This window comes from Lethenteron reissneri, chromosome 21, assembly GCF_015708825.2.
Source record: "Lethenteron reissneri isolate LAM-NWPU_2019-01 chromosome 21, ASM1570882v1, whole genome shotgun sequence".
Taxonomy (NCBI): domain Eukaryota; kingdom Metazoa; phylum Chordata; class Hyperoartia; order Petromyzontiformes; family Petromyzontidae; genus Lethenteron; species Lethenteron reissneri.
This window is the reverse complement of record NC_083799.1, coordinates 21,430,287-21,574,465: the sequence shown is the minus strand read 5'-3', so window position 1 is coordinate 21,574,465 and position 144,179 is coordinate 21,430,287. Positions and strand designations below refer to the sequence as shown.

Genomic DNA, 144,179 nt, shown 5'->3' with positions numbered 1-144,179 from the left:
CTTTTAAAATGTTGTACCACAGTTGTGAATTTCCCTGTCACAAGTTACAAATCAAAGTGACTGGGATGGAGGAGCAGTGCATCAGCCACAGCAGAGGGCTTCATTTCCAATAAAGCATCAAGGCAGTTAACTAACCACGAAGTTCACACACTGGAGCTCGCACCCTGCAAATGGGTAACACCGCAACACATCATTCATTGTCTTAGTCATAGCGCTGCAGGTAAGAATGATGTAGAAGCAGAATAAAAAATATATATGGTCTGCTCATTTGTAGTTAGATCGTTTAGCTATGCTTGAATTAATACGTAAAATTGGTTACACTTAACTTTTTGGATCGGTCGAAAACAATGCAGACCAATGCAGTCCAGTCCAACTGTAGGAATCGTACACATGTTTTACATGATCTACACTACATTTGTTAACTTCTCCAATTGTACGAGACCTTCGTAAAAACACACATATACACGGATCTCAACTTCCAATATGACAATGCACACACCTAGTCCACGTGAGGTGGTTCGGATGGAGCAATTAATCTAAATCTGCTCACTTGACTCGTAAATCATTAGCCCTTGACACCCTGGTGCAGTTGCGGACACAACTCCCCGTGCAACAGTTCCCACGTGAGGTGTGGATGAAATGTTAGGCCGGTGGTCCCATCCGCTCGCCAATGTCAAAGACTCCTCACAGCTCCTCCAGGAAAGCAAACCTTGGTGGGCTAGAGTCCCCGAATAGATTTTACGAAATGTGCAGTAGGGAATATTTTTGTTACAATAACTCTGCTTCCTTGTAACCTAGTCGAGGGCAGCTGAGCAAACACATCGATAATAACACCGATACCCATCATCATCATCATCCTGTAGCGGCCCCTCTGAACTTGACAGACCCAGAGTGTCCCCATTAGAACCCCTCCTCATGCATCACTACGCCTGAATCGTTAATCTCACTTGCATCCTGCACTTGGCACCGCTGCGTTGCAAGATAACCATACATTAATTTGTTTTACTTTTTTGTAACCCCATAGTGATCCTTGATTATTTTCCAAAACTCAACCGCATGCAGTGCAGCTGAGCTGGATTTGCTCTGGTGACCTCATGCCAGGGCTTCTGTGTGATGCTTAAATTCAGTGGTTGTGCATACACAGATGCACACAAACCTCCGGAAACTAATCGTGTTCATATAAGCTACTCTGAAAGCTAACATCTCTGTGAATGCTAAGGCGATCAATACTTTCACCCAATATTTACCATACAGTACAATAACAGCAAAGTGGTGTATGCAAACAACCAAAAATGGAAAGCGTTTATATTTCCAGTGTGAGAAACAATTACACTATGCGTCGTGCACACATATGGAGAGTAACATTCACATAGCCATATTCATTTAAATTAAACATGAAAAGCAGTTTTTCAGCTAAGAAAAAAACTTTTTTTAATTTTAAATACGCTTTATACCAGTGAATGTTCCTCCACTTTTTAAATGTGTGTATCTATACAGTATGTGTATATATATCCTACACCAAATGATCCAAAGTGTTTTGGGATATTACTTTTATTTCTTCAAATTAGTGTTTTATAACATTTTATATACAGCACATTAACAGACAGTGTGCATCCCTTGTTTTGCTTATGTGTTACAAAATTCAATGATCTTATTGGGGCATGTCATGTAAATAACTGCGAATTTGTGTTTACAAAATAATGACATTTTTCCTATTAATACCTCTTCGTGTGGAACTCATACACGCATTCACTTGAAGAGGAATTTAAATCACTGCCAACAACAGCAACAGATGTCAATTAAAACGCAAATGAACGAAGCAGAAGTATGTTTTTGAATTCATGCCGGTTATAGTTGAAAAGTGCCAATTTAAAAGCTCAAAATATCCAGATGAATGTAGAAAGCTGCGTGGTTTCATCCCAGGTTTTTAAAATTTAGTATGTGAGTGTTTATTGTTTTCTGCAGACTGCAGCTAAGAATTGTATATTGTAAAGAAACAAACACTTCTAATGGCACTCGGTTTTGCTGTAAATTTAATCATATATTGAAATGTCTAATTAATGCAACATTGTCTGCGTTTTATTATTTTATCTTCCATCCTCTGTGATAACTAGTTTAACAACCCATGTGTCGGATCTTCCGAATTCATATTACTTCTACACCTCACTACGTTGCATTGCATATGCGGTCTAAAACCCTTGTTTATCACAATGTTAATTTTAGCGTTGTGTTCTATAAGGCACTGCACTCAAGAGGGAGTACAGATTCCTGTTTCAATGTCCCTAATGTAAAGTAACCAAATTCAAAGCCTGGAAAGACTCTTCTATGGGGGAGATGAGAGTTTTGAAGAAAACAACACAAGTTTTATTTTTCAAAAGCCACAGAAGCCCAGGCTTGTCGGTCACTCTTTGTTGCTGCGTTACAATTTTACCATAACAGTAGCCAAGTCGGCTCACAATGGTGGCATTGTAAAGGAGACAAACGGTGTTGATATCAAGGCATTGGTTGGCACAGCAGCGCAGGTAGCTAAAGCTTCGCCTCTTTTCAGCCAGAGGTGGAACGTGATCCTCAAAGGAGTATATCTAATCAATGGAAACACCTTGGAGTTTGATGGTAATGTTTTGGGTTAATTGTCAAATTTTCAAGGTCACATTTCATTCTGTTAAACTTGCTGAGGCATTGGTGCGAAACTTTCCCTCACAAGTCGTCTTGCCTTGCTTTGGGTTCAGAGCTTACCATCTACAAATTAAGCAGACACTCAACATGGGCTTGATTCCAGGAGAATTTGAGTTTTCCGCAGGCAGAAACGAGTTGTTACCTTCTAAAAAGACATCATGACTTCGTACGACAGTGTCATGACACTCTCAATAGGATCCTCCAGGTGTTGTTGCAAGAGCATTGTCTCTTGCAAGCTTCTTGCAAGCGCGTCGTTCATGAGCAGTGCCACTGTCAGATTTAATTGAACACATAAGCAAGCATTGCAAAGTTATCCTTGGGGGAAGATGTGGGTAATGGTCCCTCAAAAGCCACGACTCCACAGTCCTCTACGTGTTTGACATTGCGAAACACAGACTTCCTTTCTGCTCTGTGCCACCCTTGTGTTTGGTTCAGACAAAACAACCTTTAGTGTGCAGCGCAGTGATGGTAATTTCACATGCCAAGCTCGGCACAGAACAAAACCAGGGGACAATGCACCACTGCTCCTTACTAACAAGAACTGACACTCACACAAGCTCCTGCAGCAGAGGGGCTGGGAAGGTGAAACGAAGACAAAGCTGAGCTGCTTTCAGCCCATTAATTAATTAACCTCACGAATTATTATGCTTCAGCTTAACAACTGCTCTGAGCAATGCGATTTGTTGACACAATCCTAGAGCAGGCATTCAGAGAAGAACTGTGTGAGAATGTTCATTCAAGGCCTATTTGTGCAGTGGAATGCATGCAAGTGCATTGTTGCAAATTGTTAGGCACAGATTTGGTTAACCTTTGTTTTGCCTGGGACACACAACTGAGGTCTGTAATGCCACATCGCAAATGGTGTGGTCTCTAAGTTAGCTTAGCATTCGTTAGTTGAGTCAGGTCCAAACAGTTCTGAAACGCGTCAACATATTTCGTGCATATCAAAGCAAAAAACATTAAATATATATATTTTTACATGGTATGCTGCATATTTCACTGATGATAAATGAAACACAATGGACAGACGTTTTCAACAAGAGATAACTAAATTATCTCCAACCAACAAGATGTTAGGCCTTACAATCGTATTTTAATCATACAGGTGCGCTGATGTCAGTGGTTATTACTGAATGCGGAATACTTTTTTCAGTGATTTTACTTTCATTAATCTATTCTTTAAAAAAATGTACTACGCTTTCGTTTAATTTCACAATAACCCATAAAAAGGGTAATTTGAAATACCTGTAGTTATATATTATCCCTGCTTATGGTGCTATGTGAATGGTGATGTAATATATGAAAAAATGACTAAGCTGACAATACTCCACCATGGTATATTTGTCAGTGAAGTTATTTTATACAACCTTTTGGCCGCACAGCCTTCTGGGAGTGTGTACGCAATTTCAGAAAAATTGTTTTAAAAGAAGCAAACTCGTATTAGGCCACACTACAACAAAACTACATTTAACTTTGACAGCAGTAACTTCAAGTGGAGGTAAATATATATATATACACGTGAGCATAATTTCTGTAATCATGTTAATTTCCTGATTCAACAAAATTTCAGCAAAAAAATGGGGACAAAAGTTTAAATTGCATTCATGGCAGGCAGCCCAGCATCCTCAAGCCTAGCACGCATGCTCAAACATCGTATCAGCCAATTTCTTAGCTATTTCAGTGAAATAAGGAATCAGGGTTACCTTTTAGCTACAGTTTCTCATGCGTGTGCTCCGGATGTCGCAGGAGAAAGGGGTAAGGCAAAATATATAAGTTTGCACCGGTTGTGCCAGGCCAACAGGACTCCGGCTGTGAACACGTAAATGCTTTAAGGCGTAAGAGCCTCCTTCTGTATTGTGCCTGGGTCGAGCAGAGATATCGATTGGTGAACGAGGCCCAGGCTTTAACACGCCAGCTGCAAGCGGACGGATGCGATCTGGAGATGGCTTTACTTCCTCTGCGAGTGACACGAGTCGCTGCACACGCGGTGTCAAACGGAAATCTTGTTCGGTGGAGATGGAGGAAAGGAAGGAGATAAACAAAAACTATATCGGAATCTCCTGTCATTATACGCTACTTTGAACTCACACGGTCCTGCACAAGCACGTGGAATACGACGCACAAAAGAGCGATGCCCGAGATGGGCATAAACTGTACGATACACCAGATAGGTTTGCCACAGAAAGTATCGAGGTTCATGCAATTGAAATACAATATGTTTACCTTCCTGTTACACTAGCATGAGTGGGTTTGCTGCAAGGGCACAAGGGGCATGTGATCCACCCTTCGCCCCCGTCCCCCCCAGCCCCGTAATACTCCACACGCTGCACATGTTCCCATATGTTTCCTGTCCGGCTGTATACTATTCAAACTCACATGTAGGTCACATCTCTTTATTAAATACTATGTCTTCAGCCTTTGTAGTTCAGACTTAATTAATCATGTACCTACAATCAGGGAGCATTTGAATGTTTGGTCAACTTTGCTGACAGCAAGCATTCATATTAACACAATTCAATTAGATTATGATATTTAAAAAAATACTATAAACATATAACTAAACAACGTTTAACCTTTTAAAGTGTGTATTTTAAGGTATGTATTTTGTTATCTGAAAATTAAATACGGGCATGTTTTGCTTAACGAGTGAGATACGTTTTGCGAAAATTGCTCGTTAAGCAAAAACTCGTTAAACGTTCATCGTTTTCCCATTTACTGCAATATTAAAAGCTGAGTTATGTTTCAGCCCCAAAATTTTCCACTTTTGATAGTGAGAAATAAAAATTATAATATTATAAGTAGTAAAAAATCAAATATAACACCACACATGAAGAGAGTGCTTGCAGGTGCCTGTCCTCAGCGTCTGTAATTAATTAGTGCTGACACGCAAGCCCTCACCAACACCACCTGAAATAAATTGTTATGCTAAAACGCTACGTGTCAATATTCACCCATTGAATTTGGAGACAAGTTGTCTTTGTCATTTAGTTTAAATTGAAAGTTCGATTTATTTAACCAGCCACGTGGTACCATGGCAGATAATTAAAGTCAAAGGTAAAAGGTTATGAATCAAAATCCTGATCTAAGGTTAACTGGATTCATCTTAGTCTATCCAGGGTTGAAAAATTTAAAACACCAATCCATAGGAAGTCAGCAGATTGCCCATCTCACCATAGGAATCTAGAATTTCCATGATTGGTCCAGGGTAACCATAGCAAATAGATGTGACCACTGCACCATGTTCTATTGAGTAAGAATATGCTTTGGCTTGACTTTTGAATGTGAAATACCAGATGATCAACGGTGCCACAATACACTCAAGCACTCAGTTAAATGACATGAGAAAGGTTGGTGCATTTACATCAGGTAATGAAGGGATGCTAATGTTTTCATTACAATGATGGCACAAGCTGACAACAAATCAGCCTCATAAAACACACCTACTCTATAACTTAATGTGGGACAGACAATATTAGGGCCTCAAATGTACATCATAATAAAAAGGCTAGAATTGCTTTACAACGAATTAATTGCCTACACACAAAATACACTGCACTAGTTTCCTACTAGTTTTCATAAAGGTCTCCCGTGAAAACCAGATACGTCGTTGTACAGCTCTCACCTGGTTATAAATAATTGTAATGAACAAAAATAATAATACGAACTGAATAACAAATATGTGAGAAATCTAGTTATTTTATTCCTTGGTAGCTGTGTTCTATGTTAAACGAACACAGATTAAATGTGTCCATACAATGTATCAAGGTGGCTGTGGGGATTCGACTCGATTCCTCTGCTGGCCACACATCGTATTAGACCCTGGAATAGACCCAGGGTTGCTCAACATTTCGGTGGGGTGGCACTAGTGGAGAGAAAGGGGGAGGAGGAGTTATGTTCTATTCTTGTGCATGATGCAAGCAATATGTTCAGGAGCTAAACGCTCCTCCACTACCTCCATACACATAGGAGCCGTCACTGCATGCGCATGTATTTTTTTACTTTGAAAATCAATTGTTACTCTCATCATTGCATGGGCACTTGCGTCGGTATTTCCTCGAACACCTCTACACCTCTTTTGTTAACTCAGCTGATTATATGATTTATCTGTTTTACATTTTTGTAACCGGAGTGCTCCCGAAGGGTAAGCTGTATCCTGAACTCAAAACTATGGCTCATAGCCCAACAGTAAAGGCACCATATGAGGAAGAGGTATGAAGAAGGCAGGCATGCCTATACAATTTCAGTCCATGGCTGAGCAATGAATAATTATTAAATATACAAATTTGGCCTGCATGTACAGTCGAGTAACTTGTCTAAAATTGTGGTATCAAAGTCAACATATATAATGCACAAAGACACACAGTGGACACAAAAATAAACTTTTCATACCGTGGCCGAAATACTGTGCAATTAATTTCCTACAAAAATATCTTAGCAAGCGAAATGGCATGTATTCACTCAAAATAGTAAAACTATTGAGACAAGATGCTAAAATTGTAAATGTTTAATTTCAATAAAAATCTGACAAAAAAATGTAATGTTACATATGTAATGCGAGCAAGGACAGGGTGGGCGCTGCCTCCGCACCACTCACGCGGGCCGGAGTATAGGGGAGGCGGAGCCTGGTCGTCGAGGTGAGTGGGGGCGGAGTCAGGGTCACGTGAGGAGGAGGAGGAGTCAGGGTCACGTGAGGAGGAGGATATAGAGTGAGACCCGGAAGGGGATCGGGAGTCGAGAGAGAGTGAAGATAGAAGGAGCCACGCGGGGTGCTGGCGGAGGGGTGGCACGAATTTCCACGTGGTCGGAGTCACGGCACCGTCGGCCAGCGGTGTACGTGGAGCAGCGGAGTGGCTGCAGAGTGTGCGGGAGCACACGGAGCAGCAGAGTGGTTGCAGAGTGTACGGGAGCACATGGAGCAGCAGGGTGGCTGCAGAGTGTGCGGGAGCACACGGAGCAGCAGGGTGGCTGCAGAGTGTGCGGGGCACACGGGCAGCGGTGTGGCTGCAGAGTGTGCGGAGGACTCGAACGGTGTGCGGAAGGCACGCGACGGAAGAGGTGCGGGTCCGACCGGGGACATCGCGGGGTGCGAGACAAGAACCCAATAAAGGACAGACGGAGACCAACATCGCCTAAGAGTCCTTTATTACACATATGTAGTGTATAGCTGACCCACTCATACAGCCACATCGCCGGCATCTAACTATATAGCCGGCTGACTGATACAGCGACGGCGACGATGGGGACCATACAGCGGATCGGCCGATGGCGAAGACAGCGACGGCAGCCAGGACCCGAACCCCTACGACAGCCCCGAACCTCCGGCTACCTCCCTCTTATATACTCCTCGGCGTTGCCAAGCCCCGCCTCTGGCCACGCCCCCCTTCTAGAACTCTCATGCAGGTTCCAGGAGTTTCCCGACTAATCCCCGCCTCTGACCCTTGGCCCAGTAACACCCCCATATGGTTGGCTGTTATATAGTCCACCAATACCCGTAGTTACCCTTCATGGTGAACAGATGGCACCCTGTCACTACACATGCAATTGAAAATCACTCTTACTGTATAATAATAATAATGCAAAAAGGAGTCATTGAAAAATAAATGCATATAGTATACTATATAATGGATTGTTGGGTCAGATGCCAATATGTGTTGTACACCCTCCTCCACCCGACACACGCCCATCGAACAAAGATGGTCACTGCATCGTGCACTTTCAGGTGCATTTCTATGGCCGCCTGGAACGCTCTTCATTCCGATATTACGAAGCCACTGGAGCTATGCAATTTTAAATCTAGATTGAAAACGAATTTCTTTAGAAATCTTTTTGTGTTTAATTTGTTGTCCTTTCCCTGCACCTCTGATAAGCGCGGTTGGCTACGTAAGAAGGAGTTCAACATACATACATATAGGTTGCAAAATCCTGTGTTCAACATATCCAGCAGTATACTAATTTATTGTGGAATTATTTCACACCACACACATTTATAATTGAAATGATCCACCAAACGCAGTAACACAAGACACAAAACTAAAACTAAACTAATATAAATTTCGATTTAAAGCTTTCGTGACTGGAAGGATTCATCTTCTTGGTTCTTTCGGTAAAGTCACGTAGAAGGGAAGTAATAAAATAATAAAAATAAAACATAATAAAATAATTCTCTACGTGACTTTACCGAAAGAACCAAGAAGATAAACGAATATATTTTCTATTTTACCAGCTAAAGCCCACTGAGCTACATAGCTCTTTTTCAGAAGCGGTCTGGCCACAAATGTCTTATCGCGTGGACATTTACAGCAGCCAAATACTCTCAAAGCATGGTTCTAAATGTGGGACGGAAAAAAACCGGAGGACCCGGAGGAAAATCCACGCGACCACGGGGAGAACATGCAAACCCCAAATATACAGCAGGCGTCAGGGTCGTGATGGAACCCACGACCTTCTGCATACCAGGCGAGGAAGTTAACATCTCGGCACCGCGGCCTTTCCTCTGGACAGTCACTTCCGAAATTAAAATTTTAAAAACACATTTTATTTGGAATGGAGGTAGTTATTGCTGCTGTGAGTGTGGGCGGTGTACGTGCAGAGGGTGGAGGGACTGATGTGTTCAACTGCTGGGAGACACCCCCCTGCGAGCTTCCACTTCCTACCATAGCCTCTGCAGATGCCTCTCCAATTCTGCATCTCTAAACCGCCAGAATGTTACCCGTGGGCTTTTGGGTGCACAAGACAAGCACTGCAAATTTGGTTAATGTTATGATTATATGTGGAAAATAAGTAACATTTTGATAGTTATTTCATAACCCAATGTTAAAACAGGAATGTTAACTTTATATTTGTTACATTTAAATGTGTATTTGTTATAAATACTGAGCAGTATAAGTTTTTTTTTACATAGATATCTATTGCACACACGGGAATATTTGAATGTTCATGGTTAGCTAGGTATGGGGAAGTGGATAGGGCTTAAGGTTGTATTGACCTGTCTTGGGAATTTAGCCAATACTATGTGGTGAGCATTCCTGCTGAGTCTTGAAATGCTGTACTAACAAAGAACTTCATTGCCAACAGTGGCTGTAACCTAACATTTAATAGCCCATTCTAAGTGCTGGAGGATGCCATACCTTGCATATGCAACATTTATAGCAGCAAGGGTTCTTTCAAAATGTACGCTTACTACAAAACCATGCACTGAATACATAAAGCAGATTACTCATTCTATTACACTGCAACACTAACCAAAATGACATGTACCCATTTCAAAGAAAAGGGTCAAATCCCATACTTTTTAAGTGTGGCAACCTTTCAATCATAGATGGAGAGTTAACAGTAATTCATGGAAGCTGTGATATTCTTAATCTCTTCGGGGAATGAGAGTTTACGGGAATTCCAAGATTTTCCAATTTGTAATAAACTACAGGAATTGTTAAAAGAACGTAAATGCTCTGAACTTGGACCCCGATAAACGTGAATAAAATAAAAGTAACGTGCAACAAATTCGCTAAACAATAGCAGATATTGTTCGAGGGACACAACTGGAAAATACAAAATAATGTGTACCTCGGACATTGATGTTGGACCGACATCAACATGAAATGTAGAAGCAGGATGCTCGCAGGTTTGAGCGGTCTTGTAAATCTGAACTTGATAATAAAAATTAACGCACCAATGTTCCTAAAGAACAACGTTTTTAATACAAGTATACTGTCTGCGATGACATATGGATCAGAAACTATGGCCATTGGTGAAGGAAAACTGCAAAAAAGCATAGAGCGATTGAACTCTTGGAATTATATTCAGACGGAAACAGGAAACATGTGCATGAGAACACATGCACAGGTTAAAGACATTGTTGTATACTTAGAAAAGTGGGCTTGGGCAAGATGTGTCACGAGAATGGATGATGGTGAATGGTCAAGACTAAGGAGAGTGGCAGTTATGAGGGATGGAATATGCCAAGACAGAGCAATGTGAAAGGTGGAGTATTAGAACGCAGGACTGAGAGATGCTGAAGGCTTGTGGAGGCATTCATCCAGCAGTAGATTGATCAAGGCTGATGGACGATACGTAATTTTTAAAAAGGCTGGCCTAAATTTGAATGAAACATCAAACAAGAATGTGATTCGTGTGGTGTGACACTTGTGTTGAACTAAATAAGTTTTCAAAAATATTGTATACAACTTGCGTCACGTGTCAACTTTTAAACAGAAGATGCAGTTTACTTACCATCCTAGTGGCCAATCTGTGCATGCAAATATTCCTATGTTTAACACAGGTGTCACTACTGTTTAGTACTGTACTTAGTTTGTTCGTTAAAAATGTGTTATGATGATAAAAATATGGAAGCAATGATGGCAGCAGAGTAGATGGAAATCCACAGCAATATCAATATTTTATTGAAATGCTGTACTATTATATTAGATGCTTGAGGCAAGGCTTCGGTGGTACGGCCATGTGATGCGAAGTGAAGAGTCATCAGTGGCCAAGACTGCCATGCGTATTGAGCCAGAGGGCCGCCGTCCACGCGGACGTCCGAAGAAGCGATGGATGGATCGAATAAAGGAAGACATGAAGACGGTCAACGCATCCCCTGAAGATGCCCTGGACCGAGCCAAATGGAGAAGACAATGCCGAAAAGCGGACCCTGCGCCACAGCGGGAACGCTAGGAAGAAGAAGCTGTACTATTATATGGACATTCAACAGTCGACCTTGATAATCAATGGGATATAAAACTGCGAGAGTATATTTTTACGTAATTCTTTAGTTTAAAAAAACGAATTCCATCAATGTAATATCTTTGTCTCAAACGCAGTGAATGTGAATAATGACAACTCTAAAACAACAGAGCTCTCTTTGATAGACATCACTTCATTCGCATTTAAATTGCAGTGCATGCACACCTGCTTTACGAATGCTGGTCACCCATCCACGCATGTTCAGGCTCAAGTCTGTTTCGCTTCTGAGATCCAACACGATTGGGCATATTATGGGTGATTTGGTCGTAGATGCTTTGTCTATACATTATCTCAAATAAAATGTTACTCTGCATGTGTCTATATTTTATCTCTTGATACAATGTTCCTCTGCAGTCTCTGATTACGGTGATTTTCACATTTAGAGCAGAAACATATGCTATCGCAATGAATAAAATGAATTACTTGTTAGTAACATATTAAGCCCCAAGCAACATTTTAAACCGAGGAAGTAACATTGTCAGGGATATCGCGGATGCAATAATACACGTCTTGTATTTGGGTCTTTCGGTAAAGCCACGTAGATAGAAAAAAATTATCAAAATAATAACATATCATAAATATATGATGTAAGAAGTGGTGTGATGCATCTTTCTCTAGAAGTATACACTGGATGCTATGTACGGCTGTGTGAAAATACACCTGCATGCACTGGGCATGGACTCGCCTTTCAGAAACCAAACGGAGATGTAATGCGAGTTGAATCGACGTGACAAAACTTGACATAAAGCTGCCACAAACATAGCAGAGCCAAGTCTAACTTCTGCCAAAATCTACTCCGGCTGACTAAGTCAGCCAATTTGCCAGCCCCAACTCAAGCCATGTCGTCATCACGTCCCCTCCCTTACGCACACAAAAAAAACCCTTCCACATTCTACATCCATGTCAGGATGTCCCTTTATTCGTCCGAGGTGTCCAATGTGAAGCTGGTTCAAGGGACAGTGATATTGCTGTGGACCAATCTGTTTTATGATCGCTCACTACAGATGTATCGTTGTAACTTTACCCGGATCGTACATTTCCACCGAGTGCCCCTGTAGTTGACATCCTATTCTCACAGGATTCCAACAGAACAGGGCATTTTTTTTTTGCCATCATTCTTTGCAGACGTTTTGTGAGCATTCCAGTTGCCATGAAGAATTATTGTTTGAAACTATATTTCCTTGCTACAAAAAACATGTTTTTTTAGAACATACCATTTTAAAGTCGATTTTGGAATAATCCTCATTTCTTTTTATCACTGTCAATAAGCAAGTATATTAATATGTGTTAAATGCTCATGCATCTTATATTAAACACTTAAGATGTAATTAAAATTGTGAAAACTGAATTAAAATTAATATCAGCAGAGAGAATATGGCAAAATGGTCTTAATGATGTGTTCAAAAGTGTAATTGTTGCTGATTATTTGGAGTGATTGCCATGCGAAACTGAAACCGTTATCATTAAGCTCCAACATTATTACATTTGCAATTGGAATAATTTCCAACTTAAATGAATGCATTGCACAATTACAATAATCCCAAATTCTTAGAACTAGATACCTCTTTGCAAAGGGAATTTGAATAACTTCAAGTATGCATCTGAACAATTCCTGAAAACGTAATGTATTGTTAAGCATTGTATATTGTTTCAATTTCTTAAGTTAGAAAGGTGAGGCCACATTTGAATCAATTATGAATACCACCATAATGTACACAAGCCATCTAAACCCAAGCCTTTAGAAATAACAGCATATGGGATTCATCAACCATCAGGGTGAAAGGTTGCTTTAAATGTATCTGCACAGTGTGGTTTCGAACACAAAACCCAGGAGATGAGCTGTAAAGGGCTGTATCCTATTGGGTAACCAGCTGCTCTGATTTAAAGTTAGTTTCTTACAATAAAAAAATATATGGTGACCCCTATGAATGTGTCCCCAGTGAGGTAGCTGGGAAGATGGGGGAATGGTAGAGGCTTAAAATATTTCTGGAAACCATTTATACCTCTATTAATGGAACTCAGATTTTTCAGTCAGTCTCATTTTAACACTTATTTCAAAACATTACATATTATTTTAAGTGGTGACTATCACAACCAGCTGTCCAGGGCAGCACTTTTTTATTTTAAGGCAAACAAAGGGCAAAATAAAAATGTTTAGTTTAAGAGTGGTGTGCACAGTGTTCGCCGAAATCATACTGTTCTATTACAAATTGACATTAACTCTGTAATCACAGCATGGAAAAGCCAGCACAACTTCTAAAGCAGAGTACGTATAATGAAATTTTAGATGGAGAAAACCAATACACGACTCAAAAATATGAATGCTTAAAATAATCTTCAGGTTAGTGATCCAACAGAGAAAAAATTAACATATACAGATTGTACATCATACATGAAATATTCTATAGAATACTACACGTGCCACTCAAAAACTGCAAAGCTCACCGAAAAGCATGCTCCAAGTCACACTTTTGCCATATTACAACACTGACTGGGCCTCTTTGTAGAAATATACTGTAGCTTATAGCAAACCATTATGCGTATATAACTGACAAAGAACTTGTTAACCGGTGACATTCCGCTGTATATCCCAACTACCCTGCAGACATCTGAAAAGTTCATCATGTCACTATTGTGTCCAGCCACTCTGGAAACCAACAGGAGGCGCACTTTCTTCCCACCTCATTGCATGGAGGCAGTGGTCCTCCTAGCGTGCAAGTAAAGCATTGACAACGACAGCTCACAGGCGATGAGCTACATATGACTGAGCTGTCGATAATGTTTAATACTTTCTAAAGCAAATTGTGGAGTAGGCTGTTACTCGGAGTAACAGGTTAATTCTAATTTATTGCTAAATGCTGATAAAATGGCATATTAAAAGCTGGAAAAAGTAACTTTCTTGAAACGTTTACTATTATTGCATCACACTCAAATAATTGTTTGGTCTTGAACCACTACGCATATTTACAAAATGTCTAATTTTGCCACAAGAGGCACTTATTTTGACATGCGGAACATTTTTGTGGATGTTCCCGTGCGAGTTGAGACAATAAACAACTGCCCCCACCGCTTCAATTGAAATGTAATTGTAATAGGCAACTATGTATTGGGTGCATTTCCTACGTTGTTCTTGAAACTAGCATTTGTCATAATCCCCACAAAGCAATCAGACTACTTACCATCGAGGAAATTGGTTAATTGCCTAGCCAAATAAGTCACCATTAATTGTGTTAATTATGGTAATTATGTCCCACCATATGTTATAGGATTTGATTGCTATTCTAAGCATTGGTTATTTAATTGATGCACAGTATTTCACAAGTTATGTTCAAATCTTTCAAAACATTTATTTCATGTTATACAGATTAAGCAATTACAAATGAATGGCAAAATCACCAGATTATTACGTGAAGTACAGCTTACTCATGAAAGAATATGAGTTAATCAATATTAATATATTTCATTTTTATAAGAACCACAATACCACTGCAAATAATTAAACATATTTAAATATTGCAAATTTAACGATTAATATTTTCCAAACAAATATAGTTAGGTACTGGCACAATGGTAAGCAACCCATGCTATGAACCCAGCGAGCCGAGTTTGATTTCCGGCCACAGCGAACATTAGGAGTGATACTGGTAGGAACCTTCTGGTTACACCAGCCCACAGGGGATTATTGTGTCCGTCGTGCAGGGAGGGGCTGGGTGGGGAGGGAGGAGCTGGGTGGGGAGGGGAGGGTGGGGCTGGGTGGGGAAGGGAGGGTGGGGAGGGGCTGGGTGGGGAGGGGCTGGGTGGGGAACGAGGGGCTGGGTGGGGAGGGTGGGGCTGGGTGGGGAGGGTGGGGCTGGGTGGGGGGTGGGAGGGGTGGGGCTGGGTGTGGGGTGGGAGGGGTGGGGCTGGGTGGGAAGGGGCTGGTCACCCCGTGGTGCCCTTATAAAACTCAATGTTTAACCTACTCACGCTTGTGCCCGCCCTCACAGTCGGGCATATTTGCAGAATACACCACGCCGCCGTTGACCCTGAACATTGACCGAGCAACCCAACGTTCCTACCAGCTCCCTCCGCAGGAATGCGTTATATGGACCGATATGACCCACTCCTCTTCAAACCCACACTGACCCACACGGTGAATGCCTCTAAGACCAACACAGTGCAAAAGGGCCTTCATCCAGCAGTGGATTGACAAAGGAGTGTACGTTATTTTAATTAAGAAATCATTAAGCTTGAAATCGAATAAAAGATATGAGTCATTTGATAGTGGTGTGAAAGCACACACAAAATTCACCACATATATCATTAACAAAAACATAAATAATGGAATTATTGTAATTGTAGGCCATTGTGAATGAGGGTGCAAATGACTTCTGCTCTAAAAAAATAGTCATTGCCCAAATCATCAGCATATGACATAGTTTTCAGTTGAGGCATTATATTTTCGTGACCAGTTCACATTTTTCGCATTTCACATTATTTTAAAACATATTGTGGCAGTCACACGAATGCCATTAGTGTGGTCGTCATAGCTTAAACCGAAAACATTTAAATTACCTACAACCAAACCACGGAAACATGATGACGTCTAATTTAAGCATGCATGCAGGGGTAAGCGATGTTGTGTATTTTCCTTTTCCAATAAATTTTTTCCCGTGATATTGCCCGTTATATTTTCATTATATGTGCATTCCTTATTTTCCGAGGGCGTAACAAAAGATGAGGCAAAATCCAATTATCACCAGGGTGAGAACTTGGAAAACAGAGTACCAGAGACTTTGAGGGATTGGTATGATAAGAATAGCAAGAGATTGTGAAGTTACCTCCAAAGCAAAACACAGAGGCAATTACTTCCAGGGAGGCCATACACGGGCACCCTGCTGTTTGTAAAGTGCCCATTTGCAAGGAGACAAAAAAAACTTGCCTCTCAACAATTGAGTGACCAACAATTCATAAGTCTTAGCATAAAAAAAATAAACACATAATGATGACCGCCACGTGTGAACAACCCTTAAAAATCATGGTATCACAATATCACCTTGATGATAAGCGACTACCTACTACATGGTAATGCAGCCGGGGGTGAAAAGGTTAAAATAGAGATGTTTGCATGCTCTTATTAACATAGTGTTATCCATGTAGAAACACCATACGGTCCGGTTAATCACGTGAAAATGTATAATGAATTATGGCAGTGCATGCTGATGAAGGCCATTGCCCATACAATTTCTATTTTTTATATTTTTTCATCAGACCAACTCTCCAGGACCAAATGTGAAATATGAATTCAAGGGTACAGACGGGAGTAGAACATACAAATCCCACTCACACAAACACAACCCTCATATGGGCTTGACAGACGGTTGGGGCAATTGCTGTTAGCGAACACCTATGAAGGCCAACACAGCACTTGACCAGAGCCACGCCCCACCGCCTTTGTCTCCACAGTGGCGATCTTTACATGTCGCACCAGGTACTCATTTTAAGGCCTAGCCAGGACCAATTCAGAAAAACGCCACTGTATTGATCATGAGTGGGAATCAAACTCAGGTTACCAGGTTCATATAAGAGTACAGAACAAAGGCATAACATGAGGGATCTATTTTCAACACCAAACCACATTTGCTGAAGAGCAACATACACACACAATCGTGGGACAGGCCAGACAACCTGGAGCTGACCGTTATGAGTGAATAAATCACAGAGCAGTGACGATCTGTGTTCACACGTATCTTGGTATGGACGAAGGGGAAGTCTGAGAAGCCAAAGCCAGAGGTGACTTGGGGGTGAGCCAATGGGATGTGCCTGCAGGTGGAACTCCAAATAGTACTTGTAAGCAACCATATATTTTGGGTCTCTCGCCCAGGCAGAACTCCGGGTGGAACTCGTTATCAACCAAAATATTATCGTGATACAAGTTGTGTCAAGAGAAAAATTGTTCACCTTATACAGTCTTTTCTCATGCAGTAAGGATTAATTCAGAAAGTAACATGCCATTGCCAAGCTAAAGAATTTACTATGTTGTACTGTGGTGATTGTTGGCAAATGCTCGTTGTAGCTTAAGCTATTTTCCTTAGTAAATGAGTACCCTTCAGTTTCAAAGGTGAAATAAATATTGTACATCTTATGAACTGTAACAGTTTTGTCCGTGAGTGGACATCACTCAGTTATAACCCTTCCTTTTTAAATCCTTTATATTAAGTTCACTTGCTTGCTTGCGCGCTTACGACCGTGCAAATCTTTCGGTCGTTTTTTAACCCACTTCCCGTGATCCAATCGAGCTGACATTTTGCACACAGACTCGTTGTGCGTGACAATTTATTTTCGTGAAATTTTTTCCCCAAAATTTTACACTTTTTAGGAAAAATAAATTATATTTAATTACCAATTGCTTAATGGTGGCAGGCAATCATCTGACCCATAGGTGGCAGCCATCTCAAGCCAGAGGATGAGAGGACTCTAGCCGCCACGCATATAAAGGATTTATAGTGAAAAACTTTTTTTTACGGGTTAAATTTTTACCATCAGTGTTGCAAAGTCAACTTGACATTGTACGAGATGTGAAGACATATTTAAACATTTTTTTAAATCGCATAATCTTGATCATTAATGCTTTTCTAGCCATTTAGTAGGAATTTACACATTTGCATATGTACTGTAGTTACACTATAAGTATAGTTTTGGCTGTCATTGAGAGCCGATATAAAAAGTTTATTATATTAAACAGGCTCCGAGTGTGCATCTTTCCTAATCCATGCATCATATTTCTCAATTTCAATAACTATATCCTGCGGTGAGACCTGACTTAATGGTCTATGATTAATAAGCGAGAATCATTTATATTATCAAAGATTCATAACATACCCCTAAACAACTTACAAGCCAAAAAATAGCTATTTATGATTTATTTTGAGAATCTATGGAGTTACTAAATTTACGAATTGAGCTTGAATGAATGTCGGAACTTAGTTATGCTAATCGATAATTGCTCCTGATCATATGTGTAATGAGCGACTTCCGCGACGCATCGTGCAGAGGGCACTACTTTATTACTCACACTGGACACAACACAGGCCAACATTTATTCTTCCTCACACGGTGTACAACACTAGATATTCACGTCTTTACTGGCTACACACAGCCGATCACTCGGCGTGGTCCCATCGCCCTCACTCGGCTACACCGCTGGCTGACGGCGTGACGATGACGGCGATGGAAACCACGCAGATCTTCCACGTGACCGGACGACGGAGAGAGATGTTGGCGAGCAGCGACGCAGCCAGGACCCAAGACCCGACACACGAGCCCCGGGTCCGCTCCCCCTTATATCCCCCCAGGCATGGCTAAGCCCCGCCTCCGGCCACGCCCTCTCGTGGAACCTTCGAGCAGGTTCCCGGAGTATCTCGGCTAGCCCCACCCGATACCTTTGCCCCAGATAGACCTCCTTCTCTGATTGGTTGTTGCTTCACCGTGCCCGTGATTCACCTTCCAGGCCAGCAGGTGTCACATATGCATCACAATTGATCCTTATCATATGCATAATTGTCCTTTATTACGTGTGTAATAATTGACCGTTAATAATACTCAATGATCGCGTCATGCTTCAGCAGATAATTACCCAATTAACTGTTTAAATTGATCAATAATAATTAAAAGCAATTATAACAATATTTAAATGAATTCATTTATAAATGTATTAAAAAGCAATACATTTCATATTGAGGGCACTAGCCCCTTAACACCTTTAATCCATCTCCACTTAACCCTCCACCACCCGACACGGCCAATCAGTAAAAATGTGTCACGTTGACAAAGACAAATAGTTAACGCGATCTAAACCCAAAAACGTTGATTATGGATAACATTGGTCGCAAAAGCCTACGTGTTAAACTGATCCACTTAACCCATAGATTAATATTTAATGACTATTCAATGTAATAATTGGATAAATGTTAATATTAAAACATTTTTATGACCACCCAAATATTCAACAGCAACAGTGGTGCGAAATGACCAAAGAGCCACGGACAATGATCTGTGCGAATTAGATATATTTGTTAAAGCCCATGAGCGACATGTTACGCTAGCTGCATGCAGTGGCGCTGGATGTCAGTGGCAAGCTGCAAACAGTGCAGGATGCGACGGCGCTCTGCGTGCTCGCTGTCCGGGAAGGGGGCTCCTGCACGCAGCTTTCGTGCAAAGAGGCCCAAGTCCTGCATGAAGAGGAACTCGGGCCCTCTCGGCCCTTGCGGCAGCGATTCCATGCAGCTGCCGTCAGTGAAGCTGATCCGCATCTGCTTGGAGCGCATCAGCCCCTCGCCACGCTCCTCCACCCATGTCAGCCACCTACCATCAGGCAAAAACGTCAGGCTGGAATCTACACCGTGTGGCTCACTTTTATCAACTTCTCCATTAAACTCATTCGAGCCCACAATACTGCCAGCATGGGTTAATTACTGGTCAATTGGGTCTAGAAGGAAGGCCTCGGTGGTGGGATCGAGGTCCTGTCCCGAGTATATTACAATCGGCAATGGAGAAGGCTTGAAGGGTAACTATGCCCCTCTTAGTTAACGCTGTTTCTGAGGCTTCCCAGATGATTTACACAATTACCAGTGAAGTAAAATTCTACCTGAAGGTCAATCATGCTGTGAATCACAAACCAAATTTCACCAACTGTCGAATACATTAAATAAATAGTTTTTTTTTATAAGTGCATGCCATTGTGTGCCAAAGTCAAGGTCTAATCATTCAATTTAGGAAAAGTACTATTTTTGTTTATATAAATTGAACGCTCTTTGAGGACTAGATACCCTTTTAACATTCACCGCATACAATTCATTAAACCGATACAGCATACATCTTTCACATAATACCCAACCTATCTGTGAAGAATAAAGCATTCTCTATGAACACCAATAGTTATATCTATTTATGTAGCATGGAATACAACAGGAATAGCAGTATCTTGTGACTAAAAAAACTGGCTTCAGGTGACCTCAAATAACGATGAAGGCTATGTTTCCTTACTTGTTGTTAGCAGTGAGAAGGTGGGCAGTGAGCTTCGTGTTTTGCTGCTCGGGACGTGTCTCTAACATCGCCTTTTCCACGGAGAGCTCCCCAAACAGGTCAACGAACCAGGTGACCCGGGTCACCCCACTGAATGCCAAGAAGCCACTCTTCTTCTCGCACAATGGCTTGCCTTTTAGTCAAGCAGACACCACCAGAGAAACAACACTCACTGCCCGACGTGGATTCAGAGAGATCAATGCATTTTTAACCAATTTGTAATATTAATAATCATCCTCAAAAGTACAGCCACGAGAGATAATCCTTGTATACCTGAGAAGTTAAGCACCAAGCCTGTAAGCAGCCCCACTCCTCATGATGCAAGGAATTGTTAAGATTCAGGATTACGATTCAAACATATATTTAATGATTGTGGTATTGTTAAAGGGGGTCATCAAGTGAACTCATTACATACAACTTATAAGTTCCAAAATAATTGTCATGCGATTCGATGCATGTATCTTGATAGGAAGAAAACATTTTTATTGGATGGATTGATGCATAGTTACTTCCGTTACCTCTCAAAATATGCCAAAGTAAACAAATTTCCTAAGGCCAAGCCTCAACTCCACTCCATACTGTCATGAACTGCCTGTCACGATCACAAGTTCAGTTTCGAGACTAATGCAGCAGCAGCAGCAGCAGTGTGTTACCGGTGAAGTACAGATGTCCCTCTTGTGGCTCCCGTGCTGCCACCTGTTGCTTGAGCATCTTGTACTGGGAGGTGAGCAGCTCAATGTGTTCTACGTGCAGCACCTTGCCTGTGCGATGGAAAGGGATAACATGGACCATTCAACACTCATTGTCAATGCTACCATGCAAGAATGTGCTTTATTAATTACATAAGCCTTAAATGACATGTTTGAGGTCTACGCAGGAGTAATATACACATGTTCCAATAAATGTATGTTTTATGTTAAGAAACCTCACACAAATAAGATAGTTTTTTTTGTGAATAATTGTCCTGTAATGGCACTTTTTTTAACCAGAATGGCCTCATTGGACTTATGTTCACGAATGTCCTGCATTGTGATGTTGGGTTAAATCCACATTAATAATTGTTTTGTGGTTATTATTCTATTACCCAGAGAAAACCTACACATACACTCAAACATTCGCATAGATTCACAATCCATTTGCTATATATCCTAACCATTTAACAGCCAGTTGGTTTAGGCATTTCACCAACCTCTGTGGTCAACTAACCCTGGACTCCACGGTGCTGGATGGAAGGTGACATGCACCACCACACCCGGCTATATGAACCACATGGCAATTAATAATTTAAAAACTTGATAGAACACCATGACCAATTTTTTTTTTTAATAACAAGGGATTCAATGGTGCCACATTTAAAATGACACTTGCAACAGTGCTCATTTTCAAATTTAGAAATAACCTAGATTAATATCTGTCCAGTGTGGCATTTTATCTCTTGAGCAATGGGTGTGAATCCTGTTTGCAGCACTCAACTTTGTGCTTTTGCTCGTGATGTTAAGAAATACAGAAATAAAACTATGCACCTCACACTTTGACTAAAAGTTCAACCAAAAATATTGGTGGATGATAAAATACTGACAATGTACAATCATTCATTCAATAGCTTGTGTCATGCACTGCAGTACATGCTTGCTGTTACAAAAAAAGCACTCACAATTAGGATAGAGTAAATGTGTTTCCTTGCAAAAGGTTTCTATTTGGTGGTTGAACATCTTAACACCTGTTTAATTGCCAAAAAGGGGTAAAACCTATTCTCATTTCTTCATAAATACGATTACTTACTAGTTATTTTAACAGCGACACCAGCACACACTCGCGCAGCTACTGACTCACAGGAGGGATGTCATGCGATGTTAAACACGAACAAAGCGATGAGGCACCCTGCTTCATTTCACTTCTTGTTATTATGGTCACCACAACCCTGGATCAAGTGTAAAAAGGTATACTATACTTTAACCAAATACCATTTTCCACTCTACCACCGAACCCAGAAGGCACCAGCTTGTTTTTCCACTGCAGAAACTGTGCTATGCCACTGATGTCAAACAGTGAACAATTCGATTAACCACAGTCCTAGCCTTACTTGGCCCTAAGCAATATTAATTTGTCACGTGAGGCCAGGGGTTAAACGTTTGGGTCTGATTGGCTTTGCAAAAAGCCAGTGCAATTCCACCTGCAATGTATGTATGTTGAACTTCTTTTGCATCGTACGTAGTCAAACGTGCGAATTGGAGGTGCAGGGGAAGGACAACTAAACATAAAGAGTGGTCCTCACCCATAGTGTCGGCGAGCTTAAATAGCTCCTGGGCAGTGCTGGCAGACAGCGCGAGGGGATACTCCACACACACGTGCTTGCCGGCACTCAGGCTTCTGCGCACAAGTTCCTCATGCCTCTGATTCTCCGTGCAGATGATGACTGCCTGAACCTCTGGGCTGGACAGGGCATCCTCCAGCGAGATCTGCCGTACTCCGTTGATCTCTCCAAGCTCTTGCCTTAGCCAGCACAAGAGCATGCAAATTGTTATACGACTAAAATATAAGCATTGCAAGCGACCAACAAAATATATCATAGATTTATTAAAAGTGTCATATGGTGGGAAATGTAAAACATTGCCACCATTATTCAACGCTTGCTTTTCAAATATCACAACAATATATGTTTCATACATATTTAATATATGCATGCATTGCACTTAAATTATTTTCCATCCATAGAACTGCACACCTGTGCTGGGAAAGAACTCTCAGGATATGCAACCTTACCTTACTACAAGGGAACCATTCAATGATACAGCGCACTCATTTAAATGCTTGTTATCAACTTATTGACATTTTAGCACAATCAGGACCAACGGTTATGGATGACTGCATTGTGATAGTGGGCACAATACGTTTAATAGCAAATGCAACGTTATGCATTACCGTGAGACAAATCCAACAATGTGAAGATCTTGTGTCTCGCCTGGCCGGTCCGGGGTGCCAAGGTCATGGATTCGCACCCTGCCAGCCATGCCAACACCCACCACCACAACGCCAACCATCGTGCCTGCAAAATGGTGATGAAAGGTGTCAGTGAACATGTACACATTTACGTATGCAGATCCTTGGCTGCCACCGTCATTATTCGTGACAGCGGTATTAACAAAGTGTCCATTTGTGTAAGTGATCGTGGACAATCATTTAAATTGACAGCCCTGAACAAATTGTATAAATTCCATGTTCGGATTGTGGTCAAGGTTCTCCTGAGGACGACCACTGATATCAGGGGTGTGTTGATGCACTTGCGATGCCCCACACCTCCGATTAGGACGGTCGGCTACGTACGGTGCGAAATAATTTCGATAACATACGTAACATAGACAAGACGAGGAACTGCTCGGATATTTTACTGGGGACCCCCCGCCCGTCTATTGCCCTCCCTTTGAGTCTTGCCCGCGAGCAAGGAACCCAACTGCGGGGGCGTTATTGGAGACAACTCATGGCCTGGTCGCTTCTGAAATAAGTCATATTTAAAAAAACTTTTTTTAAACACACTTTAATGAAATGTACCGTACTAGCAATGGAAGAACTCCACGACTCCACGAAGTGGCTCCCCGAAGCTTGCCATAACGTAAGAGCCCGTGGTGATTTACAGCCAACGTCAGTTGAGCGTGGATAATTAGAGCCGTAAAAAAGATTGTTTAAAAATATGTATTTTTAATTTTCAATAATAGAATATCGTATTGTCATCAGTATGACATACCTACACCAAGTTTGCAGTCGATGCGACATTGGGAAGACGGTTGAAATTGAGTTACAAGATTTGAGGATACAACAGAGTGAGTTAAATAAAAAAGCGTGTAAAATGTTTACAAATATATATATTTACATTTTAATGATAGAATATAGTCTTGTCATCAGTATGACATAAGTATACCAAGTTTAGCAGTCGATAGCACATTGGTAAGTGGGTAAAAATGTAGTTAAAATATTTGTTTGAGGATAGAACAGACGGAGTGAGCTAAATAAAAGCGTGTAATAAAATCATAGCGGAGGGCTTTGTGTGGCAAAATAAAAAATAGATACACAAAGTAATTTCCTTACTTTTCCTATACTTTGCACTCCTATCATGTATTGTATTGTTTGCGGTTGTAACTTTTTGACCAGCCCCCACTGGACATGTGTGAAAAAAAGCGCTTTATAGCTCATCAGATTTCTCCTCCAGTATAAAATACCGATTTTGATTCCTGAGACTCGCTCACGTTGGGACTGCAGCCATCAAATATGCGAGCCACCTGGTCCCTCAAAGGGTCTTTGCAAGAATACAGCAGTACAGCAACTAATTCTAGATTTGAAGCTTTCATGACTGCAAGGATTCATACTCTTAGGTTTTTTCGGTAAAGTCACGTAGGTAAAAATAAATATATAATAAAAAATATTCATCATTCTAGAAATAAAATAATAAATCACTACAGTTATTTCACTACATTTTGCTGTGCCTTTTTACACCTGATGAAGGAAGCTTGTGTTGCCTCCGAAACGTCGTGATTTATTATTTTATTTCTATTAGTATTTCTATTATTTTTATTATAAAAAAAAATTTCCCTACGTGACTTTAGCGAAAAAACCTAAGAGTAGTACAGCAACTAGGTTGATCGCGTTGGTTGCGTTCCTCCTCTGGCACGGGTGGTGTTCCTCCTCGCACTCCAGCATCCTACTCACAAACAATATATACGCTGCAAATGAATTGTACTCTTCGACAGAGAAATACACACACACAACACACACGAGATGGCGCAATAACCTAAGCGATTCGCTCCAAAGCATTACGCAACTGCAAACGCAACGCGAAAGCATAATAGCAAAACACGGCATGAGCACGGCTGTGCGACTCGGATGTAGTTATGATGAGAGACGCGTCGTCGTCGTTGTTGTTGTTATTATTTAAGTCTCGCTATAAAGTTTATTACGACTCGAACCACCACGGTCGGCCGCCTTACCCCCAAGCGACAGCACCCGGCACTGGGCTCGCGATTATCCTCGCGTCTTATATAGCCGACTAATCGATTCGATTCAGAGGTTCGACTCTTCCTTGGCTGTTATTTTACAAGCGGAATCGAAGCTCGTGCGTTGGACGGGACGTAATCGTCGGGAATCGATTCGACCCCGGCGTGCTGACCGCAGCAACGTCAGATTTGAATGAATGGAGAGCGGTGAGCGAGGTGGTCGTAATTATTAACGCCGTTTGCAAATTAAACAAAACTAGAAGAGTTCAAGTTCATGTATTAGGTATAGCCCTGTGAGCCATTCGGCTCATGAATCGGGTGCAACCGCAACAAATAAAAAACAAAAACATGAACAAGAAAACATCTTAAAGTGACTGTGTGACCCTAGATTTGAAGCTTTCGTGACTGCAAGGATTCATAATCTTAGGTTTTTTCGGTAAAGTCACGTAGGTAAAAAAAAAAGAAATAAAATATTATTATTTCTATTATTTTTATTTAAAAATAATAAAAATCATTGAAATAAAATATTATTATTTATATAATAGAAATAAAATATTATTATTTTAATGTTTTACCTGCATGACTTTACCGAAAAAAACCTAAGAGTATGACTATGTGACTATGTGCAAACAGAAAATCCAAGAAAAAAACAGCAAAAATTACAGAAAAAAGCACCATACACCAACGCTGTGTGCAAAAATCCCAGTGGGATGCAAGTCAAACAACAACCACAAGACAACTTAAATTAAGGCCATCAGTCTAACTCCGTAGTACTACAACAAACAAACATGGCCAAACCAAAAACATTTCCGAAATCACCAAAATAAAGCCATAAAAGCAACGTAACAGTGATCATAAGAACTGTGACCGAATATTCACAATAAACTACATAAACAACATGTACCACCAACCCCGGCAGCCATAGCTGGCTGCATGAGTCACTGCCACAGTGCAATGTCTTCGCGCCAGTTCGATCTCCCGGCGTGGCAGTTGAGACGACGGTGCAAGCTTCTTAAAATCTTCCCGCATCTTATTCCGCCCAACAGAGAGCAGCAGTTTAGGGGCCGTCCATAAATGACGTCACGCGATTTTGGACGATGTTTGACCCTCCCCCCCACCTAGTCACACGACGTCAGAAAAAGTCAGACACCCCCGCCCCCTCAAATATGACGTCACAAAGCTCTGCCCCTCCCCACCCCGAAAAAAAAACATGCTTCGAATCGCTTTCAACTATTGTCATTGTAGTGGGTATTTAATGTGGCGCTGCACACTAATGTTGTAGGAGAAAACATTTATTAAAAAGTATATTTAATTAAGTAGAACGTGTTGTCTATATTTATTTAAAGCTGCGCATTTTGATGTGACGTCACATTTCTCAAAACCCCCTTCGTCACACATCGTCACAAATGTCTGACCCCACCCCACCCCCCCCCTAGGTGCGTGACGTCATTTATGGACGGCCCCTTAGTCGATCGGCAGGTCACGTGTAGATGGGGTAAAGTGTGGCTGCTCGCACATCTTACCAAGTTGCGTAGAGCGCTGCACTTGCAGGGCTGCGCCTGCACCGACAATAGATATAATTTCAACCGTGATGATGGTTACAAACTGAGTAATCATTGGAAAGATGTGATTAACCATGCAAAAAAGATTTAACTACACTTATTTGGCCAATCTTATTTGACAGACAACTATTACAGGTTATTGATAGACAGCCAGGCTTGTTTTACCATGTTTAGTTGTTTTCTCATTTTCACACTACTGTTAGGTAGACCAGGTTTAGTCACAAACCGTACCTCTCCATAACAAAGGCTCACCCTCTTAAGCCTCACCTTACCATATGAATAAAAAGTGTGCCGTACTTGGCCCTTCCCCCCTCTCCAACCATTATATAAACGGAGTGGTAGCTCTTACAATCTCTCATTCACTTGATACAGCTGTCGTGGCTGTGACGGTTCCACCTGAAGACGGAAGCTTGTGTTGCCTCCGAAACGTCGTGATTTTTATTTTATTTTACTTTTATTAATTTTAATGTTTTACCTACGTGACTTTACCGAAAAAAACCCCTAAGAATATGAATCCTTGCAGTCACGAAAGCTTCAAATCTAGAATTAATAGCTAATACTACAACCGTGACTTGCACCACTTTAGCATAGTTAAGAGGATGATGATGATAATAGGTAAAGTGGAGTCATGAACACCGTACCAGTATTCCGACAAATAACCAAAACGAGGCGCCACTTTAACAGCGCATGAGATATCGCTTTACAGGTAAGGGTTATAAGTTGGACAAGTTTTGAATTGTCTAGCACGCATGCTATTATATTTAAGAAAATATCATCAATGAATGTGATTAATTTTCATAACAGTTTAACACATGTATTGTTTTGCTGTACATGGTGGCCCATATGTCTTGCGACCCCCCCCCCCCCCCCCCCCATATAATTCTCTAAAACTTAATCTTTTTCAAGTAAGGTTTATTTAAAACACATTAATATGCAAAGGATAAAATGTTCGGGGTTAATTAATTTGGGGGTCACAAGATATCTGGACTACCCTGTACAGTAGTACTATATTATTCCGTATGGCAGCAATATATTCAGGAGCTCGGCGCTAGATGCTCCTGAATATCTGCAGGACACGTCGCAATGGCTTCAGGAGAGAGTCGCTGTGGTGTTGCTGTTCCTGCTCCATTGCAGGAGCGCAAAACTCCAGTTGTTTACTTCCAATGGTCCATAGTTTGGTTTTACTGGTAGGAACCTCCTGGTTACACCAGCCCACAGGGGATTATTGTGTCCGTCCGTCGTGCAGGGAGGGGCTGGGTGGGGAGGGAGGGGCTGGGTGGGGAGGGTGGGGCTGGGTGGGGAGGGGAGGGTGGGGAGGGGCTGGGTGAGGAGGGTGGGGAGGGGCTGGGTAGGGAGGGTGGGGAAGGGCTGGGTGGGGAGGGTGGGGCTGGGTGGGGGGTGGGAGGGGTGGGGCTGGGTGGGGAGGGTGTAGCTGGGTAGGGATGGGCTGGTCACCCCGTGGTGCCCTTATAAAACTCAACGTTTTACCTACTCACGCCGGCTTGTGCCCGCCCTCACAGTCGGGCAATTGACCGAGCAACCCAACGTTCCTCCCAGCTCCCTCCGCAGGAATGTGTTCATTGGCCACGCTGTGCCCTAAGGATTGAGTTCCCTGTCAGCATCGCTCACAGAATTCCACCAGGTGGCGGGATACACTCAGCTGTGTCTGTCTTGTAAGAGCCACTATTGGAACATTCGCGCTGTTAGACGCATTGGTACAAATGTTTACTTCTTAATAATACACGGTATTTTTCAGCGACGTTGGTGTTATAGACCTCTGGTCTAACCTTGTTTGAGACTAGGCTCTGGTGAAAACCTATTCTCAGGTATTATATTAATTATATCTATTGATTAATGTCGTGAACAGAAGCTTGTTTCGATTAACAAAATCATATGCGTGACAGTGTGCCTGTCCTGGCATAGCCTAATTGTGACAACTAATAACACATGCAAGCTTGTATGATGAAGTCATTCATAGTAGGCATACAAGCACTATCATTCAGTGCACTGCTCAATCGCTTGCGTTATAGTGGAGACCTGACACTGACAGCTGTTGGATGCTTTGCACGCGCCCTGACAGCAGTGAGCCAAATGGTCCAGTGCCAACAGCCACAACGCTATTCGTGACGATAACATTATTGCAGCACAAACATGTCGATGCATGTTTATACTGTTAAACAGGTTAGATATGAAACAAAACTATGCGGAGGCACAGCTTTCGTCATGAAACTTTTAAATGTTCACATTCTTGGTTCTTTCGGTAAAGTCACGTAGAAGGGAAATAATAAAATAATAATAAATAAACATAATGAAATTCTCACGACGTTTCGGCCACAACGCAAGCAGCCGTCCTCAGGTGAAGAACAGGGCTGTCGGAAAGACAACATGAGGACGCTGTCTTTCCGACAGCTCTGTTCTTCAACCGAGGACGGCTGCTTGCGTTGTGGCCGAAACGTCGTGAGAATTGTATTGTTTTATTTTTATTATTTCCCTTCTACGTGACTTTAACGAAAGAACCAAGAATATGAATCCTGGCAGTCACGAAAGCTTTAAATCGAAATTTTTAATGTTTATTTGCTATATTTATTTGAAAATAAATCACGAAGAAGCAGCAACACAAAACCATTCATTCATTTCCCCCCACAACTATTACAAGATCTACGACAATAGAACCTTCAAATATCATCAATCACTGCCATGTACCACTCATCCATCTTCATTTCATCACCATCATCCAAAAGCTGCACACTATCATGAAATAGTTAACAAAAGGACTCAGATTTCCATTCCTTATAAAACAAGGAAACCTTCTGTACTAGTAGGTCTTAAAGAACTTTATAATTGCACCCAAATTAAACGGTGCACAATATGTACGTAATAATGTACAGACCTCTGTTAATCTATTGCTAAGGGCCTTCCCAAGCTGTACCCGACCATATTTCACCATACTGGTCAGTGCAGTTTGGTGAAGGGGGGCCCAGGACCGGTTCAGATACCTCTCGCTATGAATGTTAGCCATTGCCAGAAACAAGCTCGTTTCGCTGGGTTCACAGCACAGCACGCTAACCACTACTCTACTGCTCCAACCTATTCACAATTAATCCCCCTCAACTGAGAAATGTATTAAATACCACTATTGTAAAATTAGTAAAATTTCCACAAGCATTGACTTGCTGCTTTCACGAAGAGATGTGGATTTCTATATCTACACACATCATCACAATGTGGCACTTAAGCTCTGCCCACTACACCGCCACTATGGCCAAAATCATACGCATTTTTACAAGTGGAGTTTGGCAAGCAGACCTCATAAATGCAGTTACCGTTTCAGAATTAATATTTCTAAATTATTTTTAAAAATTATGAAAGCAAGTTAAAAGTGGGCTATAAAAGTAAAGTAACAAAATATTGTTAAGAATCAAACACGACATTCTTGGTTCTTTCGGTAAAGTCACGTAGAAGGGAAAAAAACAATAAAATAATAAAAATAAAACAATAAAATTCTCACGACGTTTCGATTGCAACACAAGCAATCATCATCAGGTGTGAAAACCACAGCAAGAAAATTTAAGTCCAATTACAAAACACAGCACTTGGTGTTATCGTCCATAGTTCAAACTTATCTGAAATACAGATATTTAACAGCAGTCACTGCCAAAAACACTCAAATTATATAGCTGTTTGGAATAATTATTTTTTAAGTGTCGCGCAGAAAATTACTACGCATGTATGTGGCACTTATTTTGCACCGTACATTGCCAACCTTGCTAATGATAATTTGATAAACCCATTGCCGCCAAAAACATACAACGCATGCCCGTTCACGTTTTTCACAGTCAAACCATACTCCAGGTGTAAAAAGGTCCAGGCAATACTGTCATATACTAGCTGTATTTTCAAATTACACAGTATTACAACAATTCACACATTGTATAAAGAAAACAACATTTACGCAACTATTAATTGAATAATTTTCATCACGATTCATGGGGATCTCATTTTCACCAAAGTAGATCAACATGACATGCGGAAACATGTTAAACTATGGGAAAAAAATTACCTTGATGTGTTGTCATTTAATCATACATAACATTTCCTTAAAAGTATTACAATTTTAACTAACATAAAACATAGAATACAGTATTATGGATGCTCATTTACAACCAATATTAAGGTCAATGGACAAAGTTACAACAACAATAAAATATACGAGACCAATGTAGGTATATACATATATACCTAAATATTTTAGATATTTGGGCATTAGATTACGTCTAATCTCTTGACATTGACTTTAAAATTGGTTAAGAATTGAGTACCATTCAAGAGATAAATGCTGACGCTCAATGCACGATGCACTGCAACCCCGCGGCCCAGCCTTGTTCGTGCTGCATGGTGAGCTCAGTAGGGTGGCCCGTGGCCTGCACTATTAGCAATCCCAAGAGAAGACAATTTCACAAAAGTGCAATAATAAACGCTATTCATTAAATTCGAATTATAATTTTAAAAAACATTTGATCCCACAAATTAATTTGTTGTACGAAGAATACGATGCAGTGTGTGGGTTGTCAGCAATTTCGTTCGCTGAAATATCTATGCAATGTGCTTCGCCATAAGAACATCTGCGGACAATTCCCTTCCTTGTATGAGGTTTCAAGGGCCTTCAGAGTAAGAACCAGACCCATTGCAGTTACTGCAGCATTCACGATACGTCCCTGCAGTGCAGTCAAAACCAGTGTGCCAGCGTGTGTTGCTAAAACCTGGCAGTATAGGCACAGTACATCACCAGCATTTATTACAGCATAGTGAACAATCAGCAAGTTTACTCAGCAGAAATGACTATGGGACACATCGCAGGGCACTGTAAAGTGAGAAATAGTATGCACTTATGGTGTATAAAATCAGATACCACTTGGCATTGATCAAATCACACATCTTAAGCAGGCGTATTATGAAGGGACAGACTTAATAATAACATATTTTAATACAGCACTGGATTCAAAACGGTATATGGTATGTTTAATTATTTTGGGAAGTTAAAGACTGCCCATTTGTGTTTGCTGCACTAATAATATTGTGCAATGCAATTCAGCTCCAATGTCTCATATGCCCTGGAAACTAAGTACATCTCGACTGGCATCTGATGCCACATTTATCACTTCGATGCAGTAAAGATGGCCAGGCACAGTGTCGGGCACGACTACCATGTCCATGCGCTGCAATCTTAGCCATAGACCGCTATCATTCATGTGGTAGTATTTGAAATATTGTTTCTACTTTATCGAACATTTGCCTGTGAGATAGTGTTGTGATCCTTACCTTGTTGTTTCTATTGACCATTACAATGGGGCCGTGACAAGAGTGTAACTATTTAAATGAGAAAAATTAGACCTTGAAATGAATAAAACCATTCTAGAACTGTGATTCATTTGACCGGAATTACAGTTAACATCAGTAGGGGTATCCAAATAAAATAAGCATATGAAAATAACAAATGACAAACCATGAAAGCACCGAGCATGCATTATATATTTGAACATAAAACATTCTGTTAAGTTTTTAAAAAAATAGAATGTTAAAACCACATTATCTTCACAGCCAAATTGTAGGAAAAATTTATGTTTTGTCAAAAGTGTTTGGCACATTTTCACGTGTTGTGTACAATGGCTCATAATTGCATAGCATTCTGTAATGTTACAACTGTATAATAAAGCTAAATGCTTTATTATGGAAGCTAAATGCTTTTTTATCTCTTGGAACTAAAATCTGAAAAATTAAGCAATTGATTGTTGTGAGCATATTAAGTTAGCTTCCATAGTAATTACTAATTTTGTTAAATCAAAAACACATATCTTCTTAGTAAGTAATGCGAATGTAAACTAAAGGTATTTGCAATGTAATAAACAAAGTGAAATTTAAACTATGCATTGTGATTAAATATCTAGCTTGATAGGAAATGTGATAGTATGCCAACTGGTGAACAATAGTTAAATGTTTAGTCTATATAGTGTATAACAAATGTTACATTTCAAATCATGCGAGAACATTAATATTTTTTTTTGAGAAAAACAAAACGATCAACGCCATGGTGGAGTTCAAAGTAGAATTATGTACACTTTAGAGAATATATACGCATCACCAATAACAGAAAAGAGACAACGTTATGTGTTTTGGCCTTTTCAATATTGTTCCAGAATGTTGATATACTTAATATGTAATGCTCAGGTAACATACCAAATATTATTATTTTAACTGCATTGCACTTTGGTCAACATCACTAAACACTGTGGGTTCAAATGCCAGTCAAGGGTCAACTTAACACGAAGGCTTTTGCAACCCATATCCATAATAAAGGGTTTTGTGGGATATATCGTGTAAATATGAATGTGTCATGAAACCCGCCACCACCCGACACGGCCAATTAGTAAAGATTGTCACGTAAACACAACGTGCCAATTAGTCACTACTTCTGCACACCTGTGCGTTTGAGAGTAAACACACAAATTGGATCGACTTCATAACAATCTTACACTTCCATCAAGGACTCAAAGAGGTATTACAAGGGGGGCAAAAGCTGCTTCATTGTCGATTTAAAGCTTTCGTGACTGCAGGGATTCATCTTCTTGGTTCTTTCGGTAAAGTCACGTAGAAGGGAAGTAATAAAATAATAAAAATAATATATTATTTTTATTATTTTATTACTTCCCTTCTACGTGACTTTACCGAAAGAACCAAGAAGCTGCTTCATTGTATTAGCAGGGAAATTCTCTGCATGTCTTAAGACACCACTGCTAATTTTATAGGGTGGTGCATTGTCAACTTAATCCAAAAAATTTTGTTGTTCAGTTTCTATTTGGTATTGCATAACCCAAAAAAAATACACGGATGTAAAAAATGTTTCTTCCAAACACCACATGTGTTTCTTCGTACTGCATCACTAGAAATCTCGTTCTAAAACGTGTTCATCCCAACTATCATCAATAACTCAATGTGCTGGCATCCACCACAGCAGATATGTAGCTATCTTCAGGTGTTAAGCTGATACCATGTTATAAATGTTAAAAGTTCCCCAATACTGTGAGCAAAAGAACATCACGTGACCAACGGCTGTACTGTATTCGTAAAATAACTTTAATTTTGCAATTGTTAGGTTAATAAAGAAATATTAACCGTACTGTATTTATCCAACGAAACATTCTGAACGTATCCATAATAGTTCAACATTTTAATTATTACATCAGTAATACCAATTATGGTACCAGTAATACGACTTATGGTACTAATCATTGAGTAAATCTTCATCAGTAACAAGTGAACAATGTGAAACTGGCAGCAAGTTTCTATCAAGTACATTACTATCTTCAATAAGAGTCATCATACACTTTATTCAATATGTTTTTCAACGTATGTTTTCAACTTAAAATAGGCAATGAAAATTAATTTACATCTACATAAAATCAGAATTACATCCAATAAAAAACACATGAACCTTTACATGACTTAAATTTGGCATTTTTTAGAAACAGCCCTCATTTTTAAAATGTCAATAGCAGTTTGTTCTGAAAAGACATTTGAGTTTGCAATAGCTATGTAAATGCATCTACTTTTCATAATATTTTGCCTATCAACGTTTAGAAAACGATTCAAAAATAGACATTTTATATGATTACATGTCATTCTTTATCCATCATTTACAAATGTCTCGACAGGACAGTTGTGGAGGGCACTACCATTTAAATTTTCACTTCAATGCTCCCTTGCCGTTCATTTCTATGTAAACCGTGGCAGAAACTTTAAAAGGCACCCCTGTGTATGTGCAAAAGACAGGGCCTTTGCTGTTTAACCATTTACCATAGTAATTCGGACTTCAATACTAACTCCAAAAAAAACCATCTCAGTAGACATTTCTTCATGTGGCACCTTGACAATCTATCCCTGCTTAATGCATTTGCTTAAAAAAATAAGACCTCGTTATGGCCCTCTCTGTTAGCATTGACTTAAATCTGCCAGCTTTGATGCAATGGGAATGGGGAAAAATGAGGGGCGACAGTCGGGTGTGAAGAGGAGATGATGTGGCAGCTGAGGTTCTAGATGGCGACCTCCAGTCCCGTGCCCTTCCGCTTGCACACCAGCTTAGCTCCGTTGCTCTGGCCCGACGGGGAAATCCTTACGTTGACTTGCGTTTCCTTAAAAATCACTGGAAACCTGCGAACAACAAAGGTACGACAGCGATGGTACACATGCATTACCACACAATAATAAGCTACAACGTATGTCACGCAGTTGGCCAAGTTACCCAGGGAACTGTGGGCTGCTGAGCGGCCGTAGTGAAGTAACTCACTCGTTGGAGATTTTTATCTCCACTTTCTCTTTGTTGCTCGCCATGACCGCACGATGAATCTTGGTGATGAGCTCTATTGCATGCTCACTGCTCAGTACAAAGTCGCCCTTGCCCGCTGCCGTGGTGCCCTGTGGAAGGAGGCATTGCGATGGTCTTTAACATTACATACATATTGATTTAAAGCTTTCGTGACTGCAGGGATTCATTTTCTTGGTTCTTTCGGTAAAGTCACGTAGAAGGGAAACAATAAAACAATACAAATATATTGTTTTATATTTTTATTGTTTTATTTTTTCCCTTCTAGTTGACTTTACCGAAAGAACCAAGAATATTACATACATTGATAAAGATGCCCGTATAACATAAACAGACTGTAGGGGAAAGTACTGTTTGCGAGCACCTATGAAGCTTGTCACAGCACACGAGGGGGTGGGTGGACAGCACATGCCCGGCTACCTTTTTCTCCCTAGTGGCGATGTTCACACATCACACCAAGTACTCATTTGAGGTTGAGTCGACCTAGAGGAAGCCCAGGAGGGGTTCTGATCATCGTTAATGATGTTGACCGTGAGCCGTAATTGAACTCAGGTTGCTGCGTTCACAGCACAGTGTGCTAACTGCTACTCTACCGCTCTCCACAATTGCATACATACGCACAAATACACAAACATACCTTAGCAGTGTTTATTTTAGCCGCGAGTTGGTCAAAAGAGGTGAATTGACATATATACTGTGTACAACCTTGAGTTTTTAATTGCGTTAATCCCACTGACATCTGCACACATGCACTCATATGGAGAACTGGCATCACCAGTGACTGTTATTATGCATACACATCTCCGATTAGCACGGTTGGCAACGTAGGGTGCAAAAGAAGATCAACATACATATAAAATAAAAAAAATGCAATGTAATAAAATATAAAAACATAAAGTTAACCTCTATTAACAACAACAGGCAGCAAATGCCAGTAATTAACGTTGATGTAACCACAGCGCTTGTGCCCAGCTAGCTGCACATGTACATCAAACGAAGACAAAGATCCCCCGTATTGCCTTAACAAACTGTTGGAGCAAGTGCTGTTAGCGAGCACCTATGAAGGCCGGCACAGCACACGAGGGGGTGGGTGGCCAACACCACGCCCGGCCGCCTTTGTCTCCCTAGTGGTGATGTTTACACCACACCACATACTAATTGAAGCTCAGTCGACCTCGGCGCACATGCACATACACAAGTACAGACATGCATGCATACCTCTTTTAAGTGTAGAGCCAGCAGGCCATCTGTTAGACTGCTGAGAGAGAGACCCGTGACCTCTTTCAAAGCAATTTCCGACTTCACCTGCCCCGACTTGTCTGTCAGAAACAGATTCTTCTTTGTGAGCACCACCAGACGTGGTGAACCCTAAAATGCAAGACCGCGAACAACCATTCACAACAGTGCTCACACGCTCAAGGTACTTTCATTAATGCTAATATTCAAAGTCAATCGATGGTACTTAAACAATAAATAATCGGTGCGCAACTCTTGAAAATGCTGTGTTCACTGAAGCAGCAACCCGTGCCTGAAGTACGACAACCGATAAGGCGCCAACAACTTCACCTTTCCGTTGCCTCGGTTGATCTTCAAAATACTCTCGGCAAAGATGTGCGGGCCTGGCACCGCGGTGGCGAGCTTGTCGTACTTGGTCATATCCAGGTAAGTGCCCTTGAAGGGCTGCGGCACCCTGTGCAGTGGAAGGTGACCAACACAGAGGTAACGTGATGCTCTCGGGCCGTGGTTGTTGCGTGCATATAATCCAGCTCTATAGAGGCGTTAGTTGTGAAACCGCCATGGGTGGCCAGAAACACGCAACAGCCATTGATTGCGTCCTGACTCACCTGTGTGGATATCTGAGTGTTATCCCCTCGTATGAGTCGGGTTACTCTGGATTGTCTAGTTTTATCCCACATGTAAAACAATAATTGCCAAATAAATATGTCCAAATATCCAAAAGCAGGAATCTCCTGCAAAAGAGTAGAGTAGTGAGACCCAGTGAGGCTTGCCTGGATATACTGAATATGATATTATTATTTTTTGCACTACAAATTCCATTATTGTGCCTGTAAAATTGTTTACATATGAATCAAAATAATGTTCAAAATACTGCAGGTGGCAGGTCTTATATTTTTAGGAGGGCATATAGCCAATTCATCCATGTTGAACAAATTGGTAGGAAGTTGTTGAGCTATTGACAATGTATTGCACTGCAACAATATAAATGGCCGCTAGGGTTCACCAATAGAAAACTAGTGAATGGAAGATGAGTGGAGGAACATTCTAGAGGACAACCAATTGTAAGATGCTGCACTTGGAATCGAATTCACTCATGGGAAAATACACCACACAAAGTACAATTCCTTGCAACAGTATACAATTATTAAAGATTGACAATACACATTCAAACATCAAAATACATCGAAGATCTTCATAGGACCATTGCTCGATATATACCCGATGACGGCCCGTCGTTTGGGTGCCAGTGGTGTGAAAAAAAATACTTTCCTGCATGTTATGAAGATTATAAACGGCATACGCATGACCCACAACTCCCTCCTTTGCCCTGTGACCCCTCGCCCCTCATCCCACCCTTGCTGGCTTATGTCCCCCACCAATGTTGGCTTCTGTGCCACACCAATAGATTCACCCACTGGCCAGCACTGTATATACCATAATGGTTGTATGAAAAACAGAGGTTTAATGACCCTGGGTAAAAAGAAAGTGGCAAATGAACCCCTAGGGGAAAAAAATAAATAGTGTCCAGGACGTTGTGGTCACACGCACGTGGTTGGGTAGAGATCCTTCTTGTCTTTAAAGAGCTCACTAGCAGACAGTTTCTCCTCGAAGATGGCTTTCTTCTTGTCGTCAAACTTGCTGCGGTAGACCTTGCACTGTAGACACAGACAAAGATCCCCCGTATAGCCTTAACAGACTGTTGGGGCAAGTACTGTTATAGTGAGAATCTATAAAGGCTGGAACAGCACACAAGGGGGGTGGACAGAACCATGCCCGGCAGCATTTGTCGCCCTAGTGGCGATGTTTACACACTGCACCAGATACTCATTTGAACTAGGGGAGGCCCAGGACCGGTTTAGATAATAGTCACTGGTGTTGACCATGAGCGGCAATCGAACTCGGGTCGCCGGATTCGTAGAGCAGCACACAAACCGCGACACTAACCACTCGCCGGCATATGGAAGCATGTGACTCAGTCTAGCTAGCTGTTGGAAAATGTTTAAGTCCCTGCTGTTCCATCGAATACCTTAGTAGCCTTTGGCAATAGACATAATGTGAATGCTGACAGAAAGATATATTCGCCTACAGTTATGTGTGTTTGTACACTACCCAATTTGAGGCTTCCAAAAGAGGTGACAAAAGTTGACAGCATAAAAAAAATAGTCAATTTACCTGTTAATAAACGTTGAGGATCTTAATTATTATTGTAATTACACAGTGTGCAGCAATGGTCACAAAAAAATTACTTCCAATTCTGTCCTTTTGAGCATTGCGTACTAAATAAATGAGTGGACAATTGCAATGAATTACTGCATCGTAAATATGAATTCCAAAAAATCCAAACTATTCCGACATCTGCAGAATAAGCACCGACACTGAAGTGGTGTAATCATCACATCTCAATGAGTCCGTGCTCTGAGAGGCTTCGCTGTAGAGTGAATATAGTGCCAACAAACAACCGCTGCTGCCAAGTCACCACTCTTATCTGGGGAAGAATCACTTATAATAGGGAGAATCAATGAATGGATAACAGAAGTTTTTTATAGATCAATTTTGAGCTGCGGAAATGCGAGTTGCATATAATCGGGCCATGGATAATCGGGGTTTCACTGGAACTCAAGAAGATGGAACTCAGGTTTTGGACTTTATACCTCGGTAAAAAAAAAAGAGTTTTGTATTTTCCAACTGAGTGATCAGCCAGCTGCGAAGCATATTGTGTACGTGCGGCACTGACCCTCCACAGGTGGTGCATGCGTCGCAGCTCCTGGTCTGCAGGCACCAGGAACATGTTGGGGTAGGCAGGCCACTTGCGATCCGTGGGAGACAGCTTGGGCAGTGAGTCCCGCAGACGCAGGAAGTATCGCCTCATCTGCCCACAAACGATGGGAGAGATCACATCTCAGGAAGGGGAAGGGCACTTTCACCGCTTACTATCAAACATTCCCAGCTGTTCATTTATTACCTCTGAGTATTTTTTCTAATTTTTGAGCTCTGAATGGGGCCTGAAATATATATATATACGCACACGTTGGAATAATGTTTTAATTAATTTTCATTTTGGGTGCAAACAAATGATAAAGCATTAATATGGTCATTTACAATTGATGTCAAGAGAATTGGACCTTGAAGTTGCTTATGAAAATAATTAAAGTAAGACAGAATGTATTTATGCCAGATATTGCTACCAACATATATTCTCTTTATCTGAACAGCTAAGAATCAAATCCAAGCCATGGAACATTGTAATTATCAACATCATATTGGGCATAAATGTGCACGCATGTGCACACACAAGACAATGCTCTATAGATTATATATGAAAGCATTGCTAATGAAAACCTATTTAGGTCATTAAAGCACAGAGAGGGCAGGATAGGTTCAGCAACCACATGTCACTGACATTTTCCATAACTGTAAATTGAACCCAAGTTGCTGGGATCAGAAGTTTACAATGGTTACACTGTCACTTGGGCTTGTACTCACGATGCAGAGAATCATGAAATCGTAAATCCTCTTGCCGGCATTTACTTTGAAGTGCTTCCGATGCGCCTTCCGCACCTGCACAGGTGTGTTGGGGTCAGGGGTCGGGGTACACGTGTTGACAAGAGCGATTCTTAGAAGCAGCTAAAAGGATTGAAATTGCTGTTCCTTCGCCAGAACACAGTGCGTCTGGCAACACTACAATAATCCACTATCACTCTTTCTTGGGGAGACACGTGGGCTCAACTAACAAGCAAGGCGAAAGTTAGTAAGCACAGCCACCATTGCTTCGGTTCGTTTATCTTCTTGGTTCTTTCGGTAAAGTCACGTAGAAGGGAGATAATAAAATAATGAAAATAAAACATAATAAAATAATTATCACGAAGTTTCGGCCACAACGCAAGCAGCCGTCCTCAGGTGAAGAACAGGTCTGTCGGAAAGACAGTGTCTGAATGGGCACAACCAGGCTTGGCAGCGTATATTTAAGCTCGGTTGGAGGGGGAAGGGGCGCCTTAACAAAGGAATTTGCATATCAAGAGGAATTTTGCATATTTATGGGAAATGCAGATATGGGATTAGTCACTACTTGTGGAATGCGTAGGAGGTGGGGGGGGTTTCAAAGTCATATTATGCCCGTGCATTATGCAGTATGCAGGATTTCCCTTCTACGTGACTTTACCGCAAGAACCAAGAAGATGAATCCCTGCAGTCACGAAAGCTTTAAATCGGTTCGTTTACATTGACATGTTAATCTCTAGTAGGTTTTTACCCTTTTAAACTGATACAAAACTGACACCTTTATTCAAGGCATCATGTTTGCAATGACCACAACACAAGTAGTCAAAAAAGCAAACAAAAAGAAGCAACTCTGATAATGATAATAATATGCACTGTCCTTGAAGTTGATTGGTCCACACCCGAGACGGCTTTCTTTAGAGCCTAGTCCCCATTGGTGTTGGACCAGATGACACCAGAAGGCGTACAACTCAAACACAGTGCAATATCAGAGTATTGAGAGCTTGGGGTAAGCATTTACACTATGAGATCTCTTTTACCAGTGGCAAAATATAGTAGTAGGTTTTTACCCTTTTAAACTGGTACAATCAACTTCAAGGACAGTGCATATTATTATCATTATCAGAGTTGCTTCTTTTTGTTTGCTTTTTAGACTACTTTTGTTGTGGTCATTGCAAACATGATGCTTTGAATAAAGGTGTCAATTTTGTACCAGTTTAAAAGGGTAAAAACCTACTACTATATTTTTTCACTGGTAAAAGAGATCTCATAATGCTAATCTCTCACAATACAATGGCCACCTCTTCAGCTCTGGCAGCTCTCGCATCACCCCCCCCGCCCATCTCAGTTCCCATCTTATCGTTTCCCACTTGCTTAGGCACAATCTCTAGCCCCCACCCTCTTGCTCGATGCTGGCACCCCCCCCACCCCTCTCAACGATATATAATCAGGACTTGTTTCAGCAGCCTGTTTCTCTCTCCCACCTGAAGACGATTGCTTGTGTGGCGATCGAAACGTTGTGATCTATTTTTTTTTCTACCTACGTGGCTTTACCGAAATAATCAAAGAGTATGGTAAGCAAGTGTTACACACACCACCAATTACCAATTATCTGACGAGACAAATAGAGGCGGATTTTTGTGTGACTTGTAATTTTCCATGCATGAAAATGATGGAACCACTGAGTCACATGGCTCCATAATTTATTCCAGGTTACAGAATGCACAATGAATTCAGTGCATCCTCGTTTTTCAATATCCTGTGTGCATCGCAGTCTTGTACCATATGATAGAGCTTTGTGTTATAGAGTCAAAATGCCAATGCAACTATGGGCATGAAATACATAAGTGTATGCATATGTGTACGATAAATGTATGGATTCCATTTGATAAATGTTTTAAACGGGCATTAGTCAGTGGTCCATGCCTGGAAGAAAAAAACACAATTCAAATATATATTATGTACGTGATAAATGTTCTGTGAAGTGTAGGGCCTGAGAAATGCTTATTCTTAGTGGATGTTATGACTGTATAGAGCCTGAGGAAAATATGTCACCATTTTGTGTCACCAAGTCATGGTGTTTATCCCAACTCCAGTATAATGATAATTCACAACTACGTTTGAGTTGTAATAGAATATTACCCGTCCAATGTACACTGCAATATCCCACAGGAGTTGGTAAATAAATATAATGTTGTATGGGAACACATTCAACATCATTAGCTTTGATAATTGGTTTTTTACCCTTCTATCTGGCAACAAAACTGACACCTTTTTACAAGGAGTCATCTTTGCATAGACCGCAATACCTGCAGTCATAATACAAACAAAAGAACATAACTCTGATAATGATATGCACTGTCCTTGAAGTTGATTGGTCCACACCCGAGACAGCTTTCCTTAGAGCCTAGTCTCACATGGGTTGGACCAGATGACGCCAACCCATGTGAGACTAGGCTCTAAGGAAAGCTGTCTCGGGTGTGGACCAATAAACTTCAAGGACAGTGCACATTATCAGAGTTATGTTCTTTTGTTTGTATTATGACTGCAGGTATTGCGGTCTATGCAAACATGACTCCTTGTAAAAAGGTGTCAGTTTTGTTGCCAGATAGAAGGGTAAAAAACCAATTATCATATTTTTACTGGCAAATGAGGTTCCCATAGTGTAGATCATTAGCTATGGTTTATCCACTGCTGGATGAAGGCCTCCCCACCCTGTTGCCCTGCCTCAGTCTTGCGATGTGCATGTAAGCTCGCCTCATTCCCTTAATCTCAATGGTGCTCATCACCTCAAGCGTGTTTGCTCCTTTGGCTCCCATTCCACAACTGGTCTCGTCTATCGGCTATCATGCATTCTCATGAAGTGTCCTGCACAAGCCCACTTACTTTCCAGACCGGTCAATACGATGCATCTATTTTGCATTTATTACCTAATCTGTGTCTTTCTCTCAGTGTAATTTCAAGCATGCATTGCTGCATGGCTCTCTGCATACTTTACAGATTGCCGTTATATTTCCTTTGTCCGGGTTCATGTTGCTGATCTATTTCTAATGACGAGTGAGTAATATGCAATGTAAACTTCATTCTCCAGGCACATGGTTTTGTTGCCTTTCATCATCAAACTGAGTTTTGAAAAAGCATCCAACCTTGCTCTCATCTGCCTCTCCATTGCATGATTTAAATTGAAAGCTGTTGATTTGTGGTTTCACATATTGCCTTTTCTTTTTTATGTTTGTACTTTGCCGACCAACTTGCATTCTCATGCAAAATGGCAACGCTATTTATTAAATTATTTAGTGGTGGCATCCGTTCACTTTCTTTTTTATCTCCGTGGATTTAAATCTGTCGGTTAACATCAGTCAACCTTCTCCCACATTGCAAAGAAAATGTAACTGTTGACAATATGACGCACTTGAAATTGGTATTGTCACAAAGCATGCAAATGTCCTGAAAAAGAAAACAAGGTTAGGAATTGTTATTTGGTTAGTGTACAGAAAAGTAATGTTTGTATTGACATAACATTAACTATGCTTACACACACGTGGATTTAGATTAACAAAGGAAGTTAAATACAGAGATAATGCTGTTCAAGGACCCCACAATTTGTTCAAGTTTTTTTTTATTTGATGGACCTCACATGACTGCCAAAAGTCAATGCACTAGGCTGAAGCAATGCCTGCATGCGAGGTGATGTCAACTGCATGGATGCACATTCTTAAGGGGATCCCTACATCAGCATTTCCTCCACAGTGTAAGTAATAGCCCAGCCCAACACATCAGCAGCCCTCTGGTTGTGCGATTTATACCTTACACACATCTGCATCCGAGAGAATTCCTACAAAAGGTGGAACGTTCTCTTCACTAATTTAACCAGTGCGATCCCGTAGACCAATCACACCTGCACAGTGTTTTGTCGAAGTGTTTTGATTAATACAGAGCCACCTTGCCTCCAATCCACATGTATGTATGGGAAAGCATTATAGGGCAAACAAGAGCTTGGATGAGCACTCAAGTGTCAATGTTTACATACAAAACACCTGCAATACAAAACACCAGGTCGGCTGAAAGCAAAGAATGCTATTACATTTTAGTTGGAACTTGTTGCCTCGAAGGTGTCAGAATATCAAACTGCTTATCTGCAGGGGCAAGTTGCTGTGTGGGAGTCAGGTGCATTACATTATTTATGGTGCAAGTTATTCCATAAAAAAGAAACACTTGTGGTTTTCACAAACCTCACTGGAGTCTACGCAATGACTAACAAGGTCAACACAGTGAGGCAAAGAATGGCACGGCAAAGCACAGCGCATTTTAATATTGCATAGCAGAGCTAAGCAAAGGACAGAACAGCCCACGGCGGCAGCAGCAGCAGCATAGAACAGCACAGCAACATACACGTGAGCTCAGCACAGTAAAACATAGCAGAACAAAGCATACAGCTTTGCAGCTACACCACCTTGTGCCCTGTCCAGTGTGCCCAGATTACAGCCACTGCATGCTTGCGTCTTCCAAGCTCCTTCCTCTGATTCACCTGCTGTCGAACCTAGAATCCAGCCGTCACGCCGTAGAGCAACAAACACTCCGAATACACTAAAGTTCAAGAGCACAGCTTAAAGCTTCATACACGTTGCCTCGGAGCACTTAAAAGTGATCTCACATTAATGGACATCAGTGTGCATAGGTTTCAATTATTTAAAAGCAACACAATGCTATGGGTGATTTGAGTTGTATGTTAAATGTAATCAATACCTGAACAAATGTGCGTGCTGTAATAACCATTAAGGCGTATAGAAATAAACTTGCAATGAAGAACAAAGGCTGAAAGAAAGGGACAACTACTCTTTGGTTCTTTCGGTAAAGTCACGTAGAAAGAAAATAAAATAAATAATAGAATACAACGTTTCGTCATCAGATAAAACTCAATTTGAGAGAGAGACAAAACACAGACACGGAGACACAGACAGACACACAAGCAGAGAGAGACAACACAGAGACACAGAGAGAGAGAGACACACAACATAGAGACACAGAGTGTGTCTCTGTGTAGTCTCTCTCTGCTTGTGTGTCTGTCTGTGCGTCTCCGTGTCTGTGTTTTGTCTCTCTCTCAAATTGAGTTTTATCTGATGACGACTGCTCGTGTTGCAAACGAAATGTCGTATTCTATTATTTAATTAATTTCCTTTCTACGTGACTTTACCGAAAGAACCAAAGAGTAATTCCTGCAGTCACGAAAGCTTCAAATCAAGTTTGACGGGGACAATTGTCTGTTGGACGAGCTACACACGGTCATTAACACTGCCTAGAATAGGGAACAGCCGTCACAGGACTGGAAGAATGCAATTATAAGACTGCATATGACAGGCGATATAAATGAGTGTAGTAACTCTTGGGGGACAAGTATCTTGAGCATTCCCGGGAAGGTATTCACCAGAATATTTATGAATAGAATAAATAATCAAAATATTAAGTTACTTAAGGGAGAATCCGTGTGGACTTAGATCAGCGAGGGGCTGCAAGTGATAAGATCGGCAGATAGAGAAGAGTTGAGAGTATGGAGAGAACCTTTAGATTTCCTTTGTGGGCTTTAAGCAAGCCATCGATTCTGTGTGCCAGAAAGGCCTCTGGGAACTGTTAGGCTTGCTATGGCGTCCCAGGTAAGATAAGTCGGCTGCTTCAAAACATGTATGATGGGACTCAGGCCTGTGTATGAATTGTGGGCGAGACATTGGAATGATTGGATGTTAGGACAGGTGTTTGTTATGGTGATATTATTGCCTCCCATCGTTTGTTTTATTGAGCTTGACTCTGTATTCATAAACACCACGACTATGGTGAGCAGGCAAGATGAATGTGAGGGACTACAGAGATGATGCAGGTCTGTTGACTAGGACCTTGGCTTGGAGCCATAGAATTGGTGTTAGTTTTAGACTGTGACTGGACACTGGGATCGTTTTATGCCCCCTCCGCTCTCAATCTCTCCTACTCCTAACCGTCCAACCCTATCCTTGTGCACAATCCCCGTTTCCGCTCCTTTGACCCTACTTGCCCCCTTGCAATGGAACAAACTTCCCCTCCGCATTAAGCAGCAAGCAACCATCACCGTCTAGTTTCCGCTCCTCGCTCAAGACCACCACCACCTCTTCTCCCTGGCCCATCCATCCCTCCACCCCGAGGTACCCCCGTAATTCCCGTACCCACTAACCTTCCTCCCCATCCCTATTCACCATATCACTTTTAGCTACCCTAATTTTACCATTCATAACCCTTGTAAAGTGGCTTGGATAAAAGCGTGATGTAAATATAAGATAAAAGAAACGGGACTCCTTGCAGTAGGATGGCAGGTCCTGGTAGGAGGAGAGAACGTTGATATGGTAGATGAATTTGTTGTGTACTTGGGCAATAATGTCCGTAATGCAGGTGGCTGTGAGAAGGAGGTCAAAGAGGCTCTTTGCTTCAGCGGGGCAAGCGTGTAGTGGGGCTATGACTGGGAAATAAAACTAAAACAGGTTGCACTGGGGGGGCAAGTGGGGCGGGGGGGGGGTTGCCGAGACGGACGCTGGAAGGGCCTCCATGAGTCCGGAGCCCAAGGGTAAGGCCTAAGACCATATGGTGGGATATGTTGGTGTAGATTTTGCAGGTCATGTGTCTACTCTGTAGCAGCTTACAGGATCTGGCAGATGGTAGAATGAATTAGTGAGGTAGGGTGGCATCACCGGCTTTGGCCATGATTCCATTTGGACCTTGACTTTGCTCATAAAATTCAGGTACTGCATTATTTAGACGACTAAAGAGTTCCACCGTGCCACGTGCACAGGGCAACCGTTCACCGTTACCATTATCTAGGGAGCCATGGCTTACTATGCAATGGCATGCACAAGGTAGCAGAGCACAGGAGTAGGAGCAGCTTGCTCTATCAGTTTGTTACAGCTGTCACCACAAATCATTCTCTAACACAAGCACCAATGTAGTGATACATCTTCGTCTTTTTTACGTGGAATGGCTGTATTTATTTTTCCACTGTTCTTGCTAAACTGCACTGGCAGTCAATTTGTTCAGGCAAATCTTCAGTTTTTCCTCCTCGCATGCAAATGTCACGAAAATAAACTGAACAATAAATACACGTGCTGGGGTTTCTATCGTCAGAGCAGCCTTATAATGCTTTAAAATGGACAAAATTTTATTGAAAAATATGCTATGCTGTTGAATGTCTAGTTCAGTGGTATACATTTCTGGCACGTTTCAGAGTGGTTATACCCCTACAAAAGCTTAACTTTACAACTGAACTGACTATATGTTATTGGCATTTACATAACCTGACATGGTATTTGGGGAAAATGCTGATGAATAAATGCGAGGTTAATAATTGTCATTAATGAAAAAGTGATTGGTGAATTTGTTTGTCAAATCATAACAAGTACTGCAATATAAATAAACGCAATGGTTATTGTCAAAGATTAAATCGTTAGTCTTGGTAATCCACTCCTTGTGGAAAGCCAAACTGTGGGGGGAAACTGACATTGTAATCTGTGGGGAGAAAACCTGTGGAAGAAAAGTAAAACTGCATTCATTCACATGCAGTTAGTGTAAAGAGGCGAAAGAAACCATTGTCACAACCATAAATAACAAAGCAATGTGTCAACAGAAATGTTAGACAAACATCATGGTAAAATGAAGACACCAAAATACAACTTAATGATAGAGCCATGCAAGTTACACATTACCATGCAAGGTTAGATTTACTGAATTCGTGAATGTGGTTAGTCACATGGTCTGCTTTTGCCAACGTTGAGACCTTGAAATGAATGCAGTCGTTAGTGTTTACGGATCACATTAGTGGTTACAGATCACGTCGAAATGTGCAGTGAACACCTTATGGTCTATCTGCCCATGGATCGTGACAATAACACTGGTCAACAAAAAAAAAATTTTTTTCTGGCCTGGACTTTTGCAGCTGTTTTAGACTAATTAACAGTGTGCTGATTCCAAATCTGATCTCAGATTGGCTCTATCACATCTCATTTTTATGCTATCAGAATACGCCATTTTCATTGATTTTACCCGAAATTAACTCTGTCACTTATGATTGCAAGTTGTTGCGAGTCAGTGACTGCTTTAGTGTTAAAATATGGTGCTGTATTTTTATGATAGTGTGTTTATAATATAATTTTATGTAGATATCCACATTTATTTAATATTTTTCTTCTGCAGTTTTTATTGAAAATGCAATATTTGATATCTCAAAAACCTGATGTGATCGACAAAAACTGATGCCAGATTTGGAATCAGCACCCCAAAATTACATTAAAACCGTTGGAATACCTTATGCCAGAAAAAGTGTGTTGACCAGTGTTATGAGTAGTTACGGATCACTTCGTTTTACGCAGTTAAACAAACCATGAAGGCAAACCAGCTACAACGGCCCTGGCATGCAAAGCCATGCAAATCCTTCTCAGCATTGACGCAACTCCCTGGGCCATGTGAAGCAGTGTAGTGATACCGCTAGAGGGGCTAGGGGTGCAGCAGGGCACAGAGGCCTGGCATGGAACTAAGCGGCCTCACCTGAAAGCCACACCAGTAGGCGCGAATAACGGTCGCGGCGTCGTTGAGTTTTTTCTGGTGCTTGAGGTGGCGCAGGAGTCTGCGGGCCTGGCGACACGACGGGGGACACGGCGGCGAGCGCGAGTGCACGTCGATGGAAGGACAAGAGACAGAGGCAAGAAACGGCGGCGGAGGCACGGGTGGGCTGAGCAAGTGCACATGGGTGCTCAAGCCACGAGGTACATGGGCACACAGAGACACACAGAGGCCGACTGCATGGACAGATGGACACAGATGTACGCAGGCAGACGTGAAAAACACGTAAATATTGCACAGATAAAAGAAGTAGGCCTTTGTTAAGCTTTAAAGGCCAATGCAGAAAGTGTAGTTAGTGAGCGTCTATTAACGGTGGTATGGCAGTCGAGAATGTGGCTTGGCTAATTCTATGCCCAGCTAACTTTGTATCCTTGGTGCTTGCGATATATTGATGGACTAAGCTGGGGTGCTCATTTTAGGCTGAGCTGACCAATGGTGATACGCAAGCCAGGTCAGACAGTAATTGTTACTTGGGTGCAAGCATCATCACGCAATGCAATTATCGCTAGAACACCACTCCAAACAGAGGTGTGCTCACATGCCTTTTTCGTTTGTCTTACTTTTCATCAGCCATACAGATATGGGCAGAATCGAAAGTGCAGGAATGCGTGTTGGATCTCACGTGAAATTTGTACCGAAACATTGACAACAGGAAATTAGTTTGACAGTTAAATGTAAGAAAATGGTGCATGTTTTCTAGTCTTGACATTGTAGGTCAGGTCACTGAAGCCTTAGTGTAATTGTTTTCAATTGAGCAGATCTTTTAGCATGTTACTTCGACATTGACACTCATTTGTTCGCAATGCCATGCACGTGTGTGTTTCCCGTACATCTTCCAGTATAGTAGGGCGTGTGTTCCATTATGTACCCTCCTGTCCAGGTGCCCTTGGGTTCACTGGACATGCATCGATCACCAAGTTGATAAGTAAGCTTCCAAAAGCAGGTGGCAAAGTTCCCTGGCTGAAGGGACCCCGGGCCCCCCCACACCCCACTTCGTTTACCGAGGCCACACATCCCACGCTCGTCTCAGCCAACACCACACTACCCGCTCTGCATCTGCAACGCAAAAAAAATGTAACTACTCCCCATGTCGGAGCACACTTCAATGCTGAGAAAGAGAGTAGTGGTGCCTGTTTCAGTGGTTTGCCCTCATATTTTGTCAGGATTTTTCATAATTTTGTCAGGATTTTTTCCTCATTGTCAGGATTTTTCCCTCATTTTGTCAAAAATTTTCCTCATTTTGTCATTATTTTTTCCTCATATTTCGTCAGGATTTTTTTCTCTCACTTTGTCAGGATTTTTTTCTCATTTTGTCAGGATGTTTTCCTCATTTTGTCAGGATTTTTTTCTCATTTAGTCAGGATTTATTTTTTCCTCATATTTTATCTGGATTTTTTTCTCATAATTTGTCAGGATTTTTTCCTCATATTTCATCAGGATCTTTTACTCATATGTGTCAGGAATTTTTTCCCCTGTAAATGTTGCGCCATGCACAACATTCACGCGAATCTCAAAAAGTCATTACACACAAGTTGAGAAATGAGTCCCGTTTTTAAAAGGGGCTCCTTCCAGCTTGGGTGCAGCAAAGACATTTGCATTGTTAGAATGCTGTTATAGTGAGCCTCTTCTTTGTTCCAACAAAACCGCTTAAAACTTTACTTTGAAAGCTACAATTCTCACGTGGATGTTGCTCAGTAAGATCCTTAATCTGGTTCTTCAAAGTAAGGTTAAAGAACAAGACTTGGTCCATTATGATCATATAATGGAAAACACCTTATAGCCTTTGATAGTTAGTGGAAGAGATTCCACAGTGGTACTATGATTCAACACATACTGTGCGTGTGAATACTTTGGACCAAAATATTCCTGATAACGAACAGAGTGTACAAGTCATGAGTTTAAACGTAACAAGGTGCTCATTCAGCACCTGTGATAGATCCTGCTTGAAGTTTGACCAGCAGGAAATGAAATGTTTTATCCATAAATTGGGGAGATTGTCCACATGCAGTGAGGCTTATGGTTTCATTCCACTCATCAATGACAGCAATAAAAAAAACTGTCATTGGAAACCTGCTCTTCATTCATACTCCGCTGTACAGGGATACAATGTGGGTCAAGGAACAGATAATGCATTGCTTTATACTGGTAGGAACCTCCTCGTTACACCAGCCCATAGGGGGTTATTGTGTCCCTCGTGCAGGGAGTGGCTGGGTGGGGATTGAGGGGCTGGGTGGGGAGGGGAGGGTAGGGAGGGGCTGGGTGGGGAGGGAGGGGCTGGGTGGAGAGGGGAGGGTGGGGAGGGGCTGGGTGGGGAGGGTGGGGAGGGGCTGGGTGGGGAGGGTGGGGCTGGGTGGGGGGTGGGAGGGGTGGGGCTGGGTGGGGAGGAGCTGGTAACCCCATGGTGCCCTTATAAAACTCAACGTTTAACCTACTCTCGCCGGCTTGTGCCCGCCCTCACAGTCGGGCATATTTGCGGAATACACCACGCCGCCAATGACCCTGGCCACTGACCGAGCAACCCAACGTTCCTACCAGCTCCCTCCGCAGGAATGTGTTGGGGTATATGTATGTATGTAAAATGTATTTTGCACCGTACGTAGCCAAACATGCTCAGCAGAGGTGCAGGGGAAGAACAACAAACTAAACATAAAAAGCAATTCTAAAGAAATGAGTCAGTTCTTAAGAAATTGGTTTTAAATCTAGTTTTAATTCATTTCTTTAGAACTGCTTCTTGTGCTTTGTTAGTTGTGCTCACTATCGAGAGGACAGTGACACTTGGTCACTTAATAATGAAAGAAGCGTTGCGTGCAGCAGGTCACGCCAGAAGTGGCCGTCAATAAAATATGCACGCGGAGGTGTGGCGCTGCAACACCACAAATAAAGCTTGGCTTGGCTGTGAAACTAGCATCAGTGGAACACAGCTGCAGGAAGGGCATACAAGAAACCTTTCGTCAACCGTGCACATTGCCACGAAATTCGCGACACACAATCCCATCGGCTGGAAAAAGGGAGATCGTCATTGTTAGGATGCGTTTTATGTTGTGCTTTGAACGGTGGCTCCATGCACTATAAACTCGAGCACTTCACCCTCCGCTACCAAAGAGACTCCAACAGTGATTTGGTGGGAGGAGACGGAGTCACTGGCAAGGCGCGACGGGTGCAGAGTACACAACCGTGATTATTTAGTGCAGGCACGTCGAGCCAACTCGGCACGCGGTCATCGCTCATACCTTCCATCCGCGGACGATGCGCTGCAGGAGAACAATGCACTCCAGAGTCTTCACGTACCTCTTGCGTTCCTGGAAAAGAGCAACACGCAACGCTAATGGGGACCGCAATTAATTTGGTTAATCGTTGAGAAAGTCAATGCCGAATTTTGGGGGCGGCTCCTGGGACTGCCCAAAGGCGAGGTGATCTTCAGCGAAGAAGCGGAGACGATTAATAATTGAAAGCTCGGGCACAGTTGGGGTTGCTCTAAAAGGCAATGTGCTTCTCCAATGTCAATCCTTGGGGTGCTACGGGGGAATAAGCATTACAGCCATTAGAGGAGCTCCAATCTGTACTAATTAAGTTATTTATTAATGACACACTCCTCAAGGCCATCGCCATAGGAATAGAAGATGTTTACCCCCTGGCTCAGAGCTGTAAAGTGGGATGAGTACCATTCAATGCTTATTTGAGCATGGAATCACTGACTATACACAAGAACAACAGTGTTCACGCTCGCATTGCAGACATAAGCATTGCTATCATACTAACAACATACATTTCTCAGACTGGTGTAATTAACCACGTGCTTCAAGGTCCATCCAGGAAGCCACAGCATTATTTTTTAGAGAGAACGGATCCTAAAACTTACTTCAGGAATACGCCACCACATTGGCCATTACCACAATATATGGACCAGCTGACATTGAGATGTAATCGCAAACTCTACGTTAAATATCTTGTGAGTTTTCCCATACGCTCTTTCATAATGTCTACGTGGGTCAACTCACTCGTGGACAGAGAATCCTTGATCCTCTGAGCCACAATAACTGCAACGTGTTGAGAATATGAATACCCGTGTTACGTGTAAACATTTTTAGACAAAGACTGAGATCCCCCATATAGCCTTAACAGACTGTTAGTGAGCACCTATGAAGGCCGGCATGCTACATGATGAGGTAGGTGGCCAGCACCATGCCCGACCACCTTTGTATTTCCAGTGGCAATGTTTACACACCGCACCAGGTACTCATTTGAGGCTGAGTCGACCCAGGGGAGGCCCAGGACCAGTTCAGATAATCGTCACTGGTGTTGGCCGGGAGTGGGAATTGAAATCGGCTTGCCAGGTTTATAGCGCAGCGTGCTCACCACTTTGTCACTGCTCCCCACACATATATATACACACAGATGCTCACCACATGATACAAACACTGCCTCTTAAATTATCTCTACAACAAATGGCATATTTTGAACAAAATAAATGTGTCACCGAACTGGGACATTGACAAGAACACACTGGAACTTTCTTTAACAAAAGACCACTTTAATTCCTAAAATGTGGCCTTTAAATGTTCAATACAGCCACAATGTCTGCACGTTAGGTTGCTTCAACATCCGCTTCTAACAGGCAGCCTGCACTAAACACATTCACCCACACAAATTCCAAGAATGTGGTGCAGGAGTTCACAAGTGGTTTTGTTTGTTCAACTGGCATCTATTACCTCCAAGCAGGCTGCATGCCAAACACAGATGCAGCAATTAGACACACTGAATTGCAGCAAGCAATACGCTTCTCTTACGTATTATGCTCAGACAATATAAGAATGAACACTAATGCCCTTCTGATATTTTCTTTTAGTGTCACGTTTTATTTATAGCATAATAATAAAATTTGTCTTCGGCTACATTTATTAACAAATGGCGAATGACTCCAGTGATCTAAAAAGTCCAGCATGATATTTGCATGCCAAATCAACCAAGTCAAATGACCTTCCGTGAGTTGTAATCAAATAATATTTGTAAAAATTTATATTGCCATACGTTATCTTGCATGTGAGTGGTCTCTCGATGCTAGGACAATACTTGTTGACTTTCCACAATGTGATACTCCTTTTTTTTACACATGACCAGAATTTGAACTTGTAACTCTTTACATTCAGATAAGAACCCCCCTCCCCCTTAACTTGTATTTAAGAGCTTGTCTCTTGGAATTTTGCCTCACTTGATACAGTAGATTTAGCTGTGACGGTCCCACCTGATGACGGAGACTTGTGTTGCCTCTGAAACGTCGTGATTTATGATTTCATTTCTATTATTATTTCTATTATTTTTATTATTTATTTTTACCTACGTGACTTTACCGGAAAAAACCTAAGAGTTTGTAACTCTTTGACTGACAGTTGAGCAACTGTTACAGCGTGGACGTGTGTTATTAAAAATGCATGAAAATCTGGAACATATACTTTCAAAGGAAACTGGCTCAGTGGTACTAAATGATTTCACCATTTGCTTCCAGCCGCCTTGCAGGCAACTTCTTTCCACTTGCAACGATCAAAGCGCTGCCGCATTCCCACTCAGCCAGAATAGTAATGTCGCTTTGTGCCATATCGTATAATCTCCAATTCCGACAGAGCCTCCAGTGCAATTTAAGATAAACGGTAACACAGTCTAAATGTCTCGGAGCATGTCTGCGTGATCCACGCTGGGATGTAGTTAGAAACAGTGGCGAGCTGGTCTCGTGACCACTGTAAGGGCTTGCAATGGAGTGTGAATTTTGCTTCATACTTATTTAAATCCTTTGGGAATTATTCGTATCTACACAATGTGAACATGGTTATGAACACTCCTGACATTTTCATAACAAGCATTTGATACTGATATTTTCAATGTGCGCAATTGAATGTGGGTGGCTGTATAGTGTAAAGATTACTTACAATTTGCCATCTACCCATTTTTTCCACAAGTTTGAGTTCTCAAATTATGCAATGCAAACTATCTGCTGTAGAACCACTTTGGTGAATGACCAATTATTGTATGCACACAATCTGACATGTTGGCACTGTGGCTAGAGTGTTTGACTCAATAGGAAGGATGAAAGAGTTCAAATCCTGACTCCTTGCTTACTCAGCCCATCATTCCTTTGGTGTTGGTTAAATGTTGTACCACCTAACGGAATGACACGTGTGTGTGTGTGCGTGGTGTGTGAGATTATCCTCGAAAGGAGCTCGAGGCCGATCGTGCCTGTACAATGAACGGGACTCACTTGGTGTGATCGGACATAGCTGGCGATTAATATCTGGCTCTTCTTCATGAGGAGGAAGTGAGTACGGCACTTGTAGCCGCGGTACGTCTTCTGGATGAGGGTGGCCAGCTCGTGCATGCGCTCCGTGCGTTTCCGCTCGAGCTGAAACAACTGTGGTGGCGACATGGAATATACAGTTATTTGGTGCTGCTATAGCAAGTGTATCTACGTAGCATGTTGTTTTTGATGACTGTATCTGAACAAGTAAAAAAATGGTTGTACTTTGATTCAGGATAAGGACTTACATTTGTTTGGGAATTAAATGGTGGGGAATCTCAAAACACAAAATGGGTAAATAAGTAGGATTTTTTTTGTGTGAATACCACTGTAACATAATGTTATCCGTCATTCATGTCATCTTTACGTTCCCAATTCTCCAGACAAAACATATCCAATCCATCAAAAATGTATGGAAAGAGGCAGTACCAAATCAAGGAATGTCAGGAGTGCTGGCATCTGGACTGTCCTTTACTAAAACGGGCACTGAGACAACACGCATCTGCTTTGACAGCCCCTTTGAGAGTGGTTGGAATTCCTCATTCTCCGGGCACGAGCCTGGATCTTCATAAGATGACCACTGTAGACATTCTATAAAGTCTTTACTGACTTGATTTACGATGAATACGTTCGGAGTTTCATTGAACCCCCCCCCCAACTAGGATTTCAACTCGCAACCGCCTGCTTCGGAATGACTAGAACTACACGCTACCCAACCAGGTTATGGATCACAGGCAGTGGAAAAATGGCATTAGTTGGAGGGTCAAGAGGCCTAAGTTGTGAACCACCAATGGGTTAACTGGGCCGTGATATTCGGTTAATTACCCCCCCCTCCAATACCCAGAATCTGTCATTGAAATGAGCGTGCGCTGAGCGCCGTGAGCAACCCTCCGTACCGTGGTGGGGCTCTTGATGAAGACCTTGGTGATCCCAAAGGCGTATTCCTCCTGGGGAAGTTTCAGGTCCACCAGGATACTTTTCACCCCCTCCCTGTTTGACAGTCATAGCGTGGGGAACAATCAAGGGGAACATCGCACGCCGTTCAACGCAACTCATTATTCTTAGAGCACAGAAGATTCTCGATTGACTGCGTATATGGGAAGAGGCCCATGTGCAGCTTCATTAATTTGGAACCCGGCAGGTTCTCAAGATCGCATGTTCACTCCACGCTCACAAATAAAAAGTGAATCAACTACTGTGTGTGATTAATCATGCGTGAAATTTACCTAAGTCCGATTTATCAGAAATTTAATGTTTTATGCTGGGCGTGGTGGTGCACACACATAACCCAGCATTTGGAGGCCGTGTTATTGGCTCACGAAAATTTCACGGTGTGCCATGGAATTCCCAAACTGCTGCACTGTGAAGTGGCCAGTGCATGACAGTCCAGAAAGTGGGTTCCTGGCCACACACTGTGAGTCCTCACATACTCACGTACATGTGAGTTTTTTGATGGGTGTTCCGGTTTCCTCCGACATCAAAACACGAATTAAAAATGAATAGACCAGACATTCCAATGCAGGAGAGTCATCATTCTGATGATTACCATATCGCGAGATGAACAAAAAATAGAACAGGCCTTTTCTATAACCCTTCCATATGGTGACCCCAAGGCAACCAAGCCGTGACAATGTTTGCACGATGAGCTGCATGCGTGGTGCATGTGACGTACTTGGCTTCGCCGTTCCAATGCGGCCACGTTCGGCTGCCGAGCATCTTGTACCGGTGGAGGCACAGCGCATAGAGCTGGCGGAACACGTATCCCGCTCGCCTGACACGCACGTTCTCCATGAGGCCCAGGTAGCGCACCTGGTTCAACACCAGATCGTCCTGGAAGAGGCTGCCCGACTTGCGGTCATTGGGCTTGAGGCACCTGTAGCGAGTAGGTGCAGAGACATGCGAGCGGCATGGCCATGGTGAGCATAGCGCACATTGTGCGTGGCACATAATGTGTGGTCTGGCTGCCCCGTGAAATGAATGTGTCTGCAGCACAGAAAGAGGAGTTGGATTATTGGTTTCACATGGCTGTACTCTGAAAGGTGTGCTGTTGGTGTGACACGTTTCGATATGATTGTTATCTGTGGACTTTATTTTCAGCATGATACCATCCTTACACTGTGGCATTGATGATGTGGCACCCTTGATAATTAGCAGCCGAATTAATGAAGAGTAGGCTGTGCAAACTGCTTGAGCGTCGATCGCTGTCAGCAAGCCAGGGTGAGAAAGCCGGTGCTTTCTCAGTCTGACAGCAACTCTTACTAAAACACCCATTCGAATTGTGCTCCCAGTGTCCTCATCAATTCAATTACTGATGTGCTGAAATTTGTGATGCCTATGGTATTAAAAGGCAAGGCAATGAGGATGGATGATGATGGTAATGAAGTTTAAGAATCTTAATTTTAGAACTTTCGTGACTGCAGTAAATGATTATTTGGTTCTTTCAGTTAAGTCACGTCTAAAGATAAAATAATAAATTAAATTAAATAATAGCATACGACGTTTCGATTGAAACGTCGTATGCTATTATTTAATTTAATTTATTATTTTATCTTTAGACGTGACTTAACCGAAAGAACCAAATAATCAAGTTTAAGAATTTCAAATATAAGATTAATGGTTGGCTTGAAATAATTTCAATACTTTCAAACCTCAATAGGTAAATAAAATTATAGATATAATCATGTAAACAATAGAAGTAACAAATGTACATAATTATAGACACAATCAGATAAACAACACAAGTAACAAGTGTACATTACTCTTGTGACCTTGTAGGCACACACTGTGTGCCTACAAGGTCACAAACATATTATGTATAACATGTTATGTTCACTCAGTGTTATTGCGAGTCAATATCATTTTCACGTAAAACATTTTTACATAACATACTGTATCTATGCATATGCAACATATATTAACAGAATAAAAAATCAAGATAGTTACCAAAGCCTTCCAAAAACAGCTACATTGCCTTCTGGTAGCTGAAAATATTCAAGGTAACACTACTAGAACTGACAAACTACCGTATCAGTGATAAGCGAGGAATACAAAGGCTGAAGCGATCAAATCTGCAAATGATGAGAAGCACAACAGAAACATTGAGTAGGCTGGGAAAATCACAGGTTTCAAACAACACCCAAAAACGTGTATAAAAATCACTCAGCTTTTGCGCATTGTGCAAAAAAAACCACCAGCAGTTTCTGACCACACTGACATTCTTCACGCACTGCTGATGATTTATTTTGCATAATGCACAAGGGCTGGGTGCTTTTTGCCTACGATTGTCTGTGTGACTTGAGACTTAAGGTTGAACCGAGCCAGACTAAGAAGTCCCCCCAGCAGGGGGATGCGTGGTACTGTTGCAATGCGTGCCAGTGTCCATCGGTGTCACCCTTCATTTTGTGGACAAACGGCATTTATGGCCTTCGCGGCTAAACGGGGCTTTTCTGTCATAAGCAAATCTGGAGGCGGAGCTGGTGAACCCGGCTGACACCGAGAGCAAGACACCCAATCTTCATGCTAAGAGGTAGTAGCATTTCAGAGGCAATTTCGCAAGCAGATATCTTTGACGTACAGTATGTTTACACATTCTGGCCTATAATCCATTCATATGTATGGGTGTTCTTCAGTTACCCTGGTTTACTCCGTTATGAAAAATTACTCAATAAATATGCCTGCATAAAGGACAATTATAAATTTGCCTATCATCCATTTGGGGTAAATAAAATGTGTACCACTTTGTGACAAGTCAACAGTGATCAAGCAATTATGTGTTTACTGGGCCCCACCAAGGGAATGTGGTATTCCTCGTGACTACGAACAGATGTAAGCACGCATACTCTTTGGTTTTTTCGGTAACGTCACGTAGGTAAAAAATATAATAAAGGAAAACAACTAAATTAAATCACGACGTTTCGGGCGTAACACAAGCGTCCTTGTTCAGGTGGGGACAACGTAGCGAAAGCACAACCACTTAAGTGTAATCACGACCCCATTGCTCACTTGAGCAGGAAGATACTTGAACTTTGACTTTTGAATAAATAAACTCCAGCCATTCTCAATCCAGCAAAGGATGAAGATCTTCCCACACCATGTTCGTCATGGGGTTATCTTCTCCTCCCATACTTCGCTATGCTGTATATCAATTATACCATATAGAAGTACTGTACACTGATGGCACAACAATGCCACACTACTGATTTGATGTGACAGTATTGCAATGAAGTGCGGCAGCAACACACAGCATGGTCGAGTGCAGGAGACAGCCCGGCACAATGCAAGGGAAGCCGTGGGGGGTTTGCACCTGTATGGGCTGGAGTTAAGCAATTATTTTAACTATTTTAGTTACCAGGTAAGGCCCACTGCGCTATATAGCTCTTTTTCAGAAGCAACCTGGCCACATTATGATAGCTCAAGGAAATGGCTTATCATATGTGGGAATTTATAGGAGCAGCCAAATCTAAACGCATGTTTACAAATGTGTAGAGAAAAACTGGAGGATCCGGAGAAAAATCCACACGACCACAAGGTCACCTCGCCCCAGACACAAGATACGAGATTCATAACAAAGCGCATGACGTTTGGAAGCACTCCAGAGAGAGTATTTAAATTAAAACGTATATCACCATATTCTTAGGTTTTTTCGGTAAAGTCACGTAGGTAAAAACATTAAAAAGTAAAATAAAATAAAAATCACGACGTTTCGGAGGCAACACGGAAGCTTGTGTTGCCTCCGAAACGTCGTGATTTTTATTTTATTTTACTTTTTAATGTTTTTATCTACGTGACTTTACCGAAAAAACCTAAGAATATGAATCATTGCAGTCACGAAAGCTTCAAATCTAGTATATCACCATGTGTGTATCTGACGAAGCCAAAATGCACTGCCTTCATCTTAGCGGTGGTGTAGGTTAGTGAGTTCATGAGTACATTTAATTCTCCACATAATGAATGGTCTGTGTAGTCATGAACCATAGCTTAAGTGCTGAGAGATGATTACGTGTTGATATTATGATGCAGCTCTGATTAGGTTAATATGCCACCCACTGAGATTCAAAACACGCATTATGTATCTAATTTAATAAACAACACACATTTAAATACTGTCAATTATTTTGCTCAATGAAATTGGAAACAACAGATATAAAAATATGTAATCCTATATTATTTGTGAACGGTGACATGTTTTGTAATACACAATGTGCTGTTGATAGTGGAATAGTATCACGTGAGTTGTGTTCTGCTTTAAATATCCCTTACAAGTACAGTCCCATTGTTTATTCAAAAACATAATACTGAAATTAATTAGCTTTCATTAATGGTCTTCACCACTGCAGCTCGAGAACGCATATGCTACTCAAAATGTATGTGATGCACACATTCTAGTTGCAGCTAATGAAAGCTATCGTTGGAAAGCTCAAAAGGTATCATTCTGAATCACAAATATAAAAGGTTTAGAATCTAGGGGCTCTTATATGCCATTGTATTTGCCGCAGAAATAACTACTTATAACATTAGCATTGCTTGCTGACAAATGCTGCCCAAGATTTCAATCGACAGGCATTGAAGACATTCAGAATTCAACTGCATTAGAGACATAGACACAGACACCATGGCTAAACCATGAGGCTGAATAAAGACACACCATCTTTTCGGAATTTTAACATACATACACAACCTTTTTTATTCCTCCACCGCTGAATGAGAGTCTCCCCACGTCTGTGAAGGCCGTGGTGGCTATTTGACCATACTTCACCACTGATCAGCACAGCTGGTTATGGCGGGGAACATGAACGTGGAAGCACGGAAGTACAGTGCAACAATGGACTTTGCTGCAGTCCCTCGACTGCACATCACACAGCCCCGGAGCCCTATGACACGCTGTCAGTGTACGGTGCTCACCTATCCAAGAAATGTCCAGCTTCCATGAACTGCCTATATCGGGTGCATTTCAGGTAATTTAGTCACAGGCGGAGAATTTTAATGATATTACAATAGAGCTGCTTCAGTGACGCCACCCAGCCCAGTGCTTGCTGCTGGGGCTTCCTCAGAGCCACAGGAACCGTGTCCAGCTGCATGTTACATTCTCATGGGAAATACATGAGGTCATGCCAGACCACAGAAACCTCCCGTGACAGGAGTTTCCATCTGCAGATGCAACACCCCCCACCCCACCCTGATGGGCACACGCAGGGCATAGGCCTAGTGGGGTGGCGGTGAATGGGAGACCTGATGTAGTTGGGGTTCTTGATGAGTAAGTCTTTCATGAGGGCGTTGACCGAGGTCTTGAGCTGGCTGCTGGCTGTGAGCGGTCGCTTGAGCGACTGCTTTTTGGGGTTGCCCTCAGGGAAGAGATCGCGCACCAGCTCCCGCTTGCTCTGCCACATGGTCTGCGAGATGTCGCGGAACAGCAGGTCGTTGTTCTTGTCCACGAAGCCATCCACGCTGTACGTCACCTACACGCAGACACGCACATGTGTGCACGCCAATACCGTGCAGACTGAGTTTAAATAAATGATCAAAGCAAGTAACTATAGATGTAGGAATAATTGTCAGAATGTTGCAGTAAGGCACACTTGCAATCCATTGCTTTGTAAGCGGATCATGGCGATGTCAGCATATGCATGAGATGAGACAGCGGACCTGCAGGGCTATGAGGTTGCTTGTTAAATACATGAAAGAAAGCTGTATTCAGGACACAGCTGCATACAAGCATTTGTAGCATCTTGTATGGATTGTGACTTCAGGTACCCTAATTTCCTCTCACAAGCAAAATAACCCAGTAAAAAAATTGGTCGACCAATTCCAGCAGGAACATTCGGCTAATTTAAAACCTAACTCGGCCACACATTGTATTAGTACCAGGGTGGAGTGTGTGGTGCAGTTGTTAGCGCACTGCGCTATGAACCCATAAATAACTGAGTTTAATCCCTGGACACAGCCAACATCAGTGGCAAGTGATACCTGAACTCGTCCTGGACATCGCTGCCCCTCCACCAATCCACACTGACTAGCATGGTGAAGTATGGTAAAACAATTCCCATGACCAAATGGACTTCATTATTAAATATATTATTGAGCACTGTCTATAAACATCTATAGCACCAGTACTAAATAGTAGGCTCATCGACGGACTGGGTCCATGACGGAAAATTCAACTCACTTTTTGCTCCCCACTTAATGCTGCAATTGTAAAGGAAATACAGCTTGTTACGATTTATGATGCAGTTATATTCTGCGGTGAAGGGTAGCATGCAGTGGCGGTTCCTGCAAAATCTCTCAGGGGGGGCAAATGTCTGGATGATTGATAAGGATAAGGTCCACCCATGCAATGGATAAATTAACAGCTTAAGCATGTAAAGGCAACTTCACTTCTTTAATGTTAATGAAAAATAAAGTGACTCTTACAATACATCTTGTTTATTTCTATACTCACTATTAATACAATCCACTCAGTTTCTTTTATTAAAGATTCCACTAGGTGGCGACAAATTATATTGTTGGATGAAACTTGCTTACGTATGATGACGTAAGCACGTTAGTGCGAGCCCTCCCGGAAGCCATAGAGAATGCATTGGAGCGGCCGCCATTAGAAAAAAAACATCTTTGAATGTAAGTCTATGGGAACACTCTGGGCGATTCTCAGCCGGAGTGAAATCGCCCAAAAAGAGGCGGTACTCCACAGAACGTGACATGATGCTGATTGGACTATATCCAGAGGCACAGTAACGGCTCGCGAAACTCTGTGGTTGAATGACATTGGTGGTGCGTCGCCCAATCGCCCTAATGAAGAAACCGCCCCTGGTAGCATGGATGGAGATGCTCGGACCCCGACACATGCACTGCGTCTAATCCAGGTGGCGTCTGGGTGTGTGTGTGTGCCAAAGCAAAGGAGAACAATTTACGAATCGTATCTTACATTATTTTGACATCGATGCGATTAAATATGTAAAAGAAAAACAGAGTAAGAACTTTTACTTAAAACTTTTGTGACTGCAGGAATTCATATTCATTGGTTCTTTCGGTGAAGTCACGTAGATAGAAAAAAATTAAGTAAAAAAAATATTGGATTTACTTAAAATATCCACTTTATTTATTTACTTTAAATATTTTATTTTATTTACTTTTATTTTTTCTATCTACGTGACTTTACAGCCGGAAGACCCAAAGAATAAGAGGAAGAACTGTAAAAGCTGAGAACTCTTTAACAACCTGAATCACAATCTACAGTTGCGTAACATCTCCCTTGTATTTTAGTTGGGGTATCCATCAATCAATCACCCTGTGCGATTAGTTGGTTAACTCTGGCTTCCAGCTGGAAAGTGTAAACATGAACAGACACATCAACTCAGTGGCAAGCATTGCTGCAGTCCATATTGTGTGTCTGTATTAAGCAACGTGTTATGAATGTAAAGAAATTACAGTCGTTCGTCCATTCAACGCTGTATCAGTCAAGGGGTTTTTTTGACCATACTTCACCACGCTGGTCAATAGGGATTGGTGAAGGGTGGTGGCCGAGGATCATTACCGATATCACTCGCCACTGATGTTAGCCGTGACCAGGAATCAATTGTTGGATCCATAGCGCAGTGCGCAAACCACAACACCACTACTCCCTTAATGTATTTTGGGAACAATAAGCTATGAAGGTTCCTGCATTATAAGGGTTGAACCGTAATTTCTATTTGAACTCTTTTGTTCCAAACTCTTTGTCGTAAGTTATGAACTTATGGAACAAAAAGCCAAACACATTTAATGTGCTTGGCTTTCCTGCGTAAAAAAAAATCCAACTATATGTACGAGCGGTTGTTTGGAAAACAATGTTTTATGGCTTTCTGAGTGACACTTGTTTAATAGAAATGTGTACACAATGGAGACTGCCAGGATCACATTAAAACCAACACGGATGCCCGTGCAGTGAGGATTAAGAGAAGCAGCGGCGTTTCTTCGCAGTTTGCTTGTCGCTTCACATTTTTTTACAAAACACAGTTTAGTAAAACTTCTCTGGAGTTCATAGTTGTGCTGACGATGGGATGACTCACAGACAGGGCAACCCCCACTGTGAGTCTTTCCGAAATGGAAGCAAAATCTCAGACAAGGAACACAGTTTGAGGAAGGGCAATGATGGCTGTTGTAAGGTTGATGGTTATGATGGCAAAAGATGTGATGAACAGAATATTCCACCATTGGAACCTCCTTTGCCAGTAGCAAAATATGATCATTGGTTTTTTACCCTTTTATCTGGCGACAAAACTGACACCTTTTTTACAAGGAGTCATGTTTGCATAGACCGCGCCTTTTGGCGTCATCTGGTCCAACACCATGTGAGACTAGGCTCTAAGAAAAGCTGTCTCGGGTGTGGATCAATCAATTTCAAGGACAGTGCATACATGATCAGAGTTGTGTTTTTTTTTGCATTCTGACCGCAGGTATTGTGGTCAATGCAAACATGACTCCTTGTAAATAAGGTGTCAGTTTTGTTGCCAGATAAAATGGTAAAAAAACTATTATCGAACAGAATATTGTTATGTTACGATTACAGACGTTGATGTATTGTGATGGTGATCAAGGTGATGTTTCCCTGGGTAACACTGAATGATAGTCATTGAACAGAAGTATGGCACTGAATTACAGCGATGTGTTTCGGTGAATGAAATTGTGAAGCTGAAGGCTGCTCAGAAATAATATACTGGATGACAAAGTACATTAAACTAGGTGACTGATGCACGCAGAGTGATAGCTGATGATCGTTCATATGAAATGCGACAGAAACGAAAGGTGATTGACAGTAAGTGAACCCACAACACAAGATTCTACAGCGTTGCAATGTGCATAACCAACTGTAAAATGGCTTCCCTATGAAAGCTTGAGTTTAAAGAATGTGTCCCACATTGTGTTTTCATATTTGTAATAAAAGCTCCAAACACGATCTCTTTTCACCGTCTGAGGACTGTAAAAACACATTCCTGCGGAGGGAGCTGGTAGGAACGTTGGGTTGCTCGGTCAATGGCCAGGGTCAACGGTGGCGTGGTGTATTCCACAAATATGGCCGACTGTGAAGGCGGGCACAAGCCGGCGTGAGTAGGTTATACGTTGAGTTTTATAAGGGCACCACGGGGTGACCTGCCCCTCCCCACCCAGCCCCACGCCTCCCTCCCACTCAGCCCCACCCTCCCCACCCAGCCCAGCCCCACCCTCCCCACCCAGCCCCTCCCCACCCTCCCCACCCAGCCCCTCCCCACCCTCCCCTCTCCACCCAGCCCCACCCATCCCATTTTTGGATGCACGACGGACGGACGGACACAATAATCCCCTGTGGGCTGGTGTAACCAGGATGTTCCTACCAGTATAAAAAAACACTATTTGCTTGAAGAATGTACAACGGCAGTGCTTCTATGTTCTACTAAAAGTAGTGCTCAAATGACATTGAAATAACAAACACTGTGGTATTATATAACCCATGCACATTTTTCTCACAGTTTTAGAATGTTCAGCCATCCTCGTGTCTAGCAATTCAATGACATTCGTACACTCAACGTAATAACCAGATTTTAACACGTGGATTTTACCCATTAGGTGTTCCACTGACTTTCGGAGCAACCGCATAAAGTGTCTATATTCTTAGGTTTTTTCGGTAAAGTCACGTAGGTAAAACATTGAAGACGGAAGCTTGTGTTGCCTTCGAAACGTCGTGATTTTTATTTTATTTTACTTTTATTAATTTTAATGTTTTACCTACGTGACTTTACCGATACAACCTAAGAATATGAATCCTTGCAGTCACAAAAGCTTCAAATCTAGAACGCATAAAGTGTATCTGGAGATTCGCTCAGCACTTGGGGGGTGCGTAAAATTGAAGTGAACAGAAGTTGGTTTCGCCAGTGGAGGTCATCACCAATCACCACGCAATGCTCGAGAGCGAACACAGACACTTCAATATTAAAACTGGAGTTGTGCAAACACAACCGACATTCAGGACTCCACATGTAGAAAACTGAACCCAATTTCAATACTGGTTCACAATTACCCACTCGATTGGCCCACCCACCATAAAGAAGAGGCCATGGAGCTCAGATTTTACACCACTATAACTATTCCACAGGCAGAACAAACTCTAGATTGAAAACTAATTTCTTGAAAACTGCTTTTTGTGTTTAGTTTGTTATCCTTCCACCTCTGATTAGCACAGTGCGAAAGACGTTCAACATACACGCATACAACTACATTCATGTTAATAAAAAGAAAAGAAACTCAATACATCCATCAATAATACTGTGGCCATAAAACGGAAAAAAACATGAAATGGGTAACGTTTTGGCCAGTGGTCCATCTTCATCGCAAATAGATGTTTGTGCACCACTGTCAATATACTGTATAAGTTTTTTTGTTTATTGTTTGTTTCCTTCGAATTAGACTTGCTCTAGGGACGCGCTGTATACTGCATGCACTCAGTGCGCGCGCTGAGTGCACGTGCGTGTGTGTGCGCACCATGCCGGCGTAGTGATCCACACGGAAGCACCGATAAAGCAGGGAGTTGTTGATCGAGCGCTTGGTGCTCAGGCTGTTGTGGCTCTTGAAGCGCTCGTGCTTGCCACAGATGTCGTTGAGCTTCTCCAAGAAGGTAGAGTCAGTCGCATTGCCCGGACGCATGCACTCGTCATCCAGCATGGACAGAATGCCAGTTTGGGGCTGCACAGAGAGAGAGAGAGAGACACGTTCATCCTCCTCGACCGTCAAAGTAAGTCTGGAACTGTCTTCTTCCAGTGATCTGTGCTGTTGACGCCCTGTTCAAATCCAAGCTCACTATAAATTATCATTTTTCCCGGGATCTTGAGATGAAGATGCATTTAGATATGGTATTCTACATGCATGCATGCATATGTACATACGTTCATGTGCTTGGGCATCGACACAAACACATGAGCATTCGCCTTCCCTGTCCCCAACTCCCCATATTCACCCATCATCAATCCACTCATCTAATTTCCATCTTCGTTTATTCCACGCAACGCCGCCACCACCACCTCATTTCACATATTTCCCATCCAATTATCTCTTTGGATCTCGCTAACCATCTTGTACCATAGTTAGTTCACTGTACATCACCTTGGTTAAGGCGCTATATAAATGTATGATAAGGATACACGTAATTACATGTTTGCAAATGTGCTCATACACACAAATACATCCATAGGCATGCACATTCTTGCTAATATGTACATGCACAAACACAGACCAATACTGATGGAATATGTATATGCTTGCTCATATTCACACATCAACATGTGCATACAAGAGAGCGCTCTATAATTTAAATACTGTTCAAATAACCTATGACTTTACGATTCAGATCACATTTTTTTTTTCATTTTTATGAAACCTTATCAAACTAAAGTTTATAATGTTCATGTACTTTTCTAATATTCAATAAATATTGTGCAAAAACACACACTTATATGATCACATGCAAGCATATACACATGTTTAACACACACGTGTGTGCGCATACTTACACTAAAGTACAAACGTATACACATTTATATATTTACACATGTACCAACACACACACCCCAAATATAAGGTCGATGAAAACCACACAAAAGCCCATAAACAAATGCATCAGTATAACCACTTCATTGAGTGCTTTTAAAATAAAAAAGACACAGACATTTTTTTATAACAAAAATTATATGACTTGTATATACCCTAAATATACAAATACATTCTGCAAGATCCTCTTAATAAAAGAACAATGAGATTTTGTTAAGCCTCTGGCTCATCATCATCCCGAATGCTCAAAGGCATTATGCAAGATCAGTCTCCATCTCTCATGATCGTGTGCAGTCGCATCTCCCAGCGTCATCCCAAACTCTCACTCTCACGTGTGCTCTCATCCGTTGTCCATAATTCATGCCCTCCATCGAATCTCTTTCCAGAGCATGGCTTCCTTCTTTCGGCTTATCGTATCTCAAAAGCCTTCTTTCGTTAAATTACTTACTTATAATTACTATACTTGATGTGGAATCCCGCTTTCTACATGGAGTACTTTACTACAAGGCATGCATTTGCATACCAGAGATGTATTTTTTAGCACAACCACCGTATATCCTTAACAGACTTTTGGGGTAAGTGCTGTTAGCGAGTAGCTAATATGAAGGCTCTTACGGTAATGGAGGGGATGGGTGGCCAGCACTACGCCCGATCGTCTTTGTCTCCCTAGTGGCGATGTTTACACACCGCACCAGGTACTCATTTAAGGCCGAGTCGACCTAGAGGAGGCCCAGGACTGATTCAGATAATCGTCAGTGGTGTTGGCCGTGAGCGGGAATCGAACTCGGGTCACCGGGTTGGTAGCACAGCGAGCTAACCACTACACTACCGCTCCCCACACACACTCACACGCGTGTGCGCTCACACACACACCACTAGACTACCACTCGCCCATGCTCACACGCAAGCACACAGTGCACCAACGCAGCGGACAAGGTGCCCCACAGTTACCGCACACGTACACCCTTACGTTCTCAATCAGGTCACAGATGATGGCGTTGTTGAAGTATTCTATTTGGATCCATTTCACTCCCTGCAACACACAAGAAAAAATAAACGCGAGCAAATGTCTTATTATTTTAAAGAACCAGACTTTGGGCGATATTTGTGTATATTATTCATTTGGAGTCTGACATTCTGCTCACAGCGAATGCCAAACATCACTTTAAAAAATATAGTTTATTAATAGAGAGCCCAGAAAGTTAGACGTGACAATGACTTTTTTCATTACTAAAATCTTTCAATGAACACAACACAAACAATAGTTGTGTCAGTGGTGTTACAAGGTTATCTAACTTCTATCAATAACATGTGTCTACTTGTGTATTTAGGGCTAGAAAAAAAACACAGACAGCCTTAACAGCCCGCAGCAGGAAGTGCTGTGAGCGAGCACCTATGAAGGCCGGCACAGCACACGAGGGGGTGGGTGGCCAGCACCACGCCTGGCCGCCTTTGTCTCCCTAGTGGCGATGTTTACACACTGCACCAGGTACCCATTTGAGGCTGAGTCGACTTAGGGGATGTCCAGGACCAGTTCAGAAAATCGTCACTGGTGTTGGCCGTGAGCTGGAATTGCACCCGGGTCGACAGGTTCATAGCGCAGTGCGCTAACCGCTGCACGACCGCTCCCCATACGTAAAATACATACACATGTAAACAGACGGATGAATAGAATAAAGAAGGAAAGCAAACGACCAACATTAGAACAACCTCCCTCATAAACTGCAGCAGTTAAGCAGGAAAATGGGAAGGGTGTCAAGTCGTGCGATGAAGCAGACGCGTTGATTGTTTATGTCGAAAGTAGGAGCCACTCAAAACCACCAATATCTCCCGTCTCGTAGATGCGCATCGAGGCTGCATGTTCCATATTGTAAACTTCGTCAACAAGAAAGACAAAGGGGGTGGGGGGCGGGTTTAGGTTGACTTTCAGGAGTGCTGTAGAGCAGGGGCGGTTTCTTCATTAGGGCGATTGGGCGACGCACCACCAATCTCATTAAACCACAGAGTCACGCTAGCCGTCACTGTGCCTCTGGATATAGTCCAATCAGCGTCATGTCACGTTCTGTGGAGTACCGCCTCTTTTTGGGCGATTTCACTCTGGCTGAGAATCGCCCAGAGTGTTCCCATAAACTTACATTCAAAGATGTTTTTTTTCGAACGGCGGGCGCTGCAATGCATTCTCTATGGCTTCCGGGAGGGCTCGCCCTAACGTGCTTACGTCATCATACGTATCCTGCCGCAAGACTCTGCAGCGCATAGTGAGAGCAGCTGAGAGGATCATTGGTGTCTCTCTCCCCCCTCTTCTGGACATTTATAACACCCGCATCACCAGCAAAGCAATCAAGATTGCAGGTGATCCCACCCACCCATCTCACAGCCTCTTCAGCCTGCTGCCGTCAGGGAGGAGACTGCGGAGTCTTCCAGCCAGGACCAGCAGGCTCAAAGACCGTTACTTTCACCAGGCTGTCAGGAGACTCAACTCCCTCCCTGCTCTACCATCACTCCCCCCCTCTGCCCACCCACCCCCCTTTGCCCCCTGACCCCATCCCCCACACACACATTCACTCGTACATCCTGATCTCTGGACTGCACATTGCACTACATCGCACTACCACACTGGTTTAAATATCTTATTTCTTTAAATACTTTATTTAAATAATATTTTACATTTTAAAAATTCTTGACTGTTGTTTATTTTAAGTTTATTACGTTTTTGATTATTTATCTTGTGTTGATCGCCGATTGTTTATTGTTTATTTATGTCTGTTAATTGTGATTAATTTTTTAATTGCTTGGTTGCACCGTGGGACCAAGAGAGAGGACTGTAATTTCATCTGTGTTGTATGTCATGCATGTAACACACTTGACAATAAAGTGACTTTAAGACCTTAAGACTTTAAGTGAGCACGTTTCAGTCAACAATATTATTTGTCGCCACCTAGTGGAATCTTTAATAAAAGAAACTGAGTGGATTGTAATAATTGTGAGTGTAGAAACAAACAAGATGTATTGTAAGAGTCACTTTATTTTTCATTAATATTAAAGAAGTGAAGTTGCCTTTACATGCTTAAGCTGTTAATTTATCCATTGCATGGGTGGACCTTATCCTTATCAATCATCCAGACATTTGCCCCCCCTGAGAGATTTTTCAGGAGCCGCCACTGCTGTAGAGACATCACTGTGATATGAGGCTGCCATGCTAATGTCACCATGGTCTAGGACACACATCCTACGTGTGAGTGTGTGTGAGAGACGTTTTGTTTTTTGGGTTGCACCTTTCTTCAAATCATTTATACCATGTCTGTCTGCTCAAAGAAGCAATGGGGTTGCCAGAGTAAGCCATCATGACTTACTCTGGCACTTAACAGACTTATTCAGCAAAAAGGTTATTGTACATAACCTAAACAATTGATTGCCAATGCACACCATGAATGCTACTCACTGATTGATGCACAGCGAGTTTTTAGCAATCACCCAAAACTCGTACACTACAAGATAGAATGTGCTACTGTACATATTGCAAGTGTAATTTCTGACAAATACGGTAGAACATAGTGCATTCATGAAAACAACAAATGTGTACTTTCTACACAATAACTGCAACAGACACACCAGGTTTGCTCTGGCGAAGTCAGTCAACCAAAATAATCGATACAAATACAGCCATCATACACATCCCAATGGCAAGAAACGCTACAGTCATAATTTCATTTAACAGTCTCCAAACAGGGCTTAATTGCCCATAAAGGGCATTAAAGCCATACCGTGGCGTGGCAGCTTGAATATTAATGATGTTGCCCAGCTTGTGGTGTATGCCCAATTCCATTGAGGCGAGCATATGGCCAAAGCACAAGACGTGTCCCTCAGTAAAAAAACAAGGACAACTATAAACGCTCACAAGGGGAGAAACTGACCTTGACAGCAGAAAATGCAAGTTCTTCTCAAATTCAAGAAACTTTGTTCTCAGGAAGAGACCAACAAACATCCTTCCGACAGTTGTTTATGATGATGGTGTCCATGTAATATGATGATGGTGTGCATGTAATGTTATTTTTATGCACTTACATCATGTAAAATGATGTAGCGTACGAAGGCTTTCACGACCAATATTATTTACGCGATCTAACCCAACCTTCCCCTCCCCCCTATTATGGATAATGTAGCTTTAGAGGAAGTTGGGTATCTTATGTAATTATGCTAAAGATAGTTTTTTTATTCAGTACCTGAAAAAGTTCTGTGAATGTAAACATCAACATTTCTGGATGTTACGCGTTTGAAAAAATGTTCCATTCTTTCTTGTGTATATTGTTGTATCAATGAATCACTTAAGTTTTGACAGTATGTAATAATACTCTCCTAAAATCCCTGAATGCAGAAGATGAGTTAACTAACGGGGCAGTCTGTAGCACAAAAAAGTTGTGCTGGTATTCTTTTTATGATTCAAAAGCTCTGCGGTTGCCTATATCTATTTATTTTAACAGTAGCATATTTGTGAAAATTAAATTGCCTCTTTTTTTTCAACGGCTTTATTTAACTTCACCTGTGTCTGTCGTGGTCAAATCTTGTAATCAAAAGTTAGTCCACTTCCTGTTGTCCAATAAATTCGAAATTTTGCACACGTACTCAGATCCGGTGACAATGCATGCCTGCATTAAATCATCAATTAATTGGCTCCTTTCAAGCAATTATAATTTTTGTATGGACGGCTTATTAATTTCTAGCTTTACTACCTGGCTTCACCCAGGACTTGGATTCACCACGCCCGGCCGCCTTTGTCTCCCCAGTGGCGATGTTCACACACCACACCAGTTACTCGTTTGAGGCTGAGTCGACCTAGGGGAGGCCCAGGACCGGTTCAAATAATCGTCACCGGTGGTGGCCGTGAGCGGGAATAGAACTCGGGTCGCCGGGTTCGTAGCGCAGCGGCGCGCTAACCACTACACTACAACGCGTTACGCTTCCACATGCGCGGGTCCAATGACAGATTTGACGTCACAGCTCACTTGCCGTGCAAAATCTCTGCATTATTGCGCCCCCCCCCTCCCCAAAAAATCCAAAAGTTAATTTTCATAATGTTTGCATGGTGTACAGTCTGGAAAGTACCCACATGGCAAATTTCAAGTTTGTTGCACGTCGGGAAGTATGCTAAACATTTTGAACAGACACACATCCACAGATTTCCCTTTTATACATATAGAAGAATCTATTTTTGTGTAGGTCAAAAACGCTGCGGTCCCTCAACTGTGGAAACGGCAGGCGCCGCGTGTCTCAGGTGCCATTGACGAACTGCTCGACCGTGAATTGAACGAAGTTTTTAATAAAACCGTTGTTAAAAAAAATAATTTTTCAAGGAGTTTATTGAAGCACGAACATGCACAGAACAGGCTGCAAATTAATGGAAATTATGTTTTGGTTGATGTGAAAAATGTAGCAACTTTCCACAGGAAAGAACTAGAGCTAGCAAGTAGGCTATACTAGTGAGGCAGAGAAGAGACGGTGCAGGGATGGAGGAGACAGACAGACGGGCGGCCACGGGAAGGTCCTCACCTCTCGAACGAAGTTGTTAATAAAATCGTTGTTTTAAAAAAAAAAGATTTTCAAGGAGTTTATTGAAGCACGAACATGCACAGAACAGGCTGCAAATTAATGGAAATTATGTTTTGGTTGATGTGAAAAATGTAGCAACTTTCCACAGGAAAGAACTAGAGCTAGCAAGTAGGCTATACTAGTGAGGCAGAGAAGAGACGGTGCAGGGATGGAGGAGACAGACAGACGGGCGGCCACGGGAAGGTCCTCACCTCTCGTATGTACTCCTCCTGCTCCTCCTTGAGGGTGAGCTCGATGAAGATCTGCTGAAGCTTCTCGTTACAGAAGTTTATGATGAACTGCTCAAAGCTGTTCACCTGAAAATGCACAAATGGAAAAGACATTTAAATGCAGGTCACAGTGAAATTAATAATCATGACTGTCACGGTCATCATTATCATCATCTCAATTTTAACAGAAATTTGTCTAATGTACGGTAATAACACTATACAGATAGTCCACGAGTTACGATGGGGTCCGACTTACGATATTTCGATCTTACGATGGCGATAGCGATACGACAAAATTGCCATCAACAAACTAACATCGTTCAAGTATGCAGACGACGGACAGAATCTTGGTGAGTACAGTACAATATGATACGTTACGATACGTTCAATTCATGATACAGTACAATATGATACGTTACGATACGTTCAATTCATGTACGATACGTAGCTTTAGCGATTTCATTTAAGGGTTACCACGATACGATACGTTCAATGCATGCTTTTTATAACAGATAGGATTGTTTCCTGAAAACATTTTCTATGAAATTGCAGTTCATATAGGTAGGCTAAGAATTGACCTTGTTTTTTTTACTTTACATTTTACTGTGCAATACAGTATTGCAATTAATAAATACATACAGTATATATTTTACTGTAAATTGGTCTGTTTTGCTAAATTATCACCATTCTTTAAGACTCCTGGGCAGGCTGGGCAATCATCGACTTACGATATTTTTGACTTACGATGGGGTCATCGTAACGCATCTCCATCGTAAGTAGAGGACTACCTGTACATGGGCAGATCTACAGATTGTACATATACAAGTATAAGATTTGCAAGTTACTTTTAAAAACAAATCGTGGCTATGCTTATCGATTTCTCTTGAGTTTGTATCTAACATCCAAAGTATACAAGAACAACCCCCCCAAAACAGTTATACACTAATGAAACAACAAAAAAACATCCACGTGGAAACGGGTACAGAATTCCAGTGACACTCTATACGTCAAAATCTAAATGGATGGATAGGCTGCAGACAAAACAGTGACGCACTACGCTGTATAAGATGGAAAGTCGTGCCAGGAAGTATGGCGGGACGAACAGATGTGTGATCGGTTCCACCTGCATGGATCACATTCTGAGAAGGGCAAGTCAGTGAGCAGTGCAGGACACGGAGCAGCGGGGCGTTTAGCTTATTGGCAGCTCCTATCAAGTGCTAGTGGGCCCCAGTGACTCAGAGATCTCGTGTTGCATTGCCTCAGTTAAGATGCCCCACCCCTCCCCCCACTACTGGACTGATGACCAATAAAGGACGACATTCAACAGCCACACAACTATGTTCATACATATACTGCATATGGGTATTTGTCAGATGGGATCAGAATCAAATTATAAAACCCAATCATAAACATTTTGGGTGTCAAAATGCATTCGATTAACCTTCATGAAAATGTAGTACCAATGGGCATAGAAAATGGTATCTGCAGTAAGTTCCTAAATTCCATCAACTTGGGTGGATGCCGTGCCTTAACTTAAATAATTATAATCACTACATTACTCAAACTATCGTCTGTGTGACTGTGACCTGGTTAGATCTGGTATTGCATTATGTAGAGCATGGGTAGTCTAATTATATTACTGGGGCAAGGTCACAGTGTATTTTAAACTGCAAAGTTTCCAGAAATGTGCAGGGTAGTTAGAGATATATAGTAATTTAAAAACAATTTAATCTCAATCACACCAATTGGCTAGTCACGATTTCTAAATGTTCTGCATATGTCATTGGCTCATCAAAACACTGCAGTGTGTTGATTAAAGGAATGTTATCAAGTTTATGGAGGGCATGACGTTTTATTTAATTAACATATTTATTGTGTTTTTTTAAACCCTAGTTTTACAAGAATACCAACCCAGCCACAACGGAAATTAGCATGTAACCGGAATGAGGTATTGAAATGTCTTCTGAAATGTTTGCGTTCAATTGCACATAATATATTAAAATATAATAGATTTTATAATACAATAAGTGACATCACCATCATGCCTATCTGATTCATGCTGTTAAATTATGTTTGGAATACGTTTTGAAGTATGGGTACAAACGAGTAAAATAAAACTTTAAAAAAGCATTTCCTTTGAAAACGATCACAATGCAAATAATAAATGTTTGGTATCCTTTGTATGCTTCTTAGGTATTAATAAGTACAACAATGAGTTTACTTAAATTCTGCAAATGTTTCTTGAATTGTAAACTTTACTTTTTTGACTGCTAGACAAATACACTTATTTAATGAAGTTGATTTCATACACCCAGACATGTCTCCCTGTGTTCCTATGCGAGCGCTGACACCAACTACCGAGTTCCAAATGTAATGCAGTGGCACATCTGGGACCAATAACCACACTCACACTCCTCCACACTGTCCACGTGTCCACGTTAGCCTCACAACATTATGCGTGCAACGCAGTATAAATGGTGGCTTTGTATAACACTCGGATATATGTTTTATCCTATATATATAAAACCTTGCTCTATCAATCAAGGGGGTCACCATTGTGCTGATAAACTGTGCATAACACTTGAAGGATTGGTAACACCACACTTTTACAATACTCACTCATCTTTCACCATCAAGGCATTCAACACTAATTCATTGGAACGTTAACATTTTGATATAATGCAACATCAATCCTTTAACTACTGGCTATTTTTTTTGTAGCCACGGGGCCAAGCTAGCACAAACGAAACACACTCCTCCAACTGCATAGTGCACGTGTGCAGGTTTTCCTTACACATTCGCACAATTATCTTTTAAACAAAAACATAAAATACAGAGAGTTTTCGCACATCCATTCAACACATTGACTCTTTGCTAAATATACAATGGGTTTGCAGCGGGCACGGTGAATGGTTAATACGTTACAGCAACGTACAACAATTCAGACAAATGGGAGCCAACTTGCCTACTCAGAAAGTAGGACATTACTCACCAACAAATACCAAGCTACAATTACTCTGAGTGCAGGAAATTCCATGGGATTCGATGGAATTTCCTTTATCATAAAATAGGGCTGAATGAAACCACTGCGAACAGAGCCTTAATTACAGGTGACCCCTATGGACCTTTTGGAAAACAGCCAAGTCGAAGGCTTGCATCGCACGATACCTGCAGCTGTCAAATGAACATTAGACACAGACAGGCAACTCTTTATGGGACACTCGCGGAGAAAGATACGTATGGAACATGTTCTTACAGAGGACAAACTGATTTAGTGGTTTTCCCATTTCCGTCATTGTTTTCTATGGTGAAAATATTCAAGTACAGTATTGGGATGTGGGCCTGTGGCATCACACATGGGCATAACGTATAACTGAATAATTATTCTAATTCACTGCTTGAAGTTATTAGTTTCACTATTATATGTTTTTATTTTCTTAACTATACTATAGAGAACTCACAAGCAGTAAATGTGGCAATCTTTATTCCATTTAATATGCGTAATTACCAAGTAACAGTAAAGCAACCGTTATGAATAGATATTAAATGCCTTTCTGGCTGTTTGGAAAAATAGATTACTATGAAGATTCCATGGTCAAAAACTATATTTATAAAGTATTCTAGCTTTCTATAATTGAAGTTTTCGTGACTGCAAGGATCCATACTCTTTGGTTCTCTCGGTAAAGTCACGTAGGTGAAAAAAATTAAATAATCATTTAGATTAAAGTAAGAATAAAATTAAAAATAAATAAAAATCAAACATAGAAATAACTAAATTAAATCACGACGTTTCGATTGCAACACTAGAAAAACAAATTCTAGCTGTGATTTCCACACCTGATGATGATTGCTTGTGTTGCAATCGAAACGTAGTGATTTAATTTAGTTATTTCTATTTTTTTTTTCTTTTTTTTTCACCAACGTGACTATACTGAAAGAACCAAAGAGTATTTTAGCTTTAAATGGCATAAAAGAACACTGCAGCTACCACCCGCAGCATCTGGCATGGCTGTAACAGCTTGCTTAGAAAGTGTCAAAACATTGTCTCAATTTACACAGGGGACCAGGCACGTGTGCTTCTCGAAATCAATGTGGCACAAATGTGTTTTACAACTTGGTCCAAGCTGAAAGGGGCATGAGTGGGGGCAGCCTTAGAAACGAATGTGAAAGTTACGGTAATCTTGACTTACCCCCCCTGAGCCCATGTCAGAAAATGTATACTTTATTCATAGCGATTAAGAATGAGGGGGCATATTAACATTGACTAAGATATTTCTCTGCTGTGGTATCTGGCGATTGAGATGTAAACTAAAAACAGACAAACCAAGCATGAGCGTTTGCATTATTCCAGCGTAAGCTTGTTTGTAACAGCCCAAGAAAATATATATAATGGCTTACACGTACGTCATCGGAAGGGGAAAGGGTTCATTAGCATTTGTCATTCACAATTATTGTTACATTTGAAGAACATATATTGTGCTGCATTTAACTCATAACAATTGGACTCCGCCAAGGGTGCATTTTGTCTCCACTCCTGTTTGTGATTTTCATGGACAGGATGTTAAAGCACGGCCAAGGTATAGAGAGGATCCAGTAAGGGGGCATGGAGGTGGCATCGCTGCTTTTTGCAGATGACGTTGTCCTCTTTGACTCATCAGTCTGTGATCTCCAGCGTGCACTTGAACGGTTTGATGCCGATTGTGAAGCAGCTGGGATGAGGATCAGCACCTCTAAATCTGAGGTCATGGTTCACTCCCGGGAGACGGTGAAGTGTGCTCTCCAGTTGCCCTTAGATGAGGAGTTTAAGTACCTCGGGGTCTCCTTCGCGAGTGACGATAACAAAGAGTGGGAGATCGGCCGGCGGATCGGTGCGGCGTCCGCGGTGTTGCGGGCGCTGTACCGCTCCATGGTGGTGAAGTGCAAGCTGAGTTCTCCGACAAAGCTCACGGTTTACAGGTCGATCTATGTTCTTACCCTCACCTATGGTCATGAGCTTTGGGTAATGAGATAGAGGGGAAAAGGGGCCGAAATGAAGTTTTTTTCCGTAGGGTTGCCAGACTCACTCTCCATGATCGGGTGAGGAGCTTGGTAATCCGGGAGAGCCTCAGAGTCGAGCCGCTGCTCCTCCAGAACAAGAGGAGCCAGTTGAGGTGGTTGAGGCACCTGATAAGGATACACCCCAAATAGACTACCCCTGGAACTCTACGAGACACGTCCCACTGAGTGAAGACCCCGGGACCGGCCCAGGACACACTGGCAGGACCATGTCGCTTGGCTGGCTTGGAAACGCCTGGGAAATCTGCAGGAAGAGCTAGAGTCTGTGTATAGTGGTGTATAGTGGTGTAGTAGTTCTAGAGTCTGTGTACAGTGGTGTAGTAGTTCTCGAGTCTGTGTATAGTAGTGTATAGTGGTGTAGTAGTTCTAGAGTCTGTGTATAGTGGTGTATAGTGGTGTAGTAGTTATAGAGTCTGTGTATAGTGGTGTATAGTGGTGTAGTAGTTATAGAGTCTGTGTATAGTGGTGTATAGTGGTGTAGTAGTTCTAGAGTCTGTGTATAGTGGTGTATAGTGGTGTAGTAGTTCTACAGTCTGTGTATAGTGGTGTATAGTAGTGTAGTAGTTCTAGAGTCTGTGTATAGTGGTGTATAGTAGTGTAGTAGTTCTAGAGTCTGTGTATAGTGGTGTATAGTGGTGTAGTAGTTCTAGAGTCTGTGTATAGTGGTGTATAGTAGTGTAGTAGTTCTAGAGTCTGTGTATAGTGGTGTATAGTGGTGTAGTAGTTCTAGAGTCTGTGTATAGTGGTGTATAGTGGTGTAGTAGTTCTAGAGTCTGTGTCTAGTGGTGTATAGTGGTGTAGTAGTTCTAGAGTCTGTGTATAGTGGTGTATAGTAGTGTAGTAGTTCTAGAGTCTGTGTATAGTGGTGTATAGTGGTGTAGTAGTTCTAGAGTCTGTGTATAGTGGTGTATAGTAGTGTAGTAGTTCTAGAATCTGTGTATAGTGGTGTATAGTGGTGTAGTAGTTCTAGAGTCTGTGTATAGTGGTGTATAGTAGTGTAGTAGTTCTAGAGTCTGTGTATAGTGGTGTAGTAGTTCTAGAGTCTGTGTATAGTGGTGTATAGTAGTGTAGTAGTTCTAGAGTCTGTGTATAGTAGTGTAGTAGTTCTAGAGTCTGTGTATTGTGATGTATAGTGGTGTAGTAGTTCTAGAGTCTGTGTATAGTAGTGTAGTAGTTCTAGAGTCTGTGTATAGTGATGTATAGTGGTGTAGTAGTTCTAGAGTCTGTGTATAGTAGTGTAGTAGTTCTAGAGTATGTGTATAGTGTATAGTAGTGTAGTAGTTCTAGAGTCTGTGTATAGTGGTGTATAGTGGTGTAGTAGTTCTAGAGTCTGTGTCTAGTGGTGTATAGTGGTGTAGTAGTTATAGAGTCTGTGTCTAGTGGTGTATAGTAGTGTAGTAGTTATAGAGTCTGTGTATAGTGGTGTATAGTGGTGTAGTAGTTATAGAGTCTGTGTATAGTGGTGTATAGTAGTGTAGTAGTTCTAGAGTCTGTGTATAGTGGTGTATAGTAGTGTAGTAGTTATAGAGTCCGTCGCCAGGGAAAGGGAGGTCTGGACCACCACTACTCAACATGCTGCCGCCTCGACCCTCACCAGGACAAGAGGATTGAGAAGCAAACGAACAAATATATTGTGAATGTAATCTCTGGACATTTTTATTAAAATATAAGTCTTTTTGTGATGCCCAAAATGCATGTTTTATAGCTTGTAATTTTGCACTTCAACTAACTAGCACCTCAACTAACATCATCATTGCAAAAAGGCTGCATCACAGCTCATTTCATAAGGAAAATACAGTATATTTGGAAGTGGTTCCAGTCAAATCTGACATTCTATTGTTCATCAATTTATTTTGCGGTAACAGCAAATATCCTAAAACTATTACTCATAACTGACCTTGACAACATTTTTTCCACGTAGCCATGGAAAAGGCTGGGATCTCACTCAGGCAGGAAAAGTGACTGGAGCAGCACATCCTGTGCACTTTGTCAGCCACGTTCAGCAAGTGGCAAATGCATTTGTCTCAACCCAGCTCAACATCAACTTCCTCAATCCACCACATTTGTTTTAGAATCATTGCTTATTTAATGTATATTTAACTGCAAGCTTCCTATTTAAACATTAAAAGCACCATCAACTGTGAAGATGACATTGTGTTCCACCAATTCACGGTCTCTAACTACCCTTTTTGGTATAGATTATCCATACTCTACAACAACAGTTCTCCCCTGGTGCCATCGAGGTAATTGCTTGCAACTAAACGTAGATTCTTATTAAATAAACAGCAAAGAACTCACAGCCAACATTTGCTTTAAAATAATTAAACTCCTATATCATTTTCGATTTAAAGCTTTCGTCACTGCAGGGATTCATATTCTTGGGTCTTTATTATGTTATTATTTCCCTTCTACGTGACTGTATATAAGTGTTTGTTTTTATGTTTAATGATGCGATGGCACTTTGGATGGCATATTTGTGCCAGAAAGGCACCAACATGTTAACCAAAAATAGATTAACTTGACTAGATATTTTTTTATAAATGCTTTTTGTGTTGAGTTTGTTGTCCTTCTGCCGCACCTCCAATTATTACGGTTGGCTACATACGCTACGAAAGAAGTTCAACATACGTACGTACATATAAAATCTTTAATACCGTTATAGATAACTTATTTGGGCTGCAGAAGTGCAAATGTGCAAGTGAAAAACCGAGACACTATTGGAGGATAACACAAAACACCCATAACTAGTAGGTACAGCGAGAGTCACCTCAGGTTAGAAGAGTAGATTCTAACCCGTGGCCTGCAAGGCAGTGGGAAACGGCCTGCAGAACTGTTGCAGGTTACGTTTTAGAGTAGTTTTCATTTTGAAAACTATGGTCATTGATGCATGCTGGCCCAATAACTATTGTTTGGGGGTTGACAATGGTTCGTGGGTTCAGAGAGGCTGGGAGCGACCAGGTTAGACAAAGTCAGTGTCATTTTACTTGTGTTTACAAGTAATGTTTTGTTATTTTGATGTACCCTTTGTAAACATGTAAATTGCAGCAACGAAACAACTATAGAGTACAAAACATATAGATATGTAGATTTAATAACTGTCCCTGTTGTGCAAATACTGTTAATCTACTTGATTACAATGACAGCAGTGGCCAAAAGTCTGACGAAATACACCCATATGGCTCATAACGCATTTATATTTTTACAAGTCATTTTGCCCTCCATTATTAACATTCCTGAGCTGTTGCTGACAGCTCGTGTTATCGATTTCACCATTCTTAAAACTAACTAACCAATTTTATTTTACCGGGTAAAGTCCACTGAGCTATACAACTATTTTGCAGAAGCGACCTGGCCACAAATGAAAGCTCAACGAAGTGGCTCATCACGTGGAAATTTATAGCAGCCAAATACTTTAAACGCATGTTTCTAAATGTGGAAGGAAAAAACGGAGGACTCGGAGAAAAATCCACGCAACCACGGGGAGAGAGACCTGCAAACTCCAAATATATTCAGGCATCAGGCTCGGAATTGAACCCACGACCTCCTGCATATCAGGCGAGGTAGTTAATATCTCGCCACCGTGACAACCCAGGCATTGTTTACAAGACACGTCGCTACATTAATTACAACACTTATCAGTATTTGTAGTGAAAACAGTGCAACGGTATCAAGTTCAGAATGAGGCGTATATATGATGGGCCTGGGGGCTGTGTGACCTGCGATTTGCCCATCACTAACTATCTGAAGCACACAGCCTCAGGATATTGTGGGGTATCCATGGAAAAATCAATTACCACCCTGACTTTGGAACCTCGCATCCAATATTTGTTCTGGTTTGCATACTCTGTTTGTGAACAATGGGGATGTTTACATATGATGTTACACAGATAAAATGGTTTGTCAAGTAGGATCCCTGAATTAAATTACAAAAGATGATGTGAAGTCAGATTTGGTGACTACACAAATGTACCATGAGACATCTTCACTGGCTACATTATATTTAGCAATGTACTATTTCGAATACTTTGTATCAAACATTTTGTTGGTGATATAGCTTGTTCTTATTTTTTGCCTGTCACAAGAAGACAGTATTTCAGTTACATTCTCAAATCATCAGTGTAATTAATACTACTCACACTACGAGTTGTGCAGTTTAGCAAGACTATTAGTTAGTTCAAATTTGTGTACATATCCCTATTGCCACAAATTATAACATTGCACTTTTCACATTAACTGACATGACACGAACACGCACAAGCCTTCTTTCACTGCCAATGCATGAATTACACACGCACACGCTATTCCTGCAGACGTGCAAAAATCTCAGCTCGACCCTTGTACAGTGCAACATTTCACCCAGGACATCTGCCCCGTCAGCCACAGCCTCCATAAGGCACGGAATTAAAACCAATAATTTCACCCTTCTGCCGCGCCATTGAGCTATCTCACACTCGCCACCTTAATTATATTTTAAATAGCACATGCCACATTACCTCAAATATCTCAAAGCCATATATGTCCAGAACTCCCATCACCTTCTTCTTGATTTTAGACTTGACCTTAAAAAGATAAGACAATCATTAGTTATGATAATAAACATGGATACAAGGCAATCACACTGTGACCTTGAGAGACATCACATGCCGTTTTTGCTGAATCAGTAGGTCACTTAAAAGATGCAGGAAACCACAATTTGCAGTGGTAATTTTACTGGCACACAAAAAAACCCATCATATTTCAAGAAAATAATTAATTTTTAGGAAACTTTTAATGAGAGTGATGCTGATGGAAGGAGTAAAATGCAAAAGAAAAATAATTATAAGTGCATCAGCATTTTCTGAGCTTGTGCAAAGGTGTATGACCTAACTCCATGATTAAGATGTCTCATGCGAGCACTGACAGTGACCTCCAGCCAATTCAAGGTACACAATCTTTATATATCGAGCAACCTTGACACGCAAGTCCAAAAGTGGGTCGACTCACATACCGCACTGCAGGTAAAATTGTGTTTTAAATGGCTTCACTCCAATAAATGTCTCACACATACACACATAGCTGTAAGTGAGCAAGCAACATTTAAAAAATAAATCATGCAAGCACTGGTGGACCCAGTGGGGGTGGGGTGGCACGTGCCCCCCCAATGATCCGATCGAAATCCCTAATTTTGATCGGATCATTGGGGTTTATTAGTAATAAATCGGCATTTTGCGACCCCCACTGCCACTGTGTAGCATATTATTATGTGCCAGGGACTCTATGAGATGATAGGACAATAGTCTGAGTCCATAATTGGCAATAAGTAATGGAAAAGCAGTTATAAGTGACTCACAGAATTGTGCGCAGTTGCTTATACAAGACACGACTTCCCTGAAGGCATTCATTCACCTTCAGCGAGCACGATGCCGATCACACAACGCGGTTCGAATTCGACCCTCGATCGATGGCTGCGCTATCGCCGCACATGCATCGAATAAAAAGCAAGGGACAAGTCCTTACTTACTAACAACTCCTCATTTTTCATTGCTGGAGGGGTTGCCCCCCTCTACCTGAAAATCCTGGCTCCGCCATTGATTGTAAGTTTACTTTATTTAAAATTTCGATTTAAAGCTTTCGTGACTGCAGGGATTCATCTTCTTAATTTGGAGGTTTCGTGACTGCAGGGATTACGTATATTCATCTTCTTGGTTCTTTCGGTAAAGTCACGTAGAAGGGAAATAATACAATAATAAAAAATAAACATAATAAAATAATTCTCACGACGTTTCAGCCACAACGCAAGCACGGCTGCTTGCGTTGTGGCCGAAACGTCGTGAGAATTATTTTATTATGTACAGCTGCTTGCGTTGTGGCCAAAACGTCGTGAGAATAATTTTATTATGTAATATTTTTATTATTTTATTATTTCCCGTTTATTTAAAATGTTGAGGGGTTTTTTTTTACCAGAAGAAACCAACTTGCCAATAATAAGTTGTTTCTGTTTTCGATTTTACATCAAACATGAACAACAAACATAAAACAATGTGGAATTACCAACATTCACTAAAGAGCACCAATACAATGCTGCCACTTCGTTTATTTGAGCAGGGAGAGACTGCTGGATGAAGTATGAATAGATGTACAATGTCCTTTCAGCATCGATGTTGCTTCAAGATAATGAATGCAGTCATTAGGCCCACAAGTGTGAGCAATAAAAACTAATAAATATATATCCATAAACCAACTTATATGCCCCACAGTATATCGCTTCCCCCTTGTCTCGTTTTACGTCCCCTCCCGCCCGCTCCGCTCTCAATCTCTCCTACTACTCCTAACCGCCCCCTCCTCTCCTTGTGCACAATCCCCGTTTCCGCTCCTTTCACCCTCCTTGCCCCCTTGCAATGGAACAAACTTCCCCTCCACATTAAGCAGCAAGCAACCATCACCGTCTAGTTTCCGCTCCTCCCTCAAGACTCAGCTCTTCTCCCTGTCCCATCCCTCAATCCAGAGGTACCCCGGTAATTCCCGCACCCACTAACCTGCCACCTCATAACCCATCCCTATTCACCATAAAACTTGTAGCTACTCTCATTGTACCACGCATAACCCGAGTAAAGCGCCTTGGATAAAGGCGCTATATAAATATAAAATATGTGTTTTCAATTGGTCATTGAAGAACCATCTTAAATGCAAAAGCTTCACACAACAGCGTGGCATTGAGGAATTGTTGCATAGCTGAGGGCAGTGACTTTGGTGACACATTCAGCACGTTGGACGATAGTGTCATTCATTAGGTATCTGACCAATAGAATTGTCCATTACTGTTCATTCACACAAGAGGAGATATCGGAGAACAACAAGGGGAGCCCTTACCTTGATGCTCTCGTTGATCCGACTCACTAACCAGCTGAACAGTCGGTTGTAGAGGTTTTTGCAAAGGGCATCCCGTGCATATTTTCCCTGCAGTCAATACACCACACGAATAGCAGATGCACACACGCACAGGAATGTGTTAATTACAATGCGATTGCATTGTCAGCTGACTAAGGGATTCACACCAAAAGAGATATGCACAAACTTAGTTATGTTCACAGGTATCATATGAATTAGCTCTCATTTCCATCTTCCAACACTGATTAAACGAGCTATCACGTGTTCACGTCTTCACGCTTAAAGAGAGAACACATCAAACTACAAAAACAAATTAAACACTGCCTACAACTCGGCATGCTGATTAGCATTTGGATGAGTTTAATACATCAAAAGGATTTTACTGTTAACTGTTCCATCAGTCAAATACGGATAGTTTATTGTATTGGGTAAAAACAGGTTAGCCATATATACAGGAAATTGCACTAACCCGAACCTTCCGAGAGTGAGGGAAACCTGTACATTGAGACAAAAGCGCCGGACAAACTTCCTAGGCCTTTTATCAGTCATATTGAAGCATCTACTGCTGCCTTGTATTGGTTGAAGGACCTTGACATTTAACTATGCCATTTATAAAAACTGTTGCTTACATGCCATGTGAAAGAAGATCATGAAACACAATCAACACCGGCGACAATCAATAAACCATCATCATTATCAAGTACAATGTGCAATTCATTATACAGGTTTTTTTTTGGGTTAGATCGTGTAAATAATACAGGGTTTTTTTGGGTTGGTCGTGAAAGCCTACGTGTTAAACAGAATGTGCAATTCACAACACGGGTCTCTAAAGCACGTAAATGGATATATATAGTTGTCAGGGTCAGGATAGACTTAAAACCATTGGAGTAATTTTGTTCAAATGCATCAAGTCTACAGCAATGGAAGGCGATTCAAACAGCACACAAATAAACAGTACACATACAATTACAGAGACTATTACAACACCAAAATCCACAGCGCAGGGCCACAGTGGGTGCCACGGTGGCGAGATGTTAACTACCTCGCCTGGTATACAGGATGTCGTGTATTCGATCCCGACCCTGACACCTATATATTTGGAGTGTGTATGTCTTTCTCCTCGTGCTCGCATAGATGTTTCTCCAGGTCCTCCGGGTTTTCCCTCCACATTGAGAGTTAACATGCATTTAGATTATTCGGCTGCAATAAATGCCCACATCAGAAGCCACTTCGTTGAGCTTTCATTTGTGGCCAGGTCGCTTCTGAAATAGAACTGTTATATAACTCAGTGGGCCTCACCTAGTAAAATAAAATATTGTTTTGTTTCATATTTTATAGTTTTCATCCCTGCGTGCTTGCGGATCTGCCCGTGACCGTCACTGCGCGGAGCATAGCACTCGGCTGCCGTGGCCTCAAGTACCTGTGCCATCTTCTTGGTTCTTTCGGTAAAGTCACGTAGAAGGGAAGTAATAAAATAATAAAAATAAAACATAATAAAATTATTCTCACGACGTTTCGGCCACAATGCAAGCAGCCGTCCTCAGGTGAAAACCAGGTCCGTCGGAGGCGACAAGACTCTGTTTTATTTTTATTATTTTATTACTTCCCTTCTACGTGACTTTACCGAAAGAACCAAGAAGATGAATCCCTGCAGTGACGAAAGCTTTAAATCGAAATTTACCTGTGCCATGTTGAGCGTCGTCGACACTTTCTCCTTGTTCGCCTCCACGGTTCGCTTCGTGAGCGCTCTTTCAACGAGCTCGTCGTCCAGTCCCAACAGAGCGCACACCTCATCCAATTCTGCACAAGAGCACCAACGGACATCATCCTCCTGGTGGCCTCGTGGGGGGATGTTGATGCAAGTGAGAGCATGCTTCAGCCAAACAGGGATGGATTTTCATGTGCGTGTGTATGTACGATGAACTTCTTTCGCACCGTGTGTAGCCAACCGTGCTAATCGGAGGTGCGGGGGAAGGACAACAAACTAAACACAAAAAGCAGCTATAAAGATTTCAACCGTGATGATGGGTACAAACTTAGTAATCATTGGAAAGATGTTATTAACCACGCAAAAAAGACTTAATTACACTTTTTTGGACCATCTTATCTGACAGGCACTATCTTACTTTACTTTACCGAGTGTTAACATTCCCAGTATTTAACAGTACTCTCTTCATTGTTTAGCCAGCATTGGTATAAACATGGGCATTTTTGTTCTTTTCTATCATGTGTATCAGGCCTCCCCTCCCCCTCTCTGTCCAATGCGTTGGCGTTGTGCAACAGCAACAGCGTCGATGCCGTCGTGCACTCTTTGGCCCCGCCCCCCCCCCTCCCGATACGTTCCATTCATTGGCTACCACACTCTGATTAGCTCCCCCTCTCCCCCCCCCCCCTCAACTTGCTTGTTAAGGGATTACATCTTGAATCATTGCCTCACTTGATGCAGCTAATCCGGCTGTGACGGTCCCACCTGATGACGGAGACTTGTGTTGCCTCGGAAACGTCGTGATTTTTGTTTTATTTTATTTTTATAAATTTTGATGTTTTACCTACGTGACTTTACCGAAAAAAACCTAAGAAGACAGCTATAAAGACATGAGTTTTTTTATCTAGATTTAAAAGTGCATAGCTCAAGTGAGTGTTCCACAAAAGCGCATCTGAAAGCGCGCAATGCGGTGACCGTCTTTGTTCAATAGCTAGCTAAAAGCTGCTGCAAGCACGACCAGAGTTCGTGTGATGTTTATGCTCTTTAACGCGATCAGCAAGGTATTGTGGTTCATTTGTGACAAGCTCTTTTTGTGTAATGAGTGCAACCTTATAATGTATTCGTTCAGGAAACCGGAAGTCAATGCAGCTCGGCAGTACCCGTCACGACACGTACCAGGGAATTTTGTACACACTGCAGCGAGGTAATATTTTTGCCAGACATCCCATAGAGTAGTGAGTTGCAATAATCCCGTCACGACACGTACCAGGGAATTTTGTACACACTGCAGCGAGGTAATATTTTTGCCAGACATCCCGTAGAGTAGTGAGTTGCAATAATCCCGTCACGACACGTACCAGGGAATTTTGTACACACTGCAGCGAGGTAATATTTTTGCCAGACATCCCGTAGAGTAGTGAGGGAATTTTGTACACACTGCAGCAAGGTAATATTTTTGCCAGACATCCCGTAGAGTAGTGAGTTGCAATAATCGAGCCTTGTTGATATGATGCTACATGCCACCATGTTGGCTACGTCACGACTCAATAGTGGTGGAATATGTTATATTTGGTCAATGATGGGGTGGGTAGGAAACGCCAAGCTGAGCAACGCTTCGTCTATCCTCAACTGTTGCTGGGTTTGGGTCAACATTTAAAAAAGTGTCCAAATGCTCAAAGAAGCATTTACCATTGCCCATCTCTATAGGCAGCCCTCAGTCAGAGGTACATTTTTGAATGTTAGCATCCATTGCCTGCAAGGGACAACCACTGTTGACTTCACACACAGCGGCCCTTGTTTTGACAACCAAATAGAGATGCTGACAGGTTGGGATGACCCTCAACTAGAACTTGAACATGCAACCCTTCTGATTGTGAGTCGGATACTCCCCATTGCCACTTGTTCAGATATGGTAAGGCTCAGGTAGACAAATGCCAAGCAAAGCTAAAGTAGTCATCAAATCAGCTAAAACTGGGCCATCAGACTCGACAAGGGTGTACTGAATGTCATTCCAAACACCTTCAACATGGCAGTGTTCAAGTGCCGTGCAAACAAACTACCTTTGGACTCCTTCAAGGTGCACTCGTCCAGACCATTGGTGCGCGGGATGTCCACGAACACGATGTTCCCAAGCTTGAGCACAACGGCCAATGCCTCCCATACTGTGGATATCTCCTCGTCAGAGAAGCCAATCACCTGCATGGCATTCTGTTGAGAAAATCCACGTTCACGCACATTAAAGTTCAAGTGGCAGTGTTTTCCATGGTCAAATAGTCAATGAACATGGGGTGGTTGAAAACTAATTTCTTGAGAACTGCTTTTTGCGTTTAGATTTTTGTCCTTCTCCCGCACCTCTGATTAGCACCATTGGCTATGTATGGTGCAAAAGAAGTTCAACATACATAAATTGCTCACAGCCATTCATGCCCCTAAAACCAATAGTGGAAATTACACATTCCTTTAGGAGTCGGCCTCTGCAAAGAACAACGTCTGTTAAAGTGCCAAAAAGTGATCATTGTTTATTTACCACAGAATGATTAAGCGGTATGTCGACTCTTCAACCAAGATTAAACTTGTAGGCTTTCGTGACCAATATTATCCATAAGAGGTTTTTTGGGTTAGATCGTGTAAACATGAATGTGTCGTTAAACCCGCCACCACCCGACGCAGCTAATTAATGGAAAAACGTCGTACTCGAATTGCACACTGGTGTGCTGAACTAGGAACGAATTGGCATGTTTTTTTTTAAGTGACAAACCTTACCTTACTAATTTTTGGCGGGTTTAACGATACATTTATATTTATGCGATCTAACCCAAAAAAAACCTCTATTATGGAAGATTAAACTCACAACCTCCCAGTTGCAAGCCATGTGCTCTGACCATGATACCACCTGGTCAGGTGAGTGGTAAAGGTGCAGCCCTGAAATGTCTTCCTCACGTCACTGCTGGGGAAAGGGCCCCCACTAGAGGGAGCTCTAGGGACCTCCTCCAGAGGATATTGGCCTACTCTTCCAAGCAGGCCAGACTTACAACTCCCAATTCTCCTTGCCAATTAATCAAGTGCGACATACGCATTTATACTGCTCGGTGAATAAGAGGTGTGGGGCTTTGAGAAATTTGATCCATTGTTTCAACCGCTGAAGTGTGTTAAGCATTATAGCAAGGCAGGATTCTGGCACAATAACAATATTAGGATGAAATCCAGTGGTGCCATGCGTGGGGCCGGAATATCATCAACATTTTATATTGAAAGGTTACATTCAAAAAGTAACATTTAATCGGCACAGCGTTTGAAGAGCTGTGACTCAGCTTAAACTGATCGAGCCACATTTGACGTTTAGTGTTTTAACTGAGGAAGTAAACTAGAGGTTAAACAAAGAGGTTAAACATCGCCGTGGCACTCCTGGAGGAGACTGCGAATGTTAAATATCACTTCATTTTGCAACTCTTAATACGATAGTAAGTAAACAATCGGTTTCGTATCCACACTATTACATGATACATTTTGCATTTCCACCCCTCCCCACAGAATTCATAAACCCGCACTGACCAGCTTGGTGAAGTATGTTCAAACAACCCCCATGAGTCACAGAGCATGGGGACACCTTCATCTAGCAGTGCTTTATATTATTCATGCGCACACAAATATAATACATTTCAACCGGCATGCGAAAGTTGATCTAATTTTATACAAAGACAATTATTGAATGCTGCATACTAATGTGGGGAATAATGCATTAGAGAAGGGAAGTGGGGTGAGGGAAGATAAACGACCAAAATAACTTGAGAGTCGAGAAAAAACATTCCCCGACAAAGAGAGGACATAGGAAATGTATTCGTATAATCAAGACTGCCTTCCCCCCTTTGCTAAAATCAAATAAAAAATCGTGTTGAGAATTTGTACTTCTACATTGAAATAATGAATATGATGGCATGCGAAAACAGCTCTCAATCAATAACAATGACAGCTTCACCAAATCGGTGACGTGTATTCATTGAGCACTGGGACGGACACACGCAGACTCAAACTCCGGGGTAGGTGGCAACATACAAATATCCGCCGGACAATTGAAACCCCACGCTGCTCCTCGTAATTAATACCAAGCCGCGAGACATGGTCGCACAGTTCGGCCTTCAGACGCAAACTTGCGTGGAACAGGACGCCCCAGTTTCACCACAGGAGCGAGTTTCACCTGCACGGTGTGGAAGGACTGGCTGTCGTTGAGGCCTTCCACGTGGGCAGTTTTGCCCTGCATGAGGTAGGTGTAGACTGAAGGGTTCTGCTGAAGCTTCAGGGATGCTGTGGGGAAGGCAGACACACAGAGCGCGCAACACCAGTAAGGACATCAACAATGGTGTCAAGTTCCGTAGATGACTGCAGACCGACTTCAATCGTAAACCTGCTTAACAAATGGAATTCATCTTTAGAGTAAATCATAATTTGCTTACATTCAATTGCCACGTTAAGAAGACTATGAACCATATAGTAAACCACTGTAGTCTGCCCGTACTCCTTCAATGCAGGAGGAATAGCAAAACTACACGAACTCCCTCCTCAGGCACTCTTGTGGCTAGCAGATCTCGACCATGATCTTTTGCTCCTGAACATTTCCCATAATGTTAGGTTATTATCAATAGATTTGGAGGAAATAGTCACGTGATACTATTGGCGTCATGCGATAAGACAACGAACACATTCAGAACCCGTGCGGAGCAGTGCAGCCTCCCACGTTCGAGAATGGACCCCAGAGAGAACGAGGGATGGCACAAAACTGTGCTTGAAACCAGCATCTTTATTTATACTGAAGGAATCGGATAAGCTATAGAGCTTTTTTTTCACAGATGTCCAGCAGGGGCAGGTCAGAAAGTAAAAAAAAAACACAATAGTATAGGAAAGATTAGCAAATCACGAAGATAAAAAGAAAAAAAATGTATTTCACCAGATAAAAACTCACTGGGCTATTTTTCAGAAGTGACCTGGCCAGAAATGATAGCTCAACCAAGTGGCTTAGTCACGCAGATATGTATAGCAGCCAAATAATCTAAACACATATTTATAAATGTGGAGGGAAAAACACAGACGACCCGGAGAAAGAAATTACTTCCAGCGACCTACAGCAACAAAGCAGGGGACTGCACTGTCCCACCTACCCTGCCACGCAGAACAGAGTTTGTTGCAAGACAGTGCAAGTGATATATTTTTTTAATATCAGAGCTATAACCTTGCCAAATTAAGTGTAATTAAACTAAATGAAGTGACACGGGGGTTTTTGATAGTCATTGGTGACCTGACCGGTGACCGTGAACTTAATGCACTTGTAAGTCCGGTTTAATCACAGATTCAAAATGAGGATCTCATCTCAACGGTGCCTGTTCTGTGCTCTGACCTCTGAGCTACTCGGCCACCTTGTATGTACGTTGAACTGACTGTGCACTCTGCATAGCCAACTGTGCTGATTGGAGGTGCGGGCGAAGGGCAACAAACTAACCACTAAGAACAGTTCAACCTAGATTTTAAAGTGCATGGGTCCAGTGGCTTCCTTATTTTGGAAGAGCGTTCCAGACAGCCGAGAAGCACATCTGAAAGTGCACGATGGTTAGCCAAAAGCCGCTGTGAGGATGACTGGAGTTTGTGTGGTGGTTTATCACTTCTTGACGAGAAATGTGTGTAAGTTTTAAAATTAAGTTGTATCTATGGACACGAAAGCTGAACAAGGTTTGTCTTGTTTTATAAGTACAGTCGTCCCTAGCATAATGTGCGACATGCGTACTTGAAAAACAGCACGTAATTCGAATCGCACTGTATGAAGCCTATTTTCCCATAGACATACATGTTATATCAGGGGATGTGTTAGCGAAGGAACATTTCTATAATTTAATTATTGTATCCCTGGATTTACATTTCATTACAAAGGCTACGTAATAAGGAGTAACTCCAGGGCTTCTTGAACTCTTTCGTGGGATTTTTGTAGCAGCGCACAATTAAATAAAGGCATCTAAGATGACCACGCCCAGTCCGTGACAATAAGCACTTTCACGACGCGGTGACCCCGTCAGATTGAAATCTTAGCTGGTTAACCTGCGAAAGAGATTTTTTTTTACTTATAATTTTTATCATTGGAAACATTTTTCATTAAATTTAACATTTTTTTTCTTTTTTTCTTGAGAACTTAACTGTCAAACATATGGCGCAAGTGTGACGTGTATCCATAAAAGATAAATCGCGTAACTGGTAACTCGCACTATGGAGAGGCGGGGGCTTTACACGAAGGATGCCTGTATAGTAGACTCAGTGTTTGGATTCCTAGAGTTTCAACTTAAAACCACATGCTCCTTTTGCCACATTCCCACTGCCCCAAAATGCTCTCGTCATTCCAGGCTTCTCAAATGTTACTCATGGTCCATTTACGTAGTCCTCTGAGACTCCGTTGGCCTCTAACCCTCACCTAGAAGGCTTGGGGAGGCACCGGCCAGCAGCTGGTAGAAAATGTGGAAGTTCCTCTCCCCCTGAAGCTGGTAAACCACGCGAGACTTCTCCAGCAGGTCTGTCACACGCACAGCACGCTGTCACGCTCAATCACACAACTCAGAAGCATGGCTCTGGAATGCCAATGCCGGCTGGGCACACCAACATCACTCCTGTGTGCGTGCATACTAGTGGGACGAAGCGACCAAGCAAATTGTTCATGTACATTTGTTCATTAAAACGAAGCCAAATCGTAAATGACAGCAGCGGCACAGCGGTGGCTGTCTTGAAATATCAACACAAGTCTGGGTCAGGCACATTCATGATTATGAACCCCAAATATTGTAACACAACATGTTTACTAAGATGGCACCAAAGCATTTTATGAACATTTCATAGCTTGACAACACATGTTATCGTTGGCCTTTCTAGGTAAATAATATGCCTCAATTCGACAGAATAAGTGTAGGGAATGGCATGTCTCTCCGTGGATTCCTATCCTTGAGAGTTACATTTAAGCAGCGCTTGACTATGAGGCAAATACCTCTAGTAAACATGGCCATAATTACACAATAAATTCGAGCATTTGTGTTTCTACATTGAGAAATGTTTATTTTATCAGCTCTGTTGATGATTGCATAAAACATTTATGACCATAGTTTTTGTTGCCAGGTTTGGTTCAAGTGTTCATAGTCTTAGGTGTTTTCGGTAAAGTCACGTAGGTAAAACATTAAAATTAATAAAAGTAAAATAAAATGAAAATCACGACGTTTCGGAGGCAACACAAGTCTCCGTCATCAGGTTGGGACCGTCACAGCCAGATTTTCTGCATCAAGTGAGACTTGTGTTGCCTCCGAAACGTCGTGATTTTTATTTTATTTTACTTTTATTAATTTTAATGTTTTACCTACGTAACTTTACCGAAAACACCTAAGAATATGAATCCTTGCAGTCACGAAAGCTTCAAATCTAGAATTGGTTCAATTGTCCTTGCTCTCTGGCTCCTTCTTAGTGATTGTGTCGCCAAATTCACCAGCAATGACCTTTAACGTCTAAAAGTTCCTCTTTGCTTGGGTGTTTTTTCTAAATTACCTTATAAAATAAGGACCCAAAGTTAAGTTTGGTATACAATGGTTCCATAAAACTGAAATCAACTTGAACATTGCGTGCGTACTCAATCAATGATTCAGTTAACGATTAAATAAAACATAATACAAATCGGCTGATTGTAATGTAGTTGTTGTTCAATAAAGCCAAGTGTGGTGGGCCAAGACTGCATTCCGGTGACTTGGGAAGGTATTCAGTTTCCTCTGGCCATACATTGTGAGCAGGACCCTTCTTTAAAGCTATGATATGCAAATCATATTTTCTTACAAAATTAAAACCTATAAAACACTGTCATGAGATTAGTAGTATGCGTTGCGTGTTATTCATATGACACAATGATATCTCACGCGTACACGTTTCACTTGAAGATCCAACTTATGCACGTGACTACGGAGACAGAGTCGAGATGATTAAGCTGGAAATGTACACGTTTTGAGACAACTGTGACCTGGCTGGGTTTGCGTGGCGAGGCCTACACAAGTAGTTGGGCTTGCACTGTGGGCTTACAGTTTCGGATGATGCCTCCAACTGGGTCCCCTTTGAAGTTAAACTCAATGTCCATGTACTTGCCCTGTGGGACACACACCATTTGGGATTCATGAGCTGTCATCATCAGCATTTAGATATGTAAAAAATAAAGTCAATATGAAGTTGTAGCAAATAATACAATGAGAAAACATGTGTTCAGATCAACAAATATATTCTGATTAAAGTAGGACAAAAAACCTCAAATTAGCATAGGCACAATAGTCCAAATATCAAATAAATCAGTCAATGATTGTTCCAACCCCAAAGCTAGGGTCCCTGAATACATCTATATCAGGCAACACCGAAAACTTATATTTTAAAAATTTTTGACTACATTTCTCATTTTTATTCGTATTTGTATGCTTCCACCATTAGGAATCAAACTGGAACGAGCAAGCATTGAAATACAGCAGCTCTGCGCAGCACAAATTAGCATTGCAGGCAGAGGGGCATGCATCTTTTAGATGGAGGCTTGGTTGTCTATTTGTCACACATTTGTTTATTAATGAAGGAAGCTACTTTAACCATCTCCTTAGTTTCAACAAGTCTAGTGGAGTTTTCGTCTGTCGATATCCAGTGACAACCAACCCCTTTAGCTGGGGTGTCACAGCAACATTTTGTTCACTCAAATTCACTTCCAAGTGGCACGGATTCAATAGGGAATCCCACTCCTAACTCGCTGGCTGAAAGCTGTCCTCTGACATGGCCCGGATTGCCCCGTCCTTTTAAAGCGCATGTCACATTAAACTATGACAAAGGGGTGGTGGCCGAGTGGCTCAAAGGGGTTATAATGATGTCCCTGTCAGAGAGACTGAAATACCACTTGCCAAATTTGAAAACTTTAATTACTCAATCTTAATCTGCAAAGCAATCATCGCCCCCTAATAGAAAAAAACCTCGGTCGGAACCCTCTTGAAAAAGTTATGAGACTCAGTGAGGCTTTACTGGGTAAACAAGAATACATAATTTTAATAAGGCCAGGTGCTAATCCAAATAACCACATGACATTAAACCAAGTTCTCAAATATTGCGAGTTCATGGTCCCAGTACACAACAAATCACCAAATCATGACTTCATTGGGCCCAGAGAGCTGACAATTAAAATATACTAGTGGAATGACTCGTGAAAAAATAACCTTCTAGCGTTGCCCAAGTGAATACCATTAAGGTGACTCCAAAAGTATGTATGTGGTGACATCTTCAGGGGTCATCCCCTGGCAGGACCTGATGCTCGACTGACCGAGCACTTTTCTATGCCTCAGTGGTCAAATGTATTTTTTCAAATAACCTGTGCACCTCCAGTCTATGGGTTTTTTTTGGGCAGACCCTCAATGTACACCGCTGCTTATTGAGAAAGGATGCTAAGCCCCCCTGTTGAGTATGATTGATAATCATAGCCAGAATAATACAGCTTAAGGTTGAAATATATTTTAGAGGCATATGTAGAAAATAGACAAATATTATATAGAGCTCTTTAAATCGCAGTGGACCATGGTAGGGCAGCTGTATTTTATGACACGAAAATTAGGTATAACGTATTTAAAGTGTACATTTCATTCAGAAATTTGGATGAAAACTGCTTATATCGTATCAATATGACAGACGTGCAGTTGTAGTATAAAAGTGACATCAACTCCAAGCAAATATGTAAAAGCTGGTGCATCAGCAGGCTAAATAATTATGCAGCCAGAGGGCACGGTGCCTAGGCTGACTGCCAAGGCAACCCTCATGGAGGTGAAGTCTAGCAGCAGACTCGAGCATTTTGAATGCCATTGGTGGATTGTGGTGGATACATCGCTGGGGAAGAGGGGTGGTTTCCTCCATTGCCCCACATCTTTTTTAATGTCAGTGACCTGGGAGGTCCACCCGCTAATTCAATACAATTACGATTTACACAGCCTCGAAATGATACTGCATCTTAGTACATTAATCGTGGCGATAAGCAATGTTTAATGTCTCAAGTAGACAAGTCCATGGTAACCACTCTGACCAATGGCATCCCAGATGCTATGAGTCTCCTAATTTGCATGTATTCACGTGTGGTTGTTAGTTTTAAAAAGTCTCTAAAGCCAGTTTTGGAGCATGTCCCGCGAGCTGAACTGCCGTACATTCACTCTGAGTTTATTTTTGAAACCTTGTAATAAAAAAAGGGTAACGGTGTGCGTGTGTGCAGATGCATTGTGGCATACTCACAAAGCGCGAAGAGTTGTCATTACGGATGGTTTTAGCATTTCCAAACGCTGTAAAACAACAGTAAAAAAAACATTCCTTGCATGTCGTTAAAGCATAGGCGCCAGGTAGTTGCTAGGCGTGGCCGTTAGCAAAGTGCAAAGGTGGCACCTGGCGTGCGAGCGTAGCAGAATCCAAAGGCAGGTACAATAACCAAGCTGCCTCCTCCCAAGTGTATCACACACACGCGTGCACGCACGAGAGACAAGTGTGTGGGGCTCTGGAAAATGGCGATGCTAGGGCCTGAAAAAGGCTTACAATTAATTAAATCACGACGTTTCGGGCGCAACACAAGCGTCCTTCTTCAGGTGGGGACAACGTAGCGAAAGCACAACCGCTTAAGTGTGTCCCCACCTGCAAAAGGACGCGTGTGTTGTGCCCGAAACGTCGTGATTTTATTATTTTAATTCTTTACCTACGTGACTTTACCGAAAAAAACAAATCGAGAACCTGAAAAAGGCATTCATGCACAACCACAGATGCGCTGGAAAACAGTGGCCACACACACACACAGTGACGATGTGAGATTTGAATACTGTGGAACTGTTGGCAATGGTAGGTGGTGGATCAGTGATAGAGTGAGCCTCTCACAATTGGATGGTTGCGAGTTCAAAAGTTAAAAGACTGGTTTTGGGTTCACTCAGCCTATCATCACTCCGGGGCCAATACAGTTCAGTATCAATTTTCGGGAAATAAACATTGGTTGTCATCTGGATAGCCCTCGTCATAGGAATGTGGAATTTCCACCACTAGCTTATAATTCACACTAAATGCAACGCTAAAGTGCTCCATTGTCATGTTTTGTCAATGTGTTTTGACTTTAGCCCTTTTACTTGTCCAGTAGGTGGGTAACTGCAATTATGTTTTAAGCTATCCATAACTAAATATGGAGGGAGTGGTGGTGCAGTTATTGGCACAGTGCACTATAAACTGCACTGATCAGCGTGGTGGAGTGCGGTCAAACATCCTGCACAACCGACCTGGCGTGGCGAGGCCTTCATCCAGCAGTGGATTGACAATGGGTTGAAATTATTTGTATAATAATGTATCTAATTTTAAACAATTTTAACTGACAGGGTGTTTTCATCTACTTAAATAAAAAAAAAATATATGGACTGAAATCAGTGGCAAAACAGATGTGGCAATGTTTTTTTTTAAAGATGATTTGCAATCAAGCTCATTTGTGATGAGCTGAAATTGAAAATAAAAACAGGACTCCCAAGTTAATCTTTCAAACACAAGTACCTGCTTTGATATGAAAGATCTAAATTAACTTAAGTTAAATGCCAATAATCGCTCATTCCCTTGGTTAAAAACAGGACCGACACAGAATTCATGACATCATTGATGACAACAATGAGATGAGAGAAGTATGAGGAAGTTGCAGGAAAATGACCTTGCTAGAGACCAGCAGAAACTTGGTTCACATTTATGCCCCTGGGCTATAAAAGGGCACCACATGCAGCACACAGCGAGAGTTGTGACCCACGCAGCCACCACAATAACCACTTTTATGAAGCATCATCTCCTGCACGACTCGGCTAATTTAAAACACGAGCAGTAGCCCCCACCAAATTTATTATTTCCACGGTAAATTGAGGACGCCATCAATCCAGGTGTTCCGTGCAGTGTTATACTTACATTTTCACAACACTTACAAAAAGGTATTGTTCATAGACTTGTAATTAAAATTAAAGTGGTGTGATGGGAATTTGTATCTTTTCCATACTACCAACACCTGATACCATGCGATGAAGCAAATAAATTGCTGGCTGTATTGAACACCTTATCAGAACACCGCAATTGCCCATGCATAATTGAATATCAAATACGTTAATCTCACTGCTGGGCATATTAAAACATGTACATCTAAATAGCATGGGCAACTCCTATGACTAATTGGGAATGGGACGCAAGCGTAGGATTGATCACCCTGTCGCTGGCCGCCTTTGGGGAGGGTGTATAGTATGAAAGGCCGAAACACCCTAGGAACCAAAGGGTCACTACTGACGATGCGCTCCCCAAATTTCACCAGGCTCACTGTTCATTAACTCTTGGAAGTGCTTGCACAAAGGATAGTAACATCTCATCCTGTGTTCTTTGGAATCTGAATATAACAGGGAAGCATATGTTGTGGATTATAGTTTTAAACACGATTGTTGAGCACAGAGCCAAAGGCCCAAAATACCAAACTGCCAGCAAATCTGCAGCCCTCGCAGAGTTGCAATAGATAAGAGCGAATTCCAGAGTCGAGCAGAGCGAGGGGACAAAAGGGAGCCTGGCATCAGCTCTCAAACTGAGCGATGCGTCGCTGATGCCCCATATAACTGTAAGACGGCCCAGCCTTACAAGTCAAGGGTTCAGAGGCCAATACACTGGAGGGCTCTCGCACTTGCACACAAAGCTCAGGAGCGGTTCGTTAGGGTCACTGGAAATACTGTACTACTCTATTGATTGAAAAGAGTAAAGGTGGATAAAAAGGTAAAAGTGCAGGGCTGAAATTTCTCGCTCAAGTCACTGTTGGCCGGAGGGCCGCCGCCCCCACCCCCCTCCCTGCCAAGTAGGGGAAGCTCTAAAAAGCCCCTCTAGAGATGAAGAGAATAAGGAAGGGGACATTAAATAAATACATTGTCAGAACCCTTGGAGATGCAATACATTCGTCAAGAGACCAAGTTATAAAAATGATGAAAAGGACACTGTGCTATGATAAAATTAAATTTTAATGAATTCAGGTTTTGAGAATTTAATGTTTTTGCTAACCCGTCCATACCGGATTGCTGACCCACCCCGACTGGACATCTGTAAAAGAGAGCTTCATAGCTTATCAGATTCCTCCAGTCCAAATAAACATTCTGATTCTGTTTTAGCCCCATGTGGTAAGAATCCCATATATGTACAACAGTGCTATCCATGTTGACTCTGCTATCCACTCTGTCCCTACTGACATAACATCGGGCATGCGACCCGATTGTAATGTATGTACTGCTGAAACTTCTTTCACACCGTACGTAGCCAACCATGCTAATCAGAGGTGCGACTGCCTGGGGACGGGTATAGGTGGATAAGCAACAATGTCGGATACGTGAACATTTATCGAAAATTACAGTTACACCACCATACACAAAAAGGTTAGCAGGCAAAAATGAAGCGCAAACTGCTTGAAAGTGACTGCACGCGAAACTAAGAACACACCACTGCATGTAAATGGCTGCGTTTGTGAACGTCTATGGAACATGACAGTTATACCACCATGGACAAATACTTCAATGCGTGGAGGGGGGCGATCCATTGCTTAGTATGGACATGTGACGGTCAGATATGCGAAGTTGTACTGTACATATACACAATTAGTTTTTTACCCCTTTATCTGGCAACAAAACTGACACCTTTTTTTACAAGGAGTCATGTTTGCATTGACCACAATACCTGCGGTCGGAATGCAAACAAAAAACACAACTCTGATAATGTATGCACTGTCCTTGAAATTGATTGGTCCACACCCGAGACAGCTTTTCTTAGAGCCTAGTCTCACATGGTGTTGGACCAGATGACGCCAAAAGGTGCACAACTCAAAGACAATGCACCATCAGAGTATGAGAGCTCGGGGTAAAAAAAAGGTGTCAGTTTTGTTGCCAGATAAAAGGGTAAAAAAACCAATTGTCATATTTTGCTACTGGCAAAGGAGGTTCCAATGGTGTACATATACAGTCCAGGTCCATGGTGCGTGCCGCCATGCTGACGGGTACGTTGGGAACCGTGTGCGTGGACTTGCCTTCGAGGACCGGGTTTGACTGCAGCAGTTGCTCCTTCACCTTGTTCACCTCCTCGCCCTTACCGCACACGGCAGCCACGTAAGACATCACGTACTTGCTGACCTCTGAAACACAGACGCACATCCGCCCACAACGAGCTCCTTTGGCAAGTTTGTTATTCGCACGGTTGGCCATATACTGTGCGAAAGAAGTTCAACATACATACATTATAAGGTCGCACTCATTACACACAACGTGCTTGCCACAAATTAACCACAATGCCTTGCTGATCTCGTCAAAGAGCATAGACCATCACGCGAACTCCGGTCATCCTCGCAGCGGCTTCTGTCAAGCCATGGGCCATGAACTGTATGAATTTGGTAGAATCTTTTTGTGAAATTTTCGGTTTAAGATAGAATCCCATGAAAGCGTGAAAACAAACTCAATGTGAATCGGGCCGACAGTGATCCAAATCCTAAGTCCCCTTGATTGGTCAATGCCACAGGACTCAAAGATTTGCCCTTCTGCTTGACAATCCAATGTTAGGGCATAGAGATGGGATCAGATGCTCTGTGAAGCCTCAACAACACCCAATATAAAAAACCACATCCAACTGCAGGCAACGCAATATAACACAAGCAGTTGTGATTTCAAAGGCTGAATATTCTAGATGGGTCAATACATAAAAAAGTGTCGACCTGTCTCAGCATGAATAATTTATGATAATTCACTACAGATATATATATCAGAATCAAAATCTGTATTAATCCTCGAGAAATCCTGGATAAAAAAATATAAATGCAAGATTTGTTTTCAGCATTTAAGTTGTCTGCTTTCTATTAACTTGTAAAACAACCAATAAACAACAAAGGGCTTCCTCTGGAACAAACAATCTCTGTGCTAGATTCGAAGCTTTCGTGACTGCAGGAATTACTGTTTGGTTCTTGCGGTAAAGTTACGTAGAAAGATATTAAATTAAATAATAGAATATGACGTTTCGATTGCAGAGAGAGACTCACACAGAGACAAACAGAGAGATAATATCTCTCTGCGTGTGTATGTCTGTGTGTCTCCGTGTCGATGTGTTGTCTCTCTCTCAAATTGAGCAATCTTTGGAAGAACGTAATCAACCAGGTGGGGTGTTGACTCTTGTGTTGGCCAACTCTCTGTGTTGTATTGCATTATATTTCCAAGTTTACTATGTTTGTTTTCTCACTCATTTGTACCTGATGATGGTTGCTTGTGTTGCAATCGAAAAGTCGTATTCTATTATTATTTTATTTTATTTCTTTCTACGTGACTTTGCCGAAAGAACCAAAGAGTAATCTCCGTGTTGCTGCACTCACTGTGGTGCGGATATTGAGTGCAGAGTGCATCTGTGTGTAAGTCAGCATTGAACCTCTCATCAGTAATGAGCATGCTTCAGTTCATCACGCTAATCAATCTCCAACCTCTCTGAAGGACGATGTTTGTTTATGTTTATAATTAACCGACACTGCTTATTTTAACATTTATGAAAATGTTGTAAGAATGTGAATCTCAATTATGCTGCTGAAGTCGAGGATGTTTTTTTTCAGTCAACAAAGCAGCAAAGTGCATATCACTCGTTTGTTTTGCAGTCACTCGTAAGTGGGAATTCAAACACAACCAAAGTTTAACTTGTCAGTTAAGCTCAGATAAAAAAAAAAACTTTCTGTTACAATAACCCTATTAGCATTGTTAAAAACAGTTGCAATGGAGAGAAAAAATGAGCATGTATGCATCACTATATTATATGCGGGCAGCTGACTAATCTAAACAAAATCAATGCTGTGAAAGAAAGCCTCAGTTCTGTTGGCCCTGCATTGATCACCCTCCTCTATGTTACCATATAAGGCCTCTCTTGGGTAGACCCAGCCAATACCAAAGTTGCCATAGACACTGAAATTTTACCCCAGTGCAAGGGTTAGATAAAGGCATGTCTGAGGTCCCATGTGGTTCCATAACTCCGGGAGAGTGGGCTATGGGTGCAGAGGGGGCGGGAGGCTGAGTGGGAATGTGGCTTTGAGGGGAGTGTGGGGGGGAGGCATGTGAAGAGAAGGAATCATGAGTGAGGCGAGGTGAGAGAAACAAGAAAATGGACTATGGAGCAGAGGAGACCATGAACACCCAGAATCACTATAAATAATGGAAATGACACAGACACTCCTGTAGTTGTGACATCACCTGCATTTGTTACAATCCGTTGCTGTTAGAAGACTGGCAAAAATAATGCCTGTCAAAACACACACTTCCCGGCCCTAGTGTTTCTGAAAGCTTCAAGGGAATGTTTAATAGATAATTACACAGGTGCCCACAATAGATTCCTAGAAGGTTATCTCCATATATATAAGTTGTGATTATGTGTGTCTGTTCAAAATGTTTAGCGTACTTCCCGACATGCAACAAACTTGAAATTTGCCATGTGGGTACTTTCCAGACTGTACACCATGCACAAATTATAAAAAATACACTTTTTTGGGGGTGGGGGGGCTCAATAATGCAGATATTTTTTGCACGGCAAGTGAGCTGTGACGTCACATCTGTCACGTGACCCGCGCACGTGGAAGCGTAACGCATTGTAGTGTAGCAGGTAGCGCGCCGCGCTACCAAACCCGGCGACCCAAGTTCGATTCCCGCTCACGGCCACCACCGGTGACGATTATTTTAACCGGTCCTGGGCCTCCCCTAGGTCGACTCAGCCTCAAACAAATAACTGCTGTGGTGTGAGAACATCGCCACTGGGGATACAAAGGAGACCGGGCGTGGTGGTTCCAAGTCCCGGGCGAAGCCGGGTAGTACAGCTAGTTACTGTATAAAGAATGGATCTTGCAGAAAGTGCAATGCTTAAGCAGAACGATTAAACTCAGTGCAACAATAATATTATTCAACATGATTACCTTCAACTATCACTGAGGAAAACATTCTTGGAAAAGTTATAAGGGTTGCAATATAATTAAATTAATTCACATTTTTTTTCAGCTGGTTTCCTTCCAAAATAAACAGCCCTCGTCCATAGTAAGACGAGCTCAGAGTCAAATAAGGCTGTGGCAGCATATGGGACATGCAATACTTGGCCAAGTTCCAAGCTCAGCTTAACCTAAACATAAAGTCGTGTGTGCATAAAACCCATCAGTCAATTACACTGAACGACTGAGAGGATGTGGATCCTATGCTTGTCATGAGACCAGCTTGAGGGCATTAGATGCGTAATTGCATAGCCGCCTGTCCAACGTTATGGGAGATCGCTGTAACGTGGGCAAAACGTCTGCAGCATTGTTGATCAAAACAGAGGCCACATTGTGCCACGCCCATGGTACACATTTGCAGTGAAATTCTAAATTGGACAGCCCTGGTGATTTTATAAATGCATGGCAGAGGTTCATTGTTTCACATGCAACAATTATACTGGTAGGGGCTGGGTGGGGAGGGGAGGGTGGGGCTGGGTGGGGGTTGGGAGGGGTGGGGCTGGGTGGGGAGGGGCTGGTCACCCCGTGGTGCCCTTATGAAACTCAACGTTTAACCTACTCACGCCGGTTTGTGCCCGCCCTCACAGTCGGCCATATTTGCGGAATACACCACGCCGCCGTTGACCCTGGCCATTGGCCGAGCAACGCAACGTTCCTACCAGCTCCCTCCGCAAGAATGTGTTAATTGCTGTTGCAAATGACACAACTGGTACTAAACATGAAAATATATTGAGCAGGGCCATTAAAAGCAAGCATGCAAAACAGTTTAAACACCATATAGACCACAAATAAATTAGTTTAACTATATACTAGAGGTCTTCAAAAAATATATACTAATTTTCTTTCGAACTCTAGCTGGGGAAATATCCGATTATTTAAGTAATCGATTAAACTATCAATTATTGGTTCGATTACTTGACTAATTGCACAACACAAAAATTGTTGGGGAAAAAAGTCTCACCTCTGTTCCCACATGTGCCACTGGATGGGAGGTGTTAGGCAGCGCTTGCCAATGTCATCAGCAGCCTCACGCTGGACGTGGCTTGTAGGGGTCTCCTGCCTTTGATGAGGCGTGATGTGTGGCGGGCTGCCATTCTTAAAGGGGCCCAAGTAATCGACCACAACAAAGGTCATCGATTACTTTCCAGCTCTATGTGCAACAATATGTTATCAATTAGTTCACATTTTATTCCTCAAAGTTGCTGCAATAAATACGCGCACGTCTGAGTGATACTATCCCATGGAGCGTGTATAGTAAATATGTTTACATGCGTGCGGTGCATAATCCATTGAAGGAAAAGACTCACCAATTAACCATCCTCCAGGGGCACATTTGAAAGATCTAAACATCGCATAGGATTGGCAGTGGTAGTGAACCAGCATAGATTATCATGTGCAATGGTGAATAGTTTAACTGGCAAAAGATCAAAGAGAACCAAAGCAACACGTCTGAATCACTCTCTACAATCCAAAAAATATTTGAAAGACCACACTTTTACGGTATCCCAAGTACAATAGTAAAATGCAAGTCATAGCACGCGCAGAGGGCCATTAGCAAGTCGACAACGATTCCAATGCCCGCGCCAGTAGTGACGGCTAACGGGACCACTGGTTCGCTGAGCACCGGCGTAATGTATGAATGTGAACTTAGTTCCGCATGAGCGACGCTGCTCTGTCATAGAGATCAGCTTCCACTGAAATCTGGAGAGATGATAGCCACACGTTTGTGATTTTTTTTTTTGGTTATAGAAAGCTTCTAAAACAAATTAACGTGACAAAATGAACTTGCTTTGTTTTTACCTCTGTTCTTGCATGCTGTTGTACAAATAACTTTTGAAAATACTGCAAGCAATAAGTTGCATCTTTCATTGCGAGCTTAACCGAACAACGAGACTTACTGGTGGAACGGCCTCCATTATAGGGAGCTCTGGAGGGGCCTTTCTAGAGGGTATTTAGATTTTGGCCTACAGTTCCACATTGCCCAGATGTCTTGTAAGGTACGAATACCCACACTTTATCCCACCAAACATGACCATGTCGATAAACTAACCGTGGCGTACCCATTTATCCAGTGGGCCCCAACCTTTTTGGCACCAGGGACCGGTTTCGTGGAAGATAATTTCTTTCACGGACTGGGGAGAGGGGGGGGGGTTTCATCATTGGGTCTTTTCCCCTTTTCAAAGAAGCTCACCAGCTACGTTTGTTTTTTACTCATTTTGGCTACTAGGGGTTGGAGCTTGTGTGGGGCTTACCAAAACTGTGACCGAGACAAGTGCGCAGAGCGGGAAAGAGGCGCGGACGGAAGTGGTCAATAATAAAATCATGGGGCGGGTTCCACGCGCAGGACTCACCGCTCTCACATCCTCCTGCTGTGCGGCCCGGTTCCTAACAGGCCACGGACCGGTACTGGTCCGTGGCCCGGGAGTTGGGGACCCCTGATTTATACCACTGCGTGGACTAGAGATAGGGGTATTTAAGGAACTTTCAACTGCCAAGCATTGAGATATGACCAGCGACCTCTGGATTAGAAGTCGCATGTGCTATAACCATTACACTGCGGCAGCTTCCTCCTGAGAAAGAATCTTCATAGATCACCGACTCAAAATAAGAGTTTCTAAAACTCAAAAGAACTGCAAATATGTATCATAGAACACTGCATTAGAAAAAGCAAAATGATGTATTGGCTCAAGTGGGCATGGGGTGGTGCTCATCTCACATGGCAAGCTTGGGCCTGTGGTGAAATTCCACATTCATGTGGCACTATTGGTCAACCACCACTGACAATTCAAACATTACTCAGTTATAGTCGGATACATGAAAAGGTTGGAAAAGTGAACAACTATATAAAATGACAGTTACACCACGCAAATAGGTTACTCGATAGAATAAAGTTCAGCCACTTTAAACATGGGAAAATCCTGCGCTGTTGCTTGGAAGTGAGCGCATGCACGCACAATTAAAATACATTACTCCACGCGAAAAGTTGGATTTGTGATTTAAATTGAAATGTAAAATGATGAGAGAGATAGAGAGCTTATCGAAGCTTGAGAAGCATCTGTTAATATGCTAATCCTCATGTATTTAATAGATTATTTACGTGTTTACTTAAGGTAATCATAAATTACCTGCGAAATGTGCTATTCACAAACATCGCTGGAACATATACCTTGCGAATAACGAGTGAATACTGTACATACATAACATCAGTGGCGGCTCCTGCTAAATTCTCTCAGGGGGGGCAAATGTCTGGATGATTGATAAGGATAAGGTCCACCCATGCAATGGATAAATTAACAGCTTAAGCATGTAAAGGCAACTTCACTTCTTTAATATTAATGAAAAATAAAGTGACTCTTACAATACATCTTGTGTGTTTCTATACTCACTATTAATACAATCCACTCAAGTTTCTTTTATTAAAGATTCCACTAGGTGGCGACAAATTATATTGTTGGATGAAACGTGCTTACGTATGATGACGTAAGCACGTTAGGGCGAGCCCTCCCGGAAGCCATAGAGAATGCATTGCAGCGCCCCCGTTCGAAAAAAAACATCTTTGAATGTAATTCTCAGCCGGAGTGAAATCGCCCAAAAAGAGGCGGTACTCCACAGAACGTGACATGACGCTGATTGGACTATATCCAGAGGCACAGTGACGGCTAGCGTGACTCTGTGGTTGAATGACATTGCTGGTGCGTCGCCCAATCGCCCTAATGAAGAAACCGCCCCTGCATAACATGCACGAATACAGCACTAGTCGTGGGAGGTCATATGGTCAAGACAGCCGGATGTGATGCTGGAATATGAGGTTCTACTCCTACTCAACATGCTTACCTAAAAAGCCTTGTCCAAAATTAAAACGGCTCTACAAATGCAATGTAACATGATCTCATTTCATTTGAAGCTAAGCATCTGCTGGAAAGGAAATGAAAGGGCGTTGAATGCTTTATTGCTTTGTCAGTCAACAACGAGGCAATCATTATAGGTGAACAAGCGAGTGAAACCATGGCTACAGGCAATGTTGTACACAGACTGAATGGATTTGCCTGACCTGTTATGTATGTTCTACAATACTCATTGCTTCCCAACTTTGTGCGTTGATAGGCAATACAATTAAGATTGTCTTTGCTACTCTGGGTGGTAAAATGTTTTGAAGATCAGATGCGAGTGGCAGGTTAACCAACGTTATTTTGTGGTGTAAGATAAATTGTCCTGGATCGATTTCACTTTGTACAATTATGGGAAAACTGCTTTATCCAACAACAAATCATTAATTTGAGGAAAAAAACATTTCAAATAGTTGTATGCAACATTGTTTTTGTTACAAGTGAGTGGTTAAGCATCCTGAGCATACACACCTGCAGCAGACAATTGTGCAGGTAAATTGTTCAATAGCGGTTACTTTTATGGTCTTTGTCATAAATTCCATCTGGGTTACTGACTATTGTGGCCCTTTGCAATAAATTTTCCACAATGTCAGCTTCATCCGCATGTGCAGCACGAACATCGCTAATGACGTCGTGTTGCTCCTGCACTGCCTGCAAGTGTACAGCACCACGATGTGACTGCTCCCAGGGTTGTCCAGCCTGCACTATTATTCGGTTATGGTGAGGTTTTTCTCATCATTTAAAGATTTGACCACTGCTCCCGCCTCGTTGAGTTGGGTAGCTGCCCACAGGAGTGTTGCACTTGGGCTGTGTTCATATTAATTTTATTTACTCATTTTAAAATATATATCTTTATTTTATCAGGTAAGGCCCACTGAGCTATATTGTGCTTTTTCCAAAGCATATTGGTCATAAAGTATAGCTAAACTAAGTGGCTTTTTCACGTGCAAATTTATAGCAGCCAAATACCATAAACGCATGTTTATAGTATAAATGTGGAGGTAAAAACCAGATGACTCGTAGAAAATTCCACACAACCACAAGAACATGCAAACTCCAAATATAGAGAGGCATCAAGGTCGGGATCAAACCCACGACCTCCTGTATACCAGGCGAGGTAGTTAACATCTCGCCACATTGTGTATCTCTGCTGTAAATAAAGTGCTTTGCTGCTTCTGCAACCTTTGTTGAAGTTATTATGCATGCCAAGTGCAACTCGCTATTGATAAGAACTAGTCAACATATTTGGTAAAATGACTTTCAACATATTTTAATACTGCAACTCCTGTCCTCCATATTTGTGCAAACCTTGTCATGATATATTTATTCGTTCCCTTCCTTTTGATGTCACCTATTATAAGTGGAAATGTCAACCTTGGATAATTGACAGGAAATTATATTTCATTGATACCAATTCAAAAACTTCACGTTGAAGTGAGGCCCTTAAATCGCAGGTACAGTATGTAGGAATATCTTATAATTAAGCAGCTGATTCAAACAGATGCTTCCTGATCCCTGTGAAATTGCCTCCATTTCCATGCATCGAGTGCAATTTATCTTTTGTTTTGAGCAATGCCACGTGTCTGTACCGTGGGACCCGACAGCTCCAATATGGATTAGGCTCAATGCCAAAAGTTTGCAGACACCGTGTCCTTGCAGCAGTAGATATACAATGCTGAGCCGTGGTCGTGCACGCCTCTCATCCGAAGACTGGAGGCAAGATCGGTGCATCATGCAGGGACAACACTTCAATGAGGATCTGATGTTTGCTTTCAGGAGGGTTCTGAGTTTGTATTCTTCATCTGGGAAAAAAACTGGAGTGCGTTGAGAACACTCGCAAGTGCTCATTGAGGAAAGGATACTAAAACTCAACAAACAGGTCTGAAATCTACTTGCTACAGGCAACGTGTTGTCTCGCTACTAGGCAACACACGTCGAGAGACATTGCACGTCCGATTATCACGGCTGGCTACGTACGGTGCGAAAGAAGTTCAACATGCTGTACATGCATTGTCGTGCGAGGTTAACTGCATGCACCACTCAACCCAGTAAAGCAGATAGATGAGAAATGGGAGCTGATTCCAAAACAGCGACTAAGAGTGCACAGGCCATAGAGATATATAATGGCAAGCCTTTGTTTCAGCACTAATTCTCGGAAAGTGATAAGATTGGTCTTTTGTACCAGGGTCACGGCAATAAAAAAAAAACGGTGCTTGTTTTACAATGGCAGGCAAAGCGAAGTCTGACGGACTAACATTTGGGAGTTGGTTGAGTCAAAATAAAGGTATGTTAAGTAATCCCATCATTCTAACATTCCTTATTTCAAATGAAAGCACGGTCCACTATTAAGCATTATAATACAGAGGACACACCTATATCTGTTTTCTTTAACATGATAGGAAATATTTGATAGAACGTGGGTAAAAGTTGCTAAGTTATGAAATGTTAAAAAGGTTTCCAAGAGATGTGTGTCTATCTGCTGGTGGATGAAGTTTTTCCCATGTTGATGCTATTACTGCTCAGGCTGTTTACATTTATTTGTTTCACAATGTTACCCTTTTAAAGTCTTTCAAATACAATAAATACAACAAATGAATCAAAATTTTCACGTAAAAATAATAAGGAGGAAAAATGACCATAATGTTGGTACAACGGTTGGCGTAACACAAATCAACAGCCTAATTTCCAATGGGGTGACACTTTCGAGGAAAATGTGTTGAATTGCCATCTTAAAACTTGGTGCACGTGCAAAGTTTGTGTTGGCATCAACGTTCATGTGATGTAATTTTTATTCTTTATTGTGCAATATTTCCCTCCATCTCCTGCAGTGCTACAGCATCAGTCTTGCTGAGAAGAGTGACAACGACTCTAACTCAACGTGTCCTACCGCGCGCGGTGTGCAGCCAACGTGTTCTCATACAATGTCTGCATTTATACTGTCCAATCGAAACCAATGTTTTTTCACATAAGTAGCCACATTGCAAAAATAACATTACCAGACTGCCACCATCTACCTCCTGGTGGGTGATTGCCAAAGCCGTAAAGTTGTCCTAAACTCAATTAATCACTCACAGCATTCAATTTCAGAAATTTTATTTGTAATAAAATGTGTTCAACTGGAGCATTTTAATTTTAATTCTAATTATGTTCTCATTAAAAATTTCCACATCACTTTATAGTTCTCCATAGGTTTTATGTTTAACATCACCTATCCCTCCCAATCAAACAAGCTTTGCAGAACGGTCCCTCTTTGGATGTTTTGCCCAAATCACTGAGTAATATTGCTATTTGAATAAAATACGAATGATTCCCAATGGAATCGATTCATCAATATACATTCTTAATCTCATGGATGCATACAAGAATGAGATTAAGAACCAATGTTTTCTGATTCGTATGTTATATTTTACTAGCATTTAGCCCGTCCAAGGATGGGTGTATTGCAGTAAATCTGAAACATGCAAGCAAAAAGCAGACCGCGACGTGATATTAATTGCATCAATTCGTGTGCAGTTTGTAAGGCTGCGGTGACACAGACCTATTTCATTTTAAGGTAATAATCCCTTGTTCATCATGACGTCTTTTTTACTTCTATATCTCAATAGCGTTACGGAGATCACGTGACGTGAGGGTTCTGCCTTTGCAGAGAGGGTTTTAAGTTGACGTTGATGAGGGGGGACGAAGCGCCTCGCCCCCCCCCCCCCCCATGTGGAGTGATGTCACCCGCTAATTATTATTAATGGAGGGGGGCGTCCATTAGGAGGATTATTAATAAGGGTGGCTGGTCGACGTGGAGTGACGTCACGCGCGTTACACACTGACATTCTTGGGTAAATAGAGTAGTCAATTGGTTTGCATCCCTCTTGCAGCCACTACCGTTCAGAACAATGGTTACAAATATCATCAATTCTTGAATCTAATCACGACAATGCGTCGATGGGTAGTGAATATTTTCACCCCTAATGCCCAGAGAATACCCAAAAGAGGGGGGGGAGGAAGACATTCGTGCTATTCATAGATCAGTAACCTACTTGCTGGACTGTCACCGAGAGACACCTTATGGCACAGCAGAAGAGCATCTTGTCCCTTGCATTTGACAATATTCTCTAACACCACCTCAGAGCTGCTGAACTAAAAGCATTCACCACTACATCCAGCGGCCAATTGTGGACAATATTGAAATATCATACTACACATTGATCTATTGCTGGATTGTGCACGATACATTTTTATCGCAATCTTGATTTCATCATTTTGAGCTAATCCCTCATGTGCAAGATGGAAATATTTGCCCATCGATACAGATGTTCATCAAAGTGGCCCGGTGGTTAAGAGAGAATTAATTGCATATAATGCCAGCAATGAGCCAACACACCATTGCGATTCTTCGGCCTTGTGAATAAAATATGAACTCCGACTCATTCCGTTTCGAGTAAATCGTTCTTTTCACCTAACCAATGACGGACATTGTCAAGCAATGCAATGGACAATTGTGCCAAGTGTCACTGTGGTTAAAGCACATGGCTCTCTGGCTTGGAAGTATGAGGGTTCAATCCTCGGTCGGAGGTCAAGCCAGCCCCTTTACCTCTCCAGGATTGAAAAAAAAGCACCTCTTTGTGGGAGGTCAAAAGCTATCAAGTGAATCGACCCGCTCAAATTAATTACATTTCCCCCAGTGTGAGCAGGAGGTGAGTACCCCCCCCCCTCCCCTCCCCCGAGTAATTTGAGTGAGAAACTACTTTCACTCTTTTTGAATGCGCAGGGCTTGCCGTCAATATGTCACTGTCAAAATATCACCGCTGTGAGCATCGCCCTGCAGAGACATTTTGTTGGAGCGGGTAATGCATAAGGCACGGAAATCTCAAAGCAATGCACACTACACTGCTCAAATTGCCCTTCTGTCCAAAAAACTACAGCCTCCATTCAAATTTACTTTCTGTACACTTCAATGGGTTCTTCTTTGGGTACCGCAAACTGGCGAAAGTCGCAAGGACAATTTACTGAGTCCAGGACTTCAGGGTGTTTTTTTTCCCATAATATTACTAAGAGGTCAGATCAATGTAAACCATTGTCACTGTTGTAAACCAAACAGCTTCTAGCTGTGTGTGAATGGCACCAACATCTTTATTGACATACAGTATACCAAGCCACTCGCACTTAATGACATACTGGATCCAAGCTTCGCTCATTAAATGTTCAGTCCGAAAAGTCAAGAGATGGCGTCTATGCTCAAACGTTTAACAAAGCAGAGATCAGTTTCCTCTGTGGTACATGTAAAATTGTCTCTCTTTGGCAAATATTTCTTAGTAAAAAAAGTAATTGTGTCAAGTAGAGTGTTCAACTCTATCAAGTGATCTCATGAGATCAACATTTTCCCAAACAGAAAGGTAGAGTTACAAAAGTAGATTAAAAGACGCGTAAATGTCCCAACATTTTTAATCTATCGAGATAGTATTGGAAAGAAAAAAATTTGGTTTGTTTAATTCAGGCTTCAACAAATTATCCCAGATCCATAGCTTCACTGTCAGCTCACTGTGGGTCCTGCCTCACAAGTGTGTGCCCTATGAGATCTCTTTTACCAGTGGCAAAATATAATAGTAGGTTTTTACCCTTTTAACTGGTACAAAACTGACACCTTTATTCAAGGCATCATGTTTGCAATGACCACAACACAAGTGTCATCTGGCCCAACACCAATGGGGACTAGGCTCTAAAGAAAGCCGTCTCGGGTGTGGGCCAATCAACTTCAAGGACAGTGCATATTATTATCCTTATCAGAGTTGCTTCTTTTTGTTTGCTTTTTTGACTACTTGTGTTGTGGTCATTGCAAACATGATGCCTTGAATAAAGGTGTCAGTTTTGTACCAGTTAAAAGGGTAAAAACCTACTATTAAGTGTGTGCCCAATGAGGAGTTTGGGAGTTGTCAAACATCACCACGTGATTCCACACCTCCCTGCACAATAACATCTTCCATCCCTCAGCTATCTCAAACAAAGAAAAACACACCTTATTACCTGGCTTTTAGAAGAAAAAAAACTGCCCAACGACGATCCTGATATATTACAACTGAATTTGCAACATTAAACCCCACTGGACATTTCAAGCCACAAATGTGGATGTGTATACGGCAATAGGATGATGAGCTGCTTCAACATGTGGTTAGGGGCTGTCCATAAATGACGTCACGCACCTGGGGGGGGGGGTCAAACATTTGTGACGATGTGTGACGAGGGGGGAGGGGGTTTGAGAAATGTGACGTCACATCAAAATGCGCAACTTTAAATAAATACTGTATAGACAACACGTTCTACTTAATTAAATAGATTAATAAATGTTTTCTCCTACAACATTAGAGTGCAGCGCCACATTAAATACGCACTACAATGACAATAGTTTAAAGCGATTTGAAACATGATTTATTTATTGGGGGGGGGGGGGGGGGTGCAGAGCTTTGTGACGTCATATTTAAGGGGGGGGGCTAACTTTTTGTGACGCCGTGTGACGATGGGGGGAGGTGTCAAAACTCGTCCAAAATCGCGTGACGTCATTTATGGACGGCCCCTTAAAAGCAATTCTGAAAATGGAAATCCACCACATACGATACGAATACCTGAACCAGAGTGCTCAGTAAAAGGTAACTAAACAACTCGGCGTTTCCGACACAAATTTTTGTTGAATCCACCGTGCCTTTTTTTTAATGCCCGTCCTACGTGTATACGACACTGCATTTGTTTTCGCTTTACCGTAGTTTATATGAAATCCAATTACACAGCAAATGTATGTAGTTGTGCAGCTTTGCAAAGGATTGCATTGTTACCCATTTAGTTTTGAAATCCTGCATGAGCCTCATTTTCTCTCTCAGACATACACTATTTCATCGGAATCCTGCAACAACACCGCCCAGTGTCTCAAATGTAACCTCGCTCCCTGCCCGAACGGCTTCTGAAGGTGACTGTACGTCCGAGGGTGGCGCGGACACGCACGGGCGAAGCCCTGTGTCTGTGTGCGTGACACAACAAACACTTACTGAATGGCTCCCACAGCCCTTTGACTGCCCATTTAAGCAAACGCAACGCATGAGCGGGCTGCAGCACTGCCCCGCTGCACGTGCGGCATTGCGGCATACGCACTCGGGCGCGCTCGGTCTCTCCTCGCTCTCTCTCACAAAGCAAACGGTAGCGGGGGAATGACCGAGAGGCTTCCTCTCGAACCTATTCACGTGCGGGTTGAGCAACTGGCCCATGCAAGTGCGTTGTTCCACGGACAGAACACTTATCCAAGCAGAAAACTAGTCAACTAATCATAGACGGGAGAAGCGGTGGGGGGGGGGGCATTCCTATACATGGGTGCAATGTGCGCAGAGTCATGGCTAATGGTACCACCCAAAGTGGTTGAATCATTATTTGCATTCCACGAGGTGATTAACGTGGTAGCCTCTTGAACTAAAAAAATGTTCCACGAAAGTAAAAAAAAGACCTGAACACAGAAAAGTAACAAAAATTGCCTTTTTTCAGGGAGCCATTAGGCTATATATTGCGATGCCCAGGATCTATGTCCATCCATCTATCTGTTCGTCTGAGGACATTTCACAAGTTGTCAAGGGAATTACAAATCCCCTCGACCAATTGAAAAACAACTTTACGCAGCTTAGATACATCATCATTGCTCAGATGTGAATGGTCTTTTAGGCAAGGTGGGTGACAACATATTCTCAATACAGCATTTTTTACGAGTAAAACAAATGTTATTCTGTGCTCAACCACAAATAGCGAATGTGTTGAAATGCGTGCAAGCGAGTGATTATAGACCGCGCATTCCTCACGTAAATAACTGTCTCTAAGCACGTGCGATTTTGCATTTCCAAGACTTTATATCGTTGAATCCAACACACAAAATGGAGTTCCCCTTAGTGGACTGCCTTCCCAGCTTGTTACATAATTTGGACATGACCGAATTGCATTTGGGTAGCGCCCGTGGCACAGCCAGCTTCACTTACAATCATCGGGTGGCAAAATTAACTCCCTGTCATTCATCCCCTCAGGATTTAGAATATTTTCAGAGAATGACTCCCGCCATAAGAATGTGGATCATTCTACCACTGCCTCAGAGCTGCTAATGTGGATGAACACTTGAGTACTGAGACACTTGTGACTTTGAAAGTCCCATGTGATCACGGAGTCTATGTTTGCGAGATTATAGGAATGCATGCCCTTGAACAATGGCCACTCATAGATTCTATTTCACAGAAGGAAATACCAAATCACAACCTAGCCCTGGGACATTTTGGTTATGGAAGCCCCTTGGCAAAGAACTTACAATCATCATATGCAGCCAACAGTTACATATAGTTTTACAGCAGTCGGTGCTTTATGCGCCTATATAATCTGGTTGAGACTCGCATTTATTAGGTTTGAAACAGAACAGTACCACCTTCACCTTTCGCATTCAATACAGAAAATAGAACCCTGATGTTATTGCCCACCTTGAAGTGACATTACTGCCACGGGCTATAAACGACCACAGGCCAGCATGGGCGGTAGGGACTTAAAGCTCGTTCAAAAGTTTTGCAGTGCCAATAGCCTCAATACATTCGAGATTTGAAGTTTTTTTTTTTTTTGCCCACTTCAGCAATTGTTTATTGCTGTGGTTGTTTACAACTGATGACGGGCACTTGTGTTGCGCCCAAAACGTCGTGATTTAATTTGTTTTATTTTATACCAGCGTGATTTTATCGAAAGAACCAAAGAGTAAGCCTCAACACATTTACTACGTGTGGAATCTCTGGGCCATCGTCATGTTCAATTAATTGAAAAATATACCCTTAAAAGCTGGTGTTGTAAACATACTATAAACACATGGGAGGAATCCGTGTTATTTTCCAAAACATTTTTAAGTGGTGAGCTATGTGGTCAGCCTGCGATGCCCCCAACAAGAAATGTATTGAAGATCCAACAAAGGGACAGCCGAGCTGCTCCTTGTCATACGATCACATGGAAGGTGCTCAGTGCCTCCTCCATGGGCGTGAGATGAAGCAATTCCCCGATTGTAACTCCGGCGAAGAACAATCTATCCAGTTTAACACGTAGGCTTTCGCGACCAATGTTATTCATAATCAACGTTTTTGGGTTTAGATCGCGTTATTTATAAATGTGTCGTAACCCTCCACCACCCGACACGGCCAATCAGTAAAAAATGTGTCACGTTGACAAAGACAAATAGTTCACTGCTTTAGCCCACTGGTGTGTTGAAGCCACAACATTTACAATTTGAGTACGACGTTTCGCTGGTAATTGCAACCAGCATCATCGGGCAATTCTGGAGAACCAGCATCATCGGGCAATTCTGGAGAATTGCCCGATGATGCTGGTTGCAATTACCAGCGAAACGTCGTACTCAAATTGTAAATGTTGTGGCTTCAACACACCGGTGGGCTAAAGCAGTGAACTATTTGTCTTTGTCAACGTGACACATTTTTTACTGATTGGCCGTGTCGGGTGGTGGAGGGTTACGACACATTTATAAATAACGCGATCTAAACCCAAAAACGTTGATTATGAACAATCTATCCAATCGGATTGCCAATCATTGCCCAATACGAGCTTTCGAAGGAGGCAGAAATGGAATCTATCTCGCGACTCCAGACGTTTTCCAATGGCTTCAAAAACTCAGCATACAGCTAATTCATGGATGGTCCTTCCAATGCCTGACACACAGAAGAGGTCTCTGGAATGGCACAACAACGTGGGTCCAGATGCACAGACTCACCGGTCTTGCCTGCTCCGCTTTCTCCGGTGATGAGAATACATTGGTCCTTGTCAGCGTCACGAAGTGAACGGTACGCCTCGTCAGCAATCGCAAACCTGTCACGGCAACACAAGAAGACAACATAGCAAATTGAGCATCTCATTCTAGGTATGGTGGTAATGCACACTTACCACGCAATGACTTGAGAGGTTGGGATTGGTGAATCACACAACAGATTAAAACACGAGAGATATTCACCTGTAAGACAAAGAGGCATCAGTACAGCAAGTAAGTGTCTGATCGATGTGTGTCGATTCAGTGCGAGCTTCTTGTTTGTGGAGGATTTTATTTGGACACTGCTGCTTCTTTCCACAAGAGAAAAATACTCACACCAGCACAATCCTAAAAGTAAGTATGAATGCAGCTTACTTTGTAAATACTAATCTAGATTTGATTATCAACCTGCTAAAACCCTAACTGCTTTGTATTGGTTGTCGTCTATCATATCTGCCGGGTACTACTACACCATGCAGCGCTCGCCCTATCCCTACCCCACACCCCCACCCCTCCCTCTCCCCCCTTTCTTACATATTATACCTCTTACCACGGCAACTCTCTCTCCCACTTCAGCAAAACAAATTCTTGCTGTGGTTTTCCCACCTGATGACGATCGCTTGTGTTGCAATCGAAACGTCGTGATTTAATTAATTTCATTTTATACCTACGTGACTTTACCGAAAGAACCAAAGAGTTTGTAAATACTGGTTGTAATGATCCGGACATGACTTATATGTGCAGTGACATAACGGTACAACAGCAGAATGTGTATCATCAGTTACCATCAACCATGGTCAATCCACAGCAGGAACGAAGGTCTCTCAAAGCTGCCGCTGCCTCTTACTATTCTGTGAAATAACAATCCACCTGGTATCTGCACAAACTGATTTCATTGCTCCATCTCCCCAGTTAACATCTTCTTCGATGCATATTCAATCATCTGCCGTATCCCTTCTCGCGCCTGACGTATGTTCTCTAATCCATGTGTTCTTGTCTGTCTCTCAATGTAATTCCAAGTACGCGTCTGTTCAAGCTTCCTTATACACTTTTCAGTATTTTCACGAATGACCATGTTACTGAACCACAAGTCAAAGCAGTTAGTGCTGATTTAAAACTGTCTTCTGGAGGCACATTGGTGCATTACTTTTCATAATTAAGTAAAAAAAAATCCAAAAGCACTCCAACCTGTTCTCTTCCACCACTTTCTTTAATACATTTTTAACTAGCAAATGTTGTGTTTCATGCAACTGCAGCACTTGACAGCTAACTTAAATGTTGCATGTATTTACTTATTAATTTACTTGTAATAAAAAAAAAAACTTGGCTTGAATAAGGATTTGTTGCAGTGGTCCCAAATAGCTTAGTCCCAATACCTTCTCATCGTCCGTATTTGGTTCATCCAAGTTTGCAATGACAACAGCGAAAGTGCATGATGAATGTTGATTTTTTTTTATCTCACTTAAATCAACACGTATGATAACACAAATTTGAGGCTTTCATAAATAAAACATGGGTCAATTGTAGCAGTGGGATATTTTGCATGCACGTGTTAACGCTACCAGATGGGAAGAAGGAAGAAAACTTTCTAACCGTATAAAACCGCCATCTTTGAAGTACGATATTTACGGTCTCCTGAGAGCCTGGGCCATTCTTTAACGAGCGGCACTAATTCACCTCGACATGCATGGGCACTAAAGCTACCAATTATTGTGCAGGTCTCACTTAAACCCAGAGAGGGCATTAAGGCCTGCTCGGAAATTATTACAACCCAATCAGTTGTCATCTACCTACACGCGGTACCATGAGAAGTGTTCTACTGGCAACGCCCCGCCCCGAACGAACACCTCGACATTTCAAAGGCATCGCTCTTGCCTATGCCCTTGTTTGCCCTGCACACGAGCGGAGATAGCACGGGGAATTTGCCGGACAAGTCCAAGGTCAAGAGTCCAGGCCCTGTGTTAGAACGCAACGGCCATAAAGACGCACGGTGCCGTGCGTGGTGCTGCCAGTGGCGCCACAGGAAGGGGCGTGGAGTAGGGGGCCGAAGTCCTGGGTTGTTTTATTGCTGCACGTCGACGCACTGTGCTGCTCGTGTCCCCAATGGGCACGCGCCACACCTGATTTTGATGATGATGATGATGCTGTTTGCCAACCATTACGCAGAGGTGCACGCTCAGCTCAGTGTAACTGTGTCTTCGCGGCGTTTATATAATTGCGCCTTTGAATGTTACGTAAAATAACTACTGTGTAAAAGTTAAAATACACCAATACAATAATAAGGCAATTAAAAACAAATGTAAAGACCGTCCTTTGTCAAACAAGCGGTGCTCATGTCCATTAATGGTGCTCAGCTTGAGGTGTACATTCCACATTCCCATGGCTGGAACCAGGTTATTAAAAAAAAAACATTGCTGCCTTTTCACAACGTGGTACTTTCTTTACCAACACTAACAGATTGATGTGCCGAGTTGAATACGGTACCACATACGTAATGTGTACAAACTAAATAACGGAACAGCATAATTGCTGCCATCTCTGATACTGTAACTATACACTTTTGATAATCATGGTTTTATTCGCAACAATCATGGTAGTAATAGTTTGCGTAAACATTAACGTATTACACGTAACGCAATTATTGGTGAAACGTGCCATTTACCGTTCTGTGAAAAAAACGATTGCTCGTGAATGATCTGTGCCGCAGTTCTCGAAAGGCGTTCAACTCGAAGATTACGATCCCCCTCCTCACTCACTCTCCCACACCTCGCACACAAACGCAACTATAGCATCACGGGTGCATGGGCACAGATAGGGGGGGCGTGGGGCAGGGACAAAGTGCCTCTGCTCTCATCTACAACCACCCATCCTCACCAAAGTGCTCGCCATAAATGAACCACAATACGTTTCTGATCTCGTCAAGGAGCATAAAACCATCACGCGAACTCCGGTCATCCTCGCAGCAGCAGCAGCAGCTTTTGGCCGGCCATCGAACAAAGATGGTCACCGCATCGCGCTCTTTCAGATGTACTTCTGTGGCCATCTGGAACGCTCTTGCTTCCGATATTAGGAAGCCACTGGAGCTATGCACTTTTAAACCTGGATTGGAAACTCATTTCTTTAGAACTACTCTTTGTGTTTAGTTTGTTGTCCTTCCCCTGCACCTCCGATTAGCACGGTTGACTACGTATGGTGCGAAATAAGTTCAAAATACATATATGAGGCTCTGCTAAGTAACACAAATACTGAGAATATTCCATACTGTCACTTTACAGCTCTAACCAATCAGCCTCCTTTGTGCCATAATATGTCATTCTATTGCCATTGGTTATTTTAATGACTACCTGAGATGGTGAACAACTTATTCATTTACATTCAGTCTTTTCGTTTCCGTGATCCAATTTATACAATAACAATGAAAATAAATTACTACAAACGTAAATCAAATGCATCATATTGACTGCTAAGAAATGTCAGTGGGCTTGGATAGTACATATCCCTAGTAGAGATGGCGGCCAATGATCGAGACGGTCATGTAGTAGCCAAAGGAGGGAGCACAGGTATTTACTCAACTAATGGACAAGCCCATCGAGCCAAGTGGCACTGCGGTTAAAGTGCATGGCTGTCACTTGGAAGGATAAGAGTTCAAATCCAGGTCACGGGTCGAGCCAGCCCATCATAATTCTGGGCTGAATAGAATGATAAGCCCTTTGTGTAGAGATACTCTCTGCTATGTACGTTGCCATACATAGCAGGCGTTACCAAAAAGATTTCCAAAATTCTAAACAAACACAAGATCCAGGTCCGATTCAGTACAGTACACAAGATCCGTGATCGGATCCCATCCGTAAAGGATGTCATTCCTGACTTACAGTACCCTGGTGTCTACAAACTGAGTTGCACCTGTGGTGATTGGAAACGAAACAACATATTTCTGACCACATTCGCGAGCACAAGTCGGATTTGAAGCATGGCAGGACGAATTCTTCAGCCGTAGCTGACCACTGTTATAATACTGCTGGTTCTCATGACATTGTGTTCTCCGATACCAAGGTACTCTGCAAGCCTCCTGGATACTACCAAAGATTTGTCCATGAAGCCATCCAGATATACAAACATAGACATAACTTCAACCGAGATGATGGATTCAATTGAGCAATCATTGGAAGGATGTAATTAAGCAAGTTAAACTTTAGCTGCCGTGCAGTTTACTGCTAGACAGCCAGTTTAGATTTATTTTCATAATCGTATCCATATTCCCAGTCTGTTATCCCCAGCTTCACACACTACCATCACCATTACCACACGTTGTTTTTTTCATCTTGCGCATTCTAATTTACCCCCCCCCCCCCCCCCCACCGGCAGCATAACAAAAGGATGCTTAATCTTAGCTTTCTTATCTACTTCCGCCCCCTGCGTCACAAGGCTTCAGTTTGAGCTCCATGCGTTTACGACTATATAATTCCTCGTCACAGCCATCTCTTAGACACACTTAAGCGGTTGTGCTTTCGCTACGTTGTCCCCAACTGAAGAAGGACGCTTGTGTTGCGCCCGAAACGTCGTGATTTAATTTAGTTTTCATTTATTTTATTGCATTTTTTACCTACGTGACTTTAGCGAAATAAACCCCCAAAGAATATGAATCCTTGCAGTCACGAAAGCTTCAAATCTAGAAACACTTTGTGGAGAGTCAGAAATTATTGTCTCATGGAAAGACTGATTCCCGTCAGAGGACTGTGGAATTCTATCACTGGCTCTGGATCACCATCGATTATGAGCACTGCACAATTTCACATTTGATGTCCATGTTGCTGTTCAGTGATTTCCCCGTGAAAAAGACCAATTGCGGCCTTCTGTAAAGTCACTCATTCAGTCATGCTGGAACTAAATCTAGCTACCTCAAGAAAGGCACTGGGTGAAACCTTCGCTTAGCTCAGCATGAAGCGTATGCAGGCTCGTGGAGTGGTGAATGTGTTGCCAGAGCCCATGGGTACGTGCGCTTTGTGCATTTAATTGATTGTCTTGGTGTTATACAATTCCAAAATCCTCACACAATCAGTGAGGAAAAGAAACATCCATTCACTTTCAGACAGAACAAGTAAATATACGCTTTACACGTACATTAACAGTTTCTAAAATGACTATATAACATTATGGCATTGAGAGTATTGGCTGCTATAAATTTCCACATGATAAGCCACTTCACAATGCTATAATTTCTGGCCAAGTCTCTTCTGTAAAAGAGCTTTATAGCTCAGTGGGCCTTACCTGGTAAAATAAAATAAAAATATTTAACCTCTTCAGCTCTCAGGAGCAACAGCAGATGAAGAAGTCCCTTTACATGTGAACACACTTCATCTAATAAAACACTTAATATGTAAACCAACGCAGAAATAAACCACCAAGAATCCCCACATTGTCAGTTTGCCAGCTTAGGAGGTCATTACCAGGCCATGTCGATTGGTCTGAAACGTGACTCTTTATGGGATTTTGAGTCTTCCACAGAGCAAGGCTTGTGGCTTTGGTCCAGGAGTAAAGAGAGATTTCTTGATAGAGAACTGTAGAGGATATCCCATGTGAACTGAACTTGAGCTACATTAGAAGTGTGTGCGTGTGAGCTACTTAGAATGCAGAGACCAGGAGGTAAAAAGTGCACACAATAACAATGCTCAAAGGCCTCTATCAACAACACAGCAAGGGGAACAGAACGTTAAGGTTTTTCTGGAGAAACTCGATATTATGTTGAGATTATTTGAAGGTGATGTTTGTTGGGCATTGTGTCTTTTATGTCCTTGTCAGTTCCTCTGTGTCTACCATACAAGAGAGGCATTCAGAATTTACGTTTTTCAGTAGTGCTGCCACCCAATGAAAATGCAAACAGGACTATGCTGTTCGTGTGTTTGTTGTCCCGGCTGTGCACGCCACTGTAGTTTGGAAATTGAATGGCATGCCTTTGAAGTGGAAGCGTTGGTTTTCAGACACGTGTGATTTCTTCAGCGACAAAGAAGACGAAAGAGGTGATAGATAAAGTGCTAAAATCATGGATTCTGATCCGTGGGGGAAGCATGCCAATTTTGCTATGGAGTCAACTTAAAAAAAATATAACCAAGGAGGTGGTGTCAAGAATTTTAAAAAGCTCCGTGAACTTTTCTACGATAAACACATTACCTTGCAAGCAAACGGCCAACCCCTGTGGGACCCTACACATGGTTGTAATTAGCGAAGGAATTTGATTTTTTTTTCTTCGTTCTTTCAACTATGTAGTCTCCTGTCGAAGCCTGACCTTAAACGTATGTCAATAAAAACGTGAAAACACAACCTTGTTTAACGCTTAGGATGTACAAGTAACCAGATTGAATACATGTGAATAAATACCTCGTGATGAGTAGCAATGGTGCAAGCTTTGTGTTGGTCTTAGTGCTGCAGTGCAATGGTACCACTTTTCATATAGGAATATCCCATGTTCCATTGCATTGTTCGTTTCAAAATAATAAATATACATTGTGGCCAATGATGCAATGTTTTAACCAACTAGCTTTGATTATCAAAAAAATATTTTTTTTATCAACCTTTTTCCAAAGAGCATATGCAGAATTTACTAAAATAATAGCATCTACAGCAAGTCTGGTATACAGCACGTGTGAATATTTACCCTCAACACTTTCGGAATATCACAACTCCCCGCAACCACCTGCGCATACATTACGGAACCGAGTTTCAAGACTACGCGTTATATTGTTCTGTTGCTACACGAGAAATAATTACAAACCACACGTGTAACATTTATACAAGACTACACGTATCAGAATCTGAATATGACTTTATACTGGAGGAATCTGATGAGCTATAAAGCTCTTCTTCACAGATGTCCAGTCGGGGCGGGTAAGAACGTTACAACATCAAACAGTACAAACACATGATAACAGTGCAAAGTACAAGAAAGGTAAACAAATAACCCAAACACATACAAATGAAACTAAACCATCCCCATCCTACCAAACAAAGCCAACATATTTGTCAAAAGCGAACTGGCCACAAATGATAGCTCAACAAAATGGCTTATTATTTGGACATTTATAGCAGCAAACAGCAGCACCACACAAATGCTTTGCCCTTCATCTTTTAATTAGTCTGGTGTGACTATGTTTTGTCTAGCTCAATGCAAAGAAAGTCTTTGAAGAGACTACATGCCTTTTTATTCGGAAATCCCCCCACATTCATTCACCAAAATGTTTATCTTACAATGATTGGATGATATAAATTCATTGATGGTGTTTATCATTATCTGCAAATAATTCCCTTGCCAGACATGTTATTGTGCTCCCAATAGAAGAGTGTAGAATTGAAAATGTTACTTTTATAAGGAGTAATTAATTCAAGAGACGTGCGTTTTTCAACCTAAAAAATGCAACCACCTACGTCTCATTTGACCTTCTTAATATAAGCATTTGTAAACTCTAAATAACAATAATCACGGCATATGGCTTAATACAGCAGACAGATGATGAAAATAATAGTGAAACAAGACACTTGTAGACAATAGCCCCCAGTGCCTGTGAGACTATGAGAGGCACAGTCGTGGATACTCACACATGGGGGCTGAGCTCGTAGATGTTCCGGTTGCGATACTCCTCCACTTTCTCCGCGGAGTAGATAGTCAGCGGCTTGTAAGGGTTCACCGACAGGACCACGTTGCCAATGTACGTCTGTCAGTAGAGGGAGAAATGCATGGTAATTCAAATGTCCTGTACCTTTTATAAGCATAGCCACTAAGTGTTCAAAGAAGGCGTGCAATGCTTTGTTAAAAAACCATTTCTGATCACTGTATTTTCTAAACTATGGAATATTATATTAAACTTGATTTGAAGCTTTCGTGACTGCAGGAATTACTCTTTTGTTCTTTCGGTAAAGTCACGTAGAAAGAAAACAAGTTAAATAATAGAGTACGACGTTTCGATTACAACACAAGCAGTCGTCATCAGTTAGAACTAAATTTGAGAGAGAGACAAAACACATTCCCATGAGAGAGCTGTGTGGATTTCCACACAGCTCTCTCATTGACATGCTAATTTCTCTGCTCCAGCAGACCCACCTCTCTCTCTCTGTCCCCCCCCCCTCTCTATTTAAGGCCATGACACAGAGGTATTGGGTCTCGGTGTGTCTATGTTGTGTATCTCTCTCTGTACGTCTCTGTGTTGTCTGGCAAAACAACCCGCTACTTATAGTAATAGGGTTTTACCCTTTCAACTGGTACAAAAACTGCCACCTTAATACAACTCTGATAATGATGATTATCAGAGTTGTTTCTTTTTGTTTGCATTTTGACTGCTTGTGTTGTGGTTATTGAAAACATGATGCCTTGTATAAAGGTGTCAGTTTTTGTACCAGTTGAAAGGGTAAACACCTATTGCTATATTTTGCCACTGGTAAAGGAGATGTCTCATAATCCCCTACCTCCTCGTGGTGCTGGACGGGCAACGCTGTCGTGGGCAGTGCTGTGGGGGTAAGGCCAATTCCGATTGGCCTTTCCCGTCATGGCGTTTGTGACCACCACAGCGGCCAAAAGGGGGCTCTGGATGGGTACGAGGGGCTGGTAACCCGCCCACCTTCAATTAATTTTTTTTTAAAATAATAATAAAGTTAGTGCTCCAACAACTGCAAACATATTCCTATTTCTGTTGCCTCATCATTCCTTCAATGACACAACATAATGATGAGAAGCGAGAGAGATGTGCAGCTCATTTTGATATCGACTTGAGATAAATACAAACTTGATTGCGGATCAGCAACAACTTTTCAATTCACTTTTGGCAACAACAAAAAATATTTAACTTACAAAAATATATATGCATGCCCCTTACATGTAAAACACACACACTATTATAAGATTATTTTGTCATTGTATTTTTGTCACAAAATACATGCCTTCGGGCAGAACATTCCCATTTCCAAGCAACATCTGGTTTGCGTTTACAGAGCTTTCCAGACTCGAGCGCTTTTAAAACTGTAGAAGTCTAGTGGTCAATCTGTGTCCTATTACCACTCCACTGACAGCACACATGCACGCACGCACACATACAACCACGGGGCTTCTATGCAGTGGCCGATCCTGTTATGGACTACACGTTATCTCACTTTCACCTTTGATTTACATTCATACCACCTCTTAAAAAAAGAAACAATAATGTATTAAAATGTTCTCATGATTCTTGTTATCTTTAACGGATAACCATACAAAGGGTGTACATTCTTGTGAGGTCTCTATGTCTTGTCACACGTATCTAAGCACCTTTGCACTCTGTGGGAGGTGTGTCAAATAAATCGATATTCAAACTACGTATTCATGTTTATGACTTCTAATTCATACCATGAAATGTCAAAGAGCATAAAACTATGCAATCATCAGTCTGGGCTTTCAAGGATTTGAGCGAGGTCTGTACAACGTGCTCCGTAAGTAGCCGAGACCAATAACATGTGCAATTATCTGAAGAGGTGAATTATGGTTTTTCACCCATGGTTAACAGACGGGGCTAGACACATGGGACGGAGGAAAATGAATGCAGCGATTAGCAATACTATTCTTAAGTTATCGAAAAAACCTAAGAATATGAATCCTTGCAGTCACGAAAGCTTCAAATCTAGAATTAGCAATACTGTTGCATCGTAAATAACATGTATACCGCTACTTAACCTTATGGGAAGCTTGTGTTGCCTCCGAAACGTCGTGATTTTTTATTTTTATTTTACTTTTATTAATTTTAATTTTTTGCCTACGTGACTTTACCGAAAAAACCTAAGAATATGAATCCTTGCAGTCACGAAAGCTTCAAATCTAGAATTAAAGACTTAGGACTTGTTCAAAATAAATCTTGCCACCGATGCTAGCCGTGACCGGGAACTTGCAGGCGCACAGCGAAGTGCCGTGCATCATTGCCCCAACCACTCCATCCCAAAAACAACCACAACTAAAATGTGTGAGGCAAGTGCATGGCGATGCAGAACCACCGTTGCCGCCGACACAACAGAAAGTGTGAAAGGTGTGCTTTAGACATGTGTATACATGCAAGCAAGTGTGTGTCTTGTGGCATAAACACATTAAAACACATCAACAGCATAATCACCTTGAATCAGATACATTTATATGGTAGACAGGACATGATGAGATTTGAGGGGCCAAAGGCTCATTCATTAAGCTGGGGGGGGAGGAATAGTAATTTAGCTAAGACCATTTGATCTCACTACTTTAAAAGGATTACGTTTGATTTCTGTTCGAGTATATTCTCTCCGTGAGTAGGGGAGCAGTGAGCCCAATCGCTCTTCCCTCCCCTTTTCCCCTCGGGCTTGTCATCCGTGGAATACCTGTACCCCCTTTTACCCTATCGCTCGTGCTTTGTAATGGGCTGTTATTCGCACGCAAAAAAACACATTTTTAAAAAAAGTATATGTTTGATAAGCCGGAATGGCTTAGCATATTCTCTCCCTGTTCTTTCTAACCCCCCCGAGCCACCACATTTATGTTTAACGCCGAAGTGTGCTAGGAAGGGGGTGGGACGCAGTGAAGTGGTGGGGATCGCACGTACGTAGAACTCGTTGTGCTTGAAGCGTTCCTTGAGGTTTTCGAGGAAGGACTCTTCATTGAGGGGGTCCAGCAGCACCATGTCCGCCAAGCCCACCTTATCGTCCAGCAGCGAGGTGACCTTGCTCTGCTCCATGACGGCCGATCACTGCAGCCTCTGGGATGAGACGACACACTTAATCACACTCGAGCAGGAGCAGACGGGAGAGGAAAGAACGAGGGACTGATGTAGCAGCATGATCATACAAAGGTGTTTTTTTATCCCACTGGACTTTGTGCTCTCAGTAGGCCTCCTCATAAAACCGCATGTTGTTGCATAACTTTAAAAGTACTGTACTGCATTGTACATCGGGAAAATTATTGCACACAGGGGGAAGTTACTGCTAATAAATATCACTTAAATTTCCGATACAGTAAACAATATGCGTGTAATTATCCGCCCACCATTCCCACCGCAAGGCACTTCGATGAAACGTTACGATTAAGGGTCAACGATGCGTTTCAAGAATTGATTATTTATGTTGTTCACATTGTGGATAATGTAGCACCACGAACAGCTGCAGTGATCACTTGAGTCGATTACATACGAGATCTACAAATTTAAAACGTCGATTGTGAGAAATTTGCCATAAGCTTCAATAATCCACACAATATCATCAATATTATGAAGTGAATCTTATGAAGCGCACCTCCAGTGATCGGCAAGACTGCGTCATCATGAATAGTATATGGACACGCCTCCCAGATGCTTAATGCGGATGTTTAGCAAACACGCATCACGATGTGTATCAAATACGGCAAACAAAGAAAACACAAGATTACACCTGAAGTGCCCTAACAACATCACCGCTTGTGACGTGTTAGAAGGTAAAGGAGTGGCACAGCAGTGAAATCACAAGTGCGCCCCTGACTAAATGATTTGTTTGTTTGCAATAATAGAGATTAAAATTCATTTTAAACAATATGGATCACCAGCTTTGTGCCAAGACGGTCAACGTTATTTGTATTTTTGAGCTGCATCTTACTTTACATGAATTTGGAAACTTAATGTGGGGCGTCTAAAAATAAAAGTAGGCTTTTCCTCGTTTCTTCAAACTTGCAGGTACTTTATATTTAATTATCTGATGCCATAAAATTTACCAAAAAGGAGTATAACATTAAATGGATGAACACATTGAAACACATCAAAAGCATAATGACCTTGAATCAGACACATTTATACGGTAGACTGGCCATGGCGAGATTTCAGGGGCCAAAGGCTCATTAATTAAAAGCAAAGTCATTTATTTCAAACCCTAATATAATCCATACCCATCCCTTTATCCACCAGGTTAATCAGAAGCCCTGAAAGGGAAGTGCCAGCATCTGCTGTGCCAACGGACGCATTTTCACACAATTAATTACGCATTGGTTGGATTTCTGCCTGGAAATGTCTATTCAATCATTTACAACTACACGACATTTACGAGTTGATGGGACACGGGTCTTTGGCAGAATAGTTGCCCTTTTAAAATGTTATATGCTGGGTTTTTTTCTATCCTCTGAAATGTATTCTAATATACATTTGGAGAGAATGTACAATTCACCAATTAACACGTGTTTAGCACCTGTCACTTCGACGATTGAGGCCACGAAGAATACAGACACCGCAAGGTAATTTTACTCAATGTCAACGGCAGTAATTTTTTTGATAGCGAGTTTGCTCCTGTTTTAACCTTTAAATATCAATCTGTTCCATTTCAAGTCGACGAAGTGTTCATGATTCTGAGTAAGGCAAGGTATTTGTGTTGTTTCTAATCTTTTTTGGACAGAGTTGTGCGAGTTAAATCTTCATTGGGCATCTTCAATTTCTCCTCTTCATCAGATAAATTGTTCGAGGTTTTTTTACATTTCCCCCCCACTTTCAGGCACTTTTTAATATAATGTTAAGGTTACAATTTACAAAGTTGCTTCTACTATTTTACTCTTTTTCTTGCTACTCTGCACGACATGGCAATCACAGGTATGCCCTCTTGGGCCCTGAATCACATATTTAAGGTGTGAATTGACAACAATCATAATAAGCGGCAAACTGTTAAAATGTAAAAATGGTATTAGGCCTAAAATGCCTAAAGTATACAATGCCTAGGCCTATATGACTAGTAACGGGTTACAGTCAATGGAATATTTAGTGAACCCCTAAACATTGTAGTTGTATGTATGTTGAACTTGTCACACAGTAGGTAGCAAACCTTGCTAATCGGAGGTGCGGGGGAAGGGACAACAAACTAAACACAAAAAAATAAGTTTTAATGAAATGAAAAAGTAGTACTTGTTTATAAAGCCAGACATCCAACATGTGTCAAGATAACGGCAGATCAAAAATAAATAATTACCAAAGAACTCCAGATAGAGGCTTTGATTGATGAACTCAATGAGATTATGACTGGGCTACCAGAGGCAAACAAGCATGCCACACGCTGGCTAAAGGGGGGAGGGGGACTTGTCCAGATTGTACTCACATCGACGAACACCAGTTGGTGCTACCACTTCATATTGAGGACACGGAATTACGTAATTTCCCGGTAAATGCATGCACACGTCGATTAGGTACATGTAATTACTCGAAGAAGTCCAAGGCATTATCCAGTTGCTCTTGTCCATTAGTGACGCATTGTGCAGAGAAAGTAAAACATTCTCCAAATTGGGGTGGCTGGGTTAGGCACTGAGGATGCCAGCTGGTCTCCGAGGTCATGGGTCACTTGCCTGTAACTGCAATCACAGCCCTGCCCCACTGCTGAGCACCCGAGTGTGCGTTTACAACAGCGTGCTGTCCTTCAGAGGGCACGCTCATCCCTGTCCAGATTTGCGGGCTCTAGACACCGTGCGACACTATTCTCTTGGCAAGAGCGGGCAATGTATTTGTATCTCTTGGTCATAAGCTCGGGTGAGCTTTCAGTTATTTGAGTAATTGCTACAATTTAGTGGCACAACCAACCACGTTACGCGATCGCATGGACGCAACCCATTTAAAAAACAAATGAAGCCAATGTATGAATTTAAACAATTTTTTTTTGCCGCCAGTGATTTCTAATGTTGTTTCCTGTCCTTCATTGACACAAAAAATTCGCGAGTATATAAAAAAAAACAGCAGGCAGCTCAATGATTCCATTCGAAATAAAGATATATAATCAATACGTAAATGTAGCATTCCATAAATAATGCTCATTTAAACTCACATGGAAATTGCTAAATTATTTCAGCACCATATACATTTCAAATAAAACAGTGGCGATGGGGGAGAGGGGCTGGTTGGGGGGGGGGATTAGGAGGAAGAGAAATGGGGTTGGGGGGCGGGGGGCTCATGCAAGTTTAATCGTGGAGTCTTCACGCGCGCTTGGCCGAGTGGAACGACACCGTCCCGATTGCCATTGCAGTGGCTGGAACACTCGGTGCATTCCCATCTCTCGCGCCCAGTGCTCCCTGAACATATGGCCACATTGCTCTGCAGGCGGACTCCGAGGCCCTAATTACCCACCGCGCGCGTGCGTCCCGTATGTACGTACGTGTGATGTTCAGTCTGGCCATGGTGGTGAGGAATTTTTTTTTTAAGCGTACACATAACTCTTTCTGCGAACCACACTTTCTGTGTATCCTGCAAAATGAATCATCATTGAAACCAAATGACTATTACACTGATTCTTTGGTTCTCTCTTTCTACGTGACTTTACCGAAAGAACCAAAGAGTAATTCCTTCAGTGACGAAAGCTCCAAATCAATATTAAACTTACAGTGAGGGAAAAAAGTATTTGATCCCCTGCTGATTTTGTACGTTTGCCTACTGACAAAGAAATGATCAGTCTATATTTTTTACGGTAGGTTTATTTGAACAGCGAGAGACAGAATAACAACACAAAAATCCAGAAAAACGCATGTCAAAAATGGTTATACATTTATTTGCATTTTAATGAGGGAAATCAATATTTGACCCCTCTGCAAAAGATGACTTAGTACTTGGTAGCAAAACCTTGTTGGCAATTACAGAGGTAAGACGTTTCTTGTAGTTGGCCACCAGGTTTGCACACATCTCAGGAGGGATTTTGTCCCACTCCTCTTTGCAGATCTTCTCCAAGTCATTAAGGTTTCGATGCTGACGTTTGGCAACTCGAACCTTCAGCTCCCTCCACAGATTTTCTATGGGATTAAGGTCTGGAGACTGGCTAGGCCACTCCAGGACCTTAATGTGCTTCTTCTTGAGCCACTCCTTCGTTGCCTTGGCCGTGTGTTTTGGGTCATTGTCATGCTGGAATACCCATCCACGACCCATTTTCAATGCCCTGGGGCTTAGGGAAGGAGGTTCTCACCCAAGATTTGACGGTACATTGCCCCGTCAATAATCCCTTTGATGCGGTGAAGTTGTCCTGTCCCCTTAGCAGAAAAACACCCCCAAAGCATAATGTTTCCACCTCCATGTTTGACGGTGGGGATGGTGTTCTTGGGGTCATAGGCAGCATTCCTCCTCCTCCAAACACGGCGAGTGGAGTTGATGCCAAAGAGCTCCATTTTGGTCTCATCTGACCACAACACTTTCACCCAGTTGTCCTCTGAATCATTCAGATGTTCATTGGCAAACTTCAGACGGGCATGTATATGTGCTTTCTTGAGCAGGAGGACCTTGCGGGCACTGCAGGATTTCAGTCCTTCATGGCATAGTGTGTTATTAACTGTTTTCTTGGTGACTATGGTCCCAGCTGCCTTGAGATCATTGACAAGATCCTCCCGTGTAGTTCTGGGCTGATTCCTCACCGTTCTCATGATCATTGCAACTCCACGAGGTGAGATCTTGCATGGAGCCCCAGGCCGAGGGAGATTGACAGTTCTTTAGTGTTTCTTCCATTTGCGAATAATCGCACCAACTGTTGTCACCTACTCACCAAGCTGCTTGGCGATGGTCTTGTAGCCCATTCCAGCCTTGTGTAGGTCTACCATCTTGTCCCTGACATCCTTGGAGAGCTCTTTGGTCTTGGCCATAGTGGAGAGTTTGGAATCTGATTGATTGATTGCTTCTGTGAACAGGTGTCTTTTATACAGGTAACAATCTCAGATTAGGAGCCCTCCCTTTAAGAGTGTGATCCTAATCTCAGCTCGTTACCTGTATAAAAGACACCTGGGAGCCAGAAATCTTTCTGATTGAGAGGGGGTCAAATACTTATTTCCCTCATTAAAATGAAAATCAATTTATAACATTTTGACATGCGTTTTTCTGGATTTTTTGTTGTTGTTATTCTGTCTCTCACTGTTCAAATAAACCTACCATTAAAATTATAGACTGATGATTTCTTTGTCAGTGGGCAAACGTACAAAATCAGCAGGGAATCAAATACTTTTTCCCTCACTGTATGTTCAGAGCCTTTTCTTCCTATGTATACCGACGGTCATTCGAAATTGGTGTTGTATTGAGTTCACAACCAAGTGGACCTTTAAGAAGTATCAATTAACAACATAGTGGGATTACATTCAGACATGCCTGTGATTAATTTGCCACTCTTAGAAACAAATATCAGCGTCAACGATGAAATGCCCATCAATTTATTATAGCGATATATTCCTGTTACGTTGACTTTTTTTATTCAGTCACGAGTGCCAAGTTTCGTGTCTAAGATCTAAATTCATATCCACATTTGACCCGTGTGGGGGCCTTTAAACAATTGAACAACTGCTCAAGTCCCACCCAGCTGTCAGGCGCAACGACCTCAGACGCTTTGATGATCAGCCCTAAACTGGTCATGCCTAACTTGCAACAAGTGTGGCACACTCGCATGTTACGCTGGGTCGTTGCCAGCTGTGATCCTCCGGATTCCCAGATACATTACGGAATGGATGTTGATTATGTGCACAAGGCAGGAGAATTCCAAGCTGGCACAAATGCGCACAAAACTCACTAACATTTAAAAAAAATATCAAATGTTGTTGGCACAATGCAATGTGCAATGTGCCAGCAACTTTTATTAAACACTAGCTTTACTACCCAGCTTCGCCCGGGACTTGGATTATTGTCTTGGATTAATACACGGCCTACGCAGAGGGTGGGGGGATGCGTGACGTCAGCAGGCACCCTGCGTAACGCTGCCGTATGCGGGTGACATCACAGATGTGACGTCACCGCTCACTTGCCGTGCAAAATATATCCATTATTGCACCAAAATACAAAAGTCTATTTTTATACTTTTTGCATTGTGAACAGTCTGGAAGATACCCACATGCCACATTTCAAATTTGTTGCATGTCGGGCAGGATGCTAAATATTTTGAAGAGAACACACATTCACAAAGTTACCTTTTATATATATAGATTAGTTTATTGAGTATAAATGTGTTTATTTGTGAAGTGTTTGTATGTTACTCAGATGCCTAATTCAAATCTGGTCACCAGAAACATTTTTTTCATGTATTTTTCATCAGGCCCCATGTTGTTAAGTGCAGTCTCCAACCTTTATTAACTCAATCTCTCTGGCCCTCTCTATGTGCTGTGCAGAATGACCATTGTCCAAAACGTCACCTATGATTAATGTTCTTTTTTATTTTAATGCGGTGCTTTGTCACGAATGTGTTACGTTGTTCTGTTTAAATGTCTATCTTTCATTTGGTGATGCTGCCAACGCATCTTCACCAAATTATTTGCTCATTGTATCCACGTCAACCTTTGGTGAGGAGGATAAATAAATAAAATATTCTACAGAAATCTGTCACACCTTCACAGTGGTGGTTCATTGTTCGGCATGACACAGAAAAGAAAGTAACCTGGCAGGCGGCCGTGCAAAATTGGCTACACATAAACAAACAGGCTGAAAACCACCCAATGTGCCTAACACGGCCCCTAATCACTAAGAGGGGCATATATTTTATGAAGCAATCGAAGATGGACTTTTTTTACAGGGCACATGCAAGGTCCTTACCCTCATCTCGCGAATATGAGCGTTAAGGGCTGGGCGTCGTTATCACCCAGCTTTACCACCGCTGGTGAGGAAAGTCCTGTGCATTTTCAACGAGTCACTTGTCAGGTTTATTGCCACGTGGCCCTGAACCTGCAACCTTCAAACCCTGTACCCAGTGGCATTGAGACACACCCTAAGGGTGCAAGATCACTGTCTCGCTGATGGCACCAAACATTACAACCGAGTCTACGCGTTTACTTTTGAGTAATTTGATCATTCTTGATGCAAGGTCCAGAGGCAGAGCTTGTAATTCGGAGACAGTAATTGAGTCAGATCAACAACGGTAACGAGGGGGGAACGTATCCTTCATAGATTGTACCTGAGGCTAAATATAAACACCAGCATCTGCTTCATTGGAACATGTTCTGCGTTGCTTGACCTTGCTTTGATAGTAATGTTTCCTCGCTAGTAAGGGGCCGTCCATAAATTACGTCACGCACCGAGGAAGGGAGGAGGGGGGTCAGACATTTGTGACGATATGTGACGATGTGACGAGGGTTTGAGAAATGTGACGTCACATCAAAATGCGCAACTTTAAATAAATATTAATTAAATAGAATTGTTATAACACACTAATTTTGATGCATTTTCATTAACTATTTGATATTTAAATTCACTAAGGTCACCTTTTATTTATACCATGAAGGAGCATTTTGCTTCTCCATGGGAGAATGGAGAAGCATACATTTTGTAAATGTTTTGAATGATTTTTTTATTAAACATTTAGATTCTAATAATTCTACCAGGGCTTTTCATTTGTGGAATGAATATGTGATTTTTTTTATTGTACTCTCCAATTTGCTTCGTTCTACTACAAAGTTTGAAGTAATTTTTTATAGTTATAATTAATTTTAATATTTTATAATTATAAAAGAATTTCAATATAATATTCTGAACATCTGCAGTTTTAGTTAGACGTTGAATATTTTCAAGTGAATGTTATGCTAAATTTCAGCTTTCCAACGCCTCCTTTTTAATAAATGTTTTCTCCTACAACATCAGAGTGCAGCGCCACATTAAATAGCGCACTAAAATGACAATAGTTTAAAGTGATTTGAAGCATGTTTTATTTTAAAAGGAAATATGTGTTTTTTGGGGTGGGGCAGAGCTTTGTGACGTCATATTTGAGGGGGTCTGACTTTTTGTGACGCCGTATGACGAGGGGGGGGGGGGTCAAAAATCGGCCAAAATCTCGTGACGTCATTTATGGACGGCCCCTAATGCGTTTTTATTAACCTTGGGCAGTACATGGTTACATTAGCTCCAGTCACACCTATTTAATCTCAGTCTCTGGAGAGCCATCAATATTAATTTTAGAAAGTTGTAAACAATGATTTATCCGAATAAATATAACCCAAACTAATATTATCCCTCATACAGTGCTTCAGTTGAAAACAATGTTATGGGCGATTGTGTTGAATTGTTCTTGTTATTGGATAATCTCGTGAGAAATTGCTTCATATACGATTATATAAAGTAAAGAATAGCATCAAGCATGTAACATCCAAGGGTATGCAGAGGTTGTGGGAGAATGTTGTCAAAACTGAAGCACTTCTCATCAGCAAAGAGTCAACTTGCAGAAAAGACGAAAGTTTGAGTACATCTCCTAATCTATGAAGTGTGTATGTATGAACTTATTTCGCACCGTACGTGGAAGACATTGGAGTTGTAATTGGTCCTGAAGATTAATTATCTTCTTAAATAGCTACATTATGCAGGACCTCATATCTCCATCAGTTCAACATCTCCTACATCCACAATTTCCTCACCCCAGCTGCTGCTGAGACCCTCAACCGTGACCTCATCCCGACTCAACTACTGTATTGTAACTCTCTTCCCTACAGCCTCTTCCAATGCCGTCACCTTGAAACTCAAGGTGATCCGAATGTTGCTGCCAAACTCCTCACCCCGCACCCATAAAGAGTAGACAACATCACCCGGTAATGCTGAACGCCCCTCAAGCTCCCAAAATACCAGTTGAATTTCAAGAGTCCACTCCCCGTCCTCAAAATCCTCAAATGAGTCAATCTCTTCATACCTCTCCCATCTCGTCAGACACTCCGACCCCTCCGCTGAAGCTCCCTGCTCCAAAACAACTGTTCTGTTCACTCCCTTCCAAAGTTCATTTCCAGGTTCAAAACTCCCCTTTATTCCTCAGCCTCTGCACAAAATAAATCCACCATTGTTCCCGCACAGCATCTCGAGATGAGGTTCCATTTTGACACTGCCATACATCTAAATTGTATTTAAATTATGAATTGTCATGAATTTTCATTTACCCTCATAACAAAGTGCCGCTTGAAGGAGTAAATTTATTACATTTATCGAGGTGGACAGATAATCAAAAAAAGATCATTGATTATTACAGGATTATTGGTATAACGATTAATACTGAACCGGTATTAGTGGCAGAGCAGGGGCAAAGTAATTAGTTCACCGGAGTTCAATTCCACCCCTTGGCTAACATCAGTGTTGAGTGGCATCTGAGATTATACCAGACACGGGTCCCCTTCACCATCCCGCACCGAGCAGCATGGTGAAGCATGGTCAAACAAACCCCATGACGGATGTGGCGAGGGGGGTGGCCGTCATGAAAAAAAAGAAAAACAACGGTTTACCATTGCTTCGTTTCCAGGTCATTACATTAATGGATGGCTCTTAATTCTAGACTTGAAGCTTTCGTGACTGCAATGAATCATATTCTTAGGTGTTTTCGGTAAAGTCACGTAGGTAAAAACATCAAAATTAATAAAAATAATAAAATAAAAATAAAGATCACGACGTTTCGGAGGCAACACAAGTCTCCGTCATCAGGTGGGACAGTCACAGCCAGATCAGCTGCATCAAGTGAGGCAATGATTCAAGATGTAATCCCTTAAAAGCGAGTTGAGGGGGGGAGGAGAGGGGGGGGAGGGGCTCATCAGAATGTGGTAGCCAATGAATGGAAAGTATCGGGAGAGAAGGCTCTTGGTGTAATAATTTCTGAGAAAACGTATTTGTTTTATTTTGCGATTTAAAGCTTTCGTGACTGTAGGGATTCATCTTCTCATTGACTTTACCGAAAGAACCAAGAAGAAAAAAGTATTTGATTTACGCAAAGTTGCTCATGCAACTTTACTCCATTAGGATACGAATAGTTAATTCACACAAATACCATAGTATCACCATTACCCGGTGTAAAACGGACACTAGCTCTTTTAACACATGCGATCATTTCCACTTCAAGCAACGATGCCCATTCTTAATTTCCGACCCAGTAAATAGAGGCAGGAAATGTCAAACCGAACGGTAAATGCTGTTTCACAACGCCGCACGAGTTCTCTTACACACTCACTCAAGCGATCAAACATGTCACTGCACCAACCAAAAACCTGCCGAGAGCTCACTGACCCAGAGACGATCTCTTTGAGGGAGATGACCACCCTGATTTGTTTTCTCAAGATAATTCGTGTGTATTTTGAAGACACCGTTTTCAAAAGTGTCAGGTTAGAGTCCCGACTTGTTCACCTATTTACTAGCTTCTGTAACATGTATTTATTACTATTACTAGCATTAACATTAAATGTTGTCCAATGCCCATGGGTCTCTCCCACTAGATTGGATCTTACACGTAACTAACCACTGTCCATCGCTACACTTTGCCTCATTACCAAAGCACAGATTTAATCGGGCCATGGCAGTGTTCATTTTCAGTAAGCAGTTAACAACTGAATGAAAACCCATTGACACGACACTAATGGAACCAACGGAAATACGAAGTTAAGAACCATTCAACAACAGAACCCAGGAAAGGAATGGAACCACAAAGAGAATGAGTCATGGCCCTCGTGAGGAAGATACAAGATGATGCCCCAGCTGCCCCTGTGTGCCCTCCTGCCCGGTGGGCACACTTGATGGCATTGATGATCATGCTGATTGGCAGAGCGGTGCTGTGCAGCAGCAGCAGCAGCAGATGAGGATGATGATGATGGACCCACCGTGAATGTAGCAGCCACACTGACAGGATTCTCCGGACTCAGTTCCACATGGAAGGTGCTGAGCTCCTCTCTCTCTCTCTCAGCTGCTCCTCTGAGCCGAGGATGGAAGAGTGAACAAAAGCTGGTCCGCACTCCGCCGTCACGCACTCCCCCCCCCACCCCCCACGGGACGTGCGGGGTGGGGTGTGGATGGTGGGGTACGGGGCGGGGCTACCAGGGGGGGGGGACCTGGCTGGATGGGGTTGGGGCTCTGGAGGGGGGGGGGTGGTGGGGTACGGGGCGGGGCTACCAGGGGGGGGGGACCTGGCTGGATGGGGTTGGGGCTCTGGAGGGGGGGGGGTGCAATTGAGGATGAAGCGAAGGTGGGCGTGGGCAATGTGATGAGGGGCGGGGCTAGTAACTGAGGGGGCGGGGTTTTACTGGTAGGAACGAAGTGGACCAGACCACCAATAGATTAATGTGTCCGTCCGTCCGTCCGTGGGAGGGGTGGTGTTGAGGGTGGTGTTGGAAATGAAAGACTACGAGTCTTTAAATCTCACAGCGTTTCTTGTCAAAACAAACACTTTTAATTAACGTTACACTAGAATACAGTATTTTTTTCTTTAACTCCTCTATACCCGGTCGATATCTCTGTACCGGTACTAAGTATTATTCCTACCAGCCCACCCCGCAAGGTCCTGTTATGATGAGGGAAGCGGGACTCTGCGAGGGGGCGGAGCTAGAGACGGCGAGGGGCGTGGTCTCTCTCTGTGTATCTTGGTGATATCTGTCCGCTTATATGTCTGTCTATAGTTTTCTGGTTAGATTCTATGTCGCTATTTCATTATACCTCATGATGATGATTGCTTGTGTTGCAATGGAAACGTCGTATGCTATAATTTAATTTATTATTTTATCTTTATACGTGACTTTACCGAAAAAAACAAAGAATAATCCCTGCAGTCACGAAAGCTCCAAAATTAAGATTAAGGAATAGAACTTAGCTGGCTGTAAGACGAAACGAATAATTGAGTGATATTGCGTTGGCAGTGGTGCTCAAGCATGAATTGCAACAAGAAATTCAACACATTTGTCAAACAACACCGCTTTAAAATATTTTTTTAAAACAGGCGACGTTTCGGTCAATGCCCCTTTTGAATATATAGAGCTGTGGAAGAGACATGGGGAGGGATTCGGGGCGATCAGCCCCTTGGCTGTAGCCTACACACATACAAGAGGGCTCACGATCTCTCGTAGAAGTACACAATAGTCCCGTACAATAAAGAAATCGTTAGCGCCGCCGTGGAGAATCATACTTTTCACATTGGTGCTGTTATAACCCATTACGTGAGTATGTTAAACTTCTTTCGCACCGTACGTAGCCAACCTTGATAATCGAAGATGGAAGTTGGGGAAAGCCCCCAGTGTGGCTGACGTCGAAGAGTTGAGGAGGGATCTGATGCAGACATTCTGCATGAACTGTTGTGTTTTGTGTGCTTATCTCATGAACAGTGAATTCTTGTGTGCACTGTGTGCAAATGCCCTCCAGGTCCAGAGTTCACAATGCAACCTCGTCACTGATAATAAAAACCCCAACCGTTTTTAAAACCCAAACGTTTTTGTGGCTTGGTTAAAATAAGCCATTTCAATGTTTGCAGGCGTTAGGCAAATGTGTTGGTGTAGTGACCAAATAAATATAACTTTGCATATATTAAATCAGGATATTGACATCTCTGTATGGCAATATTGTATTGCATTTGGCCAGTGCCGGATAAAGCTCGTGCGGGGCCTGTAGCATATGTTATGAAGGGGCCCTAAATGAAAAAAAGACGTAAATTTTAAAATACAAATGTTTTACTTGTATAGTCAAATAATCGTATTTTTTATTTTCTATACAGCCAGATAATATGACAAATCGCTAACCTTAAACACCCAGTCGTTCATTAAAGTTGAAGGCAGTATAGTACGATAGTAATAGAGCAAGTGCAGAATCACTGAACCGGAATTGATAGCTTGAAAGCATTTAGCGTGGGCCCTTGAAAGTGCGGGGCCCGTAGCATATGTAGCTACTTTTGCTACGAGGATTATCCGGCACTGCATTTGGTAACTTAACAACTATTGGTCAATTACAACGACATTATAATACAGTATTGCTCTGAACAAAGTTTCTCAATGGGCTGTCATACTATGAACAATTCTCTACTGTCAGTCCATCCTAATCATCATCCTCAAACTACAGAAGGGCGTTGGAATTATTTAGATGCGACATAATGTAAGGCTCGTCGATTTGCTGAAATATCTTAAGGGCTCTGTAAATGCAATTCCTCATCCTTATCAAAGTAAAACTAAACAATTTTATTTTACCAGGTAAGGCCCATTGAGCTAATATAGCGGGTTTTTTCACAAATGGCAGCTCAACTAAATAGCATATCTTGCGGAAATTTATAGCAGCCAAATACTCTAAACGCATTTTGCTAATGCGGAAGGAAAACCAGAGAACCCAGAGAAATATCCACACGACCATGGGAGAGAACATGCAAACTCCAAATATACAGGTGTCACGGTCGAGAATCGAACCCATGACCTCCTGTATACCAGGCGAAGTAGTTAACGTCCCGCCACCGTGGCACCTGCATTATCATTCCACTTTGGGGATAAAAGTCCCAAATCAGGAGAGGAAGTTTCCATTTCTATGGTGAGGACAAGTTTGTTTTCAACATAAACAACCGAAGTTTTCACACCTGTACCAAGTGGTGCAGCCACACTCAGCAGGTTGTGCTCATTGCTCCTATGGGGGATGATGGGCTGAGCTGACTGGAATTTGAACCCATGACCTGTATGCTCGTGAGCAAATTCCACCGCTCTGCTGATTGAAAATGAAACGTTGCTTTTATCGTTGAGCAAGACGCACCCCCTACCCCAAATAACCCAATTAGATGCCAATGTAAAAACATATATGGATCCATGGCAATGCGACAGTTGGAATTTGCTTCTGTAAAAATTCATTATTAATTCCTATCTCAATTCTTATTCCCTGGCGGCAGGACAGAGTGCCACCGTTGCATCTTTAATAAGTATAACCCGTAAAAACAAAGTTTTTCACTATAAATCCTTTATATGCGTGGCGGCTAGAGTCCTCTCGTCCTTTGGCTTGAGATGGCTGCCACTTATGGGTCAGATGATTGTCTGCCACCATTAAGCAATTGGTAATTAAATATTTAATTTGTTTTCCCTAAACAGTGTAAATTTTTGGGGAAAAAATTTCACGAACATTAATTGTCTCGCACAACGAGTCTGTGTGCAAAATGTCAGCTCGATTGGATCACGGGAAGTGGGTTAAAAAACGACCGAAAGATTTGCACGGTCGTAAGCAAGCAAGCAAGCACGCAAGCAAGCAAGCGAACTTAATATAAAGGATTTAAAAATCTCCACTCTTCATAGGATGACATGGAGCGGCTCTCAGCATGCGGCACGCGTTGTAACAGCCACAAATTTGGCCCTTCGCGAGTCTCGTGGCCACCACCTCGTTGAGAGACGTCAGGCGACTCCAGTGTGGATCTCATCAAGCCAAGTTTGATCATTTAACGAGGTGAGAACTCAATAGACCAGGAGAGTGAACTGGATCACCCAAATGACAAAAGCCAAACAGAAAATTAAAAAAAGGTGGCAGTTTTGTTGCCAGATAAAAGGGTAAAAAACCAATTATCAGAAAATTAATTACAGCAATTAAGTGAATATGAATAATAAAAAAACAACAACTGTGTAACATGAGAAATCACAAAAATTGCTAAAATAACGTTGCACCAACGTCTGCTATCAGGAGAGGGCGCTATGGAAATGCAAATTTAACAATGCGGCTTTGATGTTAAATAATAGCACTGTAGTGTTATTGTTTTGGCTTTGTCATCGCTGTAAACTTGTCTACAGCACACGATACGCAGCCTGAGTACAACACAGTGAATCTAAAACAGATTTAGTATTGGCTGTGTGTGTCTCGTATCTTCCTTTAACGGAATGAACAACTTGATATAAGGGGTCCATTTACGGTATTACTCGAATATATGCCTTCCCTCCGGGTACATTCAAATAGAACATATGATGTTATTAATTAGCAAATATGGGGGAATCTATAACTATAATGCGCAAATGCAAAAGTATTATTGCAATATTTTACGATCAAATAATTGTTCTATTAATAGTCCATGTTACGTCACTGAACATGAATGTTTTTAATGGCATCTGTTATATTTGGAGAGTTTAAAAAAAATGCACAAATCGATGTCTGTTTACTTGCATTGAAGCATTGCCAAAAAATTTCATCCGCGTTAAAGGACGCCCCCTAGTGTTTGGCTCTAAGGGTTACTGCAATGAATCTTAGAAACACACCAATTTCCTTACATGTAGAACTCTGGCGATTCGTTGTTTAACGTCGATTAAACGGCTAAACATGTGTAATTTACTGTTTTGTGGACAATTACTCTGGCCCATTTTTAAATGGTAACCATCCCAACATTGTGCCTCCCGAAAGCTGGAAACCCCTACTACAAGCCACTCCCCAGTGTCACGTGGGGGATGCCGATATCAGCAAGCCTCGCCCATCGCCTCCCATCCTTGCGACACGTGTGGTAACAGAGGTGACTTATTTTTCCCAAATATTTTCCTGTTATTAGATGAGTAGAGTCATCGATGACAGTACTTACCTAATGAAACAGGCTAACTAATTATATTTGAGTGGCTGATTTAAATACAATCCTTCAAGTTATATTGTTTACAACATTTGTACTGAAAACGAATCAGGGTTAATTTCCATCTTTATAGACGTGGGGGGGGGGAGGCGTTTATCATAGTCTCAAATATTTTTGGATTGATTTT

General features: G+C 41.9%; 2 protein-coding genes across 5 annotated transcripts; both read right to left on the bottom strand.

Moving 5' to 3' along the window:
- Positions 1-18,444: 18,444 nt before the first annotated feature.
- On the bottom strand, positions 18,445-25,517 carry BLVRA (biliverdin reductase A). Of its 2 annotated transcripts, none has more exons than XM_061556102.1 (6): positions 25,458-25,517; positions 23,401-23,524; positions 22,754-22,971; positions 21,132-21,239; positions 20,440-20,611; positions 18,445-19,758 (listed from the first exon to the last, which is right to left on the bottom strand). In XM_061556102.1, exons 2-6 carry the CDS (start codon positions 23,517-23,519, stop codon positions 19,491-19,493), a joined length of 885 nt encoding a protein of 294 aa, XP_061412086.1. In that variant the 5' UTR covers positions 23,520-23,524; positions 25,458-25,517; the 3' UTR covers positions 18,445-19,490. The 2 variants fall into 2 exon arrangements, with proteins under 2 accessions (XP_061412086.1, XP_061412087.1); XM_061556103.1 differs by lacking the exon at positions 25,458-25,517 and adding an exon at positions 25,099-25,161.
- Positions 25,518-34,135: 8,618 nt separating this feature from the next.
- LOC133345392 (unconventional myosin-Ib-like) lies at positions 34,136-139,485 on the bottom strand. 3 transcript variants are annotated; one of them, XM_061556099.1, is made up of 30 exons: positions 139,329-139,485; positions 128,383-128,535; positions 125,393-125,508; positions 117,770-117,864; positions 101,150-101,254; positions 97,342-97,388; positions 95,128-95,191; positions 93,494-93,592; positions 91,241-91,347; positions 89,106-89,253; positions 87,022-87,140; positions 85,323-85,409; positions 82,967-83,032; positions 73,401-73,505; positions 68,573-68,635; positions 66,541-66,741; positions 61,282-61,508; positions 56,726-56,926; positions 55,950-56,043; positions 55,018-55,167; positions 51,998-52,066; positions 48,693-48,779; positions 44,590-44,676; positions 40,125-40,199; positions 39,376-39,510; positions 38,190-38,296; positions 36,969-37,092; positions 36,621-36,770; positions 35,367-35,494; positions 34,136-35,230 (listed from the first exon to the last, which is right to left on the bottom strand). In XM_061556099.1, the coding sequence occupies exons 2-30, from the start codon at positions 128,512-128,514 to the stop codon at positions 35,113-35,115; spliced, it is 3,306 nt and encodes a 1,101-aa protein (XP_061412083.1). In that variant the 5' UTR covers positions 128,515-128,535; positions 139,329-139,485; the 3' UTR covers positions 34,136-35,112. The 3 variants fall into 3 exon arrangements, with proteins under 3 accessions (XP_061412083.1, XP_061412084.1, XP_061412085.1); XM_061556100.1 differs by lacking the exon at positions 44,590-44,676; XM_061556101.1 differs by lacking the exons at positions 44,590-44,676; positions 48,693-48,779.
- Positions 139,486-144,179: the final 4,694 nt, after the last annotated feature.

What these genes read in the sequence shown, in the direction of transcription:
- BLVRA (XM_061556102.1), bottom strand. Translation starts at nt 23,519, where the DNA reads ATGGTTGGCGTTGTGGTGGTGGGTGTTGGCATGGCTGGCAGGGTGCGA. An exon ending in GGGACATCTGTACTTCACCG is followed by an intron (nt 20,612 to 21,131) that starts GTAACACACTGC and finishes CTTGACTAAAAG; the next exon opens with GCAAGCCATTGTGCGAGAAG. An exon ending in CTTCTCACTGCTAACAACAA is followed by an intron (nt 19,759 to 20,439) that starts GTAAGGAAACAT and finishes GCCTGATGGTAG; the next exon opens with GTGGCTGACATGGGTGGAGG.
- LOC133345392 (XM_061556099.1), bottom strand. Translation starts at nt 128,514, where the DNA reads ATGGAGCAGAGCAAGGTCACCTCGCTGCTGGACGATAAGGTGGGCTTG. An exon ending in AGTCCTTCCACACCGTGCAG is followed by an intron (nt 89,254 to 91,240) that starts GTGAAACTCGCT and finishes TTTTCTCAACAG; the next exon opens with AATGCCATGCAGGTGATTGG. An exon ending in CACACTGGACAGGGCACAAG is followed by an intron (nt 40,200 to 44,589) that starts GTGGTGTAGCTG and finishes ACACCTGTGCAG; the next exon opens with GTGCGGAAGGCGCATCGGAA.